We start from the raw sequence: 136,043 nt of genomic DNA, 5'->3' as shown, positions 1-136,043 counted from the left end.
CATGGTGACACACATCACAGCTGTAACTGAGTGAGACATGAGCTTTTTAATTTTAGTCTGTGAGCTTCCTGAGGGCAGAGGTGCCACCGACCCCATTCGTCCTGGTATTCACGGTGCCCAGCCCCGCGGCCCGCACTTACCAGGTGCTCGCCAAGTGTGTGATGCGAGAATGAAGTGGCATGCCAGGCAGGGGCTGTGTCGGGCGGGGTCACTGCTGCGCTCCTGTCACCCAGCTCGGGCTGGCCACCAAGTATTGACCCGGGGTTTGCTGAGCGGAGGAATGAGCCTTGCTTTGTGATGGAGGGTGCCGGGTGGAAGGAGGGCGGGAGCTGGGCTTTGGAAGGGCCGGGACTGACTGCTGCCACCTGACCCTCTCTGCTCTCTCCTCACAGGCAGAGTGTCTCTGGCACAGTTCGCCCTGGCCTTCGTGACGGACACGTGCGTGGCGGGCGCGCTGCTGTGTGGGGCTGGGCTGCTCTTCCACGGGACGCTGCTGCTGCGGGGCCAGACCACGTGGGAGTGGGCTCGGGGCCAGCACTCTTATGACCTGGGCCCCTGCCACAACCTGCAGGCAGCCCTGGGGCCCCGCTGGGTCCTCGTGTGGCTCTGGCCCTTCCTGGCCTCCCCACTGCCTGGGGATGGCATCACTTTCCAAACCAAAGCTGATGTGGCCTCCTGACTCCAGGAAGAGCCAGAACTGTACAGGGAGGAGGGCCGAGGGGGAGGGGGCCCCACCCCGAGGCTCAGGAGGGCAGTCGGTTGGCCTGTAATGGCTGCATTGCACCTCCAGCCCCTCCCTTGGCCTCACCTCTGCCCGGCTTGGACTCCTGTGTGTTCGGGGCTTAGGCCCTGCGACTCTGCCTCTTTTGGCTGAAGAGTGCAGAGGTGTGTGGCAAGGCTGCTCTGCCAGCCTTGCTGCCCCTTTGCCAGGTTAATAAAGTGCGCACTCGGTCCCCCCGCCTCCATCTTTGCAGGGTTTCTAGCCCCTCACTTTGTTGCTGGCGCTGCTGTTTCTGGTTCCTCTGGCTGTCAGGCCTAGGAACCCCAGAACAGCCGAGGGTCTGAGGGGCCAGGTGGGGGTGTCCTTGTGACCCAGGCCATGGGAATCCAATGTTCTTTCCCAGGTGCAGCATTTTATAGTTAGAAGCATTTCTGCAACGGCAGTGTCAGACCCTTTCTTAGCTAACCTACTATAATTATGCCCCTTATTTTGTGAGTGAAAAACGTGAAGCTCTGAGAGTTGAAGATCATGGTTTAGTAAATGGCAGAGCCAGGCAGGATTTGAACCCAGGTTTTTGTGCTTTCGCCTTCACCCCTGCACAGCTGAAGGAAGTGGGTAGGGAGAAAGCCAAGGCTAGGAAATGTGCTGGGGACGTCTAGGCATCTGCCAAGGGCTGTGTGGGCTTCGAGGAGCTACTTGTTAAACATTTGTATGTAAATACAGTAAATAGAGAAACTGCCAGTTAACGCCTTCTCTAGTTCTCTTAGGATCTCACTAAAATGATAGTAAAGAAATAAGAAATATGAGTACTTACAAGGGGAAAGAAAACAGGAGAGGAGACAGCAGTAGACCAAAGTGCCTGACAACATTTGGAGAGATGGAAAGTGGATGGAGGCTTATCTACTCTCTTAGCAGGGCGTTACAAGTTGAACTTGTGCGTTTCCAAAGCCGGGGCCGAGAGGCAAGCAGACTGCTCCCCCAAACCCTGGAGAGGCTAAGGAATCCCAGCACCACAGAAGGCGAGGTGAGGCTCCCGGCCAACAGCGTGGACCAGTGGGACGTCTGTATACGGAGCAGGAGATGTGCCCCCCCTCTAGGCCCACCCTAGTCCGCAGCCCAGCAGCTCCCCCCTGGGGCGGGGCTGGGGTTACTGAAGGAGAGGCTGAACCAGAGGCGCTCTGGGTCTCAGGCACTGGGGAGGTAGGGGTGAGGGGCTGGACCAAAAATGGGGTTAGATGAAAGTCCCCAGATACTGCTGGGGTATCCTCCCATGAACTGGCAGGCTTGCCCCCCAGAGGAACCCATCCTCTGACAGGCTTTGCCATGGCCACGGATGTTGGAGCTTCTCGGTCGTTTGTCCGTCCAAAAGGCATGCTCTGTTACTATTTTTAACAATAAGAACTTGGTGTGTGTGCCTGGCGCAGTGGGCTACACAGAAGCATTAGCAGACTCGTCCTCTTTCACACCTTACCCTGCCCTGCAGAAGATTGCATTTTCATTTTTTTTCTTTTTATTAGTGAGGAGATACAAAATAAAGAGAAACAGCATCCTCCACCCCCTTTGAGAAAATTACTATTTCCTTCAAGTTCCTGCTGTGCCCTCCTGGGTTGGGGGGGCTGCTGTCCTGTCAATCATTCCCTTGCTTTGTAGTTGTATTGCGTATGTTTGTATTGGTTTTGCATGTTTTTGAATTTTATATAAATGAAATCACACCGAGTTTGTTCTTCTCTGACTTGCCATTTCACTCAACACTGTTTCTGAGACGCATCCAAATGACCGCGTGCGCGCAGCTGCAAAGGGTTCCCTGCCCTGCTGTACAGCGACCTGTTGTATTTGCCACTATTGGTTTTTCTGTTTAGTTCCACTGCTCAGTATATTTACCCGTCTCCTTTGGGAAGCATCCACTAAGATCTGTTCTTGGCCTTTGCTGCTCCATGTAAATTTTAGAATCAGCTTGTCAGGCTCCACCAATAAAAATTCCTTTGAGATCACAAATGGAACTCAACTGAATCTATAGATCAGTTCGGATAAAATCAGCATCTACATAAAATTCAGTTCTCACAAACGTGGTGTATTTCTCCATTTAATGTTTTCAATAAAGTTATAAACTTTTTCTCATAAAGATGCCCTTTTTTATTAGATTGATTTTACGTATTTGATATTTTTATGCTATTCTACGTGGTCTATGAAAAGATTGTGTCCAGCAAACCTAAAACTCTTGTCTTTATCGTTTACTTGTGGAGCGCCCAGCTCCTACTGTAATTCTTATTAGACCTCCCTACTCCATCCTCCTTGTCACTCTCCCCATCCCCGCAAATTCTCAAGTACACTTTATTTTCTTAAAATAAGGCTGGATGTGGTGGCTCACGCCTATAATCTGAGCACTTTGGAAGGCCTAGGTGGATCACTTGAAGCCAGCAGTTCGACACCACCCTAAGCAAAGGCAAGACCCTGTCTCTACAACAAAAAATTAGCCAGGCATGGTGGCACATGCCTGTAGTCCCAGCTACTAGGGAAGCTGAGGCAGGAGGATCGCTTGAGCCCAGGAGGTTGAGGCTGCACTGAGCTATGATGATGCCACTGCACTCCAGCCTGGGCAACAGAGTGAGACCCTGTCTCAGAAAAACAAACAAGTGCTCTCCTCTTTCTCTCTTAATAATTCATATTTTCTGTTTCTGGACATTTTGGATAATTTCTACAGATATAGCAGTTAAGTTTTCTTTAGCTGTTGAAGTAATCTAGTGAGCTTTATTTATTTATTTATTTATTTTGAGACAGAGTCTCGCTTTGTTGCCCAGGCTAGAGTGAGTGCCATGGCATCAGCCTCGCTCACAGCAACCTCAAACTAACTCCTGGGCTCAAGCAATCCTCCTGCCTCAGCCTCCCGAGTAGCTGGGACTACAGGCATGCGCCACCATGCCCGGCTAATTTTTTTTTTCTATATATATGTTAGTTGGCCAATTAATATGTTTCTATTTATAGTAGAGACGGGGTCTCGCTCTTGCTCAGGGTGGTTTCGAACTCCTGACCTTGAGCAATCCGCCCGCCTCGGCCTCCCAGAATGCTAGGATTACAGGCGTGAGCCACCGCGCCCAGCCTAGTGAGCTTTTTTTAAAGTGGTTGTACCAACTCATCCACTGAGTTTTACATGTCAAATATTTTACTTTTTGATTCTGGAAGTTCAATTTTTTTTTTTTTTTTTTGTCAAATCAGCTTGATTATTTTATAAAAGTCTTGTTCTCATATTTTAAGTTTCTTCTTTTTTTCCTTAAATATATTGAAAATATTAATATTTTACACTCTGTGTTTGGTAATTCCAATATTTTAAGTATTTCTGCAAGCTATTGTTTATGTTGGTTCCTGGTCTTATTTTTTTTCCTACATGCTCAGAGAAACTTCTCTAGTAACAAACTATAGAAATGGTCACCGAAAGTATTATCTTATGATGTCTTATTTTCTTGCAGTTTGTTTTGATGGTGAGTTCATATTTCTTGGAATTTTCTCAATGAAAATTTTTTGAGGTTGGATTAGAAGTAAATTCCTCCAAAGAGGAAATGTATTTGTTAGTTGTCTGATGACAGACCAATCCTACACCACTTTAAAATTCTAGCTAGGAGGTCTTTAGGACTACTCGGATATTGCCAATTCAGGTGCAGACACTTAATCAGGGATGGCTTGTGGTTAAAAATTCCCAGGAGAGCTTTTTACCCCTTCACTTAGCATTATGCTTGGAGACGGGCATTTCCCTGTGGTTCTGGTAAGATGGAAAGTGGGGGTGGTTTATTTCCAGTGTGCCTTCACAATGGCACATAAGCTCTTTGCAGCCCGTGTTATCCACCTTGGAGGTAAAAAAATGGAAAACTGAAACTTGGGAAACAGTGGTAAAGATAAAACATAATAGATAGTCTTAAATAAGGTAATGCATCTGTGAAAAATACCATGCCATGAGGACTGAACAGAGAACAAAGAGTTGAGAATTAAAATAACAGAAAATTTTTAAAAAATTCGGAAGAGCTAAAAGAATAAAACTCTCCCAGAATACAGAACAAAGATGATATGCGAAGACAGAAGACAGTCAGGCTCAGTCCCATTCTCTCAGGAAGTGCCATTTATCAGATGCCGGGTTTAACTGGAGATCCAGAAAGAACAGAGAAACAGAGGGAGAAAATCACCCAAGAAACAATACTGATACAATTTCTTGGAACTGAAGGATGCACACTCCACCCACAGCACAGCACAGCGAATAACGACACACAGTAAGGCATGTCGTGAAATTCGGAAACTTTGAGAGAAAAAGGAATAAGAATGGCATGGAATTTCTCAACAGCATTACTCAAAGTTAGAAGACAAGGGAGCACTGCCTGCCAGAAAACTATTTTCAACTTCCAATTTTATGACCCAGCCAACTATCACATGTATGTGAATTGAATAAAGAAATATTCAGGTGAAGTAGGAGGATCGCTTGAGGCTAGGAGTTCAAGACCAGCCTGGGCAACATAGTGAAACTCTGTCTCTACAAAGAATTTTTTAAAAACTAGCTGGGTGTGGTGGTGCACACCTGTAGTATCATTTACTCGGGAGGCTGGGGCAGGAGGATTGGTTGAGCCCAGGAGTTGGAGGCTGCAGTGAGCTATACACTAATCTTTTTACATCTAATGATTTTTTTAAAAAGGTACTTGTGGATGTGTTTCACCAAAGGAGGGTGCACTAAGAAAGAGGAAGACACGGGTCCCAGGAATCAGGGGACCTAGCTCAGGGGAGCGGCAAAAGGAATTCTGGAGAATACAGGGTCTTCATGAAGCAGGGGATGAGGGACGTGTCCAGAAAAAAAGAGGAACTGTCAGACTGGGTGGGGAATGAATCAGCAATTGGCATATTAGAAAACCAAACAAATGAAAAAATCAGAGCAATTATTAACTCCATGAAAAATAACGTACAAAGGAGGTAATTTAATTGTAGCCCAATTCTTGGCTCTGCAGTGACTAGCCTTCACACAGTAATACAAATAACAATCTAAACAATGAGTATAGATTTACCTAAAACCTGGGGATGGGGGAGGGGTGCTGTCACAGAGAGCTAAAGCCTCATCTGTTACCATAGGGAGCCAACAGATAATGTCTGAGACTGATAAGTCTAGCAAGAGCAGTGCAAGCCAATTTCAAAAATAAATAGCTAAAAGAACTGAAAGTGACTATTGCAGGGGAGCAGAATAGGGAATGAGAGGCTGTTTTCCTGTTATAAACTGTCTAATTCCACATTATTTACTAGGTGCATATTTTTAAGTACTTTTTTAAAAGATCCCAACTCTCCTTATCGCTAATGTACACGATTTCCTGGCGCTGTCTCTGGTGTGTGCACTGGGTACCCTGCACCGTTACTTGCTTCTTGTGGCCGTATGTGCTGTCCACATGGCGCAGGCCTTGCATGTCTTACTAACAGCTACATGGTATAACACGCAAACTTACAACAGGTCCTGGACATGGTCCCCCCTCTCATCATCATGAATAGCCATGAAGGGAACACAGATCAGACTTTTTGTTCTCAGTTAATGCAGTTCATAGCTTGACTGGGGTGAAGGGACTGTAATGTCATGTGGCCTAACCCACGACCCTGCCCCCACTCGTACAGCTCCAGTGACAAGATGCCCATCACCTTCTAGGGCAGGCCCTTCCATCTCCAAGTTCTCCAGGCCACGCTGCAGTCCCTGACTGGCAGCACCCTCCTTCCGCCCTCGCCTTTCTGTGCCCAGGTTGTAACTCCTGCCTGTTCCAGCCACACCTCAGCCGGCTCGGTCTGCAAACCCTCTGCCGTCCCGACCCCGCTGGTCTGTGTCTGCAAGTGGCTGGGAGGGCAGAGAGGAGGGGGACAGCCTCTTTCTTTGATCCCAATCCCTTGCTGCTTTTAACCTGGCCGCAGATACATCCCTTGGGAGGGACAGAGGTGGGCTGTGGGCTGTCACCCTAAGCCTTGTGTCTTGGGCACACAGGCTGCTGCTGGCAGTGGCAGTCAAAATCCCTGCACTTGCTTTCATCAAGCACTCCCTCTCTGGAGCAACTCCTCGCTCCCTGCAGAGGGGCTGCCATGAGCACAGGGTGTCAGGACTGAAAGGGTTTAAGAAACAATCTGGCCGAACTGCCTTATTTTTCATGTGGGAAAACTGATGCCCAGAGGGACTTGGTTACTTCCCAAAGGCTGAGCTCTGGGACACACTCTAGGCCACATCTGATCCGACAGAGGAAGATGTAGGTCCTCTGGGAGCAGGGCTCCTGGCTCACAAGTAGCTCAAGGTGGCCTGTGGGGAGGGCCAGGCAGACTGGCCTGGGGCTCAAGAGGCATCAAGTACTGTGGGTCTTGGTCCTTGTGGGCTAAACTCGTGCCTTCATTCAGTCCTTAACTTCATGCCATGCCTCTGGTCTGTGCCTTTCCAGCTAATTCTCTCACAGCGTGGTTACTACACAGTGAACTTTCCACCCACGTGGCTGATTTGGGCACCAGGGCCTCTTGATTGGCAGTTCTGGGCTTCCTCAAGTCACCTCCCCATGGCCCCAGAAATGTCTCTCCTGGGTGCCCCTGGTGCCCCCTCTGTTCCCTGTCCAGTGTAGCCTTCCTCTCCCAGGGCGCTCATTCTGGGCATGAGCATTCAAGTCAGCGGCAACTGCCGTGTGGTCCTTAGGGGCTCTAGCGGGGGCTGGAGCCACTCGCTCCCCGAAGGGACACCCTCTGCCTTTCTGTGCCACCTCCTCCCTTGGCAACCTTTGTGGAGCATCATGGCCTGAGACTGGTTGAGTCCCCAAGGCTTCAGAGAAGTCCCCTGTGGGGAGGCAGCCATTCCCTGGGCCTGCTGAGTGGAAAGAAGAGCCCCTCGCTCAGCAGGGAGGGGAGATCAGAGCATGTGTTTTGCCTGCGGCTGAGTCTCTGGAGCTTCAAGGAGCAGGAGGCAGCTCAGTCTCACCCTAGAAGAGCCTCTCATTTCCCAGGTTGGGCCCTGGCCCAATTTTGGCCTTGACCTGCAGCTGAAGATGAGTAATTTGCCTATGGGAAGTAGCAAAGGAGAAGGGCCAGGCCTGTCCTGAACTCACTTTGACCCTTCAGAGCTCTTCCTTGGAGCCTGGGTGTGGTTTCTGGAAAAAGCCCAGGAGGGTTGAGGGGCAGCAGGAGCTCAGCAGGACAGATGATGCCTGGGCTGTTCCTGAGGGAGGAGGAGCTGAACCTCCCGGGCACTCACGGGCCTACTGCCACAGGCCCAGCGTGGGCACAGCGGAAAGGGGGTGCTCAGGACAGAGCAGGGAGCTGTTGCCTCCACACACTGCTGCGAGAGGAGCTGGCCAGGGCGCTGAACCTGCACAGTTCAGAGGAAGTCGCCGGACCTTCCTGGCTCTACTGGGGACTCAGGCAGCTGCCAGCCCCTCACTCACGGGCATGTTGATGTGGGCACTCAGCAGGGGCGCGCTCTGGCCTTCTCGGAGCACCAGCACCTATGAAGCAGTGTTCATGGCAGCAGGGGGCATGCACCTTTGACCCCTGCCTGGTCTGTGCTGGCCCTAATGACAGGCCACCAGGGCTCTACTGTGCAGATACCCACCACCCCACCAGCAGCTCCCCACTGGTCTTGTCCATGCTCACCCCACTGTCCTCCCCAGGGTCCTGCCTGCCCTCCAAGTCATACCAATGCGGGACCTACCTTGATAATGTCTGAGATGCCCTTGTCACTGAGACTCTCCACAAAGGTCTCCAGGGGGTAGTTGAGTCCTGGCACCAGCAAAGGGACCTAAGTTTGGAGACACAGAAGTAAGAAACCAGCCCACATACTGGACAGTGTTTGGTACATTCTAAAGTGCAGTTGGCCCGCAGCCCCCGAGTCTCTGCAGCCCCGCAGGGTGGGCAGGTGACCGCTGGGCCCAGAAGGGCACAGGTACAGTGGGGGATGTAAGTGCTCCAGGGCCGAGTGGCATGTGATTACTCCTAGACCTCTGCAATCCTACCAAGCCCAGGGCTAATTATTTCACATCCGGAGTCTTTCTTAGTTTTGTGCCCTCCTAACTTGAGGTCAAATCTGGGCCCTGGGGGAAACCAGGTCCTTCCCTCTGCGGGCAGTACCCTCTGGGGCAGAGAGAGGCTCCTGTTCCAGGAGTGGCTGGGAAGCGGGGTGGGCTCTGGGATGCCCCCACCCCCCAATCCCCAACAGGCTTTACAGAGGTATAGGTGGGACCTAGGCTCTGGCTGTTTTCGCAGCACCTTCTGTGTGGCTCCGTGGCCTCTCACAGGTTGGGAGGAAAGCAGTGGAGGCAGGTCTTGGGTGCTCCCTCCAGATACCCCTACTGGGGCCTTAGCCTGCTTGTGGTGGGACAGCTGTCCTGCTGCTACCTGCCCACTCGCTCACCTTGACCTGGTGGGGGCTCTGTGGGCATCTAAGCAGGCCCCTGCCCTGCCTTTTCCACTTCTAGTCCTACTGAGGGCCCAGTACCTTGAAGAAGGCCTGGGGCAGGGCATAGAGCGCCTCGTTGTACAGGAAGCAGATCAGCAGCCCCAGGGCGGGCCGAGCTGTGGAGGGGTTCTGCAGGTGAAGCGTGAGCTTAAAGATGGGGCCCAGGCCCTGGACCTGTGGAGGAGGTGGAGAAAGCCCTCAGGACCTGGTGGCCTTGGGCTCTGCCTGCCTCCTCTCTAGTGCCCTCAGGTCCCCTCCTCCTACTGCATCTGTTCCTCAAAATGTACAGAATCCCAGAAGACCCACAGGGGCCAACAGAGGCCCAGGGAGGGCAAAGGGCTCGATGGAGGCCCTGCATCAAGTCGGAGGCAGAGCTGGCCTGGGACTGCAGCTCCCAACTCCCACCTGTGCGCTCACGGCTGCCCCTGTCCTGGTCCCACCTCCCACTCTCATACTATGGTGGCCTAGGTGATTTCATTTCCCTCCCTCTTACCCTGAGTGCTCTGTAGCCTCTTCCTCCTCTAAATCTTATCCACTCTCTTTAGCAAAAGAGAAACTGGAAACCCAAATGGATTAGATGACATACCTCAGGGACCCGTATAGAGCTGGTAGGAGCCCTGCTGACCTTAAGGTCACTTGTGCCTGAGTGTGTGTGGGCTCCTCCTCTCTCGTGCCTGTGCTCATTTCAAGATGCCCCAGGGGTCAGGCTGGGATGGCCCCTTTCCTCCACCAGGCAGCTGAGCACCTGGCGCTGCCTGTGGTTACTGATGTGAACCACTTTCCTCCCTGCACCGCACTACAGGATGCCTCCAGGCTTCCGGGAAGAAATGTCCCAAGGTGGCTACTGTGTCCTCACCCAAGTCTGGGAGCTTGTCTGAGGCCCAGTGCAGAACAGGTGAGCCTGAGAGCATGACTCCGCCATGGCCAGCTGGGGGAAGAGGCCACAGAGGAAGGCAAGGAGAGAGCAGCTCTCACAAAGGAGGGTGTGGGATTTGGTCCCGGGGTCTGTGGGACGGTGAGAAGGGAGCACAGGGCTGAGTTGGCTCTGGGGGCTTGGCTACATGGCAGAGGGGTTCCTGCCTACTCCTGGCCTCTGCCCCGCTGCCCCTACACCTGGGTGCTCACCACGGCGTGCAGCTTGAGCGGCTCCCGGGCTGTCATGGACATGGGGCTCAGACTGGACTCGAGGGCCTGCACGTAGGCGCGGGCGGTCCGCAGGCGCAGCAGGTAGAGGTCTGTCTGGAAGGCCCGGTGCATGGCTGGGGAGGAGGGACGCACAGGCTGACGGTGGAGTGGGGAAGGGGAGGCAAGGAGGCAGCAGTGTGGGGGAAGGGGTGTTCCTGCACAGGCTGTTGTGGGGAGGGTGTGAGATGGAGGCGTAGGGGGCAGGGTCTGCAGAGGCTGGGAGTGTAGGGAAAGGGAGGGCAGAGGGCCAACAGCCCAGCCTTCTGGTGACACTGGATGTTGCTGACCACTCCCTGCCTCCTTCCTGGTTTTCCTACCACCTCGCTGCCTGTTCCATCTATCTCCTTCCTTGGCTCCTGTTCGGCACCAGAGGCTGGTATTCCCAAGTGCTATCCTTGGTCCTCTTCTTGTCTGGCATCTTCTTCCCCTTGACAATCTATGTCCTGACACAGCTCTGACCATCCCAAAGAACACCTTCGAGCCCCTGAAGGCAGAGACCTTGTCTCTCCCGAGTCCTCAGTGCCCAGCTTGGGCTAGGCTTGTGTTTGATGTCCCCAGCAGCTCACTGGTGCCCGGGCCTGCCTCCTGCTCATCTCCATCCAGACATCCCTTTGGCACCTCAAGTTCAATGCCATGGAAACCAGCCTTCTTGTCCTGCCTCAGTCACTGCCTCCCTGTCCCTCAAGTCACCTAGGTTCACCCTTCAAGTCTAACCATCTGCCAGGATGATGACTCTTCCTCAAAGCCGCCTCCAGAGCCACCCCCACACCGTCCGTTGCGCCTCATTTCCAGGTAAGTCCTTGCTTAGCCAGCTGGCCGTGCGCTTTCACTTGGCTGTGAGGTGCCTTTTGGCATTCAGGAGTTTTACACCTTTATGTTATCTCACCTACTGACATTTCCTTTTTTCCTCTGGTACTTTTGCAATTGATTTTTAATCTACCCAGAATCAATTTTTATGTTTGGCATGTAGATTTTTTTTTCCTGGAAGCAAGTTGTCCTAATTGTGTTTTTTTGGATAGTCTCACCTTTCCCCACTAATTTCAATGACACCTTGAACACAGTCTGTCTTTCTGCATATTGAAGAGTCTGTTTCTGGACTTCCTGAACACGCCACTCATCTTGGGCTACTCATGTTTCTGCATCGGCATCATAGCTCCGTTCATTTTGCCGTCTGGTAGGGTAAGTCCCGCTCTTATACACAAGCTTATGATTGTTTAATATTTTACATCTGATCGCCTTACAAAACTCCTTAATTATTTTTTGGATTGTTTATCCATTATTTCTCTTAGATTTTCTGGGCCATGACAGCTTGCTAACTATTTTCTCTGACCTATCTATCCTTCTAATCTATCCTTCAAACTGAGATCAAAATCCCTTTGTAAGGCAGAACTGGCTGAGCTGCCGTATTTGCTGTTTACCATCTTTGCCAGCGCCCACTACCCAGACAACAGCCCCACTTCTCAGCCTTGCGTTCCAGCCCTGCTGGAGCTGGCTCTGACCTGCCTGCAGCTCCGCTGACAGAGGCTTGCTTGAATCTGGTCAGGGCCCTGTGACTCTACCCAGGCCTCTGCCTCCACTGCCCCTCCCTGCCACCACCACCCTGCCCCCGTCTGCTGGACTGATAATCATGTTTTAGGGTGAAGTCCAACGTCACCTTGCTCTGAAGCCTTTCCCAAGCTTCCCAGGCAGAGCTCCTTATTCTGCTGGTGTGCTCTAAGAGCTCTTTGCAGAATCCCTTTCTACGTCTGTCACACGACATGAAGTTGGCCAGGCAGACTGAACGCCTAAGGTAGGGACTAGCCTAATTCAAGGCACCCAGCACAAAGCCTGGCATCATCACAGATACTGAATGAACGAATGAATGAACAGATGAGCAGGAAAAATTGAACAAGAAGAAAACACTCGGTTAATTCCACTTTTCTCATGAAAACTCTTGTGTCTGGAAGTGACTGCTCCCTCCTCTGAATTCTAAGGGCTCTTGCCCTCACGCCCACCACCTTCCACCCTGAGGAATAGTTACTTACTACAGGCAGTGTGTACCTCCTAGGCTGTCCCTGGACTTAGAGGCACATGACCTGCTTAGCCGCTGTCTCTTCCCCCTGCCAAGGCAGCTGGGCTGCATTCGCCAGCTTTGCTGTGTGGGAGTAATGGCGGAGGAAGAAGAGGAAGGACCCAGTCTGAGTCTCACCGGTGCCAGCCTCCCGCTCTCGCAGCGTCTGATCCACATAAAGCCGGGTCTTTCGGGGCACATTCAGTTTCGTGGCCTGGGCTGGTGGGGGACCCACCTCACCTCCTGCCTCCACAAACACTGCTGTACGCTTCAGGATCTTGATGATCAGGCCACCGCCTAGGCAAGTGAACAGAGGGGAACAGGATAAACAGGTTTATCCTCCCCATATTCCCATTCTTTCGTCCCAAACAATTTGCCTATTTCTGTACATGTCCATCTTTCAGACAAGATTGTTTCTAGAAGGAATATGTCTTAATAGTGTGATTAATTGATTATTTATTAATTTATTTTTAGAGACAGGATCTTGCTCTGTCACCCAGGTTGGAGTACAGTGGCACGATCACAGATCACTGTAACCTGGAACTCCTAGGCTTAAGCGATCCTCCCACCTTAGCTTCCTGAGTAGCTTGAACTACAGGTGCAAGCCACCAAGCCTGGATAATTTTTCTAGTTTTTATAGAGATGGGGTTTTGCAATGTTGCCCAGGCTGGTCTCAAACTCCTGGCCTCAAGTGATTCTCCTGCCTTGGCCTCCCAAATCACCGGGATTATAGGTGTGAGTCACCATGCCCAGCCTCCTAGCATTAATTAATTCATTCATTCAGCAGTTATAGATTGAGTACTGTGATGTTCCTGACACTGTGGCAGGCACTGGGGAGACTGGGTGAACTAGACAGATATAACTGGGCCCAGGGCCTGGGCCCAGGTGGAGACAGCAAACTGCTGCTGATGTCCACAGTGGAAGCCCAGCCTGCCAGGTTGCAGGCCTGTGGGCCTTGCTTCCACACCTAGGTGCGCCCATGCTCCATGCCCGCCTCCTCCTCGTTCCCTGTCCTTTCACTCCCAGCTCCACAGCCCTTGCCAGGCCCAACTCCCCTCACCTCGAGTAGTCATGATGAGGGTGTTTTCTTCCCGCCCATAGCGGCCAAAGCAAAGGCTGGTCACTGCGTCCTGTGTGGAGACATCAGAGTTTAGTTGGGGAAATAGCTTGGAGAGGAAAGCAGGACAGGAGATAAGGGTGGGGGAGATCCCAGATATAACAGAGGAGATGTGAGGAGGCCTGGGGGTGATGCTGCCTCTGCAATATTTCCTTTATTCCTCCCTCCCCTCCAACCTCACTGCCACGGCCATGGTTCCAGACTAAATATCACTGGCCCTCACTTTTGGGTTCAGCTTCCTAGCCTAGTCTTTCTCCCCAATCTGTCCTTCACAGTGCTGCCTCTGCTGCCTTTCTTTCTTTTTGGATTGGGTCTTGCTCTGTTGCCCCAGGTAGAGTACAGTGGCATTATCACAGCTCACAGCAACCTCAGACTCTTGGACTCAAGCGATCCTCCTGCCTCAGCCTCTGACCACAGGTGCATGCCACAAGCCTACTAATCTTTCTTTTAAAAATTATTTTGTAAGGCCGGGTGCGGTGGCTCACGCCTGTAATCCTAGCACTCTGGGAGGCCGAGGCGGGCGGATTGCTCAAGGTCAGGAGTTCAAAACCAGCCTGAGCAAGACCCCGTCTCTACCAAAATATAGAAATAAATTAATCGACTAACTAAAAATATATATGCAAAAAAAAAAAAATTAGCCGGGCATGGTGGCGCATGCCTGTAGTCCCAGCTACTAGGGAGGCTGAGGCAGTAGGATCGCTGAGCCCAGGAGATTGAGGTTGCTGTGAGCCAGGCTGACGCCACGGCACTCACTCTAGCCTGGGCAAGAAAGTGAGACTCTGTCTCAAAAAAAAAAAAAAAAAATCCAAGGACAAGTCCTACAGTAATGAAAAAAAAAAATAAATAAATAAATAAATAAATAAAATTATTTTGTAGAGATGAGGTCCTGCTATGTTGCCCAGGCTGATCTCAAACTCCTGGGCTCAAATGATCCTCCTGCCTTGACCAAGTAGCTGGACTACAGGTGCACTCTGCTGCCTTTCAAAACCACAGACATGTCTAGTCGCTGCTATCGCATCCTCACAGGCCTTCCTCCTGCTTGCCAGGACACCGATGGCCTCCCACGCTGGCTCCCACCTGTCTTTCTGTCAGCTCTCCCCTCTTGCCCTTCTCCCACCCTGTACACCACCTGTCCTCCCAAGACCTGTGGCCCAAGTCAGCGGCTTTCAAATGTTATATTGTGACTTGGGACAATTTACATATATACATTTACATATACACATACACATTTCACATGTGATATACTCTGACTTGTCTATTCTATTTTTTAAAATGTTGCTGCTGTGATCCACTAAATTGATTTAATGACTCACAACTTAAGAGTTTGAAAAATTCTGGTCCAAACTCATCCAACTACCTGGATTCTTTTATCAAGAACCTTCATGCCTCTCAGCCTTTGTTCATGCTGTTCCCTGTCTGGAATGTTCTTCCTCCATTTGTCCACTTGGCAAACTGTTTTGAGGCCCAGCTGTTTTGAGGCCCACTTTTTCTGTGAAATGTCCTGTGGGTTCCATCCGCGTTCATCTTACCGCCACCTAGGTCCCCCATCCCCCTCAGCCCCTCTGTGCTTTTCTAGCACTTTGCTGTGCTGCAGTCTGCCTTAGTTTTTAATTTGCTATGTCTCTGGCTGTCACCTTAAGCTCCCTGAAAACAAGGACTTAGTCATTATTCTGTCCCCCTCTCCCAGGGTTTCTGAAATCCCTCAGTGTGGGGCCAGGAGAAGCAGCTAAGATGCCCCAGAGGTGGGACCAGGGCAAGGAGGAGTCAGTGGCAGATGCAGAGATGGGGCTCACCGGGGCACGGATGATGTTGAGTAGGGCCTTGTCACGGTAAATGCGGACCTCTCCATTGGCCAGCCCAGCCATGACGGCCTGCAGGCCCCGGGAGCGCTGATCCAGGAGGTTCATGGTCAGGATGGCTGCGGGCATCTGCACTGTCCATAGCTTCTTCCCCTGGCAGGGAACAGCCGGTGTCTGTGGGGGCTTAGGGCTCAGAGGGGAAAGAGGGGTTGCCGGGAAGAGGAAGCCAGAAGGGCTCTCTGGCCCCTGGGCACTGGGGAGATAGGAGTGGGGGGCTGGTGCCTGCTGGAGCCACACCTTGTGAGTGAAGCCGTGTAGGCTGTCTTCAGTGCTGCCCACCACCAGGACCTTGTGTACCCGGACAAGCCCCACAGGCTGGGCGCTCAGCTCGATGCAGTACTTGGGGTGCTTGGAGTCTCTGTGGAATAAAGACACACTTGTCCAGCCCCAGAGAAACCCTCTCTCCACGTCCTTGGCTGACCCTCCTCTTTTTAAGCCCCACAGACTAACCTGGAAGGAAGTCCGGCCGCCAAGCAGATGACCCTGGGATTATGTCCACCTCTACCACTTAGCAGTGTGACCTTAGATACTATCAAGTGTGTTTTCCTACCTTGTCTCCCTCCCGCTTTCACTATGGTGGTCTGTGTGATAACCTGGCATTTAATAGTTTTCAGGGCCAGGCACAGTGTGGTTCACTCCTGTAATCCCAGCTACTTGGGAGGCTGAGGCAGGAGGATTGCCTTAGCCCAGGTGTTAGAGGCTGCAGCAAGCTATGATCAGGCCACTGTACTCCAGCCTGGGTGACAGGGCAAGACCTTGTCTCTTAAAAAAAACCCAAAACACGGTTTTCAGCGAGTTTACCTTAGAGCAGCCTAGCCAGTGCAAGTGGGCTTAGGCAGCTCACTAATTTATCAGAAAGGGATGAAGGCCTGCCCTGGGTAAGTGCACTGTTTTCAGTTTCCTGGCCTCTCAATCAGTTTCCGTCCTCCAGAAAGTGGGGGCTTCCTGCTCACCGACCCCAGGCTCGGCCCACTCTTCTCATCACCATCTGATGACTATGAGTCTCCCATGGGTCTCTGGGCTCTTTCCAATCTACGCTCTGTCCAGCAGAGTAAGCTTTGTAAAATGTCAGTGGATTGTATCATTCTTCTGATTAAAGCCCCATGATTTTCCACTGCACTTCAAGTAAGATCCAAAATCTTTGCCATGCCCTCCAGGTCCTACACAAGCAGACCCTGGTCTCAAGCTCGGCTCTTTCCACCCTCTTCCTTGCCCACCAAGCTCGAGTAGCACGTGCCAACGCCTTTCCCACCCTGAGGGTGCCTACAACACTCTTCTCCCACGTTTTGAACTTTTTGAACCGGCTCCTTTTTACCCTTAGAGCCACATCCTCAGACAGGTACTCCAGATCACCCTTACCCCACTATTTTTCCCATTAAGCCTGCATTCTTCCTCCATAGCACTCACCCACTTTGTAATAATATCTTATTGACTTTAATTTGTCTTCCCCATGAGGGCAGGGACTGCAGGGACTATATTTATTTTACTCACCAATACATCCCCAATACCTTGCACAGTGCTTAATGCATAGTAGGCGCTCAATAAATATTTCTTGAATTTAAAAAAAAGGAACATTATTCAGAATATCAAAGTAGTGCATAAGGAAGTGTCCTGTACACTGTAAGGTAATATAATAAATATGGGAGACTGTTTTATCTCCTATTTCTGACTGCGTTTTGCATGCACTACAGCCACCCAGCCTGGTCCCTCACTTTGCAAGCCCCCACCTCACAAGCCTCCAGATGTCCCCCTGTGCTCATGGGCTCAGCCTCCTTTATGAGTTCTCAGCTCTTCCCAGTCCCAAATCCAGAAGCAAAGCCCTTGCTCATCCTGCAAGCCCCTGACACCACCAGCTCTCTGAGCTGTTCCTTCTGGCCCCAGAGACCACGGATGTGGCTACCTTCTCAATATATAGATATTCCCGTTGCGGCAGGCGGCAGCAAGCCGGAACTCGACATCAAACTGGCCGGAAGCCTCCAGGAAGACGGGGACGCTGGGAAGGCTCATCTGCAAAGAAGAGGCTCAAATACCCTGATTTCTCTGGAGTCCCCGTCCCTCCCACTCCTGAAGTAACATCTATAAGTTAGTTTATTGTCTAAAGTCCCAATCTTATCACTCACACCCCATTGGTCACAGTACAAACTCGTGCAATTTTTCTGGGGGGAATCTCGGCAACGTGCAGCAAGAGCCTTTTAGTCTGTACCTTTGACTAAACTATGCCACTTCTAGGACTGCATCCTAAGGAAGTACTGAAACAAGCACACAAAGGCGTTTGGGCAAGGAATTCTACAGTGGTGGTGTTATTATAATAGTGGTAAAAAATGGAAAACAACTTGAACAACAATAGGAGACTGGGTAAATGAGTCATGGTACAACTATGTTATGGATATTGTATACCAAAACTTTAATAGGAGATATTGGTAGGTGGTGGGATATATATATATATATACACACACACACACATATACATATATCTTTATGTTTATCTACAGTTTCTAATTTTTCTTTAATGAATGTATATTACCAAGAACTAACTGGGGGCCAGGTGTGGTGGCTCACACCTGTAATCCTAGCACTCTGGGAGGCTGAGGAGAGCGGATCACTCAAGGTCAGGAGTTGGAAATCAGCCTGAGCAAGAGCAAGACCCGTCTCTACTAAAATTACAAAGAAATTAATTGGCCAACTAAAAATATAGAGAAAAAATTAGCCGGGCATGGTGGCACATGACTGTAGTCCCAGCTACTAGGGAGGCTGAGGCAGAAGGATTGCTTGAGCCCAGGAGATTGAGGTTGCTGTGAGCTAGGTTGCTAGGCTGACGCCTCGGGCACTCTAGCCAGGGCAACAGAGTGAGACTCTATCTCAAAAAAAAAAAAAAAAGGGCCGGGCGTTGTGGCTCACGCCTGTAATCCTAGCTCTCTGGGAGGCCGAGACGGGCGGATTGCTCAAGGTCAGGAGTTCGAAACCAGCCTGAGCAAGAGCGAGACCTCGTCTCTACTATAAATAGAAAGAAATTAATTGGCCAACTAATATATATAGAAAAAATTAGCCGGGCACGGTGGCGCATGCCTGTAGTCCCAGCTACTCGGGAGGCTGAGGCAGGAGGATCGCTTGAGCCCAGGAGTGTAAGGTTGCTGTGAGCTAGGCTGACGCCACGGCACTCACTCTAGCCTGGGCAACAAGTGAGACTCTGTCTCAAAAAAAAAAAAAACAAACAAAAAAAACAAACTGGGGAGCGTGGGGAAGGAATGCAGCCTAGGCCTTGGGTATGCCCAGGGCCAGACCCAACACTGACCTTGGCCAAAATGGTGAAGGCCTCAGGGTCAAGCACCAGGAGCTCCTTGTTCTCACAGCCCAGCACCAGGCATGACACGGCATCCTCATCAGATAGGTTCTTCTTCAAGGTGGTCATGGTAGTGATGACTGTCTGCAGAAGGACTCTGGGGGTTATCCTGGGGACCCCCACTCACCATCCCCCAAGTATCCCCCAAGATGCCACAGGAGGGAAGAGGGCAAAGGAAAAAGAAGTATCAGAGATGTGACAGATTTATGTACAAGGGTTTTTATTGCATCAAAAGCACTGATGAGCTCCTTTTTTGCCACCCAGAACAATTCCATAAAAAAGGAGTTCTTAGAGCCCATTTAATGCTAAAATACATTAGATATTAAAGGGAAGCAGGATTTAAAAGTATATTTATGAAGATAATATACCGAAATGGTAAGAATGGGTATCTCTAGGTAGTGAAATTATAGTCACTTATATATTTCTCCTTTACACTTGTCTTTATTTTCTAAAATTTCTGTAATAAAAATGTTATCTTTACCCCCAAGAAAAGAAAAGTTATATAATGTTTTACATCTCGATATTAAAAACTGTTGACTGGAAGTGGAGAAGCCACTGAGCTTGGTGACCATATACATGGGGCAGGGAAATAGCAAAGTGAAACTGCTCAGGTTTGGTTGTAGAATTTACCCCTGATGTTAAATGGCCTTTAACAAAAAGTAAGTATTTTTTACAAGGAAATAAAAAGAGAAGGGGACATTACCTGCCGCTTGATGGTCTTGGACTTGTGCTGGTTGACAAACGCCTCCATTTCACTCAGCTCCAGCTGCAGAAACCTGGGCACAGCGGGCACCTGCTGCTGCCTCTCAGGCCAGTCTGTAGCCGCTCCCTCCCCCGGGGAATTCTGCAGCCCTGGCCCCTACAGGGCCCTTACCTGAGTGACTGTACGGACAAAGGCACCTCTGCCTTCTCCCTGCAAGGAGAGGGGCCAGCATGGCAGGTTTAGTTGAGGAATGGGGCCCCAGGGTCAGACCGGGTAAAGGAGTTGGGGTGGGCATGGAGAAAGGTGGGCTCTCACCGGATGCCCTCCAGCATCTCCTTCAGGGTTAAGGGGTCGATCCGGTCCTGTGACAGCATGGGAAGGAGGGAGAACCTGTGAGCTTGTGCCAGGCAGGGAATGAGGACACCCATGCCCCCAGGGAGCTCAATTCCAGGGGCACCTCTTCCTCTCCACTTCCCTGCCACCTGCCTCTGTGCTGAGCCCCAAGCTGAAGCCCTTTATTTGAATGTAGCCTCAGGGCCACACACACCACCCCCTTTATCCATGCCTCCCCAAAGCCTTCCTCTCTCGCTGTTTCCAGTCCTCTTTCTCTGGTAGGCCCCTGCCTTCTTTGGTTTCACCTCTCCCAAAGGTGGGCAGGGGTGTGGCCAGCGCAGAGGAATTTTCTGGGTTCTGCTCTCTAAAGGGCCTGGCCGACTGCCCTCCTGGGAGCCACTGCTCAGAGGCCAAACATAGCACTTTGTGCAGAAGTGCCACCCACTGCTGCTGTCAGGGATGGGCTCCCGCCACTGGCCCACCTGGGAGCCCAGCCCTCCTCACACATTGGCTGTCATCTTTTGCCTTCTGGTTCCCAGCCCCACGTTGTTTTACCTCCTTGGCCTGATGCCAAAGGTCTTGTTCCAGAGGATTTGGAGGCAATGGGGGTAGGCTGAACTTGAAGTAGGGTCTGAGATTCTTATACACGTAGACACAAGGGCCTGAAGCAAGTGCCAGAGCAGGAGCCTGGGGCTCGTGTTGCTCCATTAGAAAGGTTGCAGCAGCGGCTGGCAGGGCAGGCAGCGGGCTTTCAGTCAGCACTGTTGGTCCCTTGAGTACCTTCAGACGGGGCTGCTGCCCACTGGGGCCAAGGTCCCCCACCACCAGCTGTAAGGAGAGGATGGCTCATTCCAGGCTCAGGATCTAAAATCCACTCCACTGACCCTCTTCTTGGGCTCAGTCTTTTTGCTGGTGTACATTGATTCATTCCCACACCAACAAAGGCTTTGCCCTAAGGCTTACAAGCTGTGTGATCTTGGAAAAGTTGATTAACCTTTCTGAGCCTCAGTTTTCTCACTTACAAACTGGAAATACCTATGTCATGACACTCGTGGTGAAAATCAAATGAGATAATGAATTATAGAACTTGGTGAGTGCTAGTGAGGAGCAGATGGCAGCTAATTTTTTTTATTCATTCGACAAACATTTCTTAATGTCAGGCACTGTTCTAGACACTGGGACAGTGGCTGAGGTCAGTGGTGGAGGGATGGGGACAGATATATCTGAGCTTCTAAGGCCTAGCTTCCAAATGCAGGGCAGGAGGTGCTCTATGGACACAGAGAAGAGAACCAAACTCATTGGCCTCTTGGTTTTCCACCTTCCAGCCCATCCTTCAAGCTGCTACGGCTGCCATGCAAGCCCATTTTCTGAGTGAGGCCTGTAAGGCCCCTCTGGTCTGGTTTCCAATGTGTCTCCTATCAGCTTCCCATTGCTGTGCTCCAGCCCGCATGGGGGTGTCCAAGAGCACATGGGTACTGAGCATGCACTAAGTGGCAGGGACCACATCAGAAACTACTGCATGCTTTCATTCAACCCTCTCAACAACCTTATGAGGCAGGTACTATTATTAGCCCTATTTCCCAAATGAGGAAGCTGTGTCTTAGAGACATGAAGTAAAAGTCACATAGCTATTAAGTGGGAGGGCTGGGACTGGAGCCTAGGTCTGTCCAAATCTAACACAAGTGGTCTTAATTACCATTTTATATTGGGCTCAACTTTTCAACTCCACATTTATTCTTTCTAAATATGCAATGAACTTCTAAGCCTCTGTGCCTGTTTGTGCTGTTTCTTCTACCTGGAATACCTGCCCCATCCTCTCTTCCTTGCCTTCTTGATACACTTTCATTTGTATCAATGCCCCGTTTACCTGTTACTGCCTCCTGGTGCCTCCAGATATTCAGAATTCATTGTTCTCTCACTGGCGCTCCCATAGTACTTTCTACATATTCTACCTTAGCATCCACTCATGTACCCCACAAATATTTATCAAGTACCTACTTTGTGCCAGGCACTGGGCTACATACTGGGAATCAATGGTGAACAAACTAGCCATTAAACATACTATTACATGAAGACATTTAACATTTCACATTAATTACTGGTGTCTGTGGTTTCTCCACTCCTCACTGCTGTAAACCCAGCATCAAACACAAACTAGATGTTCAATTAATATCATGGTTGAATTAACAATGTGTCTCTCCTGACTAGGTTCTGATTCATTTCTGAGTTTAGAGTCACCACAATGCCTGACACACAGTTAGGGACTCACTATGCATTTCTCATTATATGCTGAATTACTGAATGCGTTATGGACAGGAACTTGGGGACAAAAACCACCAAGTCCTATTGTACTCTCTGTGTGGGGTAAGATTCCAGGACTACTGTCTAGCTGCCCACATAAAACCCCTATTGTGGGGTCATTGACTATGAGAAGGGCTAAACTATGGTGGAAAAAGCACAGGATTTAGAATCAAACCAGGTCTGCCACTGATGAATTCAGTACACTTAGCCTCTCTGAAACTATTTTCCCACTAACAAAATGGGAATAAATAATATCTGTGTATATCAAAGTGCCTTACAGAAGGTCTGGTCCAGAAATACTCAATACATGTTAATTTCCTATCTATCTATCTATCTATCTATCTATCTATTTATTTATTGAGACAGAGTCTCACTCTGTTGCCTGGGCTAGAGTGCCGTGGCATCAGCCTAGCTCACAGCAACCTCAAACTCCTAGGCTCAAGCAATCCTCCTGCCTTAGCCTCCTGAGTAGCTGGGATGTGCCACCATGCCTGGCTAATATTTTTTCTACATATTTTTAGTTGGCCAATTAATTTCTTTCTATTTTGAGTAGAGACAGGGTCTTGCTCTTGCTCAGGCTGGTTTTGAGCTCCTGACCTTGAGTGATCCACCTTCTCGGCCTTCCAGAGGGCTAGGATTACAGGCATGAGACACCGTGCCCAGCCAACTTCCTTTCCTTTATCCCAATATATTTCTCAACCTTTTAAAAATATGTGCCTTTTAAAATTTATTTATTTATATTTTCATTTATCTTTATATTTAAAATTAAATTTAAATTTCAACCTCTTTATTATGGATAATTTTTGATCATATACAAAAGTAGAGACTCACATAATGAATCCCTACATACAGATTATCCAGCTTCAACAATTATCAGCCCATGGCCAATCTTAAAATCTATGCCCTTTTGATAAACAAAAAAACTCTCACTTCCCTCCCTTTTACTTTCCCTCCAGATTCTAATGCCTGCTCCAACCCAGGGATTTGCCCTACCAACAAAGAATCATGTTAACTAAATTAAGAGGATTTGCCTTAGGAGAATCCCCGGAAGCATTTTGATCTGCTTTACTCTCTGCAGTCTATATTTATGCAATTGATAAATTCTCTTCATTTTCCACATAAAAATAAAATTTAACACTAAATGCGCTTTTTCACAGTACACCTGAATTCCAGATTATGCTGAGCTTCTATGGAGCCATTGGGAAATCTCACTCCTGGGTACTCCCCCCATTCCCCCAACTGTCTTTCTGCTGGGGTGATATGCTTACCTTGTGTTCCCCATCCCCATGCAAATCCGCCAGCACTGGAAAACACAAAGGGGCCCAAACCATGGTCTCAGAATCCCAGAGGCTTCACTACAGGACCATTATCTAATTCCCCCATGCCCCCTGAACCCAGGGTTCATGGTTCCAGAGACTCACCTAGGCAGGCGGAAAAGGTGTGGATGTTGGCCACTGGGTCATAGTGGGCGTCCAGCCATTTCGAATTGGCCTCCTTGCTGGGAGTAGGAGGGAAAGAGAGTTGGGGAGTGAGTCCCATGGGAGGGAAAGAAAACAGAGCTGGTGTCTGACAGGGGGGTGTGCAGGGAGCTCTGAACTGGGGGTACAGAACGTCTGCGTCCAAGTACAGTAGGCTCCGCTCCTGAGGTAACCTCGAGTCAAGACACACGCATGCACTTCTTGGGCCTCGATTTCCCTATGTGACCTCTAAGAGTTCTTCGGGAACTGCTAGCGCTGCTCGAGAACTGCAGGAGCCCGGAGCCCGGGGATCAAGGCACCCTCTTTACATCTGTGGGGAAGGAGGCCTCGAGGACCCCAGCCTTCACCTCTCAGCTCTGCCGCTGTCGGAATCCGATGAAGACGCCGCGGCCATCTTCGCAGACGTCGTCCTGGCAACCGGCCCCGCCCCCGGCGCCGCGCAACGCTCAATCGTGCCCGGGCGGTGGTAAGCGCGCACACGAAGGTTCCGGGCGCGAAGCTTTCCCAGCCAGCCTCTAAAGCCCCACTGTGGGATGCGCTGGCCTCCTTCCTGGGTTGCGTCCGGCGGAGGCGCACTCACTCTTCCTAGCACTTGATTTATCTGTACTCCTTCCCAGGCGGAGCCACCTTTCCAGGCTTCCAGGCCCTACAATCTCTGTGGCAGCCACAGGGCCCTCTGGCTTTGAGATCTGGAAAGGATTCCCTTCTAGCGTTTATGAGCAGACAAACGGTCTCCGCCTGTCTTCATCTTCGTGGTTATCCCGTTGAAAAGCGGGCATGTCCTTTCTTGCTGCCTTACTGTAGAGGTCCAGGCTCAGAGAAGCAAAACACGAGGGGGAAGGGGCACTGCAGAGGGTTCTGACCCACTCTGGAGGTTTCCAGTTTTTAGGTTCCCAGAATACCTAAATGCAAGACGTGACACAAAGGAGGGCTGTAAAAACCGCCGTGTTCAACCCTGAGACTGTGTATTCCCATTTAGAGATAATGTCAAATCCTGTTGTGGGTGGGAGGCTAAAAATGGCTCTCCTGTCCCCTCCCCAGGCCTTGATCCCACGGCCCTGCCGGGAGCAAATGAGAAATAAGACAAAAAGGCAAGGAAGGAGGAATCACACGTGTGGCAAAGACATCGGTAGTTTCTAATATTTATTTTTCTGGCTATAAAAGTAACATGTGAGGAGCATTGGATTTGGTGAGAATGTTTTGAGCCCTGGTTCTGTCACATACCACCTGCAGGATCTAGACAAGTCACTTCTTCAGAACTGTTATTTCCTCATCTGGGAAACAGGAGAGTGAGCCCGGTCTTGCCCACTCCACAGACGGCAGCGCAGGTCAAACGAGATAACAGAGAGGAAGCACTTGGTAAATTGGAAAGTGCTGACAAATGGCAGGGGTTAGTGTCACCACCCTCAGCTGAGGTAGCACCAAGGTCCGAGCTCCTGCTCCTCCCCCAGCCCCTAAATACACACCCCCAAATGGAGGGCCACTTGTGACCTGGCCTGATGGAGTGGGGGGAGGGGCCACACAAATCTTCCTCAAGCCTGGCCTAGTGTGGCCTCACTGGGGCCTCTCCAGAACCGGGCATCAGCCGTGGCCAGCTGGGTGAGGACCTCCTCCAACTTGGGCCCATCCTCTGGGAAGCGCTCGGAGAAGGATCGGATGAGGCCAGCAGCCGAGGCCTCGTATTCCAAAAGCTGTACTTCCGAGCCTGGGGAGGAGACGGAGAGAAAAGAGCAGCAGGGAAGGGGAATAGGGAAGAAGAACCATAATGATAGTTATAACAATCATAATCTCAGGAGGAGCTAGTTCTTACTGAGCTCTTATCTTGTGTCAAAAACTGCGCTCAATGTTTTAGGTTAATGATCTAGTTTAATCGTGACTACGACCCTGAGGAAGGAAATACTACAGGAGGAGGACTAAATGAATTTCTGCTTTCACTGATTCAAAGATTTACACCAAGTGCCACGCTAGGTCAAAGAGATACAGTCCACGGCCTCCTGGACCTTGCAGTCCAGCAATCGCTTCATCTGTCTCCTGTGGGACCTTGGGCAAATCCCAACTTCTCTAAGCCTAAGTTTCTACATCTGTAAAGGAACTGATTACACACAATAACGCGTTGAGTGGGCGCTCAACAATTGCTAGCTACCACCAGGATCAGTGTCTCTGAGCCTATTTACTCATCTGTTAAATGGGGCTGCTCCAGCGGTCCCCTAAATACTCATGGGAAGCACTCCCCTCGAACACACTTCAATTGCTCTACCCTCTCGCGGCGCCTCGTCATGCTCCATGGCGCTGCCAGGCGTATAGTATCGAAGAGCACAGGCTCTGGATTCAGACAGCTGGAGTTTAAGTTCTGGCTCTGCCACCTACTAGCTGTGTAACCTCAGGCAAATACACAGACCCTCTGTGTCTCATTTTCTAGCTGAAGAATGGGGATAACGATCATTCCTCATTGGGTTGTTGGGAGTTAATCCATGGACAGTTTTTACTCAGCACCCGGCATATGAAAGTCCTCAAAAGTTAGCCATCATCATCATCATCATTTTTTTTTGAAAATACAATCTGTTCTTCAGCTCTACTTTAAACACCACTTCTTTCCCAGAACCTTCCCAGATTCTTCTGGAGGTGGATGTGATCTTCTCTACTCTAAGTGTTCAGAGCACTGTTCGTGTCTTTCAGGCACTCATTAACACTTCTTTTGTATGATTATTTATCTCCAAGTCTTATCCTCTGAATGACCTGTCAACTACTTGAGGGCAGTGGATCCCCAGTGGCTGGCACAGGGCTGCACACATCAAAACAACTGATGATACTATCCACGTGGCTGGCACGATTCGCACGGCTCCAGCGTGCCAGGCCGTGTGCTTGGTGCTGGGCTATGTCGGTCTCGGAGATGAGACCGACAACATGGGTGAGCGTGATGGGCGCAGAAAGAAAATGAAGTTGGGTGACAGAACAGAGAGGGACCGAAGGGGTCACTTCAGGTCAAGAGGTCGGGGGCAGCCTCTTGAAGACTTCTGAGTTGCCATTTAACAGCGACCCCAATGACGTGAAGAACCAGGTTCTTCTCAGGCGAAGGGAAGGTCCGGGGCGAGATGGAGCCAGGCAGAGGGCGCTGCCTTGCAAAGGCTGCAGGGTGCGGGGAGCTCAGGAGGTTGGAGGAATGGAAGGGCCGGTGCCGGGAGTGCAGGGAGCCAGAGAAGAGGCCAGCAGGGGCTGGGCCAAATCCCAGGAAGCCTCTGCGTGGCCTGGTAGAGTTTGGAATGAGCCTCTTAATACATGCTTATCCCTCACCAATAACTGGTAGAAACTTTTATAGACGTTATTTATTCTATTTAACCCTCACACCTGCTCATAACATATGGAAGTGAGCAGCAAATGCTCTTAATGTGGCTCCTGGCTCCTCCAGTAAAAAGCAATAAGCCTTGTACAAATTACTTTGTGCCTCAGTTTCCTTATCTGTAAAATGGGGATAACAAAAAATTCCTACCTCACTGGGTTACTGTGAGGATTTAAAAGGTTAGCCTACGGAAAGCACTTGGAACATCAGGGAAGTACTTCAGGCTCACTGCAGTATCAGCAGGCAATGATGCTGGCTTTATGAATGAAGACACCAAAGCCTAGAAGGGTGAAGTGACTAAGCCAAGGCCAAGGACAGTTGTGAAGCTGGTGCTCTAACCACTCCATGGCACCAAGTGGGTGCCTCAAGTGACAGGAAGGATGAGTCAAGGGGTGAGAAGAACGTGAATGCAGTGAGGTGCTGGGACCCCAAGGGGTTTAATACAAAAAGTGCACGCACCATGCAGATAGGGTGGGGCCTTGTGGAAATGGAATCGTCACTTGAGAAGGAAGAGGGACAACCAGCTGTTGATCTGCATCCTGCACGTGGCCGAGTAGCCTTGTTCTCTGGGCTCCACTAGGCCTGCTGGGTCCCAGCTCCCTGCCTGACTTGACCTTGAGCCTGGGGACCTACAGGTCTGGCTCTCTGGTGCCAGGCCTGGCCTCCCCTAAGTCTGTTCCGCTAGCCCCTGCTCCACTGGCTTTCCGCAAACCTTCCGTTGCTGTCTTACACCCTGCACGGCCCTGTGTGCGCTGTGTGCGCGTGCACTGTGTGTGCTGTGTGTGTGCGCACGCGTGTGTGTGCAGTGGTAGATGCCAAGGTTTTGGCCTGAGGTTTGGCATGGAAAGGACCCTGGCGGGGAGCGAGGGGGCGCGGGGGAGGGAGGGGCCATGCCAGGCAGCCTTCTGTGAGCCCCAGGGGGTCCTTTGCGTTGCCATAGGCCCTGCGGCCCCCATCAAAGGGGCACAGACGTCCATTACCTTCGAGGCGAGTGTTGGGCTGAACGATGAGCTTCCGAGATTCCTTGCGCAGCAGCACCGTGTCCCTGAGGGTGAGGAAGCACTCGGGGGGCGCGTCCGTGACAGCTGCATACCCCTCGTACAGCGCCCGCCCTCCGGCCACATCCCCCGTGGACTTGAGCACCTGTGGGAGGGAGGGAGGAAAAGTCTAGGAGGGGCACTCAGCCTGTGTCCACACGGCCCTGGGTGGTCTGTGCTATGGTTTGAATGTGTCCTCGCCAAAATTCGGCTGTTAACACTTAATGGATAGGCCAGGGGCGGTAGCTCACGCCTGTAATCCTAGCACTCTGGGAGGCCGAGGAGGGCAGATCGCTCAAGGTCAGGAGTTCGAGACCAGCCTGAGCAAGAGCAAGACCCCATCTCTACTAAAAATAGAAAGAAATTAATTGGCCAACTAATACATATATAGAAAAAATTAGCCGGGCATGGTGGTACATGCCTGTAGTCCCAGCTACTCGGGAGGCTGAGGCAGCAGGGTCGCTTGAGACCAGGAGTTTGAGGTTGCTGTGAGCTAGGCTGATGCCACGGCACTCTAGCCCAGACAACAGAGTGACACTGTGTCTAAAAAAAAAAAAACACAAAACTTAATGGCTAATGTGATGATATTAATATTAAGAGGTGGGGCCTTTAAGGGGTGATTTGGCCGTGCAAAACGGCTCTTCCCTTGTGAATGGGACTAAGGCCGTCATAAAAGAGGCTTCAAGCCATGTTTGCCCTCTTGCCCTTTGGCCTTCTGCCATGTGGGGACACGGCGCCCCTCCCCTCCCAAGAACACAGCAGCCCTCACCAGACAACCGAACCTGCCAGCACCTTGATTTCAGTCTTCCCAGGCTCCAGAACTGTGAGGAATAAATTTCTATCCTTTATAAATTGTCCAGTCTCAAGTATTTTGTTACAGTAGCACAAAGCAGACTGAGAGAGTCTGTAAAATGCTTAACTCACTTACAGGCTGTGTAACCTCAGACAAGCAACTAAACCACTCTGAGCTGTCCTCTCCAAATGGGAACAGTATTTGCTCTCAGTGTTATTGTGCTGAATGAGTGAGAAATGCAGATCGAATGCTTAGCACGTAGGAAATGCACGCTAAATTGAAGCTGTTTCTCATTTGATTGTCTCATTTGATGTGCAGACAAGGTAGGTATTCCCATTACGCTCTTTTCATATGTTTTTAAAAATTTTTTTAGAGACAGGGTTTCACTCTGTCCCCCAGGCTGAAGCCCTCCCTGCTTGGCGTCTCACTGTTGTGGACCTGGGCTTTCCCTGGTGGCTAATTCAAGAAACAGCCGCACCAAGAATTATTTCATATTCCACGTTCTCTGTAAAACTACTGCTGAGGGACCGCCCACCATGTGGAATGATTCCGCCTGCACAGACACCTGGCTGGCTCAGTCTCCAGAAAGGGCTGCTGGAAAGCTCTGTGCTAATTTAGTGCTCGCTCAGCTGCAGTTCCGTGTTGGCCTAGCAGTTAGTAGGTTTGATTCCTCCATCTAATGATTTGTTATTATTATTAATAAACTTCATTTTGGAATAATTTCGGATTTGCAGAAAAGTTGCAAAGATGGTAGGGAGAGTTTCCACATGCCCCCTGCCCAGCGTCACCTGTTGTTAATTCTGACACAGTGGGTACATTACCATTAGCTAAACTCTATACTTTATTTGGATTTCACTAGTTTTCCTACTAATGCCCTTTTCCTTTTCTATTCCAGGATCCAATCCAAGATACCACATTGCTTTGCATCTGATGATTTTTAATCTCTAAGCTACTTTAATGGACAAATATCTTTTATGGAAAAAATGCCATAAATCCTTCTGGAGACAAGTGGGCATAAAATCACAAAGAGATACTGTGATTTATGATTCATGATTTGTGATTTAACTTGTGACTTAAAGGCTGGGGCTTCTGTAGGTAGAAAAAGCTGGCAGGACCCTGTGCTACCGGAAGGTCTGCACTCTAGAGAGTGGCTCATCAGTGGTTCTCACCTTTGCTGGCATCAGGATCGCCTAGAGGGCCAACAGACATGCAGGTCCCTGAGGCCTGGCCCTCGGAGATGCTAATCCCGAGGGCTGGAACGGGGCCTGGGAACCTGCATTTCTAACCTGCTCTGGGGGGGCCAGTGTTGCCGGTCCCTGGACCACAAACGTCTGGGTCTCCTGTTGTTCCGGCTGAGATAACACGACATTCAGTCTGCTCGGTTCTGTATGTGCAATGTTTCATCTAATCCTCGTAGGTGCAACCCACTGACAGGTGAGAAAAGAGGTGCCCAGAGAGATGGACTGTGTCGCCTCGATTACCCAGGCAGTCAGCACTGGCACCAGAAGCCCGAAAGTCTCCTGGCTCTCAGCATCCCTGCACGAGAGGGAAGCCAGGGCGGCACTACCCACCATCCTTTCCCTCCTTCACTCACCACGCTCCAGGCCTCCTTCTGTCCCTCAAACCCCCCAAGCTCATTCTGATCCCAAGACTGGCCCTTGCACTTGCTGCCGCTTCTGCGCTCAGACGTTGTCACAGCTGGTTCTTCCTTGGCGCTCAAATTCCAGCTCAACTGACACCTCCTCCAAGAAGGAGGATTACCCACACTAAGACAGACCTTCCTTGCCCCTCCAATCATACTCACCACCACATCACGCACTTTCATTGCCTTTCCAGCTCTTCTCACGATCTGAAGTTATCTCACGCCCTGACTGCTTATGTGTTTACTGTCCACCTTCCCTCACGACAGCCTAAGGAACTGCTCACAGCCTAGTCTCAGTGCCCGGCACACAGCAACGCTCGGCGTAAAGACTTGATGAATGAATGAACGAATGAACAAACTGACCAGGAGGCTATGAGGAAGTGTTCACCGGGTAGGGAGACAGGGCAGAGGTGCGCAGGTGCCCTCCACAGCGAGATGCCCCTGCTTACCTGCAGTCTCCGTAGAAACCGCTCCAGGGCGGGCCTGCCCACGGACCGGATCTTGCTGCGGTCAAGGCGGACTCGGGCATCGGGGCGCCCGTCGGAGCCTGTGGTGGGAGTGACGGCCACGAGTCCCTCGCCAGCCTCCAGCAAGACCCTTAGGATCACAAATCGGGCCTGCATGTGGGCCTGCAGCAGGGGAAAGGGGTCGTTGGTAGCCTGTGTCCGAAGCCTGGCCCACGCCCTGATGTGCAGCGGGTGCCCGTTAATGTCAATTGTTATCACGTCTCTCTCGTTCGCACCTTGTCCTTTTCTGCCTGTTCCTCTTTTCTCAACTGCTTTCTCCCTCCTTGGCTCACAGGGTGGGCAGGCTGCCTTGGGGGACAGCGAGGCCATTTCAAGGCAGGACCCGGGGCCCTGTGCTCCTCCTCATCACCCGGGCTGCTCCAGGCGCCCCCCGAGGACAGCAGCCATACCCAAGGACCCCAAGCACTTTCTCCCCCACAGTCTTGTTTGTGTTCAACAGTGGGACCAGGTAGGCAGCATTGTCTCCCGTTTACAGACAACAGAACAGGCCCAGAATGCTGATGTGACTTCGTCAGGGTCACACAGCTGGTAGAGGAAGAGCCGGGATTCAGACCCAAGATTCTGCGCTCCGAAACATGTGTTTTTTTAATGACACAGCATTGCCTCCTTATTTGATTTTGTAAACAATGTTCTACTGCTGGCCTGAAATCCCAGCATTTTGGGAGGCCAAGGCAGGGGGACTGCTTGAGGCCAGGAGTTTGACACCAGCCTGGGCAACACAGTAACATACCATCTCTACAAAAATAAAAACAAAAAAGTTAGCCAGGTATGGTGGCGCATGCCTGTAGTCCTAGCCACTCAGGAGGCTGAGGCAGGAGGATCTGAGCCCAGGAGTTAAAGGCTGCAGTGAGCTATGATTGCACCACTGCACTCTAGCCTGGGCAACACAGCAAGACACTGTCTCAAAAAAAAAAAAAAAATCCTACTGCTTACCCTATTTCCAAAGGATATATCATAACAGAGCCTGAAGCCTGCTGGCTCTGGAGGCAGACTGCCTGGGTTTGAATCCTGGCTCTGCCACTCGGCAGCAAGTTACTTAATCTCTTTGTGCTTCGATTTCCTCATCTCTAAAACCAGGATAATGACAATACCTACCTCCTGGGGCTGATGCTAGAGACAAAAGCTAATTAACGGAAGGGGCTTAGAACTGTGTGTGGCAGAGTGAGTCAGCTGCTCGTAGTAGTAAAATCATCTCATCTGACTCTCCCTGGAAGGAGGCCGGGGAGAGATCACGACTCCCATTTCCCAGGCAGGGACTCTGAGGCTCACAAGGGTGATGTGACTTGCTGCCTGAACCGTGGAGCCTGGGATTAAACCCAGTTCACCTGCCTTGTAGGTAAGGCACCTACAAGGTGAGGGTGATCCCTGCACCCCAGAGTCCTGATCTTGGCGCCCACTGCAGGCTCCCTCCCACCTCCTGGGGGCTCCCCCAGCCCCACCTGTCTCCAGCTGGAGACCTCAGGGGTGTAGAACTCCAGGGCCAGCAGCCCAGCCCGAACCATGTTGAGCCAGTTCACGTAGATCACGTCTTCTGCGTCAGCCCCCTCAATGCCAAAGATCCTGGGGGAAGGAGGGGCAGGTGAAAGGGATGGTCAGAGGCTGCCCTGCTCTCCCGGCCAGCACCCACCCCTCCCACCCCTCCGGCCTGCCGCCCGTACTCCAGGACTTGCGGGTGGAGGCAGAGGTAGAGGCCCACGCTCTCGGCCCGGCACTCTTCGTAGCTGGAGGCGATGTTGCTGAACTTGCTGTCCCAGGTCTCCCCACTCTGGTACCAGCTCTGAATCTGGGAGTGGAGGCCCAGAAACCAGGCTTAGGGGTGGCTGCAACCCCACACGTGCCCGCCCTCCTCCAGCACCCCGGGGCTCCGCCAACGCTGCCCTCACCCGCTCCCCCGTCTCTGGGTTAATCACGGTCTCCTGGTCAAAGTTGAACGCTCCCTTCTCATCCTGCGGACACAGCGGAAGTGAGGGACGGGCTGGTCTCACTTTCAGCCCCAGCTCCACGGCCGAGGAGTGGCTCAGGGAGGAGGGCTGGGCGGCAGGAGTGGCTGCTGCCTCCGTCCACATACGGGCGCCTCCAAACCCGAGTCCTGCGACACCCGCTGCCTCCTCAGAGCCCTCGGGAGGGGAGAACCAGAGCCGCCTACCCCACGGCACAGAGAGGGACGCTGAGGGCCAGACGGGGGAGGGACCTGCCTGTCGTGTGAAGACCCAGACCTGGTGTCCCCAGACCCCAGTGGATGGGCCAGAGAGCCCAGCTGCCCCTCCCCCGTGGCCCAGCCCATCTCCCGGTGCTGCCAGTCGAGGCTCCTGTCACCCCCTCTGTCCCACCACATACCAAGCACCATCCATTTAATCCTCACAACCACCCTCCAAGAAAGGTGCTATGACGACCCCACTTCAAAGATGGGGGAACTGAGGCTCAGAGACTAAGAGCCCCGAACTGGAATTAGAGCGCACAGCCCGCATGTGCCCTATCTCTCGACACTAATGCCTGAGTGCTGATGGCCTACTGAGTGCCGGGGCTCATCGTCCACCTTCACTTTTATTCCTTTCAGAAATCATAAACCCCACTCAACAGATGGGCCAACTGAGGCTCAGGGAGGGGAACTGACTTGTCAGCGGCCACAGGCTGGACTGAGCCCGGGCAAGGCTCTGGGCCAGGCTGCTGCCCCATCGGCATCTTCCTAACTCCAGAAGGCGCCCACCGTGGGAGCAGCCCCACCAGCACCCTGCGCTCTGATGGTCCCTGCCACGTCCCACCTCTTGTCATCTCCACTCTGGGGGGCCACACAAGCTTTTCCCAGCCTGCCAGAAAGGCTGTCTGCCTTTGCACGTTCCCTGAGTGCGTGTGGGGGGCTCCAGCCACTCTGGCCAGCTGGCAGGAAAGGCTGCTCTGGGCAGAAGTGGCTCCTTAAGATACCTGGAAAGGTCCAGCTCCAGGGAACAGCCATGCAAAGACAGACAGCACTGCGGCCTCAGGACAGGGAACGTCCACAGATGGCCCTACCCAACCCTTGTCCCCAGGGCTGCTGTAGTCACACCTGAGCTGAGCAATCCCTCCTGGTGCAGGGACAGCTGCTGGACTGTCCCAGAGGTCCCTTGATACCCACCCAGTTATCTGAACTCCTGGAACATCTGAGGGGAGGGCAAGGCAGGGTCTTCCCTGCTTAGGGGGCCATTTTCCCACCAAACCCAAAGCCCTTAAGGGCAGAGACTGGAGCCACCTGGCCCTGGGCAGGGCAGTCGTCAGGGAGGGGACTGTGGGCCTCGCTGCAGAGGCGGCTCCCGTGGGCCCCAGGGCTGGCCGCTGCCGTCTCACCTGCACGAAGAGTTTGCCGCTGCCATGGCCCAGCAGCTCGTGCAGCCCGACCTGCACGTCGAAGGACGGCCCCTTCCACCGCAGGTACAGGTCCTGCCAGGACAAGCAGAGACCCACGCTGTCCACGGCACGCCAGCCACACAGCCCGCCGGCTTTCCCTGCCCTGCCCGGGCCGAGGGCCCGCCGAGGTGCACATGAAGCTGCCTGTGCTCTGGCCCCACGCAGCCCATCTCCCCCTCCTGGTAACCCAGGAGGGAGGGACACTTCCACTGTGTGACCGGTGAAGTGCCTTCAAAGCAGCACTTGGTCACACGGCCCAGGAGTGGCAGGGCCAGGACCAGAGCTGTGCTTCCACTCTGCTGCTCTGGGCCGCCTGCCCTCCCCGGTCCACGGGGACAGGTGAGGCCCAGCCCCAACCCCCGGCTGCCGGCGCCCACCTTGTCGTCCTCCTCCAAGAAGGTGAGCTTCTCACGCGGCGTGGTGTAGGCCACGGCCAGCACGTTCCCCAGCGACACATTCTTAAAGCCTTCTGTCTGCCGCAAGTCGTCGTCTGGAGGAGAAGGCAGGGAGGGACCAGGGAGAAGGGGCAAAGGTCAAGGGTCACAGACAAGAGGAACAGGTGGGGCCGGCGAGTAGAGCAGGGAGGGCAGTCTGTGGCCAAGGTCCGTGTGTGGAGAGGGAGGGGATCGCGGGCTGGGCCGGGGACACTCACAGTTGGGGATGTTGATGCCGGCCGGGATGCCGGAGCCAGCGAAGGTGAGGACATCCAGGGAGGTGAAGTCGGGCGTGAGGAACTTGTCCTTCTCGAAGGCTGAGGGCCAGGGCAGCTCCTTCAGCAGCTGCTCCGCACTGCCCACGAGCCGCTCGAACTTGGCGCTCATGGCTTTGTTCACCATGGCCACGAAGCCTGCAGGGCAGCGAGGGGCTGTGGCTCGGCCGGGTTCTGGGAGGGCTCCCACTCCATCCACCCAACCCTCTAGCCATCACGCACGCACTGAACGCCTGCTGTGTGCAAGGACCCTGTGCTGGCTGCTGGGGACAGCAGTGACCCAGACCTGGGCCCTACCAGATGAGGACCTGGCAGGAAAACAGTCTGCCCCCCAGGCCCCCAGGCCTGAGTCCAGGGGCTCACACCCGCGGGGGCCAGAGGCGTCGTGCTCCCCTCCCTCCTCGCAGGCTGAGCTCTCTGGCTTCAGCAGGTGGACGCTCATCCCACGTCCTGGGACCGGGGAGGATGAGGGCGGGCAGAGCCATGACTGCATCCTCGGGCTGGATGCTCTGCCCTACACAGTGGGTCCCGTGGGGCGTGGGGGCCGGGGCAGCCTGCCTCCAGCCCAGAATGACAGCACCGAGTCGGGCTCACAGCCACAACGTCCCCTTGCCCCCTGCCACCGGGTGCGGCAGTCTGCACGTGTTCTCTCACGCGTGCGCACGGGCTGGGTGATCGGCCCGAGGCCACACAGCCGGTGAGTGGCAAAGCCGGGCTTGGAACACACGTCCGCCTGGAGCCTGGGCCCTGACCAGACACCACAGGCAGCACAGCAAAGTGGCTCAGAGCCAGGTGCCTGGGCCCGGCCACCTGCCAATTGTGCCCCAGTTCCCACGTCTGTCAGGTGAGGGTGAAAATCCTCACGGGAGGATGGCGTGTGAACGACTGAACAGGTGAGCTCTGCACAGAGCGGCGCCTGGTGCATGGGAAACAATCTTCACCACGGCTGCTGCTGTCATCGCTGAGCCGAGGGTGGGGGAGAACCCTCAGGGACGCTGGGGTATGAACCTGACCCCCCAACCCCACCCAGCGGTTACCTTCAAACTCTCCCCGGGAGCCAAAGGGGTCGCGGTAGCTCTCGATGAACCCGATGTAGCTGCGGAGAGAAGGGCAGAGGTGGAGCAGGGGCGGCGGGAGGGCAGTACGGGGCGAGGCCGGCCCTCACCTCTCCACGATGGGGCCCTTGTCCTGGATCCAGAAGCGGGAGCCCCTCTTGTGGGCCTCGACGGAGCCCTGGGTGAAGCTCTCCACATACTGGGCCAGCATCTGCTCCTGGTGGCTGTTGGCTGCGTATGCCTGGGGGTGGGGCGGGGCCGCTCAGCCTCGGGCCGCCCACCCATCCCCATCCCCTCCTTGGCTGCCCGGGGGTCCCGAACCTGCACCCCAAGGCCCCCACCGGCCCTACCTTGGCTTTCTCCAGCTGCTCCACCACCTTCTGCAGGATGGGCGCATAGTCCCCGCGGGTCACCTGGAAATGGCTACCCCGGAATTCGTAGCTCTTCAGCTTGGAAGTCACTTCGGAGTCCAGGGCAGGCTCTGAGGAGAGAGGAATCACGCGGGGGAAAGGCCAGCCTGAGACACCTCAGCAGACTTTCCGCCACGGCACTCTTTCGCTCTAAGATCTTCAATGGCTCCCACTGCCAACAGAAATTAGCAGACGCGCTCATCTTCAAAAAAATACGTGTCAAGTCACATGCAGTGTTCTAAGTGCTTTATGTGTGTTCATGCATTTAAGCCTCACACCAGCCCTGTGGGGAGGAGAACTTATTCTCTCCATTTCACAGATGGGGAAACTAAGGCACCAAGAGGCCCATGGCTGGTGAGTGGCAGCCTGGACTTAAGAAAGACAGCCACACCCAGGATGTAGTCACAGTGGTCCTCACAAGGCGACAAGAGGGTCACTGGGGAGGCAGGGACGGGACAACAGAAGAAAGCTGTTGGATGGAGTGAGGAAGGGGCCAGAGCCCAGGAGTGCAGGCAGTCTTCTAGAAGACAGAAAAGGTGAGGAAACAGATTCCCCGAGACTCCAGAAGGGACGCAGCCCGGCTGACCTTGATTTTAGACTTTGAACCTTCGCAACTGCAACAGAATAAATTCACGGTAATTTGTTAGAGAAGCAATGGGATACTGACACACTGTTGCATCTTGCCTGTTGTCTCTGATCAATAAAAAGATACCTATAGACTATGTAAAAAATGTAAATAAAAAAGACAGCCACAGCCACAGCCAGGCATGGTGGCTCACGCCTATAATCCCAGTACTTTTGGAGGCCGAGGCAGGAAGATTGCTTGAGACCAGGGATTCAAGACCAGACTAAGCAACATAGTGAGACCCTGTCTCTACAAAAAAAATTAGCTGTGTATGGTGGGGTGCACCTGTAGTCCCAGCTACTTGGGAGGCTGTAGCAGGAGAACCACTGAAACCCATGAGTTTGAGGCTGCAATGAGCTGTGATGACAATACTGTACTCCAGCTCCGGCCTGGGTGACAGAGTGAGACCCTGTCTCCAAAACAAAAATGACAGCCATGGTATTTCCTGTCTGACCACAGCAGAAGCGATGCCACGTGAGTGCCAAGGCTAGGTCACGAGACGCGGGCCAGCTTCCGCCTGGCTCTCTTGGGACGCTCACTCTTGGCACCCAGCCACCGTGAGGCATCTTGGTTGACAGCCCCGCTGACAGCTGGCACCTGCGTGCCGAGTGAGTCTGCAGATGACCTCGGAGGCCCATACATCATCACGGGGCCAGCCGCTCCTGCTCTGCTCCGTCCACCTTCCTGACCCCCAGAGTCCGGGAACATGAGAAGGCAGTTTTGCGGCACTAAATTTTAGGGGCATTTGTTCCACAGCAATAGACAATGGATCCACTCGGGCAGCCTGGCTTGAGCCACACTCCTAACCTCTCACCTTCTGTGTGACCCTCGCCCTTCTTCCGATTCACACCAAACTAACTGCCTGCCGAGCCCTAAGCCGTCCCCCTCCCACCTGGGGCGCTGTTCTCGTTTCCGCACATCTTTACTCACACACTGAGGAGCTGAGCATCCACTAAGTGCTGACATGCATGAGACAAGGATGCCCGAGACACCCCGCTCCCCGTCCCAGGGAGCTGGTGGGCAGGGAGGTGCTGAGCGTGCCGAAGGGAGGGAGAGGGGCACGGCTCAGTTATGGGGAACAGGAAGGTCCTGGAGAAGCAGCATCCATGCACGGCCCAGAGGATGTGGGGAGCAGGCCAGGGGAACATGGGTGGCAGGGGGCCCCATGCAACTAGACCCTGTGAAGGCCTGCAAGGGACAGGAGCACTGCAGCCATTCTCAGCTGGAGTGGAGACTGAAAAGGCGGTCTCGGGGGATGCGAGGCTGGGGCGGGCAGGGAGCTTGTGGGTGGGGAAAGAAGGGCCAGGTGGCCGAGAGCCACAGGGCCTGGACATTTCTGTCCATACCATGTCCACTCCCCCTCACCCAGCTTCCCTTTGAGAACGCATCCCCCGACCCCCAGGCCAGGTGGTCTGGGCCGCCCTCATCCCTGGCGCTGGGGGAGGCGTGACACCAGGTTGAGCCAATCAGAGACGTGTCCCTTGCCTGCCCTCGGGAACTGGTTCACAGATAAACATGAGACCGACGGGCAGAAACCAGAGCCCCGCAGCCACCTGGGCCTCACGCAGAAACTCCAGGGAGAGCACCCTCTCTTCCTGCTGGAGTGGCGGGGCTGGTGGCCTGGCCACCGGGTCCAGGAATGCCTAGGTGGGAGCACAGGGGCGGGAGGAGTGGCCGCTGGGCCTCGCGCACCTGCACAGAGCACGGAAGCCAGCCGCACGTCGTAGCGGGCCTTCCCTTCCCGGTCGACCTCCTTGAAGAGCCTTGTGTTGTAGGCACTGAGGTTCTAGGAAAGAACGGGGATAGCGTTGGCTGGGAGGGGACAGAGCGGGAGCATCTGCTCCCGCTCTGCTCCACACGTTGAGAGCTAGATTTTACTAAGCACCGACTCAACTGCGCCAGGTACCACGTGACCTCGGCTCACCCAAGGCTGCCAGAGGCGGCACGGCTTCACAGACACGGAAACCGGTCACACGCTGGGCTGAGCAGGGACTTCCAGGGGACACACAGACCCCAGAGCCCAGCTGGACGCTCGGCCTCACCCTGTCCTGAGGCTGTCCTCAGGCTCTACAGCCTGGGGGGGGGCTCCATCCCTCACACGTGTGGGGTGGGACATCTCCCCTGTCTGCCCCGGCCAGCCTCTTACACAAGAATCCAAGTCTTTTCCGCCTCACGGACCCGAGAAGCCGTGTCTCTGGGCCCGAGCTGAGGCCCAGGCGCTGTCACCGGGGACGAGGGGCTGGGAGGACGAGGACCATTAAACCACCTCCCAAGTTCCCCGGGCCCCACACCTGTGAGTCCAGAAAGTCTTGAGCCAGTTTGGCATCTTCCATGGTACAATTTCCAGAGAAATAGGTGGTGACTCCCTGTTGGGGAAGAGAGGAGTTGCCAGGGTTGGGGGGCCTGCAGGGACGGCCGGCAAGTCCCTTCCCAGGCTTCCGGCTCCTCCTCTGAGCAGCCTCCGCCCCGTCCCCCTCCATCTCTCTGCAGGGGAAAGTGTAAAACAGACAGCAAGATCCGCACCTCCAGCCTTCCTGCTGCTCTGCTGCGGCCTCTCCCTGGCCGGCCCGCCCGTCCGGCCCGCCCCGGCCCTCACCCCACACGGCCCAAGCGGCCTCCAGGGTTGGGAAGCCTGGGACCCCTCCTCCACGCACCTCCACCCCTTCTCCTTTTCCCTCCTTCCGCACACAGCGTCGGATCCGGGAGGACCGTGGGAAAGCGTCCACCGACCTGCTCCCACCTCACAGACCACACACCCGCCCGGGGCCCGCTGCCTCCCCAGCAGGTGCCCTTCCCGCCCTCCACTGCCCCGCCACTGGGGGCCTCACCTCCGTCCCCAGCCCAAGGTGTCGCAGCCTCGGCTCCAGAGAGAACATGAGCTCCCCGCACGTCTGCCACAGGCCCCTGACCTCCTCGGGGTGCCGCCGAGCGGCCTCGCTCCCCAGAATCACACGCTCCAGCTTCTCCTGCAGGGCCAGGGAGGGCACCGGCCCGGTCACGCCGCAAACCTGCCCTCCAAGGCCTCCCCACCCACGCCTGAGCTCTCCCGTGGCTCAGAGTGTGGTCCACGGAGCAGGACCGGCTGAACCTGAGAAACGTCGAGCCCGGGTCTCCCCCTCCCCGCAGATGCGCTTAATCAGACTGGGCGTTGGCATTTCAGTAAGACCATGGGGGCCCAGTGCACGCTAACGTCAGAAGCCACGGGGTGAGAGCCGCGTCCGGATCCCCGGGAGGGCGCCCTGCTAGGCCTTCTCCACGGTTCCCCGTGGTGGCCAACAGGCTCTGTTTTTGCAGTGCCTAGAAGTTCCCAGAACATTTCCATGTTCCACCCCTGTTCGACCTGCGGATCAGCACAGTCAGGAAGAGCTGCGCTTTTCCTCCTATGCGTGAGGCTGGGTGACACCCACGGTCACGCAGCAGGGCAGTGACAGGGTCAAGGCTCTGCTCAGGACCCCTGACTCCGGCTGAGGCTTCGCCTACTGCATTCCGCACCCCCACCCACCAGCCCCCTATTTCCCACCTTCCCCACCCACCCTCAGCTCACCTTGGGCAGGTTGGGAACAAACTTGGTGTCACCGAAGGACTTGTAGTTGCCCATGTTGGAGTAGACGCCCGCAGCATAGACCAGGAACGCCTGAGGGGGGGAGGTGGGCGTCAGAGACCTGGGGAGCACAGTGCCCCCTACCCCAGGGACGTCTCCTCCTGAGATGGGAACAGCAGTACAGGTGAGGCTGGGAAATCTGGATGCGGGACCCAGATCCCAGGAAGCTCTTACTAGGCAGCTTGAGCTGTATGCCCATCCTGTAGACAGGGAAGGTGATTGCTCAGACTGGCCAAGCCAGCCCCATCTGGCCCCAGTTTACTTTCAGAGACCAATTTTCACACCCCATTGTCCAGCCAACTGGTCTTCCCGGCAGTTCCGAAGCACACCACCCAAGCGCTCACCGGCCTTGCTCCTCCTACCCCCGGCACCCCTGCAGCCGCCTGGGGCCTATGTCCCTTAAGGCCCAGTTCTAACGCTGTCTCCTCTCGAAGGCCCCAACCTATCAGGCAGCTGGCCTCGGATGCATCAAACGGTAGAGCTGGACGTCAATCATCCATCTACTCTGGCTTTTGCTGGCCCCAAATCCTGCCTCCCTTCCTCTGTTAACAAGACCTCGATCTTCCTTCCCCCAGCTGCAGGGGCGGGCACGTAGGCCGGCTTGGCCAGTCTGAGAAATCACCTTCCCCGGCTCTAAGGATGGGCCTACTGCTCCAGCTGCCCAGTGAGAGCTCTCCCCCCGCAACTTCCCGTTGGCAAAGAGCCTCCGCCTTACACTAGAGATGGGCAGGCCTGGACCCCTGGAGGATGAGGAGAGAAGGCCAAGCTGGGAGATGAAGACTGCACCCCAAGGTGGCACTAACCCTGACGCCAGTCACGCCTGAAGCCTGCTCGGCCCCTGGGCTTGCAAATTACGTGAGCCAGTAATTCTTTTTCGTTTAAGCCAATTTGAGTTGGCTACTTGCAAACCTAAGATTCACCCTGAAAATAGTAATGCTTGGGTAGCACCTTTCTATTCATAAATGTTTCCACAGAGATTAGCTCTTTCAATGAATAAAACAAGGTCTCAAGATGGGAAATGATTACCTAAAATTCGAAAGAGGTAGAAGAAACAGGCCGGGCGCGGTGGCTCACGCCTGTAATCCTAGCACTCTGGGAGGCCGAGACGGGCGGATTGCTCGAGGTCAAGAGTTCAAAACCAGCCTGAGCAAGAGCGAGACCCCCGTCTCTACTACAACTAGAAAGAAATTAATTGGCCAACTAATATATATAGAAAAATTAGCCAGGCATGGTGGTGCATGCCTGTAGTCCCAGCTACTCGGGAGGCTGAGGCAGGAGGATCGCTTAAGCCCAGGAGTTTGAGGTTGCTGTGAGCTAGGCTGACACCACGGCACTCACTCTTGCCTGGGCAACAAAGCGAGACTCTGTCTCAAAAAAAAAAAAAGAAGAAGAAGAAGAAGAAGAAACAGCACCTCAGCTCGGAGATAAGCAATACAGTCCCTTTATTTCACACACAGACAAAACAGGCTACACTCTCATATGTTCTTGGTGGGAATATAACCTGGCAAAGCTTTTTCAGAAGATGATTTAACGGAATGAGTCAAGGCATAGAACCTGTGACCCAAAGTGTTTTCTACTTCTAGGAAAAGATATTACATACGTGTGCAAGTATGGTCACCATGGCGCCGCTGATAAGAAAAACAAGAACAACCTAAATGCCTAGCAATGGAAGAAAGATTAAGTTGATTACAGCACACACTGCTGTGGAATGCTTCACAGCCGGTAAAAGGAATGAGGTAGATTTATACGTGCCCCATGGAAGTTCTCCAAGACATAGCATTCAGTGAAAAAAGCAAGACACAGGAGAACATGACCTCGTTCAGGTAAAAGAGCAAACAAGGAACTGACACACACTTGTGTGCACGTATTGGCCTGTGACACCCAAAAGGGGACTGGAAGGGCTGGACATATCACATATCATACCGGTCTAAGCAGTTAACTTCCGGGGAGGGCACTGAGAATGAGTTATCTTTGTGTTTTGTTTTGCGGCTTTCCGCATTGCTGCACTGCACTCAGAATTCATGTATCACTTTGCCCCAATACATCCACAGACGAAGAAAAAACAAAAACAAACAAACAAACAAAAAAACAGAGGACAGACAGAACATTCTGCCCAAGGACACACAACCCAGTCAAGAAATGGTCCAGAACTCAGACCTCCTGATTCCTACCCTGAACTCCTTCCTCTGCCTTCTCTGAATCTTCACTGCTGTTTCTGTTGTCATCATCTCAGCAGCCAGCATTTACCTTCGAGCCAGGCTCTGTCCTAAGTGGGTCGTCACACCGCTGACAGGTACAGACAGCCCATGTGCGTGCTTTGCAAATGAGAAGACTGCGGCTCCAGGAGGGGAGGTTCCTGAATTTGTAACCTTTGTTCTAACCCCACACCTACTCCCTTGAAGAGACAGAGACTTTTGTGCCCCCGCATCCTGGTCCCTCCTCACACCCAGAAGCAACTCGGGAAACGTGGGTTGGCCTGAGAGAACTGACCTGATACTCGTCCTCGGTAAGGCCCTCGGCCAGGGCATGCTGGCGCAGCTGGTCGGGGTCCTGGGCGCGGAAGAGGCGGCTGAGCAGAGCGTAGATGTAGGGGGCCTCGGGGGAGGTCTGCAGCAGCACAGCCAGGCCTCCGTACCAGGCGGCCCGGGACAGGTGGTGGGCATACAGGCGCTCTGTGGGTGACAGCAGGCGGAAGGCCTCACGGCAGTCCAGGCTAGATACGCCGATGTCATTGGGCAGGATGTACTGGGTGTCCGCCATGGGCTCTGCTGGGAACCATCACTACCATCATTTACTACACATCAACTGCACTCCGGCTCTGAGCTCTTACAATCTCATTTGATCCTCCCAAAGCCCATGCCGAAGGGAATGCTATTATACCCATTCACCAGATGTGCTCACTGAGACTCAGAGAAGGGTGGTAAGGTGACCCACCCGGGAATTCCAAAATACATTGCCGGGCAATATTTGGAAGTAGCCCCTCAACCTTAAAGACTGAATCCAACTACTTAGTACTACAGATGGGGAAACTGAGGCTCAGAGAGGTTACGAGACTGGCCTAGTCACACGATGGAGGGCTCAGCAGCAGAGACCCTCATCTCTAGACTCTTAGCCCAGGCCCCTCCGTGTGTCCCCTCCTCCTTCTCTGATGTCCTAGCTTCCCTGTTCAGAATTATTCAACACCCCTCATTGTGTTCACAGGGACAAAGTGCCTGGCTGACAGCTGGAAGACCCAGGTTCTAATCCCAACTCCACCAGACTTCTAAAAATCAAGTCAATTGCTTCACTTTTCTGCCGCTTCCTCCTCTATAAAAAGGCGATGACAATAACCCCAACTTCACCAAGTGTGTGCGCTAATTAGACGAGGTCACCCTGGAGGAATGTACCCACAGCAATACATGATCTTCCTTGCACTCCTTTCCTCCCTCACTGCTCCCGGGGTCTGTCCCATTCTCATCCCTCTAACTGCCTTTTCCTGAGCTCTTCATTCTCCTGCCCTCTCCGCGTGCTCGGCCAGGGAAGCCACAGAAGTTCAGAGCTGGAAGAAAACCCATTTTACGGATGGGGAAATTGAGGCTTGGAGAGGCCAAGCAACTTAACCGAAGGTCTTACTGCCCGGTTGGGATTCGAGGGTCTCCCAACCCACGGCATTCTCCACACCCCCCCTCCTGGCTGGGAATGAGTTTCCAGCCTTTCCCCTGACTCCGGAGGCTCTGCCCCAATAGCTCAGTCCCCCGGGTTCTGAAAGGGGTGTTAACTCTTTGCTGCCCGGAGCGCTCCTTGGCCTCGACGCTGGGATCAATTTGGAAGGGGCACTGGAGAGTGGGCAGAAAGGAAATGATTTTGCGCTCAGTCCAGCCTCGCCTTGGTCCCCGGAGATGACACACTGTGACCCCCCCAGACCCGGGCGCCGCGCCTCACCTCCAGCAGCTGCTCTGTTCGCAAACTCACTTCCTGCTTCCGGCTCCCCCATTCATTGGGGCTCTGCGAACCCCGCCCCCACTGGCCAATGGTCTGGCCCCGGGGCCCAGATGGGCGTCGGCTCCAGCCAATAGGCGTGCCGAGGGGAGCCTCTCGTGCCGGCCGGCTCCCGCCCCCAGGCGCTACGGGGTGGCGCGGGGACCGGCCCCGGTGGCCTTGGCCTTTTGTCCACAGGCCGCGCTCGCGCAGGGACCAGCCCCCCCCCCCCCCCCCCCCCCCCCCGTCCCGCGGACGGGGCTCGCTAGGTCCCCGCGCCCGGGGCGTCAGGGACGGAGCACCAGGGATCTCCCCGCAACGCACAGCCCCGACCCCTCTCCCTTTTGGGGTTTCGCCCCAGCGTCCCCTGACCTCAGTTTTCCAGGGGGGACCTGCGGCTCCCGCTCCTCCCTGGACTCGGGGCCCCGGGGGCGGGAACTCGTCGGAGACCGCGACCCGGCTCTCGGTGCCAGGAATCGAGGCTAAAACGCCCCGAGCGCCTCCCTGCAGCGCCGCCGACTCGCCCGGGCCCGGGGCCGGTCCCCTAACGCTCCCGAGCGGGTGTCCTCCGCACAAAGAGGCGCGAGCAGGGAGGGCCGGGCAGTTTCTTGCCTGCCTGGTGCTCGATGGCCGGAAAGCCTCCTGGGGTCCTCTCTTAGTGCGGTCCGGGCCCGGCCTGAGGTCCCGGCCAGACTGGGGCGGAGCCAGGTAGTCTGAGGTCGAATCAGGCCTCCGCCACCTGTCGTGGCTTTACTGGGGGAACCTGGCTAGTAGTTGAATCCAACCCGAGGGATACTGTAGGCTTGTGCGTCGTCGCCTGGGCAGTGCCGCCCCCGTGGCTGCGCGGGGCTGTGCGTTTGGAGGCGCAAGCCCCGCACTGTCCTTGCCACGCGCGTGTCGGCGCGGGCAGCGTCTGCCACCAGACTCCAGTTTCTCCTTCACAGAGGTGCCCGAGGCCCTGCGTGGCGCAACAGTGCCACCAGCTTCGGCTTTGATGGTGACTGTCGCTGTGTGGGGGAGCTCAACAAGTTGGTCTACGACCTTAGGACTGAGTCACCCCTCTTCTTCCCCGTGCCTCGGTTTTCGTCGTCTTTGTAAGGGGCATAAAGTTGACTCGCGCGAAAGTGAAATGCACACACAGGCAGAGGAGGCAGTACTGCCCGCTGCCACCAGGGCGCATCTCGGGCAAGCAAACGATCCGTACTCTTGGGACCTGCGACCAAGCTGCATGCTCGCTCACACTGTCGTGATGACAGCTAATATGGGCCCTCACTGCGGGCCCTTGCTAGCAGCTTGACAGGGAGGATCTCATTCAATTCTTCTAAAAATCCCGAGGGTACCATCATTTTACCCGTTGTACACTTGGGGGAAGAGGCTAAGAGGTTCACTGACTTCCACAAGGCTACACAGCATGTCCTCAGGTGTCCCTGAACTGGGGCCTACCTTATTCAGACGTTCCACCACGCTGTCCCCTCCTCCTGCCCTATACACACACACACACACACACACACACACGCAAAGCAGTCTCCTCACTGGAGTCACAACCCCGCCAGCCCTTGGCTCTTCCCCATGGGAATGAAAAAGGAGTAGGTGAGGACATCACATTGCCTACTGCCTTACAGGTGCCCTCCACACATTCACAACCCCCTGGTGAGGTAGGGACTGTTATTCCATTTAACAGTTGAGGAAACTGAGGCTCCAATAGCTGGCAAGGGCAGAGCTGGGGCGAGACCCAGGGCCCTCTGACCCCCTCCGCCAACACCTCTGAGTTCTCCCAGCACCGGGCCGGTGCCCTTCGCTTGTCTCTGCTCCCAGAGCCTGAGGCTCCCCCACTGGAAAGGGGATGACCCTGTCTTGTTCCCTACTGGGTCAGAAAAGAGAGCAGCTGGGCAGAGCTGGATTGCTAGTGTTTTGGGGGGCGGGGTGGCTGAAATGCTCCTGCACCACTCCAGCTTCCCCACTCGGCCCTGTTGTAGCAGCACGATGCTCAGAAGCAAGGATCTGCTCACATCGCCCGCAGAGGCGCCCTCTGTCCTCTCAATAAGCCCAGGTCTGGTCTCTTTGGCTCCAGCCAGCTGTGTGGCCTTAGGCAGGTCCCTCCCCAAGGCAATGGCATCTGTCTTCCACTGGGGACAATGCCCAGGTCAGGCCTTTCTCATCTCTAGAACACGTCTACCTATCTTCCAGGTTGCTCTCTGCAGGAATGGTCTGGGGGCAACCCCAGCAACACCCCCAGCTTCGCCCTTGGCTCACAGGGAGAGGTGACCTGTAGCCAGATGACTGGAAGCCCAGTTCAGACTCGGCCCCCATGGCAACCATCCCCACCCCACCCCCATTCCCTTTTTCTGCCCCGTCCAAACTAGGGTCATGGTTGTCAATCATTTTCCTGCCACACCATGCTCTTCCCCTCACCTGGCTGCCCTCCCAACTCCTCCCTTCCTCTGGAGACAATATCATGCAAGACGTGGCTCAGGCCCCAGGTCCTTCCTGTGCCTTCTCTCTCCTCAGAACACCTCTGGCCTGGTTGCCAGCAGGTGCAGGGGTCAGCACGGTGGTCAGCTCCTAGTACAGGCACATGCAGATCCCCTCCCCCCAGACCAGAGGCCCTGCCCAGGGCTGGGCATGGGGCAGGTGGGTATCCACCAATTCAGTCTCCAAAACCCTGTTCGTGTGCAAGGAAAACAGTACAGTGCGTGGGGAGGGGCGGGCTCTGACGCCAGACTGGCAGCCGTGGATTCCAATCCTGGCTTGGCCACTTCCCAGCCGTGTGACTTGAAACACGTGCCTTAATCTCCCTGTAAACACAAATGGCAACACCATCCTCCCTGGGGTCACTGTGAAATTAGTAAGAAAACCTCAGAGAAGCAGAGCCCGGTGCCTGGTGGGTGCTCAGTGAGCGCAGTTATTATTATCATTAGCACAGTGCGGGGCACAAGGTGGGCATTCAGGAACGATAGCCCTTGTGTCACAGCCAACGCTCTGGACCTGCGCATCTCTCTCCTTTGTTGACTCCTGACCGTCCAACATGAGGTTCAGAATCCTCCATCCAGCATCTTCCCAGTTGGCAGGGCCAACGACCTCTTGCTCCAGCCCCTTCCCTGCCCCCTGTGTCCCATGCTCCAGCTGCACTGAATCTGTCCCTCAGTTTCCTGTTTGCTGACCTGTGCAAGCCCTCCCTCTGCCTTGAGCACCCTTCCCATCCTGTGAACCTGGAAGATTCCAAGCGGCCATCGAGGCTGAGCTCCTAAGCCACCTCCTCTGTGAAGCCCCCTGCCCCACCGCCAGTGAGGACTGCCCCACCGGCCCTGACCATTCTCTGATCCTAGTGCACAGGAAGCTGTGCTGTCATTTGGCAACTTTGTCGGTCCTCCACTAGACTGTGAACTCTGCCCCTGGGGAGGGGGGAGAACCTGGTCTGATCGTCCCTGTGTCCCCAGACCCAACTTGGCATAGAGTCCAGCCCATAATGGTTGTCAGCAAATGCCAGTCCCAGCCTGCCATCTACCCAGCGCTGGCTCCGGGGCTGGAGGCACTGCACGCATGCAGGACACGTGGGATTTGGGCGGGCAGCTGAGCAGCGAGGTTTATAGAAGAACCCAGGGCAGCAGCAGGAGGGATGAATATCTGGAACTGGGTTGGCAGGCTCAGGGCACAGCCAGCCTAAGCTGGGGGTCAGGAGTCCTTGGCCCCTTCACCCCCCCAGGGGCACACAGTGTAGGCGGCATGACGTGGGACGGCCCAGGAAGGGCAGGGGCATGGGGCTGGGCTTCCCTCCATCGGCCCAGGGCAGAGCTGGTACTGAAGGCCCCATCAGTATGACGGGGTGACAGGGTAGAGAGATCCCGGGGACCTCCAGACTTGGGGGGAAGGGCACAGCCCATCCAACATGTTCATCTGGCATGGCCACGTGCCAGCAGCTAGTGTCCCACATGCAGAACTCCCTCTGGGCTGCAGGAAGTGGGGTCCTAGGTGGGTAGGTGAGCACAGCAGCAAGGGGGCCCGGGAAGCCTAGTCCAGTGGCCCCTGGAAAATGAGGCGGACACAGCCATGCTCGCCGGTGAGCCAGGCCCCACAAAAGGGGCAGGCAGCGTGGAAAGCGTGGGTGCCATGGGGCAGCGGTGTCTGGGCCCAGTAGCGGGCAGTCTTCTCGGAGCAGACATGGCCACAGGGCGCAAAGGCGTGGCTGGGGGGCCCAGGGTCCAGGCAGAGCCCAGCCTCCTGGCCCAGCCACAAGGGCACATAGGGCCCCACGAGGCGGCAGAGAGGACATTCACGCTCCTGGGGGCCCCGCTCCCGCCGGCAGCCCCAGCCGTGATAGCCGTGGACGTGGCCACAACGGACGTAGACCCAGGGCTGCTGCTTGTCGGGTGCTGTGCGGCCACGGGCCGGGCTGGGGAAGGCCAGGGTGCTGAGCCCCACGGGGCACTGGGGCCTCGCCGCATTTGCCTCCTGCCGCTGGGCCTCCAGCTGCTTCAGCGTGGGTGCCCGCAGCAGCCCGGCTGGCGTGCGCCACAGCAGCGTGGCCCCGCACAGGTCGATGAGGGAGCCGTCCTGCAGCACGTTGGATTCGTTTTCCACCTGCAGAGGCAGCAGAAGGGTCTTACTGCCCAGGAGGCCCCCAGCCAGGCCGCCTGTCCATCCCACTGAGCCTCCCGGGAGAGGGCACCCTGGGCCAGCAGGATGGGCTGGAAGGCCCTGTCGGAGGGCAGCAGTGCTCCCTGGGTCTGGGCTGGCCCTCGCTCCCAACGGGGCACAGGCCTTGGTTTCCTCATCTGTATAATCAGGAGGTCTGGATCAAAACAGGGTTTTTCTAAAATGTTTTCCAAAGTGCCCCCTAAAGGCAGGGGCGGGGAACACTGGGCATGCCGGATACTTGGCCCACAGCAGCTGTCCAGGGACTGTGGTTAAAAGCAAACGCTCTGGAGCTAGGCTGCCGGGTTTGTTTGGGTTCCTGCCTCACAGTTTACTAACTCTGTGTCCCTGGGGGAGCAACCCCACCTCTCTCTGTCTTAGCTTCCTCATCCTCAAGATGGAGGCGTCCCCTAGTTTCTCTTTTTTTTTTTTTCTTTTTTTTTAATTTTTTTAATTTTTTATTTTTTTTATTTTTTTATTTTTTTTTATTAATATTTATTTTTCCCAGTTTCTCAAATGGTTCTCATGAAGATTAAAGGAATCCGTTAATCTTAGCACTTGGAATAGCGCCTGGCATACAGTGGGCGCTCAATGAGTGTATGAAACATTCAGCCGGGCACAGTGGCTCACGCCTGTAATCCTAGCACTCTGGGAGGCCGAGGCGGGCGGATTGCTCGATGTCAGGAGTTCGAAACCAGCCTGAGCAAAAGCGAGACCCCGTCTCTACTATAAATAGTAATAAATTAATTGGCCAACTAATATATATAGAAAAAATTAGCTGGGCATGGTGGCACATGCCTGTAGTCCCAGCTACTCAGGAGGCTGAGGCAGCAGGATTGCTTGAGCCCAGGAGTTTGAGGTTGCTGTGAGCTAGGCTGATGCCAGGGCACTCACTCTAGCCTGGGCAACAAAGTGAGACTGTCTCAAAAAAAAAAAAAAAAAAAAAAAAAGAAAAGAAACATTCATGTGTATAGTTTAAAAAAATAACGCTTCCCCAAATCTCCCAGTAGTGTTGATGCTCTAAAAAGATAAGCCACGCTTCTCCCTGAGGTTTTGCAGGATGTGCTTACACCCAGGAAGACCTCTGCATGGCCCCGTTTGAGGAGCATAGCCAGGTGACCTTGGGCAAGCCCCTGCCTCTCTTTAGGGCTCACGCCCAGCTCCTACCCTTAGTTCTCCAATCTGTACCCTGTGGCGCTTCCACTGCCACCTGTGTCAGAGAGACTCTAAGGGCCCTTTCCTGTTGGGAGAGGAGAATAAAGCTAAACCCGTCTAAACGTGACAGACACTCTACGGACTGCTAACACACCAGGCTATAAACTGCTCACACAGGGCCAAGTGTCACCCTCCTAAGAGGGTGTGATTTTTTAAGCTGCCAGCAGTCTCAGAGCCGCTTGGTAGTGCACGGGGTGCTTGCATGTGCTCTACTTCAGTGCTCCCCAGAGAGCCCCAGTGGTACACAGACTACACTTAGGGACACAGGTCTGGTCCTATCTGTAGGACAAGTGGCACGTGCCAAGAACTCTCCGAGCCTGGGATCCCCCAGATGGAGCTTGTTGGGGGTTCCCTTGGGCAGAAGGGCTGGTGATCACTCCTGGCTTGGGCAGGGTGCGGGCAGATTGTAAGGGCCTGGCAAGAACGGGAGTGGGGAACAGAGCAGGCCACCTACCAGCTTGCCCCGCTGCTGGGCTGAGCGGCTGTCCCGCAGGGTGTACACATTCCCGCAGACTGAGATCTCTCGCCAGACGCCTGGAGCAGAGTCCTCCGAGAAGCCACCCGCTGGGTGCATCACCAGCACTCCATTGGTGGTCAGGCCATCCATCAGACCATCGGGGGTCCGCCATTTGGCTGCCCGTTCCTGGGACCACATTAGGGGTCAGATCACATCCCCAAGAGGCCCCCCAGCAGGCTGCACATGAGAGGTGCTGCCGCTCTACCCTCAAGTTCAGAGGTGGCCCAGAGAGGACAGGCATTGGACTTGCATGACTTGGGCATCACTCGCCCTCTCTGAGCCTCACTTTGCTCACTTATTTGTTAAGTGGGGTTGCTAATCTCTGCCTGGGTCGTCATTAGGGTTACTGTGGGCTGGTCCGTCACCCCAGGGTGCTGCGCCTCCCCAGCCTACCCCTTGGCTCACTCTCATTTGAAGAGTTGGTCCCTGCCTGGGGGCTCACTCACTCCAAGAAAGATGTTGCTGGAGGCATCGAAGCCAGCAGCGTAGATGCGGGCTGTATAGGGCGGCCGGCGGTCACAGAGGATGCGGCAGGCGTAGCGGGAGATGGTGCTCTGGGCAGAAGGGCCCTCAGTGGCCCCTCCTCCAGGGGACGTGTCTGTTACCACAAAGTCGATCATGTTCTCCGTGGAGCGGCCGATCTGCGGAAAAGAGGGGGCAGGCCCAGGGATTTTATGTGCACAGGGAGGTCTCCTGGGCTTCCCAGCCCAGTGCACCAGCAGCTCTCTGCACGCAGGGCCAGACAGTGAGGCTACCAGGCCCTGGGGGTGGGGCAGCACCAACTCCTTCGGCCCTTGGGGCTCCCAGGTGGGGTGTCCAAGTCCATAAGCCACGGTCTGGAACTTCTCCTTCTCTGTCACCCCACAGTGCTGGGGAACACCCCACTCAACAAAAACTAGTGGATTTGCTGATCGAATAAAAGGGTGCTCAGATGTTAGCAGCAAATAGTGCGTTTTTAGTAGGTATTTATTATACACCAGGCCGCCTGCTACGCACCTTATGTGGGATATACCTCAGCTAATCTGCCCGTGGGTGGGTGGTGTTATGGCCTCACTTTCCAGATGAGGAAAACAAGACCCAGAGAACTTAAATGACTCTTGCCGAAGTCACCCAGCGGTAAGTGGCAGAGCTGGGATCTGAGCCCAGCCATATGACTCTCGCACCTGCACTCTGAACTCTGAGCTGTGTGGCCTCCCGCAGCCTGGGAGTCTCGATACAGCCACAGACTGGCTGTGTGACTCTGAAATTCAACAGGCCACGCTGGAACATCCACACCCTCATCTGAAGAGCAGCGGACTACGCCGAGTGCACATCTTTCCCAGGCCGCAGCCTGGAACACCTGCAGAGCCTAGAGCCCAGCGGCCCTGAGGCCAGGAGGTTTGGGGAGGGGCCTGAGCATACCTGGAACATGTCTGTGTCGCTGTCGTGTGTGTACTCCACTATGACCGAGTGGCTCCGGGACAGTGTGTACGAGATGCTGTGCTGGCCACGGTTACTCAGTGCCTGGCGGGGAGAAAGAAGTCACTTCCCAGGGCATGTGGCCGTGAGAAGCCTAAGCCTCTGAGCCAGAAGCTGGAGCTCAGGTTCCACCTTTGCAGAGGGTGGCCCGCACAGCAGGTGCTTTTACACGGGTTACCTGACTTAACCCCTACAGACACCCCAAGAATGGGGTTATCAGCTGAGGGAACTGCAGGTCAGAGAGCAACGGGCCTAAATGCACACAGCTGGAAATAGTGGAGGCTGAATTCTAACCCAAATCCTCTCGAGCCAAAGGTTTTCCCTTTGCCCTTCTGTGTGACCGTCACATCCCCCTCTCTGAGCCTCAGCTGCCTCTAAGAGGATGCTGCTCATTTCCATCCAATGAATGGGGTCTGGTGGTCAAGGAAACATTTTACCAACTGCAACGGACTGCACACACTGCGAAGGACCTCCCGTCACCACCCTTTCTCTCACAGCCCAGTAGGCAGTGAGTGACGGCACAGTGGCCCCCCTGTTCCAACGGAGCTGAGGGCAGGGAGGACCAGGAAGGCTGAGGACCTGGGCCTTGGGCAGGGAGGGCAGGTATGGCACCCAGGTCGAGGGGTCAGCGGCTTGCCTTGGACACGAGCGGCGTGGAGATGTGGTGCATGACATCCGGCCTCACTCCGTTGGCGTGCGGCCGGCGGCTCAGTGCCAAGCGGCTTCTCCGGCGGCCCTTGTCCCCACTCGCCAAACATCCATTGTAGCTGTGGATGTGGGGAGTTAAGAAGAAAGGGTTTCGGGAGGAGAGAGGGGAGGAGAGAGAGAAGGAGAGGAAGTGAGCTCCTGATGAGACACGACCCACTCTGCCAACTTCTGGGCAGATCCTACCTTAATAAACAAGCTCTAGAACCACCTGGAACTGGAAGACACTACAATAACAAACCAAGGCACTGGAGAGTTGGAGTGGGTATCAGAACAGCTTCAAAAGGACATTCATTCTATTAAGCACGTATTTCCTGGACAGCTGAGCCGTGCCTGGATGGGTGCTGGGGCGGCAGAGGTGATGCACCATGGGTGGGTTGTGGGCCTTCAGTGGAGGGGCCCTAAGCTGCTCCATGACCCAGGCACAGGTCCAGAGGAGAGGAAGGGAATTCTGGTCTTAGGATCAGGTTTCTGGGGGAGGGAACACCTCTACTGGGTCTTGAAGAACTAGAAAGGATTCACCTGTGGTACATTGTCATTTATTACATACAACTAGAAACCAAAATGAAAGAAAAACTAGTCCCACAATGCCACGAACTCCACATATCCATACAAGTCAAATTTCCACTTTCTTTTCCAGCTCTTGTCCAGAGGGAATGATTGTCAGAGGCAAAGAGGGGGTGAGTCATAGCTTTGATCGCTGCCATGTACCAGTGCCTTCGTGTTCCTGGTCCTTCGCGTTATTAATCATCTAATGGAATCTGTGCGACGTCCTGCCAGGCAAGTGTCTTTCTTCCCATTTTACAAATGAGAGAAATCGAGGCTCAGGGAGGTACAGTGCCTTGCCTCAGGCTGGCGAAGGAAAGAATGCCCATCTGAGCCGAGTCTGTCTGACTCTGGACTTGCGAAGCCCTTCCCGATGGAGGCTCAGCCGGAAGAAGGCCCCAGGGCCGGCTGGGTTTGATTGGGGAATGGTGATTTGGGTGGTGAAGTGCCATAGGGGAGATGAAGGTGGTAGAGAGGCCCTATACACAAGGCCAAGGAGGTTATTCTGTAAGCAGTGGGGGGCCATGAGGGTTTTAAAACAGGAAGTGACAGTTGCCAAATACAGACGAGGACCTCTTGAATCAGAATCTTCTGGTGCACTTGTTAAAATCCAGGTCTCTGGTCCCACTAGACTCTGATTCTGGAGGCCTGAATGGGCCCATCTATGTGTATCTTCAACACGCTCTCCCGGCGGTTCTGATGCATGGCCAGAGTGGGGCTTTGCTGCTCTGCAGAGGGCTGTCAAGGGGGCCACACCTTTTGGTCTGCAGTGTCCCCCATCAGTGGCCTTGCCCCCGGCTGGAAGGCCAGCCCTGCCTTTGGGACAGGAAGCAGCTGCCTTTCCCACACAAGCACTCCCAAGAGGGCCTCACTCGTGAGCTCTTGCCCTCGTGAGCTCTTTCCACGTACTGGGGGCAGGCCCTGGGGTGGGGTAGTTCAGGACACAGGCCTGGGATGCAAGTGGGCCTGGTGTAAGCCTAGCTCTTGTACTTAGCAGGTGACCTCTGTAAAATGGGGCTCATTTTTCAGGACTTGCCTCACAGGTTCATTTTGATAACTAAACAAGATAAAGCATTTACAAAATGCTTGGCACAGAGTTTGGCATCTTTATAGCAGGCCCTTGATAAGCATTAGTGATCATTATTTTCTTTAAAAAGCATGTGGCACATACATGTCAACAAACAGTAGTCATTATTATTTCTTAATAATCCTCATAATGAATATAGAGCTTATCAAATAGTTTCTTCGGGACGGATGACAGAGAGAGGCCCAAGGGAGACCTGGATGGAGGAGGAGGAGGAGGAGGAAGTCCCTGGGGAAAGAGCTGAGTGGATGGTGCGGGAACCCCGGTCAGGCGAAGACCAGGAGGGTTGAGGACTGCCCAGCCACCAACCCGCGTCACTCCCTCTCTTGTGGCCTCGGCTCGCTCATCTGTAGCGTGAGGGTCAGCTGTGGCTTAGTTAAAGAGCACTAGACCTAGAGTAAGAAAGACCTGGGTCCAAATCCCAGCCCTGCCACTTACCAGCTGTGTGCCCTTGGGCCAGTCACTTCCCCTCTCTGAGCCTCGGTTTCCTCACCTCCTTCCTCACAGCATCTTTGTGAAGATTGAAATGAAATAATGTCCGTGAAAGGGCTCGGCACAGGCCTGCCTCCCAGAACACTTGCCACGTGCCGGGCGCTGTTTACGTGCTTTACAGAAATCACCTCACTCATTCCTTCCGACACCCTCTGAGGTAGGGTTATTATCACCCCTGTTTGCAACATGGGCAAATGGAGGCATGGGAAGTTCAGCGACCCGCAGAGGCAGGACTCAAACCGAGCAGTTTGGCTGCAGAACCAGAGTTCTTCACCCCACACCACACACACACGAGGGCGTTATGAATGGCAGCTGGTGTTACTTTTTTCCTCATCTGATCAGAAACTTGGGCAGTTACAGTGGTCTCGGTAATTTGTGAAAAATGGGAAGATAAAATCATACTTAGGAATGGAGGTGGGTTCGGTCACTTTTGTCTCTCCGCTGGGAAGGTGAGGAGGGACAAACACAGAAGGCCCTGTGGGGGTGGGACCCTTGCTCTGGCTGCCCTGGGGGTACCTGGTGCCCCACCCCTCCCACACCAGGGAGCTCACCCCAGAACGATGAGCTCGCCATACTTGATGGGCTCCTCGCCTGGCTGTGCATCTTCACCGGGAGAGGAGAGGACACAAGAGCCCTTGTTCCCTGGGTGCTGGAGGTCTGAGGTTCGAGGGGCCCCCACTTCAGGGTTTCCTTCCAGCACCATTCTGGGCAGAATGAGAGAGAAAAGAGCTTTCCAGCTTCCCATCCCAGCCCCCCTCAACCCCAGCTCCAGCCTACTGCAGGGCCACCTAAGCTAAGGCAATAATGACCTTTCACTGCCTCTGTTGCTATGGCAACCACTTCACCTCAGCCTCCCCTAAACTGCCCCAGGATGCTGGGGTACCAGGGAGGGGAGATGGGTGGGATGGAACCAAGAGCCTCCCTGTGGAGGGTGGCACAGTCTGGGGGTCAGGATATTTGGTGGAGCCAGAGGGATGGACAAACTTGGGGTGGCCAGAGGGTGCCTTCTGACCAAGACACCAGTCTGGGATGTGGTTGGAAGAGGGGCTTGCCATGAGTTGGGGGGCCTTACCCCTCACCTCAGACTCAGTTCCTGGGTTTAGTTCTTAGCCCCAGGACCTCTGAGCTACTTCCTCTGTCAGGTTCTTTGACTCCATCTATCCATCTTAATCCTTCTGCCCCTGTGCGGTCTAGGCCTCTGTCTGTTTTCTCAATGACTTTCTGTCCTCCCAGCCGCTGTCCTTTTTGCTCTCTCTCTTCCCACCCTCTCCTATCTCGTCTGCCCGCCTCCACCTCACCATCATCTGCCTCAGTCTCCCCACCTTGACCTCGCCCTGCGGCCAGGCCAACAGGCTCCCCCGGGTGCGCGTCCCTCCCTCCCTCAGGTGTGTGTCTGCGGCCCGGCCGCCCGGGTCTGGGTCTCGGGAGGCCTGTGGGGGCGGCGCTCCCCCCGCCGCCCGGGCTGCAGCAGAGCTCGCCTCCCGCAGGCAGCCTGTTTGGAAAACATCCCCGCGCGGGAGGGACTGCGCCGGCGGGCCCGCGCCCCGCGCCCCGGGCGGGCACAGCGACGGCCCAGCGCATACGCAGATACACACCCGGCGGCCCCTCCGCGGAACACGCGCGCGCACGCACACGGCCCCGCACAGCCCGAGCCCCGCGGCCAGTGCCGGGACGGGCGCGGAGCCCACCGCACCCGCGACCGCAGGGACGCGCGCAGCCACAGGCGCCTGCCCTCGGACCCACTCCCGCCGTCACCCCCAGACACGCAAACACGCCCCCCGCGCCCGCCCGGGCCCGCCCGGCGCAGCCCCCGCCCCCTCCGCCCCTGCAGCTCACCTGGCCGCGCTCCGGGCCCGCTGGGCGCCGCTCCCTCTCCGCCTCGCCCCTGCTCGGCCTCGGGCCGCTGCGGCGGGATGGGCCCGGCCCGCGGCGGCTCCGCGCTGCCTCGTCACGGGGACACCCGGGGCCGGGGGAGGGGGATGAGCGCGAACCGCCACGCTCCGCCCCCTGTCCAGATGCCCCGCCCCGTTGGCCCCGCCCCCAGGAGAGCTCCGCCTCGCCCAGACTCCGCCCCTTGCGGCGAAGCTTAGCCCTAGTCGGCGGAGCTCCGCCCTTTCCCGGGAGACCACGCCCCTCCCCGAGCATCGCCCTCGGACCCAGGGAAGCCCCGCCCACCGCTGTCTGTGGGACTCCCTCGCCCCTCCTCTCTGGCTCAGGGACTCCCCAGTAATCCACGCGACCCTTCCCCCAGTCCAGGCTTCCCAGACTGCGCACTGGGGACTCCGAGGTTCTCCCCGGGACCCGGGCGCCCCTCCCCACCGTAGGCCGGGCCCTCACACTGGGCAGGAGGCCCCTGCACCGACATTAGGCCCGAGTCTCCCCACCCCCAACCCCAGACCCTGCCTCCTGCCACGTGGCGAAGCCACGCAAATCGAGAAATGAGAAGACTAGCAGGAGAGAAGGAAAGTACTAGAGCAGGAAGAGGGGGTGCGCGCAGCGGTGGAGGCCCAGAAAAACAGCTGCAGGTGACCAGAGTCACGGACCTGTTTCCAGCCCAGCTTGGCTGCTTTCTCGCCAGGTGACCTCAGGCTGGCTGCGGGCCCTGGTGTCCACCTGTCTTCTCCCCTCCTCCCGCCAGCATGCACACACCATCTGAGACGCCACGAAGGGGAAGGAGACGTTTGGGGGAGCGCAGCCCTTCTGGGCCCGGGGCTTGCCATACATCTCTGCTATCAGTTGTTAGAGCAGGTGAAACCCTTCCGTCCCTGGGAGGCAGGTACTGCAATTGCCCATTTTACAGAAAGGAGACAGATTTACAAAAGGGACTGGCTTATTGTAGTTTCCTAGAAACGACCAAGAGGGGATCTCAGCTTTCTGAGTGACTCCTAAGCCTCGCTCGTAACTTCCATACCTTGTTACTTAATGGGGGCGGCAGGATGGAGGCTCAGAGGTGCAGAACAGAAAAAAACTTGTGAGCATCAAATAAGGTCCCTATTGCTCAGTATCTCTTGGTCTGGAACTATAAATAAGGGCTGCGTTATCGTTCCAGACCAAGTCTTTGGTCTTTGGGGGTGGGGGTTATGGAAAAATCAGAGAAGGCTGCACAGAGGAGGTGGCCTTTGGCTGCCACCATGAGGGACGGACGTGTGGTAGTTTGCCCACACATTCCTGAGAGCAAGCCTCTGCTCATACCAACTTGTTGCATGTGAAGCTCCCAACCTACCAGACTCCCCCTGGGCCCCACCGCATCCCTCCCACTAACTCCCCCACGTAAAAATAGTCAAAGATACAACTGCTTTGCTAGTTGTCCTGGGCCCCGGCGGCTAGATGAAACACGGAAGCCTCCAGAGCACGTCCTCTGGGAGAAGACACTCATTAGTCAAAGAGAAACTCCCTGAGAGGCGGCCACCAAGCAGGCCGGACTGCCGGGCTGCACCACACATGCCCACCTCTGTGCTGGTGTGCACAGCCCCAGTGCAGTACAGCACGCTGGGACTGTCTTGCTCCCTTTTGTTTCCCCTCCTTGCCCCCCCCCCCCCCCCGCCTCGGGCTTCCAGCACTCTGCCAGCCAGAGCAGATCCTCAGTGAACACAGACTGAATTGCTATTACAGTCCCCAGTTTGCAGATGAGAAAACTGAGGCTCAGGCAGGAGGAGAAACTTGGCCCAGGGCTCACGGCCGGGCACGTGTGGAGCTGACATTTCGCCAGAGCCCCAGTGCCGGAGTGGGAGAGATTGCAGGTACTCGGGGGACCAGGCAGAGGTCTCTCCCGGGATGGAGCTGCACGGGCACAGCTGGACCACAAGGGGCCTCAGGGGGCCGGGTTGTCCCTGTCCCAGCATTGTCTGTGACAGGGTAGAAGAGTGAAGAGTTGGGACACCACCTGCAGACACAGATGCCCACGTCCCAGCCATGGCTTCTGGCTCTCAACCCAGTGCTCTGTCTCAAGAACTCCAGCTTCTCAACCTCTCTGGGCCTCAGGTTCCTTATTTGTAAAACGGCAATAATAATAACGGTGCCTACCTCTGGTGGATGACGATTTTGCAGTTTTGTTCTGAAACCCCGTTGTTCGGCCCTTCTCTCTCTTCAGTCTAGATCTTGTCCCGATTGCTTCAAAAAAGAGGCAAAGAAAGGAATGGGATAAAAACTTTATTTCTTTAATTCTTGGGTTCAAGTGCCTGAAGGGAAGGGGCCGGCATAAGCAGTTGGAAGAGCAGTTGTGTACCTAGTTAAGAAAAGATGTTGAAAAAGCAAGAAGCAGCAGCAGTAAACTCTTTCTGGGCTAGGAGATTTGGAGGGGAGGGAGAGCTGCGGCGCTGGGCTCTGCCTCTGTGGCCTGGCTAGGGCGGAGGCTGGGTTTGGGGAAAGACAGGCCACACAGATGTAGTTGGGGACCCCGAGCAGAGGAGACCTTGGCCTCACTTCTCAGGCTATGGCTTTGGAGGAGAGCCCTGGCAGCAGAACGACAATAGCAGCCTGTGGGTTTGTCTTAGAGATGCACAGTGGCCTGGGAAATTAACTCGATATTTCTGTGCCGCAAAATTGCAACGCTCAGGAAGGCTGGAGTGTCCTAAGGGATCTCATAGCTGACAGGAGGGTGGCTCAGGGCACCTGGATTGACAACTAGAGCCCAGTAAGATGCAGGTATCTCAGTAGAAGCTGGTGATGAAGACAGCTAGGCCACAGGGACACCAGTCCACAGGCCTCTTGCTCCTCCCAGTGGCATGACGGTAGGGAAGTCCCTGAAAACGAGAGGCCATTCCAATTAGGAGAGAAGTGAGGGGCCCCGCAGACTCAGAAGAACTGAGTATAATCTGAGATGACTGAGAAAAGCTGGAACTTAACTGCGTTGTCTCCCGACAGGTGCCATGGCAACAGAGAGACAACGTTTAGTTCTAGAACAGGGGTGAACAAACTACAACCCCCGGGGCCTGACCCAGCCTGCTGCCTGCATTTTGTAAACAGCGTTTCCTGGGCGCATGGCCGCACCCACTAGCTCATGTACCGCATGGGGCAGCTTTCAGTAGCTCATGTACCGCATGGGGCAGCTTTCACTAGCTCATGTACCGCATGGGGCAGCTTTCAGTAGCTCATGTACCGCATGGGACAGCAGCAGAGTCAAGTATTAACAGTTGTGGGAGAGTCTGTATGGCTCTCAACGTCTGAAATATTTACTGTCTGGTCCCTTACAAAAAGAAAAGTTTGCTGACTTCTAGTCTAGAAGGCTATGGAAGTTATAATTTATGCCCCCTTATATTTACTTATCTTTCTTTTCTTAGAGAAAGGGTCTCACTTTGTCACCCAGGCTGGAGTGCAGTCATGCAATCACAGCTCACTGCAGCCTCCAGCTCCTGGGCTCAGGTGATCCTCCTGCCTCAGCCTCCCGAGTAGCTGGGACTACAGGCGCCACCACCAGGCCCATTTCATATGCCTCCTTTTATAATGAAAAGCCTAATGGCTTGAATATATGGGACCCCGCCTGGGGTCATTGGGGATTAAACCAAAGGGTTCTGTAAACAGCTCATCTCAGTGCCTGCCTGTTTCTGCATTACGAGGTATCCCAAAACTTAGTGGCTTAGATAGTAAATATTTCTCATCTTACTCAGTTTCTGATGGTCAGAAATTTGGAGCAGTTTAGCTGGGTGGCTGTGGCTTGGGGTCACTCATGAGGTTGTAGTCCAGTGTCAGCTGGAGCTGTCATCATGTGGAGGCTTAGCAGGGGCCCGGGGACCCCCTTCCCAGGAGACTCACCCATGCACCCGGCAAGCGAGTGCTGCCTGTTGGTGAGAGGCAACCATTCCTCTGCTTATAAACGTCTCCTTGGGCTGCTTGAATGTGCTCACACCATGATAGCTGGATCCCGTAGAGTGAGTGATCCAAGACAGCAAGACTGAAGCTACATGTATTTTTTTTTTTCTTTTCTTTTTTATAGAGACCGGGGTCTCGCTATGTTGCCCAGACTGGTCTCAAACTCCTAGCCTCAAGAGATCCTCTTGCCTCAGCCTCTCAAAGTGCTAAAATTACAGGTGTGAGGCACTGTGTCTGGTTTTTTGGGGGTTTTTGTAAGCTAGCCTCAAAAGCCAGACACCATCATTTCTGTGATGTACTATTGGTTGCACAGAATACAGCCAGTGTGGGAGGAGCCTATGCAAGGGTGGGCGTGCCGGCAGGCAGGGAGCACTGAGGGTCATCTCCGAGGCCGGCTACCACAGACTGCCCTCTGGCTCCCCTCCCACCCCACACCCCGTCACTGCATTAGCTGGAAATCCAGAGCCTCATCATCTTAAGCAGGTCCAGGTGTGCAGGAGGCAACTCAGATACGGTTCCTTGGCTACAGCCCCTCGAGTACAGTTCCTCTCCATCTGGAAACCTGTGAACTAAAGAGATATGTTATCTTCCCCCTGCACACCCAACAGACAGTGGCGGGACAGACATAGGGTCACTGCTGCATATACCTTTGTGTTCAAAGGGTGGGACTAGGGGAGGCATGCAGGAGTCACTGGTGCCTGGCAATTGTGAAATTCAGCCGGACACAAGCTGGCAGTCTGTTGATTAAGACCGCAAGTTTTAGTCTTAATACAGAAGTCTGTAAGCCTGAGAATAATTACTCATGGCTCTTGGCTCCACCCTCTGAGCTCTTGGTTCTACCCCCTGAGCCATCCTTCCTTTGTCATGAAAGGTAGCTGTGCCTGCAGCTGAGTGGTTTTGTTTGCCTGCAGCCTGTCTGTAGAAGTTTGGGGGCCCAAATGCCTCTTTCCCATTTACACTGTCTTTTTCTTTCTTTTTTTTTTTTTGAGGCAGAGTCTCGCCCTGTTGCTCAGGCTAGAGTGAGTGCCGTAGTGTCAGCCCCGCTCACAGCAACCTCAAACTCCTGGGCTCAAGCCATCCTCCTGCCTCAGCCTCCCGAGGAGCTGGGACTACAGGCATGTGCCACCATGCCTGGCTCATTTTTTTTTCTATATATATTTTTAGCTGGGCAGTTAATTTCTTGCTATTTATAGTAGAGACGGGGTCTCGCTCTTGGTCAGGCTGGTTTCGAACTCCTGACCTCGAGCAATCCGCCTGCCTTGACTTCCCAGAGTGCTAGCATTACAGGCGTGAGCCACCACGCCAGGCCAACACTGTCCTTTACAGTCCAAATTGGCAATGTTTCAGCCAATGTAATCCTCTTAAAAACGCTATGGATTTCTATGAATCATATTCCCTCCTTTAGACTATACCTACAAATCTCTTTGAGATAAGCTCCTCTCTGCCATGGCCTTACGCTGATTGACAACTCCCTTGATGTTCCCAGAAGCCTTATTGTTTGACAGAATGGTTCTATAGCTGTACCCGTGGCTTTGACTTTATGCTACATTGTCCTGTATTTGATCTTTTCCCAGAAGCCATTTCTTAATCTTAGCATTTTTGCTGGCTGGAGAAGCTGGGGGTTTTTTAAACCATCAAATCCTCTTTGGTTTAACGGTGCTTTGTCAGTTTATAGCTTGCCCTTTACATTTTAGTCTAAGCAGGAAGAAGAAATTAGGTGGTACCTTCACCATTTTGCCTGGAAATCTCCTTTGCTAGACCATGCAGTTCATCACGCACATTTTCTACTTTCCACATGACCACATGTGATAATGTTTCTAAATTTTCTGCCACTGTGTAACAAGGATCTTCTTGCCTTGAGATCCAATGACATTTTCCCACTTTCCTTTCGGCCCCCACTGTCAGCCTTATCAAAGGCCATCAGTCTTCTGCTGACAGTATCCCTAAGGCTGTGGCAGAGGGACTCAGAAGGTAGCCCCATGACCCTAACCTCCCAGAATCCACACCCATGTGTAATTCCATCCCTTTGAGTCGGGGGGCAGGACCTGTGACCTGCTTCTAAGCAACAGTGTCTGGCAAAAGTGAGGGGTGTACATGATTAGTGACGGTGTGATTGTGTCACACAGGTTTGTAGCACCTGTCTTACAGGGAACCTCTCTGTCTCACTCCTTTGCTGGCTTTGAAGAAGCAAGCTGCCATTTGTGGGCTGTCCGTATTGGGAGGCCCATGTGTCAAGGAACCAAGGGTAATCTCTCAGAGCTGAGGATGGCTTTCAGCTAGCGTCCGGCAGAGAACCAAAAAGCTTGGTCCTAGAACTGCAAGGAATTGAGCTCTGCCAACAAAAATGGATCCTTCCCCAGTTGAGCCTCAGATAAGACCACAGCCCTAGACAACGCCTTGATTTGAGCCATGTGAGACCCTAGGCAGAGGACCCTGCCTAGCCATGCCTGAACTCCTGATCCCACAGAAATTTGTGAGGCAATAAATATGTGTTGTTTAAGCTGCTACGTTTGTGGTGCACTGGCAAACAGCAGTAGATAACTAATACGAAGGCTTTCAGACTTTTGCCTGTAACACTATCCTCAAAGTCTTTCTACTCTCTGCTCATCACCCGGTTCCAAAGCCACTCCCACATTTTCAGGCATTTGTTATTTACCCCACTCCTGGCGCCAAATCTGTATTAGTTATTGCTGAGTAACAGATTACCCCAAACCAAGCTGCTTAAAACAGTAAGCATTTATAACCTCAAACAGTTTGTGAAGGTTTGGGGGTTCAGAAACAGTTTAGCTGGGTGTTCCAAGGTAAGCAGGTCTATGCCAACCTACCCCCAAAGGCCAAGGGAGCTGAGCGGCTAAAGAAAGACACTGACCAAAAAAAAAAAAAAAAAAGAAAGAAAAAGAAAGAGACTGACAAACCTGGTTTCATGGAAAGAGACATTTATTTAATAGGGACTTACAAACAGAAGCAATGTCTTGGGAGGCTGCAAGAGAGCAGATCCCTGCACCCGGCCTACAGAAAGTATTCTTTATATGGCAAGCGTTTAGGGTAGAACACGTGCAGCTGGTCATGTCTTCAGACTTTCTTGCCAAGACTCGTGACCACTGGGGAGGTCAGGTAAGTATCTTTATGAGGGGGTTACCTAGGCACTGTTGAAACACTTCACTGCAGAGCACCTTGGTGTGCGGAAGTCAAACACTGGTGATGGTGGCATTTTTGTTTCAAGAAGGCATCTCTTGCTTTTCCCCGCTACCCACGGAAGGGGCCCATATGGCGTTGTTCTGGATTCCCGTCGTAACTTAAAGGGAAACTTTCACGATGTCCGGAGCCCTTGATGTCCTGCAAATGAAGGAGGAGGATGTCCTCAAATTCCCTGCTGCAGGAACCCACCTTGACCTCCAAATGGAACAGTACATCTACAAAAGGAAAACTGATGGCATCTACATCATAGATCTGAAGAGGACCTGGGAGAAGCTTCTGTTGGCAGCTCGTGCCATTGTTGCCATTGAAAACCCTGCTGATGTCAGTGTCATATCCTCCAGGAACACTGGCCAGCGAGCTGTGCTGAAGTTTGCTGCTGCCACTGGAGCCACTCCTATTGCTGGCCGCTTCACTCCTGGAACCTTCACTGACCAGATCCAGGCAGCGTTCCGGGAGCCGCGTCTTCTGGTGGTTACTGACCCCAGGGCTGACCAACAGCCTCTCACAGAGGCGTCTTATGTTAACCTGCCTACCATTGCTCTGTGTAACACAGATTCTCCTCTGTGTTCCGTGGACATTGCCATCGCACGCAACAACAACGGGGCTCACTCTGTGGGTCTGATGTGGTGGATGCTGGCCCGGGAAGTTCTCCGCATGCGTGGCACCATCTCCCGTGAACACCCGTGGGAGGTCATGCCTGATCTCTACTTCTACAGAGATCCTGAAGAGATTGAGAAGGAAGAGCAAGCTGCCGCCGAGAAAGCTGTGACCAAAGAGGAGTTTCAGGGTGAATGGACAGCTCCAGCTCCTGAGTTTACTGCTACTCAGCCCGAGGCTGCAGACTGGTCTGAAGGCATGCAGCTGCCCTCTGTGCAGTTCCCCACTGAAGACTGGAGCGCTCAGCCTGCCACGGAAGACTGGTCTGCAGCTCCCACTGCTCAGGCCACTGAATGGGTGGGAACAACCACTGCGTGGTCTTAAAGTTCTTCTACAAACCCTTAACAATGGAAATAAGGTTGATGGAAAATAAACATGAGTTTCTAAAAAAAAAAAAGAGAAGGCATCTCTCTTGCCATACAACGGGCTGTTTTCCTACACTGGGTGGTTCCAGCCCAGAGCCTCTCATGGAGTTACAGTTAAGAGGCCGGCTGGGGCGTAGTCATAAGACAGCTTGACAGGGCTGGAGGGTCCACTTCAAAGCCAGTGCAGGCTGTCGGCAGGAGGCCTCGGTCCTTCTCCGTGTGGACCTCTGCAGAGGACTGCTTGAGTGTCCTTGCAGCACAGCGACTGGATTCTCTAACACAATAAGAGTCAAAGACGAAAGCCACAATGTCACATAGTGTCATTTCTGGTCTATTGATCAAAGTGATCACGAGCCTGTCCAGATTCAAGGGGAGGAACTGGGACCCCACCCCTCGATGAGAATAAAGTGAAAGAAGTTTCATCCATAGCTTCAGATCACCCGCTGAAATGTGGGACCAGGCTTCCTATTGCTAGGAGACCCTTCCCCCTTTCCCTCACATCTGATTGGACCATAGATGGGCACCTGACTCGAAAGTCGTCCATCCATTGGTTATAGGGCATCCAATGCCCTTATCAGACAAACAAATTGTGTATTACTAATGAAAATGAACGAATTGCAGCCAAATGCAAGAATATGGGTTAATTTGAAAAATATGACTTTGAGGTTTTGCTTCTGGGCCGACAGAATGAGGAGCTCTGCAGGATGACCCCCTTCCCCAAGCAAACTGGTGAAAATTTAAAGCAAACGAACAAACAACCATTTAAAAAATGGTCCTAGGAGAGTACGGCAAGTGAAGAAACATTTATCAAAAAAACCTATTAAAACTCAGTAAGAGGCCAGGCACAGTGGCTCACGCCTGTAATCCTAGCACTCTGGGAGGCTGAGGCAGGCAGGTCACTCAGGGTCAGGAGTTTGAAATAAGCCTGAGCAAGAGCGAGACCCCGTCTCTACTAAAAATAGAAAGAAATTAATTGGCCAACTAAAAATTTATAGAAAACATTAGCCGGGCATGGTGGTGCATGCCTGTAGTCCCAGCTACTCGGGAGGCTGAGGCAGGAGGATCGCTTGAGCCCAGGAGTTTGAGGTTGCTGTAAGCTAGGCTGATGCCATGGCACTCTAGCCCAGGCAATAGAGTGAGACTCTGTCTCAAAAAACAAAAAAACAAACAAACTAAGTAAGAAAAGGGAGTCTGGTATTTAAATCGAGGCCCACCCCCTCACCCCCCTCGCTCCCTCCCGAGTTCCAGCATTCTGCACTGGGGCTGCCAGGCTGCAGGACTCCCTCTGTCCCAAGCTCCAGCCCAGAGGGCTGTCTTGCAGGAGGGGCTGGCAGCAGCAGCTCTCAGCCTGCCACAGCTGCCTGGTGTTGAGGCTCTGTTCTGGGTGAGTGGAGCTGGGAGGTGGGGGCTCCCTTCTTCCACTCAGCCCCCACTGTGGGATGAAGGCTCAACCTCGGGCATGGAGCCCCTGAGAATACTTAGGGTGCCAGTCACCCTTGCCCCAGCTTGTGGAGCCGGGGTTCCACTCAGGAGGAAGTTGGGGCAGCTGAGGAGGCCTGGGGCTGCTGCACTGTCCCTCCACCAAGCATGCAGCTCCCAAAGTGGGGGTGTCACTCAGAGAGAATCACGTGTTGTTCCTGCCAGCACCAGCGCCCTGGCTCAGAGATTCCCCGTGGGGACAGAAGTGGATGAGAGAGAGAAAAGAGAGAGGGCTCCAAATCCTTCTCCTAAGGAACTGATTTTATTTGCAACAGGTTGTGGAGAAGTTGAAATTCAAGCCCCAGCACTCTCTCAAAACAGCAGAGGAGCCAGGTGTGGTGGCTCACGCCTGTAATCCTAGCACTTTGGGAGGCTGAGGCGGGCTGATTGCTCAAGGTCAGGAGTTCGAAACCAGCCTGAGTGAGACCCCCGTCTCTACCAAAAATAGAAATAAATTAATTGACCAACTAAAAATATATATACAAAAAATTAGCTGGGCATGGTGGCGCATGCCTGTAGTCCCAGCTACTTGGGAGGCTGAGGCAGTAGGATCGCTGAGCCCAGGAGATTGAGGTTGCTGTGAGCTAGGCTGACGCCACGGCACTCACTCTAGCCTGGGCAACAAAGTGAGACTCTGTCTCAAAAAAAAAAAAAAAAAAAACAGCAGAGGGTGTGATGAAAGGCAACAGGGAGGAGATGGATGGACTGGGGGGAGGGGCACAGGCTGGGCTTTGGGCTGGCGGGTCTGGAGAGGAGCTGGGGAAAGAGGCACTGGAAGATCCTCCTGGAGTCAGAGCAAATCTCAAACACCAGCCCTGGGGACTATTTCCTCCAGGGAGTCTGAGTTTGATTGGGTCCGTGTGTGGAGCAGTTTATGAGTATTGTTGAAAATACAGAAATAGAGAGAGCTCAGCTGGCCATTAGTGGAGCTTGACGGCTGGGTGTGGTCAGGGAAAGGGTCAGTCAAAGAGAGTCCTGCCAAGGCCACCGCTCACCCAGGTGACTGTGGGTCCCCAAGGCTGCACCCACCACGGAACGACATCAGAGGCTTCACACTCTGGCTGCAGGAAAGGAGGGGACAGACTGCACTAAAACAACCCCTCCAGTCACTAAATGGGCAGATAAGGTAACAAGCCCCAGCAGACTTGCATCCGTCACACACAAACGACCTGGCACTGGGAGGCCCCAGGAGCAGCAGGGAAGGGGGAGGCAGAGGAGAGCGGAGGCTGGGCCCCCTCCCACCTTTGACTGGCAACATGGAGAATTAGGGCCCTGGAACTGCCCACATGTCACTCATCCTCCTCCCTCATCACCCGCATTCCACCTGTCACCAAGTCCTGCCCACTTATGTCCCCACAGCTCCCACCAATCTTGCCATCCCCTCTGTGGCTGTCCAGAGAACAGGACTGAGATCCAGGTCTGTCTCTGCCAACACACACACACACACACACACACACACACACACACACACCCTAGCTGTGTGACCTTGGGCAAGTCTCTCCGCCTCTCTGAGCCTCAGCTCTCTCAACTGTGAAATAGCAATGATAACGATGCCTACCGCACAAGACTGTCCTGAGAAATCGGCAAGATTGCCCAGAAAGGGTGCTCAGCGCAGGCTTGGCTCCCAGCCTGTGGGGAACGCTACCTAAAAGGCAAATGCTATCACTGTCAGTTCAGACTTCATCTGTTCTGGGTGGGACACTCAGGACAGCCACCCGAGTGGCCTCTCTGTCTCCATTCTTGCCCCTCCAATCTGTCCTCTGTAACTCGGCCGGTGTCAGGCCCCTGTCTGAGGCTGGTCAGGGTGCCTACAGCTTCTTTTCCAAGAGTGTGGGGGTCTGGCCCATCTGGGACACTGGCTTTCTAGAACCTCCCCACCAGGGACCCCTGCACTTGTCACAGCGCCCCAGCGATCCTGCTGTGCACTGATGCTTGAGACTCAGTGCTCTGCAAGCTAAAGTCTGCAGCCTGCCACCCCCTATGTCACACCGCACCCTCCAGCACACGTCCCTGCTGCCCACGCTCTCCCAAGACTCTCTGCCTGTTCCCCCTGCCTCCCTCAGGCTGGGGAAGGTGCCAATTATAAGGCAAACTGTGTCTCCCCAACAATTTCTGTATTGAAGCCCCAACCCCCAGGACCTCAATATGCGACTATATTTGGAGACAGGGCCTTTAAAGGGGTGATTAAGCTAAAATGAGGCCGATTAGGGTGGGCCCTAATCCAGTTTGACTAATGTCCCCATCAGAAGAGGAAATGTGGACACGCAGAGATGCGCCGGGGCGCAGAGGGACGGCCACGTGAAGACACAGGGAGAGGGTGACCATCTGCAAGCCAAGGAAAGAGCCTCGGAAGAAACCAAACCTGCTGGCACCTTGCTTTTGGATTTCTGGCCTCCAGACCTGTGAGAAAAGAAACTTCTGTCCTTTAAGAGCCCAGGTCTGTGGTATCTTGTCACGGCAGCCTGAGCTGACTAGTGCCCGTCTCTGCACTGTGCCACCTACGGTACCGGCAGCTCGCAAAGAACTCGCCACACTGCTCTACAACTGTCTTTTTACTCATTCATTTCCTCTCCCATTAGATCAGGCTTTTTTCAGACGAGGGTGGTGACCTATCAGTGGGCATTGAATTCGAGCGTTCAGCCAGCATGCTGAATGGAACAGAATGGACTAGAACGGAAAATAGCAGAGTACATCACATAAAGATGTGAACTGCCCCACGACACCGGTGTTCGCCTGTGGATGTGTCTGTGTGTGTATCTTTGGCCATGATGTCAAAGATATAAAGCCACTGCTGTAGGCTGTGTGACCCTCAAGGATGACCTCACACCTGCTCATTTCTGTATGTCCAGTTCAGAAAGAAAGAAAGAAAATGTGGTAAATATACACAATGGAACACTATTCAGTCATTAAAAACAGAATGAAACACGAATCATGTCTTTTGCAGCAATATGGATGGAACTGGAGTCGTTATCTTAAGTGAAACAAGTCAGACATAGAAAGACAAATATTGCATGTTCTCACTCTTAAGTGGGAGCCAAACAATGGACAGAGAGAGTGGAACAATAGACAATGGAGACTTGGGAGGGCAAGGGAGCAGGAGGGGACGGATGATGAGAAACTACTTAATGTACTTAATGGTTATGATGTATATTATTCAGGGGAAGGACACCCTCAAAGCCCTGACTTGACCACTACACTATCTATGCATGTAACAAAATTGCACTTGCATTCCACAAATTTATACAAATTAAAAACAAATAAAAATTTAAAAAGGATTCATTGCACTGTGGGGCACACAGAAATAAATCATACTCACTCTGGCTTGCTCTAGGCCAGGCTCTCTAAGTGTTTTACCAGAATTAACCAATTTCTCATGAGGCAGGTACCATTATTAGCTCCATTTTTTTTTGAGACAGAGTCTTGCTTTGTTGATCAGGCTAGAGTGAGTGCCGTGGCGTCAGCCTAGCTCACAGCAACCTCAAACTCCTGGGCTCAAGCAATCCTCCTGTCTCAGCCTCCCAAGTAGCTGGGACTACAGGCATGCGCCACCATGCCTGGCTAATTTTTTCTATATATATTAGTTGGCCAATTAGTTTCTTTCTATTTATGGTAGAGATGGAGTCTTGCTCTTGCTCAGGCTGGTTTTGAACTCCTGACCCCCAGCAATCCGCCAGTCTCGGCCTCCCAGAGTGCTAGGATTACAGGCGTGAGCCACCGCGCCCCTGGCCATTAGCTTTATTTTACTAGGAGGAAACCTGAAGCACAGCGAGGTTAATGACCTTGCCCAAGGTTTTACAGCTTGGTCCCAGAGTCTTGGTATGGGTAATGAGGCTGGGTGTCATGAAGGCCTTGATGGACTTCAGAGGCAGAGACAATCACATTTAATTAGTGGGAGTCCAGTAAAAATTCATAATAAAAAATGTATATGTGTCTCGCAGTTTACAGTGTGGTTTTACACGGATTAGCTCATTTTATTCAATGGGGCAGTGTGGAATCTCGGTTAACAGGGCGGCAAGCCTGCAGCCTTGGGGCCACATGTGGGCTTCTGGATCCTTGAGTGTGGCCTTCTAACTGAATCCAAATTGCACAGAACAAATCCTTTCAATAAAGGATAATATTGCCCCCACTTTTGTGTCCCAACTTTCTTATTTACAAAAGGGGGGTACAATAAAAGTATTCACCTCATGCCATTGTGAGGATTAAATAAGATAATAACGCCATTAAAGTGCTTAGTGCAGTGCCTGACATATGGTAAGTGCTCAGAAAACAAGTTAAATGGTACAATAAGGGGCTGGCTTATTTGACTGGCCATGGATAACGCATCAAATGTTCTGGACCTGTTAAGCCTCGCGACAGCTCTGAAGACTCTGTCTCCATTGTACAGATAGTAATAGCACATGCTTACTAGGTGCCAGGCATTGCTCTAAATCCTTTGTCAACTCAATCCTCACAACGATCCTGAGGTGGCTGCTACATATTATAACACCCATTGCACAGGGGAGGAAACAGAGTCTAAGTTAAGTTAACTTGATCAAGTTCACAGTCAGCAAAGAGCAGCACCCGGGCAGTTTGCTTCCAGGGTCTACACTCTTCACCACACTGCCTTCCAACAACAGGCGAGGAAACAGACTCAGAGTAAAGAGACTCCCATTCCCAGCGACTGGTTCCAGGTTAATTTCAAACCCTCGGATTGTCGCCGTGTCCAGCAGATGGCGCCCCGGCGCATAGCAATCGGCCAGACTTGCAGTGGGAAGGGTCAAAACTACCACACCCACAATGCTGTGCGGGCCTCAAGGTCCCACCCTCCTCTTTAGCTGTCCGAGGTAGTGCCTGTGGGCGCTCCTCAGAGAATGTGTGCACTACGGCCATTCCAGTCCTTCCCCTATCTGCAGAAGGCAAATTAAATGTTTTTTTTTTCTCTTTTTCTCACCTTCCTTGTCTTACTAGTTGGCGAGCGGTAGGACTGAAACAAAGATGCTATTTGTTGGCCTCCCCTGCCCTGGCCTAACGTGAGGACCCCTTGACCTCTGACTCAAGATGGTGGCGCCCAGAGCGTCACTTTTGCTGCTGCCCTGAGGTGAATTAAGCCCGAAGCCCCGCGTCATGTCGAAGCTAAGCCGGGCCACTCGGGCCGTCAGGAAGCTCGAGCCTGGCGGTGTGATCCGGACCATCGTGCGGGCAGGCCAGGCCATGGCCGGGCCCCCACTGGGCCCCATCCTGGGTCAGGTGCGGCCATGGCTGGAACCAGCTGTGGGAGGTCTCTGAGCGGGGGGCTCATACTCGGGCGGAGGGTGCGGGCTCTGGAGCCAGGGTGGTCTTGCTGCAGAGCTTGTCTCTGCCCACATGCTTTATGGCCTTGTTTTAGTTACATAGAATCTTCAAGCCTCAGTATGCTTTAGTTACATAGAGTCTTCAAGCCTCAGTATGCTTTAGTGAGGATAAAGTGGGATGGCGCGTACAAATCATATGGCACATAAAGTGGAGTTGAATCTGGGTAGAAGAAAGAGGATGGGAACACAGAGAGGTGAAGATGAAGGAGGGAACGGAAGGAGCCTCCTGGGTGGCAGGATGCCATCCTCTCCCCCGAGCGCTAACTCCCTGTGTCTCTCTCACAGCGAGGTGTTTCCATCAACCAGTTCTGCAAGGAGTTCAACGAGAAGACGAAGGACATCAAAGAAGGCATTCCTCTGCCTACCAAGATTTTTGTGAAGGTGCAGAGTCTGGACTCTGATCCCCGGTTTCTGTCTTCCCCCACCTTAACCCCCATTCTTCTTTGGCCCTGGGACTTGTCACTTGGGGTTGCTCCTCGGCTCCTGACTAGGTACAAACAAGTCTCTTGCCATTACTGAGCTCCATTTTCCCCGTTTACACAGTGAAGACTAGACCACATTTTTTCTGAGCCCACGTGGTCCGGCCGCATTATAGTTCTTCCTTTTGCCCCTCCTTCTCTCTGGGGGTTCTAGAGTAGAACTGGGCCTGAAGTAGAGGTGACAAGGATGTTTGCTGCAGATTTATTTTTTTCCCTGTGATTTTATGATCTTTTAGAGGAACATCATGCCAGGACAGGAAGCTAGAAGTTCCCTGGCATGGGGCAGCAGGAAAAGATCTTCTCATATTTCTTTTTTCTGTTAAGCCTGACAGGACATTTGAAATCAAGATTGGACAACCCACTGTTTCCTATTTCCTGAAGGCAGCTGCTGGGATTGAGAAAGGGGCCCGGCACACAGGTGAGGGCCAGGCTGGGCACCTGAGATTCTGGGGGCTCTGACAAGACACAGTAACACCTGAAGAGCCACTTGTTTCTTCCTCCCAGGGAGAGAGGTGGCAGGCCTGGTGACCTTGAAGCATGTGTATGAGATTGCCCGCATCAAAGCTCAGGATGACGCCTTCGCCCTGCAGGATGTGCCCCTGTCCTCTGTTGTCCGCTCCATCATCGGCTCTGCCCGCTCCCTGGGCATCCGCGTGGTGAAGGAGTGAGTGTCTGGGAGGCACAGTGTGAAGAGAGGGCCCATTATAGTGGGAAAATCAGCCTTTGAGCCAAAGGACCTTAGATTCTAGGGGATGGGGTGGGGGTGGGAGGCCTCATTCATTCTTTCATTTGGAATATATTTATTAAACACTTGTTACATATTACACATTGTTCTGAACATTGGAGACAGCCAGGAATGAGGCAGTCATGCTTGACTCTATTCAGGAGATAGTCACGGTCCAGAGGTAGAGGCAAGAGGCAGATCCATAAATGGAGCATCAGAGTGCCAGCTGGTCAGTGTTGATGAAAGAACTATGGGTGTCTTGAGAGCGGGGGGGGGGGGGTGTCCCGATTTTTCTTAGTGTGTCAGTGAGGGCTTCATGGGGGAGGTAACATTTAAGCGAAGACCCAGAGAAGGAGGTCAAGAACTGAGGGCAAATGTTGCAGGAAGCCGGAAGATCCCTGTGAAGGATGGAAGGTGAGACAGGGAAGCAAAGTTCAGTGTGCTCTGGGTGTGAAGTCCTGGGGCAGAGTGGGGAATGGTATGAGGCACGGACCTGTAGGAAGGAGCTTTTTAGCTGTGCCAAGTTCAGATTTGCTCCTGAGTTTGACAGGAGTCCACTCCCCGACAACAGGGCTTCAGATGACCTCAGGAATTGCTTCCTTGAAATAAGATACTGGATGGGAAAGCCTCTGCCTTAGACAACGGCAGGGACAGGGACAGCATTCAGCTCCTTACTGGCCTCTTGCTGCTTGTGTCACACCTCATGCCAAGGCTGACAGTTGTTTCCCAAGAGGACTAGGGTTAAGCATAGAGCAGAGATGAACTTGACTTTTCTCAAATCTGTACTTTTCCTGGGAGCACAGAGATGAGTAAATCTGATTCTTGCTCTGGGGGAGACACACGTGGGCAGCCCATGACTTCATCACTGAACAAAGTATTTGGGGGCACAAAGGAAGGGCCAGTTAACCTGGACTGAGGTATAGCCTAGGCCCCAAAGGATGAATAGGGCTTTTAATAAGAGAATAAAAGGCAGAGGGTGGTGGGGGTTGTGAGGTGGCATTCCTGTCAGAGGAGACATGAGCAAAGGTATGGAGGCTGGGAAATCCAAGAAGGGAGATGGTCCAGGCAAGCTGGGCTCTGAGACAGTGACACAGGCCCTGTGAGCTCCCACCAGTGACTGGCCACTCACCGTGTGTCTGTCTTCACCTGCAGCCTCAGTTCAGAAGAGCTGGCAGCCTTCCAGAGGGAGCGAGCCACGTTCCTGGCTGCTCAGAAAGAAGCAGACTTGGCAGCCCAGGCAGAAGCTGCCAAGAAGTGACCCTCTGCCCTCCACACCAAGATTTCGAAGGAAGCAGCTGGGAAGGGGGCCAGTGGGAAGGCTCTGCCAAAGGGGAGGAAGGGAGGTCACACCAACCTGATTGTTATTTTCTTGACTTTAAATGATATATTTTTACACATATGGCTGTATCAAGGAATCAAGCCTGAATAAACATCCTTTATCACCCACAGTCAACTTCTGACTTGGTACCCCAGGGAAAGAGACCAGTACTGATTATAGCCAACATGGACAGATGTTAGGAAGTAGGGGTCTTCCTGCTGCTTCGATGTGGAAACTGAGGCTCAGCCAAGAAGTGACTTGCCTTTGTTCTAAACTGGTACCAGAGGTAGGTAGGAGTGGAACTCGGGCCTTCTGACTGGAAACCCTGTGTTCTTCCCCTCCCAGTGCTGTGAGAATGGGCAGGGTGGGTGGGGCCATGGGTGCTGGGCTTGGGTGCTGCTTGCTGCTTCCATCAGAAATCTCTTATCTCCTGGGGCCTTGCCACCTCAGCAGAAACAGATCCTGTGTGGATTTCAGCTCACAGCCCAGGCAGGGTGACTACACAGAGCACCCAGATCCCAGGGGCTACTCCAGGCCCCCCTACTAAGCTCCTGACCCGGGCTCTGGGTCAGACATTAGCTGTATTTGAACTATTGCAGTCTTCGTACACCCACAGAGGGAGCAAAGCTTCAGTAGGTACCTGCCGAGGCAGGATAAGTCCTCAGGAAGCCCTGGGTCTCTTGTTTTCCCCATTGTTTAGAACATGAAGAATTCCTGTCCTTTCAGGTAAGGGAGGAGATGTTGGAGGAGAAAGGGGTTTGGATTTACTGAGCATCTGTTAGGTGCTAGACACTTCATTTTATGCTGCAAAAATTTGGAAGGCATAGAAAAACACATATAAGAAAATAAAAACGGGCCGGGCGCGGTGGCTCACGCCTGTAATCCTAGCACTCTGGGAGGCCGAGGCGGGCGGATTGCTCAAGGTCAGGAGTTCAAAACCAGCCTGAGCGAGACCCCGTCTCTACCATAAAAATAGAAAGAATTTAATTGGCCAACTAATATATATAATATAAAAATCAGCCGGGCATGGTGGCTCGTGCCTGTAGTCCCAGCTACTTGGGAGGCTGAGGCAGGAGGATTGCTTGAGCCCAGGAGTCTGAGGTTGCTGTGAGCTAGGCTGACGCCACGGCACTCACTCTAGCCTAGGCAAGAAAGCGAGACTCTGTCTCAAAAAAAAAAAAAAAAAGAAAATAAAAACGTTATGTAATCACACTACCGAGATGGGACTCTTGCCAACATTATGGTGTAGGCCAGGCGTGGTGGCTCATGCCTGTAATCTTAGTGCTTTGGGAGGCTCTCTTGAGACCTAGAGTTCGAGGTAGCAGTGAGCTGTGATTGCACCACTGAACTCCGCCGTCCTGGGCAACACAGAGAGACCCTGTCTCTTAAAAAAAAATTAAAATTAAAAAAAATATATATATATATAGGTGTATTTCTACTTTTTTCTTTTTTATCTTTGTGTGTATACTTGTCTTTGTGTGTATACTTATATATAATGCTTTTTGAGAAATTAGGGTCATATTCTATATACAGTCATATTCTATTTTTTGTTTGTTTTTGTTTTATTGAGACAGGGTTTCACTCTGTCATCCAGCCTGGAACTCCTGGGCTCAGGTGATCCTCCTGTCTCAGCCTCCTGAATAGCTATGGCTATAGGCACGTGCCACCACACCTGGCTAATTTGTGAATTTTTTATAGAGGTGAGGTCTTGCTATGTTGCCAAGGGTGGTCTTGAGCTTCAGACTCAAGCGATCCTCCCATCCTGGCCTCCCAAAGAGCTAGGATTACATGCATGAGCCACTGTGCCCAGCCTTGTATTCTCTTTTTTAGTGATTACACAAGATTTCAGAATATATCCTTAATTTACTAAGATATATCTTATGGGCCGGGCGAGGTGGCTCACGCCTGTAATCCTAGCACTCTGGGAGGCCGAGGCAGGCAGATTGCTTGAGGTCAGGAGTTCGAAAGCAGCCTGACCAAGAGCGAGACCCCATCTCTACTATAAATAGAAAGAAATTAATTGGCCAACTAATATATATATATAGAAAAAATTAGCCAGGCATGGTGGCGCATGCCTATAGTCCCAGCTACTCGGGAGGCTGAGGCAGGAGGATTGCTTGAGCCCAGGAGTTTGAGGTTGCTGTGAGCTAGGCTGATGCCATGGCACTCACTCTAGCCTGGTTAACAAAGTGAGACTCTGTCTCAAAAAATTAAAATAAAATAAAACAAATCTTATGTTTTACCACTTCCTGAACAATGAAAGAAACTTATAGTTTAATTTCACTTACCCATCTCTTGCCTTGTGCTAACATTGTCATGTATTTTAATTCTTTTTTTTAAATATAAAAATAGTAAATTTCTTTAATATATATTGTATTTTTTTTATTTATTTGTTTCTTTCCAAGGGATTGGCCTTTGATGTATTTTAATTCTTGTGGGCTTTATAACATATACAGAAATAAGATACATGGCAGCATTGGCACAGATGATGGATGGGAGGAGGATAAATTGAGTTACTAATTTAAATAGTTAATTTTTAAAATATTTACCCACATAGTTACCTTTTGTGGTGTTTTTCATTTCTTTCATCAGTACTATATTTCCATTTCATATCATCTTTGTTCATCCTGGAGAATTTCTTCTAGTATTTCTTCTAGTGAAGATCTGTTGGTGACAAATTTTTTTTTTTTTTTTTTTTTTTTTTAGACAGAGTCTCGCTTTGTTGCCCAGGCTAGAGTGAGTGCCGTGGCGTCAGCCTAACTCACAGCAACCTCAATCTCCTGGGCTCAAGCAATCCTGCTGCCTCAGCCTCCCGAGTAGCTGGGACTACAGGCATGTGCCACCATGCCCAGCTAATTTTATCTATATATATTAGTTGGCCAATTAATTTCTTTCTATTTATAGTAGAGACAGGGTCTCGCTCTCGCTCAGGCTGCTTTGGAACTCCTGACCTCAAGAAATCCGCCCGCCTCAGCCTCCCAGAGTGCTAGGATTACAGGTGCGAGCCACCGCGCCCGGGCTGTTGGTGACAAATTATGTCAACTTGTTTTTGTCTGAAAATATCTTTATTTAAACTTTCACTTTTGAAGGACAGTTTGGTTGGGTATAGAATTCTATAGGTTGGCAGTTCTTTCACAATATGTCTTCTGACATTATCTTCTGACTTCAGTAATTTTGATTGAAAAGTTAGCCATCATTCTTATTATCGTTCCTTTGAAGATAATGTGTCTTTTCCCTATGATTGCTTTTAAGGTTTTTTTTCTTAATCATTACCTTTCAGCAGTTTGGCCATGATGTACCTAAGTATGGTTTTCTGTCCTCTAATTTTGCTTAGGGTTTGCTGGGATACTTGCACCTCTGGGTTGATGTCCTTGATTAGTTTGGAAAATTCTCAGCCATTCTTATTTTTTTTTTTGAGACAGAGTCTCGCTTTGTTGCCCAGGCTAGAGTGAGTGCCGTGGCGTCAGCCTAGCTCACAGCGACCTCAATCTCCTGGGCTCAAGTGATCCTCCTGCCTCAGCCTCCCGAGTGGCTGGTACTATAGGCATGTGCCACCATGCCCGGCTAATTTTTTCTATGTATTTTTAGTTGGCCAATTAATTTCTTTCTATTTATAGTAGAGACGGGGTCTCGCTCTTGCTCAGGCTGGTTTCGAACTCCTGACCTCGAGTAATCTGCCCGCCTCGGCCTCCCAGAGTGTTAGCCAGTCTTAAAATATTGCTTCTGCCCTATTCTTTCTCTTCTGTTCTCCAATTACATGTATGTTAGACCTTTTGACTGTATCTCACCAATCTCCATATGCTCTGTTCAGTTTGAATATTTTCCATTGAGCTCACTATCTTACTGTGTTCAATCTGCTGTTAAACACACCCAATGAGATCTTAATTTTAGATATTAAAAAATATTTTTAATCTTATCCATTTGTTCTTTTTCTCTATATTTTTAAACATTAATCACAGTTATTTTCTACTCCTTGTTTTATAATTTCTGTGTCAGGATCATCTCTGGATCTGCTTTATTGTTTGTTTTCACTTGATTGTTGGTTACATTTTCCTTACTCTCCCAGTTTCTTATACATTTTGCCTGTATATTGGACTTTGTATATGAAGGAACCATAGTAGCTTCAGAGAGAGTCCCCCTTCCCATGTTAGGTAGATGGGGCGAGTGACTGATCAGCTCATTTTGATCTTAATGCAAGGATTGAGTTGAGTCAGGGTGTACTGCAATTTTATTAAGACTCAACCCACCTCTCGTTCATCCCTTTTGCCTGCCATAGCCCTCCTGGGCTTTGACTCAGAGCTGGGAAGGCCTCTCTTCAGCTCTGAAAGGCTATTGGGATTCAGTTCTGCCTTTCAGAAGTTTTGAGTTTAGCATTCCTCCCCAGGGAGGTTTGAAATGTGGCAGATATCTTGAAGGGGAGACTGGCCATGAGCTTGTGGCAGGCTTGCTCCCTCTTGAGGACTTTCTCCCTTGGCTCCATGAACTACGTGAGATTCTAGTCGCCTTTTAGCTTTCACTTCAGCCTCCCAATCGCCCCCAGCCTTCCAGAATTTAGCAAATCTCCCATGGGGGAAGGAGGCCATGCATCTAGGGGCTCATCTAGTTTCCAGTCCATTACACCAGCCCCTCATGGCCACCCAGAAGCTCACTTCCAGTAGATTCCTCTGCCTGGACCACGCCCAACCAGCTGCACTTGACAGGAAAGTGTCACCAGAGAAGAAGATGCTGGCATTAAGGGCATCAGACATTAAGGGCTCTTCCCTGCCTGGAATTTTGGTTCATCTAGTTCTTGCTGTTTCCGCAGATCTATGAAGTCTCTGGCAATATGAATTTAGCAACTTATTCAATTTTTTACTTACCACAATGGAACAGTGTATAATAAATTATCCCAATTAAGCAGCTGCTACCATGTGTGACACAGTGATATTCCACGTGCAGTATGTGTCAACAATTTTTTTTCTTCAAATACTGATTTTTCAGTATCTTTTCATTCTGTCAATAGTATTGTTTTCTTTCCTTCACGGTGCTTAAATAACTGAAATTTTTAAAAAAACATTTTGGATTGTATGTTTTCACTACCGCTTGGCCTATTATAGATTATGGTAGCCTGTGATATACATTAAAATATCCAGATCACAGGCAGTTGGTTTGCGGACAATGTACAAATGTTTTACACGTTGTTTTACAGTCTTTGGCAAAAAAAAAAAAAAAAATGTCTGGGCTGGTTGTGGTAGCTCCTGCCTGTCATCCCAGCACCTTGGGGGAGCCAAGGCAGGAGCATTGCTTGAGCCCAGGAGTTTGAGACCAGCCTGAGCAACATAGCGAGACCACATCTCTACAAAAAACAAGAAAAATTAGCTGGGTGTGATGGCATGTGTCTGTAGTCCCAGCTACTTAGGAGGCTGAGGCAGGAGGATGGCTTGAGCCCAGGAGTTCAAGGCTGCCGTAAACTGTGATTGTACCATTGCACTCCTGCCTGGGCAACGGAGCAAGACCTTATCTCTAAAACAAACAAACAAAAAAAGTTTGATATGACTCTAAGGATTGCTGGCTCTTTCAATTTTCCATTTTCTGATTGAGTTTCAAATTTCAGTTTTCATCTTTTTCATTTCTAGAAGTTCCATTGATTCTTTTACAAGTCTGATTTATCACTTTTACAGTTTTATGTTCTCTGCAGATATACATGTATATATATATTTTCGAGCCAGAGTCTCACTGTGTTGCCCAAGCTAGAGTGCATTGACATCATCATAGCTCACTGTAACCTCAGACTCCCAGGCTCAAGTGATCCTCCTGCCTTAGGGCGGAGGATTGCTCCCCAAATTGCTGGGATTATAGGCATGAGCCATGACACCCAGCCTCGATATTCTTGAGTTTGTAATTTATTTCTTTAAACATGAAAAATATATTTGTTTTAAAATCATTGACTGATTATTCCAATAAATGAGGTCTGTGCATGTCCTTTTTGCTCACTTCCTTGTGTGCCTGGTTTTCTTTGATTCTGTGCTGCTCAATGCCTTTGACAGATTATTTATGGAAATTCCTTGGGACCTAAGATGGATGTGCTCTCATCCAGACAGGCTTCGTACTAGTCCTGCCAGGCATCAGCGGATTCTCCAGAATTCCTGATGTTCATCTCATCTCAGTTTTTTTTTTTTTTTTTAAATCTTTAGAGATAGGGTCTTGCTCTGTCACCCAGGCTGGAGTGCAATGGCACAGTCATAGCTCACTGTAGCCTCAAACTCCTGAGCTTGAATAATCCTCCCACCTCAGCCTTCTGAGTAGCCCAAACCACAGGCATGCGCCACCACTCTTGGCTAATTTTTTAATTTTTTATAGAGACAAGGTTTCGCTATGTTGCCCAGACTGGTCTCAAACTCCCAGGCTCAAGCGATCCTCCTGACTCAGCCTCCCAAAGTGCTGGGATTACAGGCGTGAGCCACTGTTCCTGGCCAGTTTTTTCCATCTACGTAAATAGCAATTCTTCATTCACTAAAATCAGAAACACAAGGCCCCTCTCTTTTTCTCACCCACACTTTAAATCCATTATCAAAACCTGCCAGTTCTCTCTGAAGCAGTCCAAACCCAGGCACTTAACCTGGTCCGTGCCTGTTGAGAGCACTCTGGTGAGAGTCCTCTACCCCTCTTGCCTGGGCCACTGCAGAAGCTAAGTGGTCTCTCTACTTCCACTCCTGCCTCTACCAGTCATCCACACAGCTGTCAGCAGGTGGGGGTGGCTTAAAAATGTGAATCCTATCACGTCATTCTCCTGCGTGAATCTCCTCGGCAGATTCCTGTTGCACGTCGAGTAAAACCTACGTTTCTTAGCACGGTCCGAAGGCCCGGGCCCTCTTCCTCCTCCCCACCACGCTTCCTCCGCTTGCCCTGGTCCAGCCAAGGTGGACTTCCTCTCTTGTCCTTCAACTGGCCGAGTCTTTCCTGGTTCTGACACCCCTACTCTTGCGTCTTCCTCTTTCTCATCTTTTAGGTGTTAGCTCACGGTCACCTCCGCAGAAGGGTTTCCTGACACCCACTCTAAGTCAGACCCGTCCTGTGTCCACGCCGCCCCCACCCACTCGTTCTTCCCTCCCTGCACTCACCGCACACGCTCTCGACCGTCGCTCTACTTTTTATGTGTGCTCACAACTGGAGTGCAAGCTCTGTGAGTGAGCCCAGGGACCTTGTCTTCCTCACTCAGGGTCTCCCAGCCCCCAGAAAAGCCGCTGGTACACATAGGTAATCAATATTTGTCACAAGGAAAAATGAGGTGGCAGAGCCAGGACTAGAGCTGAGTCTTTATGATGCCAAAACTTGTGCCCTCTCTCATAGCCTCATTCCTCCCCACACAGCAATCCAGCGCTGGTGGCAAGGGTACTGGCTCAGAGTCAGATCTGGCTTCTGCAGCCACTCCAGCCATGCCATTGGGCAAGTCCTTTCCTCTCCCTGGGCCTCAATTTACCCACCTGTTCTAAGATACAGTATTGATGCCTGAGCCACTGGAGAGGAATGGCAGCAGGTACGTTTTTGTCCAGCAGGGGGCGCCATCGGCTCTCCCAATGTTGGGGGCCAAGTCTGCACCTGGCCAGGCGGACTAAATCTTTAGTTATGAATGTCGGGGTGTCTTCTCATTCAAACACACACACTCTGCCATCACCTCCCACCGCCGCTGATACCAGGAAGGTGTTTATTCCTCACATGTTTTTTTACTTTTAAATTTATATTTTTTTCTTTTTAAAGAAAGTTTTTATTTTAGAGTAGATTTAGGCTTAGAACAGAGTTGTAAAGATAATATACTGAGTTCCCGCACGCCCCAGGCCCAGTTCCTCTGTTATTAACATCTTGCCCTTGTATGGTACACTCGTCACAGTCACTGAGCCGATGTTGATACATTATTACTAAAGTCCATGCTTTCTTGAGATTTCCTCACTGACTTGTGTCCTTTTTCTGCTCCAGGATAGCAGGCTATATTGCGTCGTTAGGTTTCCTTAGGTTCCACTGGGCTTCCATAGACGTTGTCCAACTTGCCTTGTCTTGGATGACCACCAGGGGTTTAGACAGGGCTTTGGTGTGTGTCTTGCATTTGTGGTCACTTCAGATTCCCTCTGGGAAACTCAGGAATTTTTGTGGTAGAAACCGATGACTTCTACTCAGACCCTTGTACTGATCTACAGAAATGGTCCTCTCAGTACAACATTTCTAGTGTGCCCTCTGTGTGCCCGCCCTGTGCTCGGTGCTAGGAGAGGAGTGGAGCTGAGACAGGGTCTCTTGGGACTGGCCGTCCAGTTCTGTTGTCCAGGTTGGGGGACAGGTGCGTGAGGAAGACAGAGGACAAGACTCCAGCCTCCTGTTCCACCCAAGGACCCATCCAAGGAGGACAAGGGTGGCAGGTCCCTGGGAGTGTCTTCCTTCCTGTGGGACCCTCTGAAGCGATTGGCCCCAGAGCTGGAGGATTTGGGATGAAAGGAGGTCTGGGGGTTTCTCAGCGTTTGTGCTCTCAGCTCTTGGAATCCAGCCCCTGTATTTCACTTGGGAAAGATCAGGGCCTGGAGTTTCCTTCCTTTCCTTGAAAAAGAAACTTCCTCTAAGCCTTTGGGGTCACCATTGCCTTCTGATTCAGCTTATGTAAGTCTATTCTGTGCTTCTCAAGGTATTAAGGGGCTCCATCAAGTCTTAACAGCATGTTTAGGAAGTTAGTGCCATTTTTGCTGCCCCACGTCACCTGTGAAGAACAGACCCGGGTCCCACTCAGCAAATAATTGGTGCAGGTGGTGAGATTTGAATCCAGGCCTTTCTGTCTCCTCATTTTCATTCCTCCATGGCTGTTGGGCCCTCAAGCATGGAGGAAAACAGTATTTTTGGAAACTTTTTTTTTTCTTGACCACTAAGTTATAGTCTGCTCAGCTCTACCTCTCAGACCCACAGGGGCCAAAAGGAGGGGGTTCCTCACCCCACATTTCGGGGAGAGGGCCCTGGTCCAGACCAACCTGCCCTTGCTGGGCAATCTGGGATGAGATCATTTGCAATGGTTGTTCACTGGCTTTGGGTACAGAGAAAACAGCCCCGGGCTGGAATGCAGATGACATGGGCATGTTGCCCACCTGTGCCTCTCCCTGTGGAGGTGAGTCACTTTACCTGTGATTCCCAGTTTCCTCATCAGTGGCATGGACTAATACACCTGCCCAGGGACTTTATTGCGGTGAATAAGGGCTGTTAGGTATTTGTCAGCAGCCGAAAGCCCTGTACAAGGATAGCACAGGTGATTGCCATTTCCAGTGGGAAGACCCAAGCCCCGAGGTGCTTGGTTCCCTGCAGTTCCAGGCAAAGGAAGAAAGAAATGTCCAGAGGCTCCAAACCCACATCCAGGATGAGCCCTCTTGTCCAGCCCAGGCCTCCTGTTCCCTCCCCCGCTGGATGCAGGGAGGAGACTCCAGTGTCCTCTGGCCCTGGATGCCAAGCGCCTTGAGGGTGAGACATAGCGTCTGTCTCAGCCCCAAACGCTCCTGTTTCCAGCTAAGCGAGGCGGCACACTGCACACGGATGTTGAGAGAATAAACACATGTTTGCGCGAGAGAGGGAAGAAACCCCGGGGCTGGGAACAGGTCCAGCTTTGACCTCCTGAACCCCGGGCTCCCAGCTAAGCCACCCGACTTTCCCCGTCCCCCACCCTTCCCTTTTCACAGCAATGCATGACACCAGGGTTACCAAAAAGGCAAACTGGACTTTATTATAAAGTTGGCTACAAAGTCACCGCAGCACCACGAGGTGGCCGTCTGGGCAGGTCCAGGCGGTCTGGTGGCCGGGTGAGTCCCGCACCAGGTACACGCACTCGTGCAAGCACACGTGTGACGGCAGGTCTGCCTTCCTCCATCGGAAAGGAACGTAGCGTCTCTTCGCGCCCCCCACCCCAGGCGCGGGGCGCAAAAGTCACAGGAAGGGCCGCCGGGGCGGCAGAGTCCATCGGAATTGAAATCCCGTTACTGGTGTGTAGAGAATTCTACGTGGATGTCAAGAGCCCCTCAGGGCACAGGCTGGCCCGGGTGGGCCCTGCCTTTCCCCCACCAAGGCCCAGGGGTGGCTTGGCCCCTAGGAGGGGAGAACTGGCCCAGGCCAGTGGGGCAGCGCGGCGGGGAAGTGTGACTCCCCCATTCTCCGCTTGAAATCCCATTCAAGGAAACTCACTACGAGTGAATACAGATTGAAATGGAAACTGGGATCGCTCGAAGTCTCTTGATTTTAAAAAGAAGCTCCCCTCCCTTGCCCTCCCACCTCCCCCCAATCTTGCAGGGCCTGGGAATCAGATATATCCCCCTCTGGCCCCCAGAATCCCCCCAACAGTCCTGGGGGGGTGGAGAGCGGCTCCACGTCTTGATGACAATATGCCATACTTGACGACGTTAAGTCACAGACTTATTCAAAACGTTGGTTCCCCTCCACTTCCATCTGCAGAGAGAGAGAGAGAGAGAGAGGGTGGTCAGTTAGGCCTACTAGGACAGGGGTCCTTGGGCTGAGATGTGGTGCGGTGCAGGCACGAATATGTTGGCCCAATGACTGACGGTCCTCAGAGGCTCGGCAGGTAAGGGGGCAATTTGGACGGATGGAGTGAATCTGCGGCTGTAGTTTGGGAAGGACAGGGAGCTGCTGCGATGGGGCCAGGGGCTGCCCCGTCCCCTTTCTGTCCTCCACCTCTGCAGACTCTTGCTCTGTATTGCCTTAGGGCCAGGAATACTGCACAGAGCTCTAATCCTTCTTCCGCTGGTTTGTGGTATGACCTAAGGCAAGTTTCTTCAACTCTGGGACCTTGACTGTCTCATCCGCAAAATGCGGTGGAGAAGACTGATCTAGGGCCCTCGCAGAGTTAAGAAGCGTATGCCTTTACTCAAGGACTCTCCAGTGCTCTATCCCATGTCCCCAACCCTGCCAAGTTCACTTGTCCAAAAATGTCATGTTAGGTTTTTTTCTTATCCTCACGGCTACCCTTGGCAAGAGGTAATGTCATCCCCTTAAGAAAACTAAAGTACGGAGATGGGAATTGATTCACCTAATTCCACCCAGCATCAAACTGGCAGGACAGGGACTTGAATTCTTGGACGTTTTGGCTGGACTCACCTTCATGGAAGCTGTCTTGAACTTGGCTCTGGAGTTGATGCAACTCATCAGTAAACCCATCGTAGGGGAATGCTGAGACACCTGTCTCAAAGGCGGTTTCGTATGTGGCCAGGTCCTCCAGGAAGCTGTGGTCTTCTGGGGACAGGTTGTTGCAAGGCGATGGGGGCCCTCCTGGGCCCTCTGCCTCAGGACCCCCCGAGCCCCACTCCTCACTGGGGTCTGGGGTAGAGAGATCCATGAAGATGTCTTCCACGGGCGTCTCTTCCAGGAACACGTCAGGGTCGGCCAGAAAGTCCAGCTCCTGGCACTTCCAGGGCTTCAGGTCCAGGCTGAGCACAGGGGGGCCAGCCCCCGGCAGGGACAGGTTGGAGTCCAGGGGCTCCAGCCCTCCAAGTGGCTCCAGCCCGCCAGTGCCAGCCTCAGCTGAGAAGGGCCTGTCCATGCCCTGAGCCAACTGGCTAATCTGCCGGATGAGACGGTCTATCTCATTCTGCTCCTTCTCAGAGTAGTGGAAGAAACTCTGCTTGACTGGAGAGGCCTCAGGTGTGAGCAGGCCTTCAGGTACCAGGGGGACGTCCACAGAGAGGGGGCCCCGGAGCTGGGCTAGGGCCAAGAGTGTGCAGTCCCCATTACCAGGGCTGCTAGGACTTGGGGGCAACTTCTCATAGAGAAAACTGCATCCCTCCTGGGCGAAGTAAGTCTTGGTGGGATTGGGGCTCAGTTGCTCTGGGAAAGTTTGGCTGGGGCTGTTCAGGTGTGCTTGGAAAGCTGTGCTGGGAGGAGTCAGCTGCTCCCGGGCAGGGCTCCCCAGAGGCTCTGGGAAGGTGGCAGTGCTGGGAAGCAGCTGGTCTGGGAAGGTGGAGGTGCAGGGAGTCAACTGGTCTTCGTAGCTTCTGGCCGAGGTTTCGGTCACATGGCCTTGCAGTGGGCTAGTTAGTGGATCTGGGAAGGTTGCACTGCTGGGCGTCAACTGATCGGAGAAGGTCGCCGTGCTTGGAGTCAGCTGTTCTTGAAGAGAGCTGGACGGGGTGGGCAAGTGGGTCTGGAAGGGCTCATGGAGGCTGAAGAGGAAGGCACAGCCTCCTGGCTGGTGGGGGGTGTAGGGTGGGGTGCACACAAGATCCTTGCTCAGGTCTGCTTGGAAAGAAGGCTCAGGCCCTGAAGGGAATGCCAGGTAACTGAAGTCAATCTGTTTGGGGGGTCGAGGAATCTCTTCTGATGCTGAGACAATGCCCAGTTCAGGAGCGCTGGGGAAACTGGTGCTTCTGGGAGCTCCCAGGGCTGGGGTGAAGAGTGGGTTAGCGCTGGAGCACTGCTCCTGGGAGAGAACGTTCTCAGGGAATGAGGGCAGCATGGTCGGGGTGCCCAGGACATAAGCTGCCTGAGTATCTTCAGAGTTCAGCTGCTGTCGGAGGCTCCAGGCTTCCGTGTCACTGGAGAGAAGAGAAGAGGCAGCTGGTAAGGGTCTGATGTCCATTCCCAGAGCAGTTCCCTGATTTGTGTCTTCTCCACACCAATATCAGCTGCCCCCGCCAGCCCCTGCCTTGCAGCTCACCTGATTGGGTAGTTATTGGCAGTAATGGGGCCCTCCGGACCTTCTGAGTATAATAGGCAGTAAATCCATGCCCAGCCTCCAGGCTTGGCCTGCAGTCTCACCACCATCTCAGCCTGAATATCTCCACTCTCAGCCACTGGGGAGAAAAGAGATGCAGAGTTAGGATGCACATCAGGCAACACCACCTAAAGCCCCCCTTGCTCGCCTCTCCACTGCATTGAGGTAGCCATGACACCCTCTCCGCTGACTACCCTACCCTGCACCACTCCACTCCCTACCTGGACCTCACCACTCAGAGTCCCCCAGTTTGGATCCTATTCTCATCTTAACGCCTCACCCTAATGGTCACCCTATAGCATCCCAAACTGTTGGCCTCTAATATCTCCACAATGTCAACCTTGAGCCCAGCCCACTCTTGGTCTGGTCTCCCATGCCCTTTCCCAAATGGCTGCCTTGTCCCCAGCCTCTCTGGACACTCACACAGGCGGTAGTGCTGAGCAGAAGCGTGGGCCAGGTCCTCAGGGTGCAGCAGTCCATACCATGATTTACAGAGCAGTTCGCTGCGCTCAAAGCCCAGGTAGATTAGGACACTGGGAAGGTGGAAAGGGTGAGGTCAGCTTTCTGTTTACTCTGCTTGATAGCCATGCATCTCACTCCCTCCCAGATCCTCTGCCCCCTTAAACCCCATCCTCCCTGCCCCTGACTCCAGAATCTAGGGTCCCCTCATCTCTGGCCTGCCTTCCTCCTGGGGTCTGAACACTCTGTGCTTACCTCTCAGAGACGTCCAGGAGGACGAGGTCCTTAGCATGACGGCTCTGGAACATGGCCAGGAAGAGCGAGGCAGGGCCGGGGCCAGGGCCGGGGCCAGGGCCAGGGCGGGGTCTTGGCTCCAGTGGGGCACAGAAAGCTGTGAACACAGGGTTTCCTGCCCAGTAGGCCCCAGGTGGGTGAGCATGGAATCGGCCTCGAATAAGCACCAGTTTGTTGCCTGCACTCTGGCGCCTGAGGGACTTGGAGGTGTTGAAGCGACAGCGGAAGAGGCGATCTAGATGGGTGAAGAGAAAAACTGGTAAGAGGAAGGGTGGCTGAGTGAGATGGTGAGTGGGGAGCAGCAGGGCAGTGGGAGGGAGCCTGGACTGAGGAGGGAGAAGGAGGTCCTTACCAGTGTCCAGGGCAGAGGGCAGAGCGAGTTGCTGGCGCACAGTAAGGTGGTCAGCTGGGTCAATGATGTCATAGATACTGTCACCCTGGGCAACGAGGTCCACCTGGAGGAAGGAAAAGAGGAGATGACTGTTAGTGACAACAGCAAGAGCCAGTCTTTGGCCCATGGCACCTTGCAGGGTAGAACCCCTCCCTCCATAGTAACTCTCATTTTCTCAGGAGTGGAAAGGAAAGGTCACTGTGCCCCACCTGTGCCCCAGCCCGAGCAGAGAGGACCCTCAGCACTCACCATGGAGTGGCCCAGGTGCTCGCTCACACTCTCAGACAGGTAGAGCAACTTCCCCTCAGCTGTGAACACAAGCAGAAATCCAGGTAGTGCTGCCACGATGTCCTCAAGCTCTTCGGCTGAGAGAAGCCCCGTGGGGCCCTCCAGAGGAGTGCCTGTAGGGTGAGAAGATGCGGTGAGTCAAGAGTACGATGGGAGGCAAAGTAGAAATGAGTGAGGCGCGGTATGAATTGCAGAGAATCCAGAGGAATTCCTCATGGACCTGCCTCTCCAAACACCTGTTGACCCGCTGCTCGTGGCCCGGGAACCTGTTGCCGGATCTCCACAGCCAGCGAGCCCTTCGGCTTCTAAGCCGGCCGGAGCCTCCGCGAGCCTGGGTTTCAGCACCGCGGACAGAGCTCCCAAGCGGACCGTAGGTTCAGCACCGCGGACAGCGCCATCAGCACCGCGGACAGCGCTCCAAAGGCGGCGGAAAAGCCGGTTCAGCGCCGCGAACAGAACAGCGGCTGCCTTCCCAGGCTCCGGCGGCTCCGGCGGCTCCATCCCTGCAACTTCCCGGACTTCCCTGCCTGGCTCCCGGGCGCATCTGCACTGGCGGGGACTGAGACCATTCTGACCTGGCTCTCTCCTCCCACAGACCTGGTGTTAGGGAACCCCCAGACCGTCTAACCCTCACCCAGAACTGAGGCAAGGTCTGGACAGAGCTCGGAGGAAAAGCGGGAGTCCTGAACCCCGAGTCCCGTCACCCACTCGCCAGCACGCTGCCGGACCTTCGGCAGCCTCGGCGGAGCTTCCCTGAGCTCCGCCATCCCCGGCGCCCGCCGGCTCGGTCTCCGGTAGCCCAGCTCGCTCACCTCCAGCGAAGAAGACGCCCTTGCGAGTGTAGATGCAGGCGAGGCTCATGATGTGCAGGTAGGACAGCCGGACCTTGTCGGCCTCGGCCAGCGGCAGCAGCTCCTTGAGGTTGCGGATCTCGGCGTTGATCTGGTCGCGGCGCGCCTTGGAGGCGCCCTTCGTGGAGCGGTACATGCCTGGCACCGCAGAGCCCAGCGCGGGCGCCCGGACACCTGCGCTCCCGTCCCGACGCCTCGGAGGCTTCCTGCTTCCCAGTCGCTCGCTCGAGCTCTCTGTCCTCTGCTGGGCTCCGCTCGGCTGCGCTGCCCCCTCGCCTGCCTCGCTCCGCCTTATATAGTCCCTGCCGCGCGTGGGGGGCTCGTTCTCGAGACGGGGGGGCGGGAGAGCGGGAGGCTGGGCCAAGCGAGCTGCAGCGGGAGCCGCTGGCTGGGGGCTCCTCCTCCCTCCCTGGCTCCCGACGTCATCCCGTGACGTAGAGTGAGAGCGGGAGGGCGGGGGAGGGGAGCGGGGAGGCTGCGGAGGGGCCGAGGCCGGCGGGAGCTGGGCGGAGAAAGGCGCCGCGCAGGGAAAGCCTGAAATGGTGCAGGGACCCGGGAGTCCGAGCGCGTTCGGCCGGACAAGGGACGGGCGGTCTGAAGTCCCTGGCGAGGCTGTAGGGGACAGAGAGGGGCCGGAACTGACCTTGTTTGGTCTTTCTAGGATGAGAGAATGGGGAGGCGCAGGGTCGTCTGCACACCCCCCTTGCTGTTTGCCAGACGCAGGTCACGTTCACATGCAGGGAAGGAGTTTCTTTGGCCTCTGTGGCATGGGTCACAGCTGGGGGTCCTCTCTGGAGGCGACTCAATCTGGGATCCCCTTGGCCGTTTCCAAAGAACAAATCCCTTCCCCCTTCCCAAACCCGGGTCTTGGCGATTTACCAGAGGGTGTTACATGGGGTGGGAAGGGGGTCCGGTGGGAGAGGGACCAGCTAAACTTGGCACTGGTCCTGTTTTCCCCCAGCCAAGAGGAGGGACACCAACACCAAGGCTCAGTCTGCAGTGATAGTGATTCTTCGTTTCCCTATCTACTAATTAACCTTAGCCACTGACAGGGGAAACTGAGGCAGAGGCCCAGGGCAAGTGAGGACCCGGGTCTGCACTTTCGCATCCCTTCCCCCTCGCGCGGTTGCGGCCCCCACCGCGAGCGCCCCCGCCCCGCTGCGGCACGTCTCCCGGGCCGGGGGCGGGGGCGCCGGGGAATCCCAGCTCCATATTAGGGCAGGAATCCTCGGCGCGCGGGCGGGGCTGCCTGGCTGCCTGGCTCCGCGCGGGGCCCCGCCCTGCCCGCGCGGGGAAGCCCGGCGAGCGCGGCGGAGGAGGGCGCGCCGGAACCCCCCGCGACCCCGCCCCCGCCCCGGGCCCCTAGCCCCACAGCCCCCCACTCCCCGAAGCTGGGGGCTCCCTGCTGTCTCTCCACCCACCTCCCGTCCCTTGTCCGCCTCATTGCCCGCAGTAGTCCGCCCCGCTGTCGCCCCCCCCACAGAGGCCCCTCTTCTATCTTGTCTGTCCTCACTCTTCTCTTGGTCAGGCTTGTCCCCGCGTCCTGCCGCCTTTGCCCTAGCTCCCCCTTTCTTCGCTCTCTTTTCACAAGTGATTGCTCTGCCCAGGGGCCAGAAGGTACTGCTCTCAGCCCAGGAGCCCACAAAGGAAGGCAGGAAGGGGGCTAGGGAACGTTCTAGAACAAAATCTCATTTGCTGGAGGAGGGTGTGTGCAAAATCACTTGAGGGGCTGGAAATGAGGACACTTGAAAATCGGGGGTGGGGGATTAGCCTGACTGTAAAAAGTCGCACAGGAAGGGTGGAGGTGAACTTTGACACCAAGGAGGAAAGCTTGGGCTCAGAGAACTCCCCACTTCTCGTGGAACAGGGTGGTAGTGAGAGAGGCAGAATGGGAGGAGAAGGGTGTCTTAGAAGAGGGGTACATGGCTGTGGAGACCCTATCCTGAAGGCTTGTGCCATTTTTACAGAGGTTGGGGCCATCCCCATAAACCGTCCTGTGGTCAGTGCCGCAGCTGAGATCGAGGGAATGGTGTGCGGGTGGCTGTCAACATCCCCGACCTTACTGCCCCGGCTGACAGAGAGATAGCTCCTCCAGGACATAGGTCTCTGCTGCTTCTTTCTTCTCTCCCTTATCTCTGATCTACCACCCAACTCTTCCTGAAGCTTCCATTTGAACAGCCCTTGATCTTTGGACCCCCTCCCATAAGACAATTCAGGGAAGTGCTCCTGCTTTCTTCACCCATGGATGCTTTAGGCTCTGGCTAGGAGACATTCCTGGTGTCTCTCCACAATAAGAGGTGTCTATTGGCTGGGTCCTGCTGGTCTCCAGCAACCTGGAAGAATGGGGTGCTGTCCATGGTTCTGAAACAGTCACCATGGAAGTCAGATGGGCTATGGTTTGCCTGGGACATCAGAGTAGGGGTTGGGTCCACACAGACCTCAGGATGAGGCCCCCCCGTTGCCTGCCCCCCTCTTTTCTGAGGACAAATATGGAAAGGGGTTTGGGGGCCATGATTCCTGGGCTCTAGAGATGAAGTAAGTGAGGGAGGACAACTGGGCTCAAGGGAAGAACCCCTGGATTTTTCCAGAATGGACTGGGAAGAAGGCACTTTGGAAGGGAAGGATCTAGAAATAGACAAGGGAGGGGTATAGAAGGGCTCATCCTAGTTCGCCCACTCTGATTCAAGTTGAGAAGCTCTGTGTGCCCCAATGTCTCCTCTCCCTAGGCCAGCTCCCACTCCCCTTGCCTCCCACCTCCGTGGAGATATTTTTAACTGTGCAGAACCAAAAATAGCTTGGCAGCAGCTTCAGGCCGTGGGAGAGGAGCTATTTATATCACCAGTGACGGTTCCGAAATAGCAAGCAGGAGGAGGGGGGCGGCTGGCACGCTAGAGAGCTCCTGGCCGCTGCTAAAAATACAGGCAGTGTGAGTCATCTTGGCCTGGCTGAGTCACCCCACTCTCTCCCCCAAGCGGCAGCAGCAGCAGCAGAACCAGCTAAGAATTGAAAGCCTGAGATGGGGGTGCACTAGATCCTGTTGGCTGTGGGAAAGTGGGCAATGGCATGAATGGAGAGAGGGGCTTTGGAGTGAGTGTGTAGAAGGAATAGGGGAGCAGAAGGCTCCCATGCCCTACTGGGTGGGCATGCAGCACTCCAGCCAGGCACTGCTTGGGGATGCTTGGGCAATTGAAGGAAGGGAGCCAGACTGTGTGTGCGTGTGCGTGTGTGTGTGTGTGTGTGTGTGTGTGTGAGTCTGTTCATTTGACTGTGACTGTGTTTGTATATCTCTGTGTGTCTGCATCTCAGCCTGTCTGTCTGAATGTGTTTTTTTTTTTTTTTTTTTTTTTTTTGAGACAGAGTCTCACTTTGTTGTCCAGGCTAGAGTGAGTGCCGTGGCGTCAGCCTAGCTCACAGCAACCTCAAACTCCTGGGCTCGAGTGATCCTTCTGCCTCAGCCTCCCGAGTAGCTGGGACTACAGGCATGCGCCACCATGCCCGGCTAATTTTTTATATATATATCAGTTGGCCAATTAATTTCTTTCTATTTATAGTAGAGACGGGGTCCCGCTCTTGCTCAGGCTGGTTTTGAACTCCTGACCTTGAGCAATCCACCCGCCTCGGCCTCCCAAGAGCTAGGATTACAGGCGTGAGCCACAGCGCCCGGCCTGTCTGAATGTGTTTGTATGTCTGCATTTGCGTATCTGTTTGCATGTGATTTTGTAGATGTGTGTCCACGTCCTATGTATCTATGTGTTTGCCTACGTCTGTGTCTATGCCTGTCTTTTTAAAAATAGGTCTCCAACTTCCTGTGTTGTGTGTAGTTCTATGTTTGTGCCTGTATATATTTATGTCTACAACTTTCTGTGTGCCTGTGTGTGTGTGTGTGTGTGTGTCCATACCTGAGTCTGCTCCGGGCCTTTCTCTCTGAGAGTCCGGTGGTGCATGTGGATGTGCACGCTCCCCTGGACTCAGCAGACCTTCGGTTGCCCTTTCTGCCCACCTGTTAGGGTCTTGCACTATCTACCCTCGCTCACCTCTCTCCACCAAGCACCTTCTCCTCTTTCCAGCCCATGGCCCCCAACCATCTGCAAAGCTCTCTCTGCTGCATGCAATCTCTAGTACAAACATGAAGGAGAGGGGCCCCACATGACCTCTCCCTTTTCTTTTGAATCAACCTGAATCGTCGCTGGCTTGCAGGAGTAAGTGGTTTTCCATCGCTCCATATTTGGGGAGCTGAGAGAAGGGCTTTCTTTAGTTCTAAAAAAAAAAAATTCCTGGTGTGGGCACAGGCATGCGTAGCACGCGCATGCACACACACACACAACTGAGAGAATGAGAGAGGAAAAAAATATCAAGGTCCCTTCTTTACTGAGATGAGCTCGCATCTGTTGCCATGGCAACCCGCCCACTCCTTCCCCGAAAAATCACCAAGAAGAGGTGATGGCATCGAGGAGGGATTGGCTGATTCCTTTCTGTATTATTTTTTCCGAAAAAGGGTTTTTATCACAAGAACAGGCTGTGAAATCCTTTGCCTCTGCCTTGCATAGTTTTATTGGGGACCGGGGGGGGGGGTATCACTCCTCAGCCTCTAATCAGACAAGGGGAGATGTATCTTTTCCAGAGATTTTGAGGAGGGTGACCTCCTGCAAAGGAACTGGAGGGTGGGTAGGGGAATCTGCTCCTTCAGAACAGTATGGAGACTCCTGGCTGCTTTTCTGGAGATTTGGAGCAAGGATCCTGACAGCTGTCAAAGTTGCCATTTAATGTCTTGTCTTCTTGTCTTGCTCTGGACAAATGTGTCTATGAGAAAGACAAAGAGAGAGGAGGGGAAGGGGGAAGAGAGATAGAAGAGGGGAAAGTGTGAATGAATGAATCACTTGATGGGGCTTCAGAGGAGATGCCAAGATGCCAAAGGATGCAAGCTCCCAGCAGTGGTCAGGACAAACAGGAGCACAAGGTGGCTCAAGAAAGATCCACTGGTGCAACTGGTGGTGGTTCAAGTCACCCCTAGACCACAGCTGTGGCTACTTGACTTGTGGCCACAGGGTGAACGTTCTAGAAGAGCACTGAAGCCCACCTTTCCTGACTCCAGTCCCAGCCTGGGTCTCAAAGGCCTCCTCCAAAGCCTGGCCACCAGCCAGTGCAGCCACACCATTCTCCCAAGTGAACTGTAGCCCCCGGGCCAGTGACTGCATGGTGAGAGAAAGGATTCCAGATCCCTCCCTCCCTCCCGTGCTTGGCTTGCTACAGAAATGGGCTCATGGGCTGAGGTTGGAATGACAGACCAAGACTCTGGCTCTGGAGAACTGGTTCCCCCTCTGGCAGCTGCTGCCACCCTGAGCAGGCAAAGGGCAGGGCCAGGTGGGGTGGAGGTGGCCGGTGGGTGTAGCTCCACTCAAAGTGATGGAGTAGAGGGATGAAAAGGCTTCAGATCTGCTCTGACCGATTAGTCATATCCTCGTGCCAGATCTGACTGATAGTATTATGCTCATTTATGGGGAAACTGAGGCTTGGAGATGGGCAATGACTTCATCAAAGTCACACAGCAAGTCACTGGCAAATGCTGAACCTTAAGCCTGGCGTCGGCATCCCAGCCCAGGCTTGCTCTCTTGTACCACATGGTAGGACAAGGATCTACAAACTTTGGCCTGTGTGCCCAATCTGGCCTGCTGCTGCTCTTTGTAAATAAAAATTTCCATTGGCTACAGGGTGAACGTTCTAGAAGAGCACCAATTTCTATATCCATTGATTTATTTATTGTCTATAGCTGTTTTCACACTACAGTGGCAGAGGCGAGTAGTTGCAACAGAGGCATACGGCTCACAAAGCCTGAAATATTTACTAACTGACCCTCAGAGTAGTGGATCGGTTCACACTAGGGATATCTCCACTTGTTTTTCTCTCCTTCTTGCCTGGAAAGCTCTCTTGGGCTGAGGCATACCAAGCTGTCATTTCAACTTCTTTTACTCTGCCCAGTGTGGCGGAGCTGCAGTGTTCCCCCACACCCTAAGGCAGGAGAGGTAGGAAGCCTCACCGGTCTGGCCCCTACTGGCTTCCAGCCCCCTTTGTGGCTGTGCAGATGTAGCCTCCCCACGTAGGAGTGATGCCCCACATCCTGTTCCCATAGCAACATGAGTTGGAACTGGCAATGAAGAGGCAGGGTACCCCATCCCAGCCCCATCCCAACCCCGGTCCTGCATTTTGGGAAGCGGAGGGTCCCATGCTTGGTGATTAAGGTATTGTCAGAAAAAATTTCCTTATAGGAGGAAATCAAGGGTATTGTAGGGTCTCGGGCCTTCTGAAGTCTCCAGTGTAACCCAGGGGAACAATCTCTACATATCTTCTCAGAGAGGTTGAGTAATTTGCCCAGGGTCACACAGCTAGAATGAAATAAATTCAGAATTAGAGCCCGGGCTTCCTGACTTCTACTCCTTTGTATTTTTTTTTTACTAGATTGTTCTTTTAAATTGCTGGGTTTGAAACCATGGAAATGTTTCTTAACAGACTCCCAAGTGCCTCGCCAGTGTCTGTGGCTGACCGGTCTGTGCAGTGAAAATGGGACCCCGAGTCGAGCTGGTTTATGCAACAGCCGTGTTGTCTTAGCTGCATCGCGGCAGGCTGTCGTCTTTCTCCTAAGGCCCTTTCATTAAGCTCTCACTCGTCAATTCTACGGCACACGGAAGCATTCGGAACAGCTTATCTATTTATGGTTATGAAATCAACAAATCTTGTGCAGGGAGGCACAGCTGGCACCCATGCACAGAGATGGTCGGGGACAGGTGGGTGAGCCGACGGGAGAGGCGAGGGACACGGGACCACGGAGGGTGCGAGGGGGAGAGCAGAGCGGGGGAAGGAGAAGGTGAGCTGTTCCCGGCCAGGGCCTGAAGGCAGGGCTGAGACACAAGGAATGCAACGACCCGACCAACCAACCGGAGTGTCAGACCTGCCACATTCCAAGGAGGGAAGAATCCACTAAAACCACTTTTCAAATGCAGAGTGGGGATCCCCCAGCTCCTCCAAGTGCCCTGGGCAGCCAGGAACGAAGGACCTAGGCCCTGCCCTCGAGGAGCAGGGGGCCAAGGAGGAGACAGACCCCTGCGCATTCACTCTTGGAGTCCTCCCGCTGGTGAATCCCTCCGAGCCCTCTGGCCCGACAGCTGGTCTGGCAAATCGCCCCACCCCACCCCAGTGTCCCCAGCCCCTGTGCTTCCTCAGCACTGCCCTTGTCACCCTGCACTGTCCCCACTTGCTTCCTGGGCCATCTCCCCTGCCAGCACCCACGTCCGGTCCCCGCTTTCCCAGCACCCAGCATGTAAGGCGTTTGCAGGACAGACACCGAGGGGACCATCCTCTGGGGGGGACATGGCAGTTGACAGACTCAGGCCAGGCTCGGCCCCATGGAGCCTCCAGGCTGGGGAGGAAGTGAGAACTGCATCCGCCCCCCGGGCTGGGATGCTGCCGCCAGGGCGGCGTGCAGGGTGTCCGGGAGCGAGAGGAGGCTGACCCAGCCTGGGGAGGTGCGTGTGAGTGGCGCTGCTGGCTCCAGGTCACAGCTGACCAGGCCGTGCTGGGGGAGTGGGGTGGACAGAGAACCCCATGGACAAGACCCCACATGGTGCCAGGTGGCCATGAGAGAAGCTGCTGTGGCCGAGGCCGTGGCAGCAGGTGCGGGGCAGGTGGGGCGAGGCAGCCACAGGACTTGGCTCCAGGGTGGCGCCGGGGCCAGCCCCAGCCTGCAGCAGCCAGGGCGGGGTGGGGGGCTGTGAGGAACGGCCCAGACTCCCCCAGCTCTGGCTCTGGTGATCCCTCCTGCCCGTCTGGCCCCCTGCGCACCCCCCTCCAGCTACATATCCTGCCTTCCAGTACCCGGCCCGCCACTCCCCTGCTTCCACAGTGCCCTTGCACGTGCTGTCCCCTCCCGGGGCGCCACGGCCTCTCCCCTTCGCCCACTTCATCCCACCTTCCCCCCCCCCCAAAGCTCAGCTCAAATCCCGCCTCCTCCAGAAAGCCTTCCCTGACTTTCCCAACTCGGTCAAATCCCCAGTTATAGGTTCCAGGCACCTGCGCCTCTGTTAGCCTTCGACGAGAGAGCAACTTTGTCCTTTATTTTAGTGATTAATTGGTGGTTATTGTCGCTCCCTTGCCAGACTGGGGACGCCACAGCAGGGACCCTGTCTGCTTTGCTCCCTGTCGACTGTTCAGCATGGTGTCGTAAGACCCTCCATACACATTTGTAAGACGTTTACATAAGACACAAGCAATGGAGGTGTCTACTCAGAGCAGAGAAGGCTCAAAGGGGGGTGTCGGCATCTTCAGTCACCCACAGGACGGCCACCGGGAGGCAGGGGCAGATACGGTCCGCGTGGAGAGGTGGCAGGGGCCTGAGGAAGGACAGGCAGGATAGAGTCCTGCCACCCTCACAGACTGACTTTGTGACGTTGGTCAGTTAAGTAGCTTAACCTTTTGTGCCTCAGTTTACTCATCTGTTAACTAAAGATGTGAGCAGAACAACTGCACCTCCTTCAAGGGGTCGATGTGAGAATTAAAGGAGTTAAATAGGTAAAGCCCTTAGAAATCACCCAACGCATGAAAGGAGCACGATAAATGTTCAATGGTGGATGTCATTCATTATCTTAACTTTATGAAAGACAGGATTGTGAGCAGGCGGTGCAGAGAAGGCAGGGCTGGCGCAGGGCCTGGCACACGCCCTGCCACTGCCAGTGCAGGAGCAGCTTGGGCCCCCTCTGGCTTCCGCAGCTTTGGGCCGGGCTGGGTCTGACAGTACCAGCCGCTGTAGGCCAGACTGGGGGCTGCGCGGCTCCGACAAAAAGGACAAAGGTGAGAGTGGGGTCTGGGAAGTCGAGGGGTGCTCACAAGTGGCCCTGAGGGCTCGGGCTCGGGGTGCCCCTTCCCAGGGCCTCTGCTGGCTCCCACGCTGCTCACCATGACTCGGGACAAGCGCCCTGGCTGTGCCTAACACACCCATCCAGTGTCCAGCAACCAAGCTCCCCTTGCATGTTTCTAGAAGCCACCCTGTCCGTGCTCTTCCCTCACTTAAAACCTTCATGGCTCCCTCACTTCCCATTACCCCAAACCCTTCCTGGCCGGCGCCTGCTGCCTTCCCTCCACCCTCAGGTGCCCAGGCCACCGCGGGCTCCAGCTTCAGGCCCGCCCGTGTTAGCATCTCAGCACGCCTTGTGACGGGACAGCAACAGATGTGACGGGTGCAAACTCGCCCGCACCTTGTGTACCCAACAGGTGCGTGAGCTCATGGAAACCCCCCAGCACCCTGACCCCAGGGAAGGCTGATGAGACTCAAGTGACCAGAGGCGAGCAGGAGGCCTGGGGCTGGGCCAGCGACAGACGGGAAGCCCTGGGTGCCGGGGAGAGGAGACCCCGAGAGCAGGGAGAACCACGCTCTCTGCCTGGGCCTGCTGGGACACAGGGAGCTGGTTGGGCTGTGGCAAGAAGGGGAGGGCGGCAGCTATGGCCCTGATGGAGCAGCTTCTGGAACCCGGAAGGGACAAGCACTTGGCGGGTGGGGGAAGGACACCAGGAAGCCTCAGTGCAAAGGACCGTCCGGTTGAAGGGAAAACTCCTGAATCACCCGGCCCAGACAGGGGTGGCTGAGGAGCCTTCCGCCTACCAGTCAGAGCGCGCTCAGTCTAGATGTCCGCATATCGTGTTTGATGCAGGGGAGAGTCTAGGACAGGAGGATGGGAAGACATGCATTCTGGTCCTGGCTCTGGCACCAGCCCACCAGGGGCTTGCTATGCAAGCCCCTTCCCCTCTGTGGGCCTCAGTTTCTCTACTTGCAAAATGGCAGTGGGTTGGGCCACTTGGCCTAAAAGGGCCTCCCTTCTCTGGTACTCTGAGCATCTCTGGCCCAGGTCTCACCTGGCCCTGTGCCTCTTGGGCCTTGGGAGTTGAACCCTCTGCAACCCTGAGACCCAGTTTCAGGTGGGCATGAGCCCATTTGCCCAGGGCTAGGGTCCAGGTGGGCCTGAAGTATCCCAGAGGACCAACTCCTTGGCCCTGGATGTGCAGGGCCACCCCGGAACCCTGAGGACCGGGCTGTGTGGACACGGGAGGCAAGAACTCGTGCTGACTCTGCACTTTCCTTCTTCACAGCCAACCCCTCGGGCCATTCTCACAGCTCAATGTGACTGCAACAAAGGACTCACCGTTGGGGGGCGCCGGTGGGTTCCAAGGTGCACACAACAGGTCATCTTCAGAGTGGTCCACGCAGCCTGTGGCTGAAGCAGCTACTGTCTCCAGCATTCCTTAGCTTCACGCTGGTGGGAGGAAGACGACCCTCTCAGGAGGTCCCACAGCTGGCCACACAGGGACGCCACAGCCTGGCCAAAACACTCAAGTTCAGAAAATCCCAGACTTACAGTCGGAACTGGGCCCCTTACAGACCATCTCCGCCGCACTGTCCTAGTGCCGAGAACGGAGTGACCCAAGTGACATGGCCAACGCGTGGTGGAAGCGGACCCCCAGCCAGGTCCTGGGCTCACAGAGCAGCGGCCTGGCATGCCTCCCGAGGGGGGCCCCGCGGGATCCAGCAGCACAGGAGGAGCCTGCGCCGGGAGGCAGGGGCTGGGTCCTAGGCTCAACAACACGCTGACTTGCTGTGTGGCCTTGGCAAATCGTATCTTGCCAAGGGATGCCTCAGTTTCCCCTTCTGTGCATTAAAGGCTTGGCCCTGGGAACGTATCCTTCTTGGAAATGTCATTCAAGGCTCCAGGGCTAACTGTTCCAGAGTGTGAGCGTCTCTCCTTTCCTAGACTCAGAGCCCGCAGGTGCTGGGCGGGATGGGATCCACCTCTGGGCCCCCATCCCAGGTGCCGAGTAGGGGCGCAGACATGTCTGGAATCCACAGAGCTCCTCAGGAACCGTCAGGTACTTCACAGCTGTCCTCAGGGGGGTCCTGGTCAAACACCTCTGGTGGGTGCTGTAGAGAGAGCACAGGTGTCAGCAGGACCAGGCAGGGGGCCAAAGGGCTGGTCCACATGGGTGGGAGAGCCCCGCTGGAGCCCAGCCGCCCACGCGTGCACCCAGACACGAGTGGCGCTCCCAGGCAGGCTGGCAAAGGTTTGGCTCCAGGAAGTCCCAGGGAGCTGGTGGGCTGCAGGAGCCCTGAATGGGAGCAGACATTTGCAAGCAGCAACCTGATTGGTTGGTCATGGAGACCATGGGATCCAGAAGCTTGTCCGGAAAGCCCACCTCGGCCCGGACGGTGCTGGGGACGAAGAGGCGGGCCGTGCCACTCAGAGTTGTCCAGCGCCTCCGCCGGGTGCAGGGCAGCGGCCAGACAACTGCACCCCGCGCCCGCTACACTCAACGTGCAGGAACGAGGACACACCTCCGGCCAGAGGTCAGCATCCTGGGCTCTGGCCCGTGCTTTCCAGGAACATGCCATGTGACTCTGGTCAATCACTACTCTTCTCTGGGCCTCAGTTTCCCTTTTAGTTTAAGGAGAGGGTTGGAGCAACTGGTAAGGGGCTTTCCTGGGATCTTAACTTGGCTCCAGGCTGAGCCCGAGGGGAAGAGTAAGGCAGAGGGCGGAGGGGAGGTGTGAGCCCCAGCGTGCCCGAGGGCAGCGAGTCCTCACCTGGTGTTCCACTCCGTGGCCTTGTCCAGAGGGGGTCCCAGCTGCGCTGGGCCTGCATCCTGTGTCCTTGCAAGGTTTGAACAGGAGCGTCTCTGCGCTGGCAGGGGAGAGGGGCGGGGCGAGGGCCAAGGGCAGGACCTCTTTCTCCACGGCTGAAGGGTCCCCACGGTGGGCGGTGGGCGCTAGGGGGGCGGAGGATGGGGCTGCGGCGCCGGGGCTTCCTGGGCCCAGGCCCGGCGCGGGCAGGCGGCCGGGGGCGGGGGCAGCTCCCGGGCTCTGGCGGAGCCGCCACTCCGCCGGTTGCCTTAAAAAGGCGCCAGCGCGCGCGCATCAGCAGAAGGGACGCGGCTCTCTTCCAAAATAGGCAAGAACTGGGAGGCCGCGGGAGACCGGCAGCGACGAGCGCGGACGTCACGCGGGGCCTCCCCCCGCCCCCGCCCGCATCACGTCTCCATGGCAACGGCGTGCCGCGCCGCGGATGAATGAGCCGCCGCGGAGGACGGGGGCGCGCGAGGAGGAGCGCGGGGACGCGGCCGCCCCGGGGCGCCCTGGCGATCGTGAAGACGCGGACCTCCGTTGCCAGCGCGTCCTGTTGCGCCCCGGGACGCGGGGGCTGCTCGGTCCAGGGAACCCCTGTCCTCTCGCTCAGGGTTCCTCCGCCCCGGGGCCCCCCTGCACCCCACCGCCCCTCTCGGCGGCCGGCTCTGCTCCCCGAAGTCCGCGTGTGGACGTGGCGCCACCTGGCGGCCGACGCCGGCGCTGCGCCGGGCGGGCCTGCCGCCGAGTCCCGCCGTCTGTGTCGCCCTCTGGCGTCCGCGGGGGGAGGCGCATGAAGGAGCCCGCGGCTCCACCCGGGACCCCAATCAGCAAAGTGCTCATGTCGTATGGTCGCGCTACGCCCCGGCGGACAGCCCTGCAGAAACTGCCGTGCGGGACGCTGCCGGGGTACGATTTCACGGGGGGACAGCCGGAAACCATTTCTCAACGGAACACGGATTGTTTTCTGAAGAGGCCGCGGTGCCACCAAGTGCCACAGGCTGCATGGCTCAAACGACAGGCATTTATTTCTCACGGTTCTGGAGGCTGGAAGTCCAAGACCAAGGTGCTGGCAGGGCTGCGTCCTTCTGGGGGCCTTCTCCTCCCTGTGTCTTCAGTCATCGTCCCTCCGTCTGCGCCCAAATTTCTTCTTACAAGGATATTGGTCAGATTAGATTAGGGACCACACTAAAAAACTCATTTTAAGTTAATTACCTCTTTGAAGACCCTATCTCCAAAGAAGGTTACATTCCGAGGTCCTGGGGTTAGGACTTGCACATAGGAATGTGGGGGAGGGGGGGGACACAATTCAGCCCATCATACAAGCTAAAGAAAAAAAAAATCACACGATCACATCAACTAATGTAGAAAAAGTATTTGACAAAATGCAACACCCATTCATGATAAAGACTCAGAAAAATAGGAATAGAGAGAAATTCCCGCAACTTGATAAAGAACATCTACAAAAACCCCACAGCTGACATTATACTTAATGGCAAAAAAAAAAAAAAAAACTGAATGGCTTCTAAGATTGGGGACAGGGCAAAGATGTCAGTTCTTACCAATCTAATTCAACTTGGCAATGGAAGTTCCAGCCACTGCAATAAGTCCAGAAAAAGAGACAAAAGGCATATAGATTGGAAAGAAGAAATGAAACTGTTTCTATTTGCAGATGACATGATTATTTACATAGAAAATCCCAAGGAATCTACCAAATAAATAAATTTAAGAAACCCTAGAAGTAATGAGTAACAAGATGGTAGGATATAAGCTCAATATACAAAAATCGATTGTATTTCTATATACTAGCAATGAACACATGGACACATTTTAAAAATATAATGCCAAGGCCGGGCGCGGTGGCTCACGCCTGTAATCCTAGCTCTTGGGAGGCCGCGGGCGGATTGCTCAAGGTCAGGAGTTCAAAACCAGCCTGAGCAAAAGCGAGACCCCGTCTCTACTATAAATAGAAAGAAATTAATTGGCCAACTGATATATATAGAAAAAATTAGCCGGGCATGGTGGCGCATGCCTGTAGTCCCAGCTACTCGGGAGGCTGAGGCAGCAGGATTGCTTGAGCCCAGGAGATTGAGGTTGCTGTGAGTTAGGCTGACGCCACGGCACTCACTCTAGCCTGGGCAACAAAGCGAGACTCTGTCTCAAAAAAAAAAAAAAAAAAAAAAAAAAATATATATATATATATATATATATATATATAATGCCATTTATAATTGCTAAAAAAAAAAGAAAATACTTTAGTGTAAATCTAATAAAACACATACAGGACTTGTAGACTGAAAACTACACAACACTTATAAAAGAAGTCAAAGATCTAAATGTGTGGAGAATTACTGTGTTCATGGATTGGAAGATAGCATAGTAAAGATGCCAATAGGTTAATTCAATTCCTATCAAAACTCTGCGAGAGGGCTGGGCGCGGTGGCTCACGCCTGTAATCCTAGCACTCTGGGAGGCCGAGGCGGGCGGATTGCTCAAGGTCAGAAGTTCGAAACCAACTTGAGTAAGACCCCGTCTCTACTATAAATAGAAAGAAATTAATTGGCCAACTAATATATATAGAAAAAAAAACTAGCTGGGCATGGTGGTGCATGCCTGTAGTCCCAGCTACTCGGGAGGCTGAGGCAGCAGGATTGCTTGAGCTCAGGAGTGTGAGGTTGCTGTGAGCTAGGCTGACACCATGGCACTCACTCTAGCCTGGGCAACAAAGCGAGACTCTGTCTCAAAAAAAAAAAAAAAAAAAAAAACCCTGCGAGATTTTTTATACCTATAAACAAGAGTATTCTAAAATTTATATGGAAATACAAAAGAACTAAAATAGTTAAAATAATTTTGAAATAAAGAAATAAAGTGAGGGGAATCACTCTAAGAATTCAAGACATTATATAGCTACAGTGTCAAGACTGTATAATATCAGCAGAAGGATAAACACATAGATCAAATGAATGGAATAGAAAACCCAGAAATAGACCTACACTAATGTGCCCCACGATTTTTGGACAAAGGTTCCTCAATTGAAAGAAAGATAGCCTTTTCAGCAAGTGGTGTCGGAGCAATTGGACATACATAGGTAAAAAAAAATTGAACCACAATCTGTTTCATACCTTACACACAAATTAACAAAGTTCTCTGAAAAGCAGTTTCGAGGAAAGAGACTTTATTCCAGTGAACAGTTTGCAAACCAGGAGACACAACTTGCAGTCCAGAGGACAGAGAGAAGGTTCAATTTTATAGCCAAAGTCCCTGCCCCGGTTCCAATCAAGGTCTGTTTATGCAAATGAAGGAGCCAAAGTTGCTTGGTTCAGATTGGTCGATACAGCTGAGCCCTGATTGGTTGGTTCAGGTAAACTCTGAAAGTTCCAAAATTAAACAGACGTGTGGGTTTGCAGGGAACGCAGGGTATGTGTGTGACCTCTGGTCAGCCGCTGGCCACTTGACGCTACTTTCTATTTAGGCCCACTTAGGCAGCGGGGGTCAATCTGGAAGGGTTGACTCTTTCCTGTTCCCATTTGTTCTCATCTGGTTCTTAAAAAACTAAGCATATGGCCGGGAGCAGTGGCTCACGCCTGTAATCCCAGCACTCTGGGAGGCCGAGGCGGGCGGATTGCTCAAGGTCAGGAGTTCAAAACCAGCCTGAGCAAGAGCGAGACCCCGTCTCTACTATAAACAGAAAGAAATTAATTGGCCAACTGATATATATATAAAAAAAAATTAGCCGGGCATAGTGGCGCATGCCTGTAGTCCCAGCTACTCGGGAGGCTGAGGCAGAAGGATCACTCAAGCCCAGGAGTTTGAGGTTGCTGTGAGCTAGGCTGACGCCACAGCACTCACTCTAGCCTGGACAACAAAGTGAGACTCTGTCTCAAAAAAATAAATAAATAAAAAATAAATAAATAAAAATAAAAAACTAAGCATAATAATACCCCATGTATATTTAAAAAAAAAAAAACAAAAAACTAAGCATGAGGGTCGCCGGGCCTGGTGACTCACGCCTGTAATCCCAGCACTCTGGGAGGCTGAGGCTGGCGGATTACTCAAGGTCAGGAGTTCGAAACCAGCCTGAGCAAGAGCGAGACCCCCGTCTCTACTATAAATAGAAAGAAATTAATTGGCCAACTAACATATATATAGAAAAAATTAGCCGGGCATAGTGGCGCATGCCTGTAGTCCCAGCTACTCGGGAGGCTGAGGCAGGAGGACTGCTTGTGCACAGGAGTTTGAGGTTGCTGTGAGCTAGGCTGACGCCACGGCACTCACTCTAGCCTGGGGAACAAAGTGAGACTCTGTCTCAAAAAAAAAAAAAAAAAAACTAAGCATGAGACTACCACATGGCCCATTTGCACTCCTGGCGTTTATGAAAACTTACGTTCACACAAAAACCTGTATGTGAATGTTCAGAGCAGATTTATTTGGGATAGCTCAAAACTGGAAACAACCCAGATGTCATTCAGTGGGTGAGTGATCATACAGTCTGTCAGACAGTGAATGCGGTGGAAGAGTGCTCAGCAGAAACAGTGAATGAACCTTGATCCATACAGCAGCCTGCGCGAACCTCCCGAGAATTACGCCGAGTGGAAAAGGCCAGTCCCCAAAAGTGACATACCGTGTGGTTCCATTTACGTAACACTCTTGAAATGAGAAAATGACAGAAACGGAGAACCTGCTAGTGGTTGCTGGCGGTTAAGGATGTCGGGAAGCAGACGGGGATGGGGAAGGGACGTGGGCAGGGCCACGCAAGGGCAGCACAGGGGGATCTTGAAATGACAGGAATGTTCTGTATCTTGACTGGATCAATGTCAATCAATCTGGGTGCGATATTGTCCTCTAGTTTTGCAAGATGTTACCAAAAGGGGAAACTGGGTAAAGGAGGGCACATGGGATATCTCTGTGTTATCTTTGAACTGCATGTGAACCCACAATTATCTCAAAATACAAAGTTTAAGAAACAGGGAATGCACTGCAATTTTCCTGGATAGCCTTGCCATCGACTCCATACACTTCCTTTGTCTGGCGTCACTGGATCCACTGAGTCATGAGAAGAAGCAGAGGGCTTCTCCGCAGCCCGGTGTGGCTGGAGAAGCCACGCTGGAAACTCATAGAGTCGGATGTAACAAAGTACCACAAATTTACTGACAACGCACGTTCATTACCTGACAGTTCAGGAGGATGGAAGTCTGAGAAGAGCCTCACTGGACCAAAGTCACAGTGTCAGTGGGGCTGTGTCCCAGCTTGATGGGGATAAGACCACTGGCACTTAGAGACCCCATTTCTGAGGCCGTGGGAGGAGAGGAGGTGAAGGAATGCTACCCGAGCGGGAGCTGGAGATAAGGGCAGAGGTTAACTACCTAGTTGGGGAGCATTCCAGCGGTCTGGGAGTACAGCAAAGCAGACTCCCACCTCAAAGCCTGAGGGGCCTCATGCCTAAAAATCCTCGGAGCGGCTTGACATGACAGCCACCCATGGCTGTAGAGGAAGATTGCAAAATGTCAGCCTGGGAGAAGGGACGTCAGGCTCCAATTCTTAAAACACCAGGTTGAGTTCCTTCCCTCCCTTTCTCGGTAGAACGCCTCAGCTAATGGGGAGCTCACCTCCCAGTTAGAAGCACTAATCTCTTTGCGCCTCAATCGAATGGGCCACAGCTGCTGAGTTCAGAGATACTATCTACACATACCTTAAGGCGTAATTGCGCTTAGTATCGAGCTATGGGTTCCTGCTTCTACAGATAAAACAGTAATTGGCTAAGGCATCTTGTGACTTTCAGGGGAGACTTGAAACTTCTACACATTGTAACCCACGAGCTTTTCACGTGAAATCATTGTAATCCATAGCATGAAAAAAGAGAATAAAAGCGGGCGCTGGACTTCAATCAGTGCCACCTGGCTCTCGGGAATGCTGGTGGTCCCCATGACTTCCCCACATCCTTTCACCTTACTTTTTGCGTCTGTGTTTTTGTCTCTCCCATCTCCTGCCACGCACACTGCCTGGGGACCCGGTTATATCGGGGGCATCTCGAACCCCCCGATGCCTTCTGGAGAGTCTAGGGGGAAATCCGTTTCCTGGCCTGTTCCAGCTTCTAGAGGCCTCCTGCATCCCTTGGCTTGTGGCCTCCTGCTCCATCAACCCTTTTTCTGGCTCACACGGCGGCCCCCTTTCATGAGGACCCTCGTGATGACACGGGGCCTGCCTGAATAATGCTGCATAATCTCTCCATCCTGAGATGCTTAACTTAGCACGCCTGCAAAGGCCCTTTGGCCTGTCGGGCAGCATGTTCACAGGTTCCGGGGATTAGGACATGGACGTCTTTTCTGGGGGGCAGGGTTTTGCCTGCCACACCTGGCAAACGATTCAGAGCATCACATTCGTGTTGGCCTCTGTTGCCTGGAAAATCCATTGAGGCCCTCCAAGCTTTGTGCCTCCTTCTTTCCAGTGAGAGGCACAAGTGCCAGCAATGTGAGTACACGATGTCGATGTTATGTTTTGTTATCGATGATTTTAACCTTGACCATTTGCTTCAGGTAGTGTCTGCTGAGTTTCTCCACTGGAAAGCGACCACGTTTCTCTCTGCAGCTCATAAATATCTTGCCAGGAGAAGCCAGATGCTTTTAACTGCCCTGGAGAGCTTAGAGAAAATGAAAAGCTCCTGCCAGGAAATTGGCTCCAGGCACGGAGCACTAAGTGGTTTCCGTCCACGCCTGCCCTGTGCGGATTTCTCACCCCTGTAGCCACAGCGCTGGTGCAGCTGAAAAGTAGAGGCATCACCAAATCCTGCGCCAATCAAAGTACGCAATGACCTTACAAGGAGACACCGACTCTCTTCACGCCCAATCCCTACGCTCCACGCTGACTTCAGACTAAGGCCTCAGAGGGACAAGTCTCCCATCTGACCCAGGAAAAGAAGGCCGAAATGGCAAGCTTTTAATCGGTTGTTTGTTACCCAGTGGTGCAGATTATATAAGCAAGGCAAGATAAATGCTTGATTCTTTTTTTATTATTTTATTTTGAGACAGAGTCTTGCTCTGTTGTCCTGGGTAGAGTGCAGTGGTGTCATCATAGCTCACAGCAACCTCAAACTCCTGGGCTCAAGCAATCCTCCTGCCTCAGCCTCCCAAGTAGCTGGGACTACAGACACAGGCCACCATGCCCGGCTAATTTTCCTATTTTTTTTTTGTTTGTTTGTTTGTTTGTTTTAGTAGCTACAGGGACTCACTCTTGCTCAGGCTGGTCTCGAACTCCTGAGCTCAAGCGATCCTCCTGCCTCGGCCTCCCGGAGCACTAGGATTACAGGTGTGAGCCACTATGCCCAGACTACTTGATTCTTTTATTTACCAGTTTGCAAGATAAAAAAAAATTGGTGCCCTATCGTCATCCACTGATGGTCAGTTACTTTAAAATATCATTATGATCTCTTGGCTTTGAACGTACCTGATGGGTTTCAATCTGTTGCAATCGTTATTCTTACTGAAGCTCAAATTATCCCATTTTTGGCCTCTTCCGATTGGCACCTGAGATCTTTTAAATATGACCTTAGCAGCCTCTGTAGCTTCTTGCTATCTGGTATGACAAGATAGCCCAGGCTCCAGGAGCTTCTGAGTCAAAAATTATGCACCTTTTTCATTTTGCCCAATTACTTTCTCCCAAAATGTGGTAACTTACTAACCTTTTAGTGATATACATCATTGCCTTTTCATCTCGAATGCATCAGGCTAAGCGAAAGAAGCCAGACCCAAAAGGCTATATACTGCTTGATTCTATTTATGTGACAAACTTATAGGGGCAGAGAACAGATCAGCAGGTGGGAGTGTGTGTGGGTGGGAGGGGTTTGGCTGCAAGGGGCAGCAGGAGGGAAAGTTTGGGGCAGTGGACTGTTTGTTACCTGTGTTGTGCAGGTGCTTTCATGACTCTGTGCAGTTGTAAAAATATTATAAAACTAGATGTCAGAAAATGAGTTTTGGCTAGGTGCAGTGGCTCATGCCTGTAATCCTAGCACTCTGGGAAGCCGAGGCGGGCGGATTGCTCGAGGTTTGGAGTTCGAAACCAGCCTGAGCAACAGTGAGACCCCATCTCTACTAAAAATAGAAAGAAATTAATTGGCCAACTAAAATTATATAGAAAAGATTAGCCGGGCATGGTGGTGCATGCCTATAGTCCCAGCTACCCGGGAGACTGAGGCAGGAGGATCGCTTGAGCCCAGGAGTTCGAGGTTGCTGTGAGGCAGACTGATGCCACGGCACTCTAGCTCAGGCAACAGAGTGAGACTCTGTCTCAAAGAAAAAAAAAAAAAAGAAAAAAAGAAGAAAATGAGTTTTACTCTATGTAAAATTCAAAACTTCCTGAACACACTTAGATCTGTTTTGAGACTCAACCCGTTCCCTTAAATTATTGTCAATTGCTGAGCCATAGTCCACTGTTTAGATTATAATAGTTTTCCAATCTAGATTACATTTTGCTATAAGAAGCCAATTGGTTCAAAATGTACATATAAACTGCACATATTTAAAGTGTACACTTTGATAAGTTTCAACATACTTGTGCACCATGAAACCATCACCACGATGAAGGCAGTGAACGGATGTCTCCATCACCTTCAAAAGTTTCCTCCTGACCTCTGAAAACCCCTTCCTCCACTCCGGGCCCAACCTGTTTCTAAGCAACCACTTATCTGCCTTTTGTCGTTAGAGATCATTTTGCATTTTCTGGAATTTTATATGAGTGGGATCGTACAATAGGTACTCTTTTTTTTTTTTTTTGAGGGGAGGGGTCTGGCCTCTTTCAGCATTATTTTGAGAGCCATCCACACTGTTGTGTGTGTCAATAGTTTATTACTTTTAAGTTGTGAGAAGTATTCCTTTGTATAAATATATCACAATTTGTTTATCCAAAAACCTGCCGACAAACACTGGGTTGTTTCCGGTTTTGTGCTATTACAAATAAAGCCACTATGAATCTTTGTGTACAAGTCCTTGTTTAGACATAGGCTTTCATTTCTCTTGGAACCATACCTAGAAGTGGAACCGCTGGGTCATGTAGTGTGTAGGTGTTTAACTTTTTAAAAAACTCCCAAGTTGTTTTTCCAAAATGATTGTACTATTTTGCTCCCTTCTTGGCTAACACTCAGGAAAGCCTTCTTAACTGTGATCATTCTAATAGGTGTATAATAAGTAGCATTTCATCGTGGTTTTAATTTGCATTTCCCTAATGACTAATGACATTGAGCATATTTTATTTGCTAATCTATAATCTATATATCTTCTTAGGTAAGGGATCTCTTCAGATCCTCTCCATTTTAAAAATGGGGTTATTGGCTGGCCATGGGGGTTTGCATCTTTAATCTTGGCACTTTATGAGGCTGAGGCAGGGAGATCACCTGAGGCCAGAAGTTCAAGACCAGCCTGAGGAACATAGTGAGACCCCCGTCTCTACAAAAAATAGAAAAATTAGCCATGGTGGTGCACGTCTGTAGTCCCGACCACCTAGGAGGCTGGGGCAGGAGGATCACTTGAGTCCAGGAGTCTGAGGTTGCAGTGAGCTATGATGATGCCACTGCTCTCTAGCCTGGGTGACAGATGGAGACCCTGTCTCAAAAAACAAACAAAGAAATGTGGTTGACTTACTATGACTGAGTTATAAGGGTCCTTTGTATATTCTAGATCCAGGTCCTTTGTTGGATATACGTTTTGCAAATAATTCCTCCTAGTTTGTGACTTGTCTTTTTATGTTCTCAACAGTGTGTTTCGAAGAGCAAAAGTTTTAAATTTTGGTGAAGTAACAATTTATCATTTATTTTCTTTTAGGATTATGCTTTTGGTAGCATATCTAAAAAAATTGTCCCTAACCTGAGGTCACAAATATTTTCTCCTAATGTTTTCTCTCAGAAGTTGTATAGCTTACATGCTTACAGTTAGGTTTACTGTTTCACACACTACCAATTTGATCACAGCATGTTTGTGGTCTAGCTTAGGTTTCTTATGAGAAGCACGCACATACAGTTTTTAAAAAAACATTTATTTAGGCCGGGCGCTGTGGCTCACGCCTGTAATCCTAGCTCTTGGGAGGCCGAGGCGGGCGGATTGCTCAAGGTCAGGAGTTCGAAACCAGCCTGAGCAAGAGCGAGACCCCGTCTCTACTATAAATAGAAAGAAATTAATTGGCCAACTGATAAATATATAAAAAAAAAAAAATTAGCCGGGCATGGTGGCGCATGCCTGTAGTCCCAGCTACTCGGGAGGCTGAGGCAGGAGGATCACTGGAGCCCAGGAGTTTGAGGTTGCTGTGAGCTAGGCTGACGCCACGGCACTCACTCTAGCCTGGACAACAAAGCGAGACTCTGTCTCAAAAAACAAAAAAAAAAAAAAAAAAAAAAGAAAAAGAAAAAAAAAAACAAAACATTTATTTATTTATTTTTTCAGCATATTATGGGGGTACAAATGTGCACATACAGTTTTAATTAGAAATGTAAGAATATTATTTCTTCTGACTTTTAGTCATTTATTTTTAGTTAACAAATGACGCCAGAGAACAATCTCTGTGCAAAAGGAACAAAAGCACATAGAGCAGAAAAAGGCATGCACCGTTATTCATTCACTCGCAGAATCCGGTCCAGATCACCATTGACACAGTGTTTTCGAGATTCAGTAGTCTACATACAACAAATGCTCTATGCAGGATGCTATCAACATGGTATCGTGGCAATCCTTGTACCATCTTCCCATAGCTGCTTTCCCTTATTCCAAACATGATAACATGAAACTCTTTGTGCCATGAAGAAAACTTTGTACATGCAAGTTTAGTTTTAAAAAAAAAAATAACTCAGAGGATGCAGGCTCTGGAGACAGAGGAAATCACTGCGAGTTGTGACCGTGCCTTATTGTTCCCAGGACTAAAATGAGAAGGCTTCCCAGGCGGTGCCAATCGTTGCAGACTTGTGAGGAAACTGAAAGACCCCAGCATGTCTTCACTTCCTAAAGATGCTGCAAGAGGTTAGTTGTTCTTCATCTAACCTCAAGCAGCTGGCACCACGGCGCAGCTTCCTCTCCGCTTTTCCCCTGAGCCGGGCGTGGAAACAGCAAGAGAAACGCGTGATACGACTTCTTTGCCGTGAAGTCCAGAACAGAGCTGCTGGCATCTCTAAGTGAATCACCAGCCGGCTTCATCTGGAGGCCAGTGGAATGTTTACCCTCTGGTCGGCTGGGACGTCCCTCGGCAGGATTCCGCCTGCCACGGGGTCCAGCCAGTCACCCGTCTTTTTCCCACTGCAACTCTGGTGTCCCCCACAAATCCCTGCAGCTGCCCTCGGTAGGCAAAGCAGATCAGTGTCCTTTCAACGGACCGGAAGTCATCACAGACCGAGCCCATTGTGCATTGAAAGGGCGGCACGCGCACTTAGAGACGAAACTTGTACTTCTCCTACCGCCTCTGAAGCCTCGGCAGCAAGGCCAGAGGGCAGCTCCCTGGGCGGGAGCTCACAGCCCCGGGGGGGTTTTCCCCTGTCTCCAGGGTCTGACCCTCAATTCCACAGTCCAGCGACTTCCACGTCCACTGCTTTTAAAGGCCCGTCCTGCTGGAAATCCTGTCCTGAGCTTTATCCATAGAGAGGGCTGAAGATACAGGAGGGGGGGCCTTTCTCCTGCGCAGCCCCCGTTCTGGGCGCTCCGCTCCCGGGCCCCTGCCCGGCACAGCTTTCCGTAGCATCTGGTCCCTGCAGAATGGTGTCCCCAGTGACCAGCTCCTGCCAGGGCGGCTTCTCTAGCTCCCAGTTCCTGAGCACACGGGCGGGGCAGCTTCCCCCAGCACGGCCTGGCAGCTTCGCAGCTCTGCCGGAGAGCAGAGAGGCGCGGGAGCAGAGCCCCTCTTGCTGAGCCGGCCGGCCCTCTCCAGCGAGGCCTGCATCCCCGTCTCGGGCCCCGCTCTTCCTTGGGTGCTCTGCTTTAGCCCTTAGGGTCATCGCTGCCCCCTATATCTGCTATTCCTTTTTTTTTTTTTGAGGCAGAGTCTCACTGTGTTGCTGGGCCAGAGTGCCGTGGCATCAGCCTGGCTCACAGCAACCTCAAACTCCTGGGCTCAAGCGATCCTCCTGCCTCAGCCTCCCAAGTAGCTGGGACTACAGGCATGCGCCACCGCGCCCGGCTAATTTTTTCTCTATATATTTTTAGTTGTCCAGCTAATTTATTTCTATTTACAGTAGAGACGGGGTCTCGCTCTTGCTCAGGCTGGTCTTGAACTCCTGAGCTCAAATGGTCCACCGGCCTCGGCCTCCCCGAGTGCTAGGATTATAGGGGTGAGCCACCCCACCCGGCCTGATTTGATTTTTATATATGGTGAGAGATAAGGATTTAGTTTCATTCTTCCACATATGGGTATCCTGTGTTCTTTAGAGTTGAACTCTCACAAGCCAGTCCCCCGTCATTCTAGTCCCCTGCTAATAATTCTTTATATTCAGCTTTCCCGGGTCAAGTCACCGTGGGGGCCCTGTCTCCTGGCTGGACCTGACACAGTACTGTTCTCACACCCTTCGATGTGCTTAGGGCGAGTCCTGCCTCGTGGCTCTTTTTCAAACTGTCATTAGTTATTCTCCGTCGTCTTGGAGACCAAGATGAATTTCTGAAAGTTTTCAAATGTTATAAAATAACCCTTAAGATTTTCATTAGGAGAGCACTGAACTAGCACGTGACGTTGCCGAGAAGGGCATTGCCATCACAGCGTGTTTCCCTGTCCAGAAACGACATTAGCTCCCCAGGCAGGTCATGCTCTTGAGGGTCGGGTCTGCTCGTTCTTGCTCGCGGGACGTCGTTTCCTCGCTTGGCTGGGAGCACGGTAAGAAGGGCTGCGTCCCGCCAAAGTGGTGGCACGGTCGCTCCTGCTGGGCACCTGTCTTCGTCTGTTCCGGGCTGCTGTGACAGAATGCCATAGACGGGTGTTGCGGGAAAATGCCAGGAGGATACAGAGAAACCGCCCTGCAAACTGAGGTGGTGCCAAGAGGCCAAAGAATGACTCAGACAAGTCCAGCGTGGCCAGTTGGAGGAGTTTATTACAGGTTACTGACACAGGGCTCCCACTCCTGCTCACGTCAGGAGTCCTCCAGGCACTCAGCCCTGGGGGGCGGCAGGAGCTCTTTGCAGAGTGAGGCACACACTGCCTGCATGTTTGTGGGACTTACATTCCTTCCTGGCAAGTGACGCAGAGAAAGAGCTATGTCACCTTTACTTATATATGCATAGTGCGTGCCAGTAAGTGGGGACTTTAGTGTCACAATTAGCTGAAGGGTATTATAAGATAATTGAGACATCGTAAAACAGTTTATACTGGTCTTAAGGTTTATGACCATCTACACAAAAGGAGCTATTTAGGAATACCTTTGTGCTTTGCGTTTCTTTCCACTTTCTTGCTTTGATCTATATCTGTAAGTTCAAAAGAAATCTGCACTTAGTTCTGTTAAACATTAAAAGTCAGTCAAGGCCGGGCGCAGTAGCTCACACCTGTAATCCTAGCACTCTGGGAGGGCGAGGCGGGCGGATTGCTCGAGGTCAGGAGTTCGAAACCAGCCTGACCAAGAGAGAGACCCCCGTCTCTACTATAAATAGAAAGAAATTAATTGGACAACTAATATATATAGAAAAAATTAGCCGGGCATGGTGGCGCATGCCTGTAGTCCCAGCTACTTGGGAGGCTGAGGCAGCAGGATCGCTTGAGCCCAGGAGTCTGAGGTTGCTGTGAGCTAGGCTGACGCCACGGCACTCACTCTAGCCTGGGCAACAAAGCGAGACTCTGTCTCAAAAAAAAAAAAAAGGCATTAAAAGGCATTGATCCCATTCACGGGGGCTCCACCCACGTAATCTAATCAGCTTCTATAGCCCACACCCCCAATACTGTCACATTGGTGATACAGTTTCAACAAATGAATTTGAGGAATTCACACCATAGTAGCACCCAAGGCATAGAAACAGGCAAGGATTCACTTTTATGACGATTTCTCAGCTATTGAGAAACCTTGTTTTTTCCCCCAGCCGAGGCCACAGATTGCCTCGCTGGGCCAGTGGGGACTTTATTGGTCTTTCTTACAAAGCCATTGCAGCCCTCCCAGGGTGCGGGCTTCGTGCAAGGATCTCATCTTCAACTTGTCTGTCCCCTTTCAAAACTTGAGGATTCATCTTTTGCTCCGGAAGGAGGAACCTGCCCGCTCACAGGCTGCTTCTCTGGGGCTCAGGTTCCCGTCTGCTCCTGCTGCCTGGAGATTTCCCTTCCTCCTTTGCAAGTCCAGCCTGGCCCTAAATCCGTGGAGTCGGGTATTTTATTCCACATCTTCAAGGACTGTAGCTGGAAATATTCGATCCCAGCCTAACTCTCCGTTCCAACTGGAATTCCTCCCTGTGTCTCCAGCCCTTCGGCCCCTCGCCCTGGGAGCATCTGGACAGAACCGGGTGGTGTGTGCATTGGCTGTGCGGATGAAACAAACAGGCCCCAGAAATGTGTGACTCTTCCTCAGGTAACAGTTTAGGGTAGGCGTTCCAGGTGGGTGGGGACCGCTGCCCGCTGCTGTTATCCACGCCCCCAGGGCAACTGCAGAGCGGCCATCTGCACAGAGCTTCCCTGAGCCTCCGACTGTAGCAGTTCTTGCTCCCAAGATGGGAAAAGGCCACAGAGGGAGGACGTGCATGGCAACACTCAGCAGACGGACAAAGCCAATCCCGAGGGAGCGAGGCTGGGAATGAAGTGTGAACGGGCGTCACATGCCCAGCTACAAAAGCCCGTTACCGCCAAAGAACGAGAGAAAGGATTTTGGTGGCTAGCAAGAAGGCCACAGAAGAAAAGATACTGGGTCCTGCAACAGGGAGGCCTAATTAGATTTGGGGATTGGGCAGGAGGAGGTCATTACAAAGGGCCTGTCTCAGGAAGGAGCGTTTCAGGAGGAGTCGGAGTTGCTCAGAGACAGAGCAAACACTCACGTTGGCCTGGAGAACAGAAAACGTGGAATAATCCAGAAACCAGAATGGGTGCTGTGGCAGGGGGCTCGGCGGGCAGGAGCCCACTCAGGCAGGATCCTGCAGGCTGCGGACAGATTCGGCTCTAACTGTGCACACAGTGGGAAGCCATCCAAAGTCATAAGCAGGGACTTGATATAATCCGACTTTCAGTTTTAAAAGGTCACTCTGGCTCGCCGTGCCCAATCTTGGTTTCTAAATACCATTATACAATAAAAGGAACCAGGCTCCTGGGGGGGGGACGACGGTGGGAGGGGGCGGCTGGTGGCTGATTCAGGACCGGGGCAAACGCAAGATAAATCGGGAGCAGTTTGTAGTACTAGCACTAGAAAGCAAAGAAATTCTAAAAAAAAAAAAAAAAAAAAAAAAGGGCAAAAAAGCATGTCACAGGGAAGAGGAGCCAACCTGAACTCCCAGCAGCCATTGCTGGAACAATGTGAGCAACAAAGTAAATAGCATCGTATTGGATTATAACTCAAAGCATAAAATATATGTACATGAATTCATATCGATACATATAAATGGTTTAACAAATAAATAGGTGAAAAAAGACAAATCTTCCTTACAGAAGAAGTCCAAGTAATATACAAATGCTCCCCACCCCAAGGAGTGGAGCTCGGCCCCCCCCTCTTTGACTGTGGGCCACACTGACAACGGCCTGCAAAGAGTAGGGGATGGATGGAGAATAGTCACCTCATGCCAGATAGACCTGGCAAACGTGACCTTAAGCAGGTGATCAAAGTTAACGTCAACAATATCTGCATAGAAAAACCACCATCAGGCTGGACTCAGGGGCTGACATCTGTAATCCCAGCACTCTGGAAGGCAGAGGGGGGAGGATCGTTTGAGCTCAGGAGTTCGAGACCAGCCTGAGCAAGAGCAAGACCCCATCTCTACTAAAAAAAAAAAAAAATAGAAATAAATTAGCTGGACAACTTAAAATATATACAGAAAAAATTAGCCAGGCATGGTGGCGCATGCCTATAGTCCCAGCTACTCGGGAGGCTGAGGCAGGAGGATCGCTTCAGTCCAGCAGTTTGAGGTTGCTGTGAGCTAGGCTGACACCCTGGCACTCTAGCCTGGGCAAGAGTGAGACTCTGTCTCAAAACAAAAAAAACCACCCTCAGCAAAGTCTAATGGCAAACTGGGAAAAAATGCACAACTCATATGACATGCAAAATTTAATCTCCTTGAAATATAAAGACATCCTACCATTCATTATTAAGAAGAAAAAAGACCAACAACCAAAAATAGGCAAAGAACATAAACAGTCCTAAGAAAACGAGGCTTCTAGATATATTAGCTTGAGCCATATAAAATTGCCAATATTGACTGCTTTTGACTTATATAAATGGCAACTTCATATGATTTAACCTATTAAAAGTTGCTAAACCGGCCGGGCGCGGTGGCTCACGCCTGTAATCCTAGCACTCTGGGAGGCCGAGGCGGGCGGATTGCTCAAGGTCGGGAGTTCGAAACCAGCCTGAGCGAGACCCCGTCTCTACTAAAAAAATAGAAAGAAATTAATTGACCAACTAAAAGTATATATACAAAAAATTAGCCGGGCATGGTGGTGCATGCCTGTAGTCCCAGCTACTCGGGAGGCTGAGGCAGGAGGATCGCTTGAGCCCAGGAGTTTGAGGTTGCTGTGAGCTAGGCTGACGCCACGGCACTCACTCTAGCCTGGGCAACAAAAAGTGAGACTCTGTCTCAAAAAAAAAAAAAAAAAAAAAAAGTTGCTAAACCACCAAAACCATAAGTGCCAATTACAACAATACTAAGATACTGTTTTCCACCCACAGTTTGGTTAAGAACAAAATATTTAATAATACCCTGGGGGCTGGGATGGGACAACAGGCCCCAACATGTACAGCTGGTGGAACAGTGTAACCTGCTATGATCTCCGAAGAGGGCAGCTTAGCAGCATCTATTAAAAGTATAGATGTGGCCGGGCGCGGTGGCTCACGCCTGTAATCCTAGCACTCCGGCAGGCCGAGGCAGGCGAATTGCTCAAGGTCAGGAGTTCAAAACCAGCCTGAGCAAGAGCGAGACCCCGTCTCTACTATAAATAGAAAGAAATTAATTGGCCAATTAATATATATAGAAAAAATTAGCCAGGCATGGTGGCGCATGCCTGTAGTCCCAGCTACTCGGGAGGCTGAGGAAGAAGGACTGCTTGAGCCCAGGAGTTTGAGTTGCTGTGAGCGAGGCTGATGCCATGGCACTCACTCTAGCCTGGGCAACAAAGCGAGACTCTGTCTCAAAAAAAAAAAAAATTATAGATGTACGTATCCTCAAAAGCATTTCTATTTCTAGGAATTTAACCTATGGATAAAACCCCAAAGGTTATTCACCGCAACATTATTTATAATAGCGCGAGATTGGAAATAACCTAACCTAAATGTCCATCAATAAGGGACATGATGTTTTAGGTATACAATGAACCACTATGCAGATTTTTTTTAATTTCTTTTTTTGGTCTTGAGACAGAGTCTGACTCTGTTGCCTGGGCTAGAGTGCCGTGGCTTAGCTCACAGCAATCTCAAACTCCTGGGCTCAGGTGATCCTCCTGCCTCAGCCTCCTGAGTAGCTGGGACTACAGGCATGCGCCACCATGCCCGGCTAATTTTTTCTATTTTTTTAATTGTTTGGCTAATTTCTTTATATTTTTTTAGTAAAGACGGGGTCTCGCTCTTGCTCAGGCTGGTCTCGAACTCCTGAGCTCAAACGATCTGCCCACCTCAGCCTCCCAGAATGCTAGGATTACAGGTATGAGCCACCACGCCTGGCCCACATTCTTTTTTTTTTTTTTAAGTTTAAGGAGTCAGGCAATATTAGTCAGAGAAACTGCTCCTGGTATAGCACAAATAAAATGCTAGGGGAAATATATAAACAACCTTTTTATTTTTGAGATAGTCTTGCTCTGTTGCCCAGTCAGCCTAGCTCACTGCAACCTCAAATTCCTGGGCTCAAGAGATCCTCCTGCCTCAGCCTCCGGAGTAGCTGGGACTACAGGGGCGTGCCGTCACACCCAGCTAAGTTTTTCTACTTTTAGTAGAGATGGGATCTTGCTCTTGCTCAGGCTGCTCTTGAATTCTCTTGAGCTCAAGCGATCTTCCTGCCTTGGCCTCCCAGAGTGTCAAGATTAACAGGCATGAAGCACTGCACCCACCTTTTTTTTTTTTTAAAGACAGCATCTCCATCTGTCATCCAGGCTGGATAGCACAATCATAGCTCACTGCAGCCTCAAACTTCTGGGCTCAGGCACAGTGATCCTCCTGCCTCAGCCTCCCAAAGTGCTGGGATTACATGTGAGCTACCAAGCACAGCCCCAAAACAACTTCTTTGTTTTTTTTTTTTTTTTGAGACAGAGTCTCGCTTTGTTGCCCAGGCTGGAGTGAGTGCCATGGCGTCAGCCTAGCTCACAGCAACCTCAAACTCCTGGGCTCAAGCAATCCTCCTGCCTCAGCCTCCCCAGTAGCTGGGACTACAGGCATGAACCACCATGGCCGGCTAATTTTTTGTATATATATATGTTTAGTTGGTCAATTAATTTCTTTCTATTTTTAGTAGAGACGGAGTCTTGCTCAGGCTGGTTTCGAACTCCTGACCTCGAGCAATCCACCCGCCTCGGCCTCCCAGAGAGCTAGGATTACAGACGTGAGCCACCGCGCCCGGTCAGCATTTTCATACAGTTTAACTTTAATAGTAAAATAAAGGGTGATCCATTGAATTACAGATTATTTCCTCAACTGCACAGTGACAATGAAGAAGTACTTGAACATTTATCTTACCCTTGGAAGTAAGATGTCTCTCCAAAAGAAACTCTTTAAAAATGTTTTCTTACTCTTTGATATTATTGGGGACTTACTTTATTCGATCAAGGAAATATTAAACATCATAATTGAGATATTGCAAAATGATACAATACATCTTTCAATATATTTGGGTTTGTTTTGTTTTGTTTTGTTTTGAGACAGAGTCTTGCTTTGATGCCCAGGCTAGAGTGAGTGCCGTGGTGTCAGCCTAGCTCACAGCAACCTCAAACTCCTGGGCTCAAGGAATCCTACTGCCTCAGCCTCCCGAGTAGCTGGGACTACAGGCATGCACCACCATGCCCAGCTCATTTTTTTTCTATATAGATTAGTTGGCCAATTAATTTCCTTCTATTAATAGTAGAGACAGGTCTCGCTCTTGCTCAGGCTGGTTTCGAACTCCTGACCTCGAGTAATCCACCCACCTCAGCCTCCCAGAGTGCTAGGATTACAGGCCTGAGCCACTGCGGCCGGCCAGTATTTGAAAAGCTAACCTGAAAAACAATGATGTAATTTACCCCATCAACAGGCTAAAAAAGAAAAAACACATTGATTATATCAATAGATCCAGAAAAAGCATTTGACAAAATCTAACACCCATTCATGATACAAACTGGGAGCAGAAGAGAACTTCCTCAACTTGACAAAGAGCATCTACAAAAAACCTACAGCTCACATACTTAACTGGAACAAACTTGAAGCTTTCCCACTAAGATCAGGAACAACGCAGGGATGTCCCTTTTCACCATTGTTTTTCAACATTGTACTGAAAATTCTAGCTAACACAACAAGGCAAGAAAAAGAAATAGAAGACATATGGATTGGGAAAGAAGATAGAAAATTGTCTTTGTTTGCAGATGACATAATCAACTATACAGAAAACCCAAAAGAACCAACAAAGTCCAAACTCCTTAGCCCTCAGGCCTGCCCTAACCAGCCGGGCTGGGGTGGAGGCTCCTTCCACCAAGCCAGCCAGAACGATCTATTTATGTGTCCCAGAATGTGTCAGCATTCTCCTGTTGCTGGTCTGGGACAGGCTGTTCTCTCCCTGACATGCCCTGGCGTAGCGCTCTCCAAACCTCTGTTCTTCGGTTTTCTTGAAACTTGTGCCAAAGCTGTGCGGCGCCTACAGCCCCACATATTTTATTTTCTTTAATGACTCATTTTGCATAAATAAATTGATTTTCTAAAGAAAAATCGATACCACTATCCTAAATAAGAAACCAGTATGAATAGCTGTTAAAAAAAATAAGAAAAATAAATTTAAGGAAAATTAAAGTTACTGTATTTAGGTAAAATTGTCAGCAGACGCCCTGAAGCTAGTTGGGGGTTGTGGATAGGAGATTAGAAGCGTGTTAGGACCAAATCGAGACTTTCCCCTTGATATGTTTGCAGGGCTTGAAAGAAAAGGAGTCCAGGCGTGGTGGCTCACGCCTGTAATCCTCACACTCTGGGAGGCCGAGGCGGGAGGACCGCTCAAGGTCAGGAGTTCCAGACCAGCCTGAGCAAGAGCAGACCCCATCTCTACTATAAATAGAAATTAATTAGCCAACTAAAAATATATATAAAAAATTAGGCGGGCATGGTGGCGTATGCCTGTAGTCCCAGCTACTCAGGAGGCTGAGGCAGGAGGATGGCTTGAGCCCAGGAGTTTGAGGTTGCTGTGAGCTAGGCTGACGTCACGGCACTCACTCTAGCCTGGGCAACAAAGTGAGACTCTGTCTCAAAAAAAAGGGAAGAGAGGGTAACTGGGCGGTCCGGTTCGCCGCTATGCCGGCCGGGGCCGCGACGCACCAGCGCTGCGGGCAGGACACGCGCGGGGCTCGCCCCGCAGACCCCCTCGCGCCTGGGGTGCAGCAAGGTGACCCGGAAATGGCCGTGACAGGCCACTACTCATGACAAGAGTTTGCGATGTGGAGCCTCTGGCTTCTCCGGCATCGGGCGATGCCCCGCGAGTGCGGAGAGGCCGCGCCTGGGCGGATGGTGGGAGCGAGCCGGCGCGGATCAGCCCGAAAGCGCAGTGGTGTAAACCTTTCCCGTTCTTTACAGGAAAGTGGGGGCGGGGGCATCTTCATGTGTGGGACACGATGTGTGACCCGGGGCCGCTGAGAGTAACGCTGAGAGGTTTCCCGGCCCTCCCTGGGGACCCAGCTGGGCGCAGCCCCAGGACCTGGGGCGCAGGCGGGCAGGGGTGACGGCGGGCAGGGCGCGGCAGGGGCTCGGGTGACAGCCGGGAAGGGCATGCAGGGGCTCGGGGGACAGCTGGCCAGGGGCGCGGGTGACAGGCGGGCAGGGGCTCGGGTGACAGCCAGGCAGGGCGCGGCAGGGCGCGGCACCAGGGGACGCGGGCCAGGCTGCGGGGCAGGCGATGCGAGGAGCGCCGGGCGCGGGGTGGGGGTGGGGTCGGAGTAGCCCCCCCCCGCCCTGCCTCTCCGCCTCCCCCTCCCCCGCCCTGCAGGGATCCGGGGACGCCCGCGGAGAGGGCGGGGGACGCGGAGAGGGGCGGCGGCGGCGACACCCTCCCGGCCGGGCCCCTCCACACCGCAGGCACGGCGCGGGGAGCGGGCGGGACCCCGCGACCCTCCGCTAGGACGTCCTACCCGCCAGTCCCTGCCGACGGCGGGGACAAGGGAAGGGAGGTGCGACCCTCTGTCCCCGCCCCGGGGCGGAGCCGAGGTCCGAGCCTGCGGAGCCAGAGACCGCGGGAAGCCGCCCGGGCTCCCTGCGGCTCCTCCCCCTCCGGCCAGACTCGGACCGACCCGCTACCCCCGCGGTCCCGGGGCCTGGGCGCAGCTGCCCGCGCGGCCTCCCGCCGCCCCCCGCCCGGGCGCGGCCCCTGCAGCCGCCATGGCGCGAGGAGACGCCCCGCAGGACAGGTGAGCTGCGGGCCGGGCGGGGGGCGGGCGGGACCCGGGTGGCCGTGGGCAGCGTGGACCTGCTCCCTGTGGGCGATGCAGGGTTCGAGAAGACCGGTGGAACTACAGTTCCCATCAGCCGACTCCCTGGCTGCCCGAGCCGGGGCGATGGGGATTGTAGTCCGCTCTCCGGAGGGCGGCCCGCGAGGCGGGAGGGCGGGGCGGGGGGGCGTCTCGGGGTGACCTTCTGACTGATCCCCACAGCTACCACCTGGTCGGGATCAGCTTCTTCATCCTGGGGCTGGGCACCCTCCTCCCCTGGAACTTCTTCATCACTGCCATCCCGGTGAGACTCGCGGCGGGGGTGACAGCCCCGCGGCCACACCACCGTCCATCCCTCCCGCCGCCTGGACTGCGGCCAGCCGGGCGCTTTCCCGCCGCCTGTGGCAGCCCGTGATGCGCGCCTGTCCGCGGCAGGCGGAGCCTCTCCTGCGGCCCCAAAGCCACTGTCAGGAATGCCTAGACCCAGGGGCAAGGCCACCAGCAGGGGTTCTGTGGACCCGGGAAAGGAGACCCCCATCCGCCTCCTCTGTTTGTCTTGTTTCTGAGCCAGCCACTGCAAACGTGGGATATCCGAGCCTTTGGTTTTCTTTGAAATAGCACGAATTAGAAACATTCATTCAACAAACTTTTCCTGTGGACCTACCCTGGCCGAGGGTCTCATGCTCTTTGGGCCTGGGCTATTCGTTCCTGTGTACTTGTCCCGACCTGCGGGACCTTCTGTTACTCGTGGGGGTCAAGGGGGACCATGCCTGAAAGAGATGGGCGAGAGAAAGGAACAAGATCAAGCAAATGGTTATCAAGGTCTACTTTACTTGGATTCTTTGTAGGTTTTATAAGGATACAGAAACAAGGAAGTAGAAACAGGGAGGTAGGGGCCCGGAGTGGTGGCTCACGCCTGTAATCCTAGCACCTTGGGAGGCCGAGGCGGGAGGATTGCTCAAGGTCAGGAGTTCGAAACCAGCCTGAGCGAGACCCCCCGTCTCTACCAAAAATAGAAATAAATTAATTGACCAACTAAAAATATATATACAAAAAAAAAAATTAGCCGGGCATGGTGGTGCATGCCTGTAGTCCCAGCTACTCGGGAGGCTGAGGCAGGAGGATCGCTTGAGCCCAGGAGTTTGAGGTTGCTGTGAGCCAGGCTGATGCCACGGCACTCACTCTAGCCTGGGCAACAAAGTGAGACTCTGTCTCAAAAAAAAAAAAAAAAAAAAGAAACAGGGAAGTAGAGTGGGGTGACTATGAGGCTTGGGTTTGGGCCAATCAGCCTCAACCAGCGTCTTATCAGTATTGAGGCTGTTTGCAACTGATTACCCAACCCCAACCTGGCAGGTGGTCGGGAACTATTGCAGTTGCACACCCTGGAGCATTCCGGGGTCAGCACGTCATGGAACGTATTCTTTTCGGGGCTACAGCTGGAGGGTGGGGTGCTATTTTTGTCCTGGGAATTTTCCAGGGCGAAGCCCATGTGTAGGACAGGTCATAGGGGTGTTGAGGGTCCTAGCTTCCAACATGTACTCAGTGCAACAACTTTCCTGGCGCCACTTGAGGGCCTGGCTCTGTGCTGGGCCCAGGTAAATGGGCCCCTGGCCTGAGAACAAGAGGCCAGAGAGCTATTAATAATGTAACACGGCCTGGGCCAGCCCAGGCTTGGAGCCGAGCACTGCGTGTCCCCGGGGGAGTGGGGACCCTTTCTGCTTCACAGGGAGAGGTTTGTGAGTTGGGAGTAGAGCAGGCAGGTGTGTGGAGCGTGGAGGGGGCGCGGTCGGGAGGAGGGGGCATTCCTGGAGGAGGTGACAGCCACGCACAGGCAGGGAGGCCAGTGAGGGCCAGCCACTTCAGAAAATGTGCCAGAGCCTGGCTTGCCTAGAGCTTAGTGGGACGGAGCAGGAGATGGGGCACAAAAGGGAGGCCGGGATCTATTCTGAAGGGCCCAAATGCTGCTGCAGAAATGGGGGGCTTTGCCCTGTGGGCAACAGGCAGGCAGGGGTGGGGTGGGGGTGGGGTGGTTAAGCAGAAGAGTGACAGGATGCATGTTTCAGAGAGAGTGCAGTTGCTCAGCACCTAGGCCCGGAGCCGGCTCACAGTGGGCGCTCAGTAGATAGCCATGGAACGCCGGCTCACAGTGGGTGCTCAGTAGATAGCCATGGAACGCCGGCTCACAGTGGGTGCTCAATGGATAGCCATGGAACGCCGGCTCACAGTGGGTGCTCAGTAGATAGCCATGGAACGCCGGCTCACAGTGGGTGCTCAATGGATAGCCATGGAACGCCGGCTCACAGTGGGTGCTCAGTAGATAGCCATGGAACGAATGAACCCAGAAGCCGCTGCAGGAGGGAGGTGGGGCTGGAACGGGGGTGCTGGGGAGGAGGGGCCATCTAAGCCGGAGCCTCGGGCTCTGTCCCAGACTTCAGCCGTTCCACTCGGTGCACGTCCGTGGAGTCCGACTATGTGCCGGGGGCGGGGCACCGTGCAGGGATAAGCAACAGGAGCGTGGGGGACACAGAGGGGGGCTGGGGCTCCTGACCCTACCTTGCCTCCCTGTCTGGCAGTACTTCCAGGGCCGGCTGGCGGGGCCCCCCAACAGCACAGCCAGGACTCTGAGCGCCAACCACACGGAACCTGAGGACGCCTTCAACTTCAACAACTGGGTGACGCTGCTGTCCCAGCTGCCCCTGCTGCTCTTCACCCTCCTCAACTCCTTCCTGTACCAGTGGTGAGAGGCAGCCTCCTCTGGGCCCAGGAGGACCGCCCGTGGCCCCTGCCCCGCCCCTCCCGCATCTGCCCCAGCCCCCTGCCCAGCTGAACCCCTGCCCTCCCCCTTGCCCTCCCCCCTGCCCAGCTGACCCCCCGGCCCGCCTCCCCTGCCCAGCTGACCCCCCTGCCCTCCTCCCCTGCCCAGCTGACCCCCCTGCCCGCCTCCCCTGCCCAGCTGACCCCCCTGCCCTCCTCCCCTGCCCAGCTGACCCCCCTCTGACCCCCCGGCCCGCCTCCCCTGCCCAGCTGACCCCCCTGCCCTCCTCCCCTGCCCAGCTGACCCCCCTGCCTTCCTCCCCTGCCCTGCTGGGCCTGGCTGAGCCACCCCATCCTCCCTCGCAGCGTCCCCGAGGCGGTGCGGGTCCTGGGCAGCCTGCTGGCCATACTGCTGCTCTTTGCCCTGACGGCGGCGCTGGTCAAGGTGGACGTGAGCCCCAGGCCCTTCTTCGGCATCACCATGGCCTCCGTCTGCCTCATCAACTGTGAGCACCTCCCCAGCCCAGCCTGCCCAGGGCTTCAGCACAGCCCAACACACCCCTGAGGGAAAAACAGGCCCAGAGGGAGAGGAAGAGTCACTTGTCCCAGCCCCAGTGACCTCAGAGCAGGCCTCCTGGCCGCCAGCCTCACAGACCAATGACCAGGATGCATGGGGGGCGTTGCACCACAGTGCCCAGAGTCCCTGGAAAGTTCACACCTGCCCCGCCTAGTGCAGAGCCCCCCGGGCACCCTGCTGACACCTCCTCCAGGGAGCCCCCGAGGCCTGCCTAGCTGAGCAGCAGCCCTGTCCCTGTCCTCCACAGCCTTCAGTGCAGTCCTGCAGGGCAGCCTCTTTGGGCAGCTGGGCACCATGCCTTCCACCTACAGCACCCTCTTCCTCAGCGGCCAGGGCCTGGCTGGAATCTTCGCTGCCCTTGCCATGCTCATGTCCATGGCCAGTGAGTGGACTTGGGTGGCTGGAGGGCTGGGGTGGCCTCTGGGGTTCGGGGGACCAGAGAGGGCATGAGAGGGCTGCCTGCCTGGTTCTGCGTGTAGACGGAGGAGGTGGGGTGACGTGGAATGGAGGCTGGGTCTGGGGCCCTGCAGTGAGGGAACAACCAGGGACGGCCGGGTTTCCTGGGGCCAACTGGCACGTGGCAGCAGGTTGAGGCTGAGAGGGGGTTTAGGTTTGGGATTCTGGTAGACTTAGGTTTGAATCGTTTCACTGCTCACTGGCTGGGGGCCTTGGACAAGGCACATAGCCCCTCTGTGCCTCGGTTTCCCCCTCACATGGCTGTGGCTGTTCCCTGCTCAGATCGTAACGAGCAGTAAGAGAAGGCTCGCGGCACATAGTAGGTGCTCAGCAAAAGTGGCACGTAGGGGAAAGGCCGGTCTAGGGCCCTGGACAAGACCCCTGAGCTTGTCAGTGAAGGGAGGAGCGGGCAAGGCTGGAAAGGCGTCTGGGACAGGAGGCACGGTGACAAGTGGGACAGAGTTGGAGGTGCTGTGGGGTATGGTGGCACCAGCCGCCTCTCTGCAGCTGAAGCTTCTGCCACAGGTGGCGTGGACGCCCAGACCTCTGCGCTGGGGTACTTCATCACCCCCTGCGTGGGCATCCTCGTGTCCATCGTGTGCTACCTGAGCCTGCCCCACCTGGTGAGCCTGCTGGCGGGCTCCATGCCCACCGCACAGTGTCCCGGTGCAGTCCTGAGTCTGAGGGGCCAGGGGAGGCGGAGGAGACCTGAGCTCAGCCCCGATCCCCGAAGGAGTCTGCCACCGGGGGGCCCCAGCCTCTAAGCTAGTGGTGTGGGGGGATCCAGACACCTCAGCAACGCCAGGCAGGACCAGCACTTTCCTGTCCTTCCGCAGAAGTTTGCTCGCTACTACCTGGCCAAGAAACCATCGCAGGCCCAAGCTCACGAGCTGGAGACCAAAGCCGAGCTCCTCCAGTCTGGTAAGCCCCAAGACCCAGGCAGGAGGTGGGAGACCCGGAGCAGGTTAGAGAGTCACCTCCCTCTGTCCCCAACTAGAGCCCCACCCTAGCAGCCTTATGTGAGCAGAGGCAGGAGGTCACAGAGGGAAGTGAGTAGGGTTAAAGTCTTACTGCTCTTTGGACCTCAGTTTCTTCCTCTATAAAATGGGAGGCAGTGGAGCTTCATGCATGCAAGCTCTGGATTCGAGGCCCCTGAATTTGAATACTGGTTTCACAACATCCCAGCTGTGTGGCCTTGGGCCAGTCACTTAACCACTCAAACCCTCTGAGCCTCACTTTCCCCTGCGTTATCTATCTAAGGTGCTTAACACATTGCCCGGCACTCATTAGCAGCTGTGCGTGTGTCCTTTGTTAAGGGGCTGGGGTAGACCACTGTTTTTTTGTTGTTTTTTGTGTTTTTTTTAAGACAGAGTCTCACTCTGTTGCCCGGGCTAGAGTGCCGTGGCGTCAGCCTAGCTCACAGCAACCTCAAACTCCTGGGCTCAAGCAATCCTGCCTCAGCCTCCCAAGTAGCTGGGACTACAGGCATGCACCACCATGCCCGGCTAATTTTTTCTGTGTATTTTTAGTTGGCCAATTAATTTCTTTCTATTTTTAGTAGAGATGGGTCTCGCTCTTGCTCAGGCTGGTTTCGAACTCCTGACCTTGAGCGATCCTCCCGCCTCGGCCTCCCAGAAAGCTAGGATTACAGGCGTGAGCCACCGCGCCTGGGCTGGACCACTGGTTTTAACTGCTGGGACTCTCCTCGTCAGGGCTGGCTGTCAGGAAACCTGGGTCACAGGCATGACCCCACCCTCCCCTCTTGCCCCAGATGAGAAGAACGGGATTCCCAGCAGCCCCCAGAAGGTGGCCCTGACTCTGGATCTTGACCCTGTGAAGGAGCCAGAGCTGGAGCCAGAGCTGGAGCCAGACCAGCCCCAGGTGCCAGGGAAACCTTCAGTCTTCATTGTCTTCCGGAAGGTATGGCTTGGCTGTGGTCCCCGCCACCACCCCTGGGGAGAATGGGGCCTTGGTACTCACAGTGTCTACCCTGAGGGAGCAGGGTCCTGGCAAGTCAGGGGCTCGGCTGGGCCGGGCCTGCCTGCTCACACCCTGCCTCCGGCCCCCAGATCTGGCTGACGGCGTTGTGCCTTGTGTTGGTCTTCACAGTCACCTTGTCTGTCTTCCCTGCCATCACAGCCATGGTGACCAGCTCCACCAGTCCGGGGAAGTGGAGTGAGTGTCAGGGCACGGGAGAGGGCAGGGCAGGGGCACACAAGACAGGGAAGGGAGGGAAGCTGGGGACCAGGATGAGCCACCAGCCCTCTCTCTCCCAGGCCAGTTCTTCAACCCCATCTGCTGCTTCCTTCTCTTCAACATCATGGACTGGCTGGGGCGGAGCCTGACCTCCTACTTCCTGTGGGTGAGCACACTGGCCTGGTGCGCTGAGGTTGTAGGAAGCAGTTTGGGATCAGAGGGTGCGAGAGAGCATAAGGGGTGATTTTCCAGTAGGCTGCCGAGTGGTCTGGCAGTGGCCTGCCGCCCAAGTGGCAGTGGGGAAGCCAGGGCTGGGACTCGAGCCATGTCCAGTGGACCTCTGTGTCCCCAGCATCCAGCCCCAGGTGAGGGATTGGACCTTGCATAGCTTTTAGCGACAGTGCTGTTTCTTTTTTGAGACAGAGTCTCGCTTTGTTGCCCAGGCTAGAGTGAGTGCCGTGGCGTCAGCCTAGCTCACAGCAACCTCAAACTCCTGGGCTCAAGCCATCCTCCTGCCTCAGCCTCCCGAGTAGCTGGGACTACAGGCATGTGCCACCATGCCCGGCTAATTTTTCTATATATATTACTTGGCCAATTAATTTCTTTCTATTTATAGTAGAGACAGGGTATCACTCTTGTTCAGTTTGGTTTTGAACTCCTGACCTCGAGCAATCCGCCTGCCTCAGCCTCCCAGAGTGCTAGGATTACAGGCATGAGCCACCGCACCCAGCCGACAGTGCTGTTTCTTTAAATGAAATCTTCCAAAGAGATATAATAAATGAATCCGATTGATGAGGAGCTACTCTGAGCCAAGTCAGGACAGGACCTGGGTCTCCAGCTTCCAATCCCACGCAGCAACCTAACCCCACCTGCCCCAAAGGGTTCCGTGGAACCCCCAGGGGTGCTCTGAGGAACCAAGTCTGAAAACCACAGGTGCTGTCTGAGGCCCCTCTAGTTCTGCCAGGAAGAACACACGCCGGACACTGACTGCCAGGTGGGCTTGGCGCAGCCCCTTGTTCTCTAGTGGTCCCAGTGCTCAGAGGGTAGGTCAGGTCAAAGGAGGTCAGGGAGTGATCGATGGGTCCACCTGTGGGTGTCCCAAGGTGTCCAGGGACCCTGCTCACCCCAGCCTCTGCCACAGCCCAACGAGGACAGCCGGCTGCTGCCCCTGCTGGTCTGCCTGCGCTTCCTGTTCGTGCCGCTCTTCATGCTGTGCCACGTGCCCCAGAGGTCCCGGCTGCCCATCCTCTTCGCACAGGACGCCTACTTCATCACCTTCATGCTGCTCTTTGCCGTGTCCAACGGGTACCTGGTGTCCCTCACCATGTGCCTGGCGCCCAGGTCTGCGGGATGGGTGGGGAGCGAGCTGGGAGTGGGGAGGAGGGCTAGCTCTTGGAGGAGGGGCAGCCTGCGGGGAGGGGGGCCGCTTCTGCTCCTGGCCAGCCCCCCAGCTGTCTGCCGGCCTCGCAGGTGTCCCCTGTCTGGCGTCCCCTGTCTGGTGAGGACTTAACTGCTCGGGAGAGGAGAACTGGACTGGGGAGGTATCTGCCTGATAAAGTAGCCCGTGCACTGATTCTGGGGCCGCTCTGTGAGCCTCAGTTTCCCCATCTGTAAAATAAATGGATTGGCCTGTCATCCTGCAGGGCCCATCCAGCTCCAAAATTCTCAGTTGAAGGGGAGCTAAGGTTTTGATCCAAAGCAGGGTCATGGCTGTTTCCCCAAGGGGCAAAGGAATCGAGAAGCCAGGAAGAGTAAAGGTGAGAGGGAGGACCAGGTTGGGGACATTTTGTCAAGAAGGAAGGCAGTGGAATCTGGAATCCCATAGTGTTGGACCCCTGAGAGGTGGCCTTGTCATTTTATAGATTGGGAAACCGAGGCCTGGAAAGCAGGGCCTAATTATAGACCAACCCCTCTTACGGGTTGGTGAGAGCCCAGACTGGACGTGCAGAGGGTCTGGGGGCGGCTCCGGGTTTGAGCTCAGCGTGTTCTGAGAGCTCCTATTCCTGGGTGTTCCAGGCAGGTGCTGCCACATGAGAGGGAGGTGGCCGGTGCCCTCATGACCTTCTTCCTGGCCCTGGGACTCTCCTGCGGAGCCTCTCTCTCCTTCCTCTTCAAGGCGCTGCTCTGAAGTGGCCCGTGGGGGCTCTCCCAGCAGCCCCTCCCCGGCGTCCCCTCTGGAGCCGAGATCCAGCCCAGGGGAACAGCGAGCCGGGCACGGGCCTCTCCTGGGCGGGGCCCCTGGGTCTGGGCTGCCGGAGGAGCAGGAGCTGCTCTCCACCCTGGCTGGTGACCGCTCTGCGTGCTGCGAGGAAGACTCACCGCCGGCTCGTTCTAACCTCCCAGGAGCAGCGCTGACCCACCTGGCCTCACTGGAAGGTGGTCGTCGGGGACACGGGGCCACGGCCCTCCCACCCACGGCCAGCGCTGCACTTGCCAGTCGGCACCAGGAGCTGAGGATGTGCCTGATGTGGCCCCTGCCCCAGGCTCAGGGAGGCTGTGGGGCCCAGGCCAGGGTGGGAGCTCTTCCTCCCCCAGGCCTCAGCGACACAGGGTGCCAGGGCAGTTGAAGGGACAAGGTAGGACAAAGGTGCTGAGAGTCTGAGAGTGCACAGAGGACTGGGGTCTGGGCCTCAACCAGTGTTTTTTTTTTTTATTTTTTATTTCAGCATATTATGGGGATACAGATTTTAAGGTTTCAATAAATGCCCATTTCCCCCCTCCCCCCACAAGTCTGAGTCTCCAGCATGACCATCCCCCAGATGGTGCACATCTCACTCATTATGTATGTATATACCTGCCCCCCCTCCTCCCCCACCTGCCCAGTACCCTATTACTGTAGTACCTATGTGACCACTTAGGTGCTGCTCAGTTAATACCAATTTGCTGGTGAATATATGTGGTGCTTGTTTTTCCATTCTTGGGAAACTTCACTTAATAGTATGGGTTCCAGCTCTAACCAGGAAAATATAAGATGTGCTATGTCACCATTGTTTCTTAGAGCTGAATAGTACTCCATGGTATACATATACCACATTTTATTAATCCATTCTTGGATTGATGGACACTTGGGCTGTTTCCACAGCCTTGCAATTGTGAATTGTGCTGCTATAAACATTCGAGTGCAGGTGTCTTTTTTGTAGAGTGTCATTGGATCATTTGGGTAGATGCCCAGCAATGGGATTGCTGGATCAAATGGTAGAATCACTTGTATCGCTTTAAGATATCTCCATATTGCTTTCCACAGAGGTTGAACTAGTTTGCAGTCCCACCAGCAGTGTAGGAGTGTTCCTCTCTCTCCGCAACCACGCCAGCATTTATTGTTTGGAGATTTTTTTTTTTATTTTGGCATATTATGGGGGTACAGATTTTAAGGTTTCAATAAATGCCCATTTCCCCCCCTTCCCCCAAAAATCTGAGTCTCCATCATGACCATCCCCCAGATGGTGCACATCTCACTCATTATGTATGTATATACCTGCCCCCCTCCCCCCTCCCACCTGCCCAATACCCTATTCCTGTAGTACCTATGTGTCCACTTAGGTGCTACTCAGTTAATACCAGTTTGCTGGAGAATATATCTGGTGCTTGTTTTTCCATTCTTGGGATACTTCACTTAGTAGTATGGGTTCCAGCTCTAACCAGGAAAATATAAGATGTGCTATATCACCATTGTTTCTTAGAGCTGAATAGTACTCCATGGTATACATATACCACATTTTATTAATCCATTCTTGGATTGATGGGCACTTGGGCTGTTTCCACAGCCTTGCAATTATGAATTGTGCTGCTATAAACATTCGAGTGCAGGTGTCTTTTTTGTAGAGTGTCATTGGATCCTTTGGGTAGATGCCCAGCAATGGGATTGCTGGATCAAATGGTAGATTCACTTGTATCGCTTTAAGGTATCTCCATATTGCTTTCCACAGAGGTTGAACTAGTTTGCAGTCCCACCAGCAGTGTAGGAGTGTTCCTCTCTCTCCACAACCACACCAGCATTTATTGTTTGGAGATTTTTTGATAAAGGCCATTCTCACTGGGGTTAAGTGATATCTCATTGTGGTTTTGATTTGCATTTCCCTGATGATTAGAAATGTTGAGCATTTTTTCATATGTTGGCCATTCTTCTGTCTTCTTTAGAAAAGTTTCTGTTCAAGTCCTTTGCCCACTTTTTTTTTTTTTTTTTTTTTTTTTTTTTTTTTGAGACAGAGTCTCACTTTGTTGTCCAGGCTAGAGTGAGTGCCGTGGCGTGAGCCTAGCTCACAGCAACCTCAAACTCCTGGGCTCAAGCGATCCTCCTGCCTCAGCCTCCCGAGTAGCTGGGACTACAGGCATGCGCCACCATGCCCGGCTAATTTTTTTTATATATATATCAGTTGGCCAATTAATTTCTTTCTATTTATAGTAGAGACGGGGTCTCGCTCTTGCTCAGGCTGGTTTTGAACTCCTGACCTTGAGCAATCCACCCGCCTCGGCCTCCCAAGAGCTAGGATTACAGGCGTGAGCCACAGCGCCCGGCCTCTTTGCCCACTTTTTAATGGGGTTATTTGATTTTTTCTTCCTGATTTTCGTGAGTTCTAAGTATATTCTAGTTATCAGTCCCTTATCGGATGCATAGGATGCAAAAATTTTCTCCCATTCTGTAGGTTGTCTGCTTACTTTCATGACTATTTCTTTGGCTGTGCAGAAGCTTTGTAGTCTGATCATGTCCCATTTATTTATTTTTGTTGCTGCTGTGATTGCCTTTGGGGACTTCTTCATAAACTCTTTGCCCAGGCCGATGTCTAGGAGAGTGTTTCCAACTTTTTTCTCTAGAGTTCTAATAGTTTCATACCTTAGGTTTAAGTCTGTTATCCAGCGTGAGTTGATTTTTGTGAGAGGTGAAAGGTGTGGGTCCTGTTTTAGCCTTCTACAGGTGGCTATCCAGTTTTCCCAGCACCATTTATTGAAGAGGGATTCTTTTCCCCAGCGTATATTTTTGTCTGCTTTGTCAAAGATTAGATGGCTATATGAGGATGGTTTTATATCAGGATTCTCGCATCTGTTCCACTGGTCAATATTCCTATTTTTGTGCCAATACCATATTGATTTAATTACTACAGCTTTGTAGTATAGTTTGATATCTGGCATATTAATGCCTCCCATTTTGTTTTGTTTTTTTTTTTTTTTTGAAGCAAAGACCTCACTGGCACCATTTTGTTTTTGTTGCCTAGAATTGCTCTTGATATTCGGGGTCTTCTTTGGTTTCATACGAAGCGTAAAATTATTTTTTCTATATCTGTGAAGAATGCTGATGGGATTTTAATAGGTATTGCATTGAATCTGTAGATCAGTTTGGGTAGTATAGACATTTTGATGATATTGAGTCTACCGATCCACGAGCATGGTATGGATTTCTATCTGTTTACATCCTCTGCTATTTCCTTCCTCAGTGTCTCATAGTTCTCCCTGTAGAGGTCTTTTACGTCCTTGGTTAAGTATATTCCTAGGTACTTTAGTTTCTTTGTTGCTATTGTGAAGGGAATTGAGTCTTTGATTTGGTTCTCAATTAGATTGTTGTTGGCGTATATGAATGCCTCTGATTTCTGTGTATTGATTTTGTATCCTGAGACTTTACTAAATTCATTGATCAGTTCCAGGAGTTTCTTGGTTGAATCTTTGGGGTTTTCTAGATACAATATCATATCATCAGCAAACAGTGAAAGTTTGATCTCTTCTGCCCCTATTTGGATACCTTTGATTCCATTTTCCTGTCTGATTGCTGTAGCCAAGACTTCCAGCACTATGTTGAACAGAAGTGGAGATAGTGGGCAGCCTTGTCTGGTTCCAGTTTTAAGTGGGAAGGATTTCCCCATTCAGCATGATGTTGGCTATGGGTCTGTCATATATGGCTTGTATCATTTTTAGGTATGTCCCTTCTATGCCGATTTTCTTAAGTGTTCGTATCATGAAAGGGTGTTGAATTTTGTCAAAAGCTTTTTCTGCATCTATTGAAAAGGATCATGTGGTCTTTGTTTTTGCTTCTGTTTATGTGGTGAATTGCATTTATAGATTTACGTATGTTGAACCATCCCTGCATCCCTGGGATGAAGCCCACTTGGTTGTGGTGGATTATTTTTTTGATAAGTGTCTGGATTCGGTTAGCTAAGATTTTGTTGAAAATTTTTGCATCTATATTCATTAGGGATATTGGTCTGTAGTTTTCTTTTTTTGTTGCATCCTTTCCTGGTTTTGGTATCAGAGTAATATTCGCTTCATAAAAGGTGTCGGGGAGGTTTCCGTTCTTCTCGATGTTGTGGAATAGTTTCTGCAAGATAGGTACTAGTTCTTCTTTGTAAATGTGGTAAAATTCGGGTGTGAAGCCATCTGGACCGGGACTTTTCTTTTTAGGGAGATTTTTAATTGCTGTTTCTATTTCAGCTGTTGAGATTGGTCTGTTCAGGGAATCTATTTCTTCCTGGTTGAGCCTAGGGAGGCTGTGTGTTTCTAGAAATTTGTCCATTTCCTCCACATTTTCCAGTTTGTGTGCATAAAGATTTTTATAGTATTCATAAATTGTATCCTGTATCTCTTTGGGATCAGTTGTGATATCTCCTTTTTTATTCCTGATGGAGCCTATTAGAGATTTCTCTTTTCTGCTTTTCGTTAGCTTAGCCAATGGTGTGTCAATTTTGTTTATTTTTTCAAAGAACCAACTTTTTGTCTTATTAATCTCCTGAATAGCTTCCCTGTTTTCAACTTCGTTTAGTTCTGATTTGATCTTGTTGATTTCACTTCTTCTGCTGGGTTTGGGGTTGGTCTGTTCTTCTTTTTCCAGCTCTTTGAGTCGTTTCATTAGATTGTCTATTTGTGATCTTCTTGTCTTTTGGTTATAGGCATTTATGGAGATAAACTTTCCTCTCAGAACTGCTTTAGCTGTGTCCCAGAGGAGTTGATAACTTGTCTCTCCATTGTCGTTTTCTTCATAGAATTTTTTTATTTCTGTCTTGATTTCTTCATTTATGAAGTAATCATTTAGTAGGAGGTTGTTTAATTTCCACGTTTCTGTGTAGAAATGTGAGTTTCTGTTAGGGTTGATTTCTACTTTTATTCCACTGTGATCTGAGAAGGT

The 136,043-nt window shown here is 53.0% G+C and overlaps 8 protein-coding genes and 1 long non-coding RNA gene across 14 annotated transcripts in view; 4 read left to right on the top strand and 5 right to left on the bottom strand.

Moving 5' to 3' along the window:
- ZDHHC24 (zDHHC palmitoyltransferase 24) overlaps nucleotides 1–2,843 on the top strand; it is a 7,595-nt gene extending 4,752 nt beyond the window's left edge. The window contains exons 3-4 of one of the 2 annotated variants that reach the window (XM_076001653.1): nucleotides 393–438; nucleotides 1,637–2,843. In XM_076001653.1, the coding sequence (XP_075857768.1) occupies nucleotides 393–438; nucleotides 1,637–1,829 (239 nt within the window). In that variant the 3' untranslated portion in view covers nucleotides 1,830–2,843. Of the gene's footprint in view, nucleotides 1–392; nucleotides 953–1,636 lie in introns of those variants that run through there. The other variant, XM_012757575.2, reaches the window with a different exon arrangement.
- A 2,807-nt stretch (nucleotides 2,844–5,650) lies between these two features.
- On the bottom strand, nucleotides 5,651–24,524 carry BBS1 (Bardet-Biedl syndrome 1). Of its 2 annotated transcripts, XM_076001650.1 has the most exons (17): nucleotides 23,860–24,524; nucleotides 23,456–23,532; nucleotides 23,303–23,337; nucleotides 20,289–20,561; nucleotides 19,716–19,762; nucleotides 19,572–19,610; nucleotides 19,401–19,473; nucleotides 18,650–18,781; nucleotides 17,258–17,364; nucleotides 15,595–15,715; nucleotides 15,292–15,450; nucleotides 13,442–13,511; nucleotides 12,520–12,678; nucleotides 10,272–10,405; nucleotides 9,186–9,320; nucleotides 8,403–8,489; nucleotides 5,651–8,196 (listed from the first exon to the last, which is right to left on the bottom strand). In XM_076001650.1, exons 1-17 carry the CDS (start codon nucleotides 23,904–23,906, stop codon nucleotides 8,110–8,112), a joined length of 1,782 nt encoding a protein of 593 aa, XP_075857765.1. In that variant the 5' UTR covers nucleotides 23,907–24,524; the 3' UTR covers nucleotides 5,651–8,109. The 2 variants fall into 2 exon arrangements, with proteins under 2 accessions (XP_075857765.1, XP_075857766.1); XM_076001651.1 differs by lacking the exon at nucleotides 23,303–23,337 and having other exon boundaries at nucleotides 23,860–23,880.
- A 114-nt stretch (nucleotides 24,525–24,638) lies between these two features.
- DPP3 (dipeptidyl peptidase 3) lies at nucleotides 24,639–44,614 on the bottom strand. 2 transcript variants are annotated; one of them, XM_076001648.1, is made up of 18 exons: nucleotides 44,551–44,614; nucleotides 43,120–43,397; nucleotides 40,573–40,662; nucleotides 39,857–39,994; nucleotides 39,320–39,394; nucleotides 38,721–38,814; nucleotides 36,344–36,474; nucleotides 36,104–36,234; nucleotides 35,976–36,034; nucleotides 34,882–35,076; nucleotides 34,607–34,719; nucleotides 34,170–34,262; nucleotides 32,732–32,794; nucleotides 32,507–32,631; nucleotides 32,288–32,408; nucleotides 30,771–30,950; nucleotides 27,830–27,992; nucleotides 24,639–25,217 (listed from the first exon to the last, which is right to left on the bottom strand). In XM_076001648.1, the coding sequence occupies exons 1-18, from the start codon at nucleotides 44,600–44,602 to the stop codon at nucleotides 25,045–25,047; spliced, it is 2,274 nt and encodes a 757-aa protein (XP_075857763.1). In that variant the 5' UTR covers nucleotides 44,603–44,614; the 3' UTR covers nucleotides 24,639–25,044. The 2 variants fall into 2 exon arrangements, with proteins under 2 accessions (XP_075857763.1, XP_075857764.1); XM_076001649.1 differs by having other exon boundaries at nucleotides 43,120–43,394.
- Nucleotides 44,615–48,444: 3,830 nt separating this feature from the next.
- Nucleotides 48,445–57,193, bottom strand: PELI3 (pellino E3 ubiquitin protein ligase family member 3). Of its 2 annotated transcripts, XM_012757568.2 has the most exons (8): nucleotides 57,072–57,193; nucleotides 55,787–55,939; nucleotides 55,182–55,253; nucleotides 53,046–53,175; nucleotides 52,352–52,453; nucleotides 51,397–51,591; nucleotides 50,888–51,076; nucleotides 48,445–49,164 (listed from the first exon to the last, which is right to left on the bottom strand). In XM_012757568.2, the coding sequence occupies exons 2-8, from the start codon at nucleotides 55,936–55,938 to the stop codon at nucleotides 48,595–48,597; spliced, it is 1,410 nt and encodes a 469-aa protein (XP_012613022.1). In that variant the 5' UTR covers nucleotide 55,939; nucleotides 57,072–57,193; the 3' UTR covers nucleotides 48,445–48,594. The 2 variants fall into 2 exon arrangements, with proteins under 2 accessions (XP_012613022.1, XP_012613025.1); XM_012757571.2 differs by lacking the exon at nucleotides 55,182–55,253.
- A 7,095-nt stretch (nucleotides 57,194–64,288) lies between these two features.
- On the top strand, nucleotides 64,289–65,222 carry LOC105867405 (small ribosomal subunit protein uS2-like). The gene has a single exon (XM_076001647.1). It carries the CDS (start codon nucleotides 64,359–64,361, stop codon nucleotides 65,220–65,222), a length of 864 nt encoding a protein of 287 aa, XP_075857762.1. The 5' UTR covers nucleotides 64,289–64,358.
- A 6,512-nt stretch (nucleotides 65,223–71,734) lies between these two features.
- Nucleotides 71,735–74,723, top strand: MRPL11 (mitochondrial ribosomal protein L11). Its single transcript, XM_012757722.3, has 5 exons — nucleotides 71,735–71,968; nucleotides 72,358–72,453; nucleotides 72,876–72,969; nucleotides 73,056–73,215; nucleotides 74,428–74,723. Exons 1-5 carry the CDS (start codon nucleotides 71,846–71,848, stop codon nucleotides 74,531–74,533), a joined length of 579 nt encoding a protein of 192 aa, XP_012613176.1. The 5' UTR covers nucleotides 71,735–71,845; the 3' UTR covers nucleotides 74,534–74,723.
- A 9,592-nt stretch (nucleotides 74,724–84,315) lies between these two features.
- On the bottom strand, nucleotides 84,316–90,911 carry NPAS4 (neuronal PAS domain protein 4). The gene is made up of 8 exons (XM_012757719.3): nucleotides 89,556–90,911; nucleotides 88,705–88,856; nucleotides 88,417–88,519; nucleotides 88,026–88,299; nucleotides 87,735–87,844; nucleotides 87,255–87,390; nucleotides 85,700–87,132; nucleotides 84,316–85,033 (listed from the first exon to the last, which is right to left on the bottom strand). Exons 1-8 carry the CDS (start codon nucleotides 89,728–89,730, stop codon nucleotides 85,005–85,007), a joined length of 2,412 nt encoding a protein of 803 aa, XP_012613173.1. The 5' UTR covers nucleotides 89,731–90,911; the 3' UTR covers nucleotides 84,316–85,004.
- A 2,203-nt stretch (nucleotides 90,912–93,114) lies between these two features.
- LOC142870569 (uncharacterized) lies at nucleotides 93,115–101,537 on the bottom strand. The gene is made up of 3 exons (XR_012918894.1): nucleotides 101,212–101,537; nucleotides 99,779–100,551; nucleotides 93,115–94,394 (listed from the first exon to the last, which is right to left on the bottom strand). It is a non-coding gene; the product is annotated as an uncharacterized LOC142870569 (long non-coding RNA).
- A 21,218-nt stretch (nucleotides 101,538–122,755) lies between these two features.
- Nucleotides 122,756–132,098, top strand: SLC29A2 (solute carrier family 29 member 2). 2 transcript variants are annotated; one of them, XM_012757728.3, is made up of 12 exons: nucleotides 122,756–122,931; nucleotides 123,175–123,256; nucleotides 125,526–125,689; nucleotides 126,073–126,212; nucleotides 126,531–126,665; nucleotides 127,265–127,362; nucleotides 127,576–127,660; nucleotides 128,511–128,659; nucleotides 128,809–128,914; nucleotides 129,016–129,101; nucleotides 130,077–130,276; nucleotides 130,952–132,098. In XM_012757728.3, the coding sequence occupies exons 1-12, from the start codon at nucleotides 122,903–122,905 to the stop codon at nucleotides 131,061–131,063; spliced, it is 1,386 nt and encodes a 461-aa protein (XP_012613182.1). In that variant the 5' UTR covers nucleotides 122,756–122,902; the 3' UTR covers nucleotides 131,064–132,098. The 2 variants fall into 2 exon arrangements, with proteins under 2 accessions (XP_012613182.1, XP_012613183.1); XM_012757729.3 differs by lacking the exon at nucleotides 123,175–123,256.
- Nucleotides 132,099–136,043: the final 3,945 nt, after the last annotated feature.

This window comes from Microcebus murinus, chromosome 4 (assembly GCF_040939455.1).
Source record: "Microcebus murinus isolate Inina chromosome 4, M.murinus_Inina_mat1.0, whole genome shotgun sequence".
NCBI classification, from domain to species: domain Eukaryota; kingdom Metazoa; phylum Chordata; class Mammalia; order Primates; family Cheirogaleidae; genus Microcebus; species Microcebus murinus.
Note: the sequence above shows the minus strand (reverse complement) of the source record. Positions and strands in the feature narration are given on the sequence as shown.

What these genes read in the sequence shown, in the direction of transcription:
- BBS1 (XM_076001650.1), bottom strand. Translation starts at nt 23,906, where the DNA reads ATGGCCGCGGCGTCTTCATCGGATTCCGACAGCGGCAGAGCTGAGAG. An exon ending in TACACGGCTTCACTCACAAG is followed by an intron (nt 15,451 to 15,594) that starts GTGTGGCTCCAG and finishes GTTCCCTGCCAG; the next exon opens with GGGAAGAAGCTATGGACAGT. An exon ending in CGCTCAAGCTGCACGCCGTG is followed by an intron (nt 9,321 to 10,271) that starts GTGAGCACCCAG and finishes CCTCCTCCACAG; the next exon opens with GTCCAGGGCCTGGGCCCCAT.
- DPP3 (XM_076001648.1), bottom strand. Translation starts at nt 44,602, where the DNA reads ATGGGGGAGCCGGAAGCAGGAAGTGAGTTTGCGAACAGAGCAGCTGCT. An exon ending in GAACAGAGCAGCTGCTGGAG is followed by an intron (nt 43,398 to 44,550) that starts GTGAGGCGCGGC and finishes GATGGTTCCCAG; the next exon opens with CAGAGCCCATGGCGGACACC. An exon ending in GGCTTCCGTGCTCTGTGCAG is followed by an intron (nt 36,475 to 38,720) that starts GTGCGCGAGGCC and finishes CTCTCTCCTCAG; the next exon opens with AGCCTGCCCTGGACTCCGAA.
- PELI3 (XM_012757568.2), bottom strand. Translation starts at nt 55,938, where the DNA reads ATGGTGCTGGAAGGAAACCCTGAAGTGGGGGCCCCTCGAACCTCAGAC. An exon ending in GGCGAGCTCATCGTTCTGGG is followed by an intron (nt 55,254 to 55,786) that starts GTGAGCTCCCTG and finishes ATCTTCACAAAG; the next exon opens with ATGCTGTGAGGAAGGAGGTG. An exon ending in CCACGCCGCTCGTGTCCAAG is followed by an intron (nt 52,454 to 53,045) that starts GCAAGCCGCTGA and finishes TCTCCCCGCCAG; the next exon opens with GCACTGAGTAACCGTGGCCA.
- LOC105867405 (XM_076001647.1), top strand. Translation starts at nt 64,359, where the DNA reads ATGTCCGGAGCCCTTGATGTCCTGCAAATGAAGGAGGAGGATGTCCTC.
- MRPL11 (XM_012757722.3), top strand. Translation starts at nt 71,846, where the DNA reads ATGTCGAAGCTAAGCCGGGCCACTCGGGCCGTCAGGAAGCTCGAGCCT. An exon ending in TGGGCCCCATCCTGGGTCAG is followed by an intron (nt 71,969 to 72,357) that starts GTGCGGCCATGG and finishes TCTCTCTCACAG; the next exon opens with CGAGGTGTTTCCATCAACCA. An exon ending in GAAAGGGGCCCGGCACACAG is followed by an intron (nt 72,970 to 73,055) that starts GTGAGGGCCAGG and finishes TCTTCCTCCCAG; the next exon opens with GGAGAGAGGTGGCAGGCCTG.
- NPAS4 (XM_012757719.3), bottom strand. Translation starts at nt 89,730, where the DNA reads ATGTACCGCTCCACGAAGGGCGCCTCCAAGGCGCGCCGCGACCAGATC. An exon ending in AGCACCTGGGCCACTCCATG is followed by an intron (nt 88,520 to 88,704) that starts GTGAGTGCTGAG and finishes TCCTTCCTCCAG; the next exon opens with GTGGACCTCGTTGCCCAGGG. An exon ending in GCCAATAACTACCCAATCAG is followed by an intron (nt 87,133 to 87,254) that starts GTGAGCTGCAAG and finishes TCTTCTCTCCAG; the next exon opens with TGACACGGAAGCCTGGAGCC.
- SLC29A2 (XM_012757728.3), top strand. Translation starts at nt 122,903, where the DNA reads ATGGCGCGAGGAGACGCCCCGCAGGACAG. An exon ending in AGCCGAGCTCCTCCAGTCTG is followed by an intron (nt 127,661 to 128,510) that starts GTAAGCCCCAAG and finishes CTCTTGCCCCAG; the next exon opens with ATGAGAAGAACGGGATTCCC. An exon ending in ACCATGTGCCTGGCGCCCAG is followed by an intron (nt 130,277 to 130,951) that starts GTCTGCGGGATG and finishes TGGGTGTTCCAG; the next exon opens with GCAGGTGCTGCCACATGAGA.